General features: G+C 38.6%; 3 protein-coding genes and 1 long non-coding RNA gene across 10 annotated transcripts; 2 read left to right on the forward strand and 2 right to left on the reverse strand.

Annotated features, from left to right (window-relative positions):
• The first annotated feature begins 6,504 nt into the window (after window positions 1–6,504).
• LOC139952557 (uncharacterized) lies at window positions 6,505–13,608 on the forward strand. 2 transcript variants are annotated; one of them, XM_071951726.1, is made up of 5 exons: window positions 6,505–6,652; window positions 7,729–7,792; window positions 8,377–8,976; window positions 11,558–11,803; window positions 12,358–13,608. In XM_071951726.1, exons 1-5 carry the CDS (start codon window positions 6,538–6,540, stop codon window positions 13,283–13,285), a joined length of 1,953 nt encoding a protein of 650 aa, XP_071807827.1. In that variant the 5' UTR covers window positions 6,505–6,537; the 3' UTR covers window positions 13,286–13,608. The 2 variants fall into 2 exon arrangements, with proteins under 2 accessions (XP_071807827.1, XP_071807828.1); XM_071951727.1 differs by having other exon boundaries at window positions 6,511–6,692.
• Window positions 13,609–16,448: 2,840 nt separating this feature from the next.
• LOC139952743 (dystrobrevin beta-like) lies at window positions 16,449–108,652 on the forward strand. Of its 5 annotated transcripts, none has more exons than XM_071951965.1 (18): window positions 16,449–16,694; window positions 43,023–43,127; window positions 45,386–45,466; window positions 54,310–54,523; window positions 60,956–61,041; window positions 74,922–75,079; window positions 77,222–77,336; window positions 78,583–78,749; window positions 80,371–80,492; window positions 85,840–85,920; window positions 86,671–86,752; window positions 88,259–88,341; window positions 89,253–89,454; window positions 90,865–91,087; window positions 91,546–91,644; window positions 91,800–91,950; window positions 94,206–94,350; window positions 97,488–108,652. In XM_071951965.1, exons 1-18 carry the CDS (start codon window positions 16,658–16,660, stop codon window positions 97,623–97,625), a joined length of 2,289 nt encoding a protein of 762 aa, XP_071808066.1. In that variant the 5' UTR covers window positions 16,449–16,657; the 3' UTR covers window positions 97,626–108,652. The 5 variants fall into 5 exon arrangements, with proteins under 5 accessions (XP_071808066.1, XP_071808067.1, XP_071808064.1 ...); XM_071951966.1 differs by lacking the exon at window positions 16,449–16,694 and adding an exon at window positions 22,412–22,422; XM_071951963.1 differs by lacking the exons at window positions 16,449–16,694; window positions 85,840–85,920 and adding exons at window positions 31,581–31,746; window positions 83,689–83,715.
• On the reverse strand, window positions 63,259–70,781 carry LOC139952599 (uncharacterized). 2 transcript variants are annotated; one of them, XM_071951785.1, is made up of 3 exons: window positions 70,546–70,781; window positions 69,041–69,201; window positions 63,259–65,817 (listed from the first exon to the last, which is right to left on the reverse strand). In XM_071951785.1, exon 3 carries the CDS (start codon window positions 65,790–65,792, stop codon window positions 64,881–64,883), a length of 912 nt encoding a protein of 303 aa, XP_071807886.1. In that variant the 5' UTR covers window positions 65,793–65,817; window positions 69,041–69,201; window positions 70,546–70,781; the 3' UTR covers window positions 63,259–64,880. The 2 variants fall into 2 exon arrangements, with proteins under 2 accessions (XP_071807886.1, XP_071807887.1); XM_071951786.1 differs by lacking the exon at window positions 69,041–69,201.
• A 5,053-nt stretch (window positions 108,653–113,705) lies between the features above and the next one.
• LOC139952360 (uncharacterized) lies at window positions 113,706–120,117 on the reverse strand. The gene is made up of 3 exons (XR_011787884.1): window positions 119,991–120,117; window positions 118,885–119,031; window positions 113,706–117,042 (listed from the first exon to the last, which is right to left on the reverse strand). It is a non-coding gene; the product is annotated as an uncharacterized lncRNA (long non-coding RNA).
• Window positions 120,118–144,179: the final 24,062 nt, after the last annotated feature.

Raw genomic sequence — 144,179 nt, forward strand, 5'->3', positions numbered from 1 at the left:
AAAATAACAGTAGGCTAAACAAATAATATAGATTTGGACGTGAGCCATAGTATAATTTATTAAGTTATTTTATATCATCGGATAGCCTACCGGTCGATAGCCACTAGGCCAAAAGCACTTTAATTTGTAGTTAATTACTCGTTCGGTTTTTAAAGAAAACGGGTGAAAGTTCTCTCCTCAGACAGGCCCGACCGACATGACCTATGACCCTTAAAGCAGAATGACTCATGGACTGGGAATCTCCAGTCAGAAAAGCACATGCTTATGTAAAAGCACATGCTTATGTAATATCGAACCACACGTGTCTATAAGGTTCTCAAGGTGATTAGTATTATCATACAATATAAACCACAAGGGAAACTGACTGGGTAAATTTGATAATGATTTTTTTTTTTTTTTTTTTTGGGGGGGGGGGGGGTTGAACAAAACATTTACTAGCCGGATTCGAACCAACGACGTCCGGACTAATGTGCCGGCGCTCTACCAACTGAGCTATACCTAGTCTTATATTGGCGGTGTCCCTATTTTTGGCAATAGTTTGTTCGGGGGTGCGAGTCAGAAGCCATACACCGTTAACTGCAATGTAGCCAGGGATCACACCAAAATTACGATACAACCTGGGAAGCGGCAGCCAGGGGATCACCTTAAGGGGATGCGACTTTTTGCTTCAGATATCAACTTATACAAAGGATCCCTGGACACGACAGTTAACGGTTGTATGATTTCTGACTGGCACCCTGAACATTGATATTGACAAAATAAGGACACCGCCAATATAGGGCTAGATAGCTCAGTTGGTAGAGTGCCGGCACGTTAATCAGGAAGTCTTTGGTTCCACGCCCACTTCAGTCAATTCTTTAAATTACAAAAAGATATACACTCTAAAAACTAAAGAGTTGAATCCAACACTTGCATTAGTTCGGTGAGTGACTACACTTTGAAAGTGTTGAATCCAGCATTTTTTATGTTAAATCCAGCATTTTAAAGTATTCAGTCAACAATTTAAGTGTCAGTTATACGTTTAAAAAGCTGATCCAACTATTCCAAGGAATATTTTGAGAAATGTTGGAATAACACTTATATTGTTGAATTAACCCTTTTTGCGTTGGATCAAAAATTTAAAATGCTAGATTTAACAAACAAAATGCTGGATCCAATATTGTCAAAGTGTAGTCACTCACCGAACACATGCAAGTGTTGGATTCAACTCTTCAGTTGGAAAGTTATGAAATCTGAGACCCAATTTTATATGCAGCACCTTATAAGGGTTTACAAGGTGCTATGGTGCATTCAGCAGCTATACAGGCAGGAACACCGGGGCGAACCCCTTCTCTTTTCGATAAGAGCACTGGGTTAAGTTACGTGTGTTACACAACACACGGGACCACCAGCTTTATGTCCCATCCGAAGGACGAGGCAAGGTTAAATAGTGTTTTGCTTTAATTTAATGGACACACGTGTCACGACTGGGACTCGAACCCACAAATACTGGTTTAACAGTGTCAAAGATAATAGTTTACAAAAAAAAATCATTAGACCTACTGTTATTATTATTATTATTATTTTTGTTTTTTACACAAACTATAATTTAAATCATTGCAGCCCGCTGCTAAAACATAGGATTAGAACTGCCTCTACCTCGATGGTTTTAGTTGGTAAGACACTGCTCTATAACAACAAAGGTCGAGTTATGTCTGTGATTTTTATTTTCACAGAACTTGGAAAAGTACCGAGTACGCAGTGCTACCACACACCAGTGTAGGGATAAAAAAACAAAATTGACATAATTTGTAGTCTTGTTCTTGTTTTTCCTAAATAGGGAAAAGCCTATACGTACGAGTATTAAGGAAACCCAACAGAACATGTCCACTCATTGAATGAGTGTGACAATGGATGCTATGGCTCTTTTCGAAACTACGGCTTCGGGTTTTGATTCGGCTCAGGCTAGATTGGTCCCGCGGTTGTTTTTTGACAATATTGCGCGTGCTTTGCGTACGCACTCAGGGCTTCAGACGAGAGGACGGAGCCTGAAGCCGAATTCAAAGCTGAAGCCGTGGTTTCGAAAAGGGCCTTTATTATACCTTTGGATTGAATACCATTTAATACAAATCACGTATACTAGAGGAAGCTGAGCGGGGAAATACCTGGGGAAAATGGCAAGGTGGGTGGAATGTAGTTGGAAAGAGGAATCGTTTGAAATAAAATCAGTGGAAATGGGGAAAAATTATTGTAAACAATACATTAAAAAAAATGATAGAGTGAACCAAAAACACCCACAGGGCGATTGTGACGTTTTGAATATTAGTTGCTGTGAAACATATACATGTGACTTGCGTTAAATAAACGGTTCCTGGATGAGGGGTTGGAAACAGACCATGGGGATTTCATCATCGTGATATATGAGCAGTTTGTTATGGAGAGAGAGAGAAAATGTGCAATCAGGGAATCACAAAGGTTTCTTTTAGGTACCTTGTGAAGTTTCGAAACCACGGAAGCTGCTGGGACGTAAAGCCGGTGGTCCCTTCTGTTGTGCAATGCACTTAAAGACACCGCCGTCGATTTCACAAAGAGTTAGGACTCGTCTTATCTCGAGTTAGGACGAGTAACTCGTCCTAACTTAGGATTAATCTTAAGGTCTGCATGCTACAGTGCAGGGTTGGGACTCGTCCTAAGTCCTAAGATTAGTCTTAAGTTAGGAAGAGTTTTGTGAAATCGACGGCTGGACACTATTGGTAATTGTCAAAGACCAGCCGTCGATTTCACAAAACTCTTCCTAACTTAAGACTAATCTTATGGACTTAGGACGAGTCCCAACCCTGCACTGTAGCATGCAGACTTTAAGATTAATCCTAACGCTTTCAGATGCTTGATTTCGAGACCAGCCGTCGATTTCACAAAACTCTTCCTAACCCTGCACTGTAGCATGCGGACCTTAAGATTAATCCTAAGTCAGGACGGGTTACTCGTCCTAACTCGAGATAAGACGAGTCCTAACTCTTTGTGAAATCGACGGCTGCTGAAGTTCTAAATCTGAGGTCTCGAAATTAAATTCGTTTGTTATTTTATGCATAATGTTGAGATACACCAACTGTGAAGACTAGTCTTTGACAACTAACAATAGTGTCCACTCTCTTTAACGATCGTTGGTGGTAGTGTAAACTGACATTGTGAGAAACGGCTCCCTCTGAAGTAACGTGTTTTCGAGAAAGAAGATAATTCACACTAAAATATTTGAGTTTGATTTCGAGACCTCGGAGTTTGTTTGTAAGGTCTCAAATTCAAACATCTGAAAGCACATAACTTCGTGTGACAGGTGTGTTTTTTCTTCAGCATTATCTCGCAACTTCGACGACCAATTGAGCTCAAGTTTTCACAGGTTCACCCCCCCCCCCACCCCACCCTTACCCCTTAATTGTCCACGTCGACGCTTTGACTCGTTCAATTTTGTCACGATGGCGACCATTTTTCCCCTAGTCTCTCCCCGTCTTGCGGAGGCAATTTTTCCCTCCGCAGTTTCACTGTATTTACGGCTAGCCCTTCCTCTATGCTACGACACCCGGGGGCGTGCGAACGTCAATACACTGATTACGTCACTGGCTGATTACGTCACTGGCAAGACAAGAGAAAACGACAAAGATTGAAAATGGGGAAACCCCCTCCTGAGAACGGCCACTGATGAAACATAAAGATAGGTTGCATTTCAAGTGGAAACTAAAAAGAAAAAAAAAATGTAGATCCACTTCGCAAGTGATTTATGTTATCTGTACTATTGCGCAATGATAATGCTAATGGCGTCACAATAAATGGATAATCATAATTAAAATGCAGACAAAACAGGTATAACACAACAAGGAAGGGATTGTAAATTAATTACCGTAATCTCACGTGAACGTCGACACGTGATGCATTAAAAGGGGGTTACGATCAATTTTATTTGATTTCGTTTGTATTATATAGAGGGAAGTAATGTCAGATGAGGCACTATAAACAGATCATTACTAAGGTGCACACTGACTTTTACTCAAAAGAGTCCACAGAGGCTTTCTTACAAAGAGCTAAGATGATGATCTTAACTGAAAATCAATGTGATGTCACAATAAAAATCACTATTATGGTGATACTGACGATAATTATTTGTCTTACGATGATTTTATTTTTTATTTTTTTTTTTGGTAAGTCGCCTGACACACAAGGCCTGAAGGCCACTTCAAGGTGTGGGCTACAATTATTTTTGTCCAGAGGCCGTTGTCACCTACTCCTAGGGCTGAAAGAGGGTTACCTCTTTCACAGTCCATACGGATGTAGGCTTGGGTATCATCAGTCCGAAGCCTGGCCGGTAGAGCAGAAAGCACTACCTCCCCTTATTGCTCTGTGAAATCGAACCCACCCAGTGCAGATTCAGTTGTTATTATCGCCAGAGTGATTTGTTTTGCGATGTCACACTTTGCATGCTTTTCAGTAAGATTGAATTAAAGCAACCCTTGGTTGCGGCAAGATTCGTACATCATCCCCGCCCTCTAGATCTTGTTCTCTCCTTCCATGCAGTGCTTTGAAGATAAACGCACGGTGCACTGCCATTAGCGCAGCAAAATGTGCACCAAACGGCCAAAGGGCGACATTTTATAGCATCACCTTAAATCGTGGATTTCCTTGCAGGAGGGTGCACTCCCATAGACCTTTATTATGGTGCAGCCATCTTGACTTTCTCCCATTTATATCAATGTTACCAAACCGAGGCTGGAAGAATTAATAGTCTGGTTCCTATTAGCAAAATGATTATTAGCATTCATTATTGGTATTCGATACAAAAAAAACATGACAAAGATGGAGGCAGCATGGTTAAGGTATAATGCTTTTAGGCCCGATACACGAGGCAATAATTTACAGGCAACCAGTTCCATGCAATCTCAAAGAAGACAATCCGTTCACATTTGAATGCTCACTTATTATTTATTGGAAATCGTAAGACATTGTTTGAAAAATTACACAAGGGCTACCAAAGTGGACAGTGTAGCATGCACTGCAGTTGGTTGCCTCCAAGTTCAATGCATGTAAATGTTGCCTCGTGTGACAAGGCCCTTGTTCAAGAAACGGTGGTCTTAGACGGTATGGACAAAAATAATTTGGGATTCGAGGAGAAGGATATGTTTGTACGTGGATTCATATACGAGAACGTTAATTTGTTGGGAGACACTTAGTCTTGAAGTCAAGACGGTAATTGTTGAGCGCGGTGTGTAGTAACAGCGCGGTGTAGCTGCGGGGACGGTACACTCATCCTCGATCCCAGTATGTGTGTGTGGGTCAGTGGCAATTCTGATCAGAGGTCTGGAAATCAAATTCGTGGAAACGTCTTTCTCGAAAACTAAGTTACTTCAGAGGGAGCTGTTTCTCACAATGTTTTTAAACATAGAATTAAAATACTAGCAACCTCTCCATCCCCATTACTCGTTACCAAGAAAGGTTTTATGCTAATAATTACTTTGAGTAAAAACCAATAGTGTCCACTGCCTTTCACGTTTTTTATACGATGTGTTGACATGGGAGTCGGGAACGAAGAGGTCCGTAGAATTCCAATAGTGTAGCCTATAGCGAAAAGGCATATTTCATCATTTCTGCAACACAGGTATGGGTGTCCTTACACACTGAGACTATGTGGGGTCCTGAAAACAAAGGGACTAGGTTCAAACTGGGTGATTTATAACATCGTTGGGGGAGAAATCATTGACCTTCAATTCAGAGAGGCTACCCCTACTGACTTATGATCCAGTTTTGTGTGCTTATTGTGTACGTTATTTAGTTTTGAAAGACTAAATTCATTCTAAATCCATAGTTTTCCAAGGTACATAATCACAAAGGGATATCATTGCTTTTTAGGGAAGGCCCCTAATAAACAAGCCTTTTCTCTGAAACAAAACCCAAAGGGACACTGGGCCGCGCTGTGAATACAGTACAGCCGGCCGGTGTCAGATGCAATTGTGTCCGCCATGCAATACTGTCCGCTCCAGACATTTTTGCCTATGCAATAGTGTCCAGGGCTATGCAAAAACCATCCGGTGGTATGTACATGACTGTACATGTATGTGCGCGCGTAAGCGAGCGTGATGCACTGAACCTATTCACGTATTTTATTATTGCAGCGAATACCCAACGGCCTAATCATTTCCCATGTCATTCATGACATGCACTTAGCTTGTAAAAAATGGCGAAAGTGTTCCGTCAACCAAGGGCGTTTAATTTACTGCAAGGACGGTTTTGCACGGGGCGGACACAACTGCATATGCAAATGTGTCCGGGCGGACACAATTGCATTATGCACTAGCGTCCGTGCGGACACGATTGCATATGCTAAACCGTCCGGCGGACATTATGCATTGATGTCCTCCGGATAGTATCGCATAGAGGACATAATTGCACGCGACACCGGCGCGGCCAATCAGAAAAACAAACTTGCCGATGGAGGGCGACATTTCAGTTCAGTGCGCGTTTCTCTCCGGCTAGGAAGTAATAATGCCCTCCTAATGTCAAAATGTTCTGTCGATGTCATGGACTCAAGTTGTGTTGTTAAAACTTTTGAGTTTGACTCAGACGACGTCTACGGTCTCGAGTCAATCCTTCTGCAGAATCACAATCTACCCGTACCCGCCGCTTTCCGGTAAGCTTTCCTGCTTGATTATTTGATCCCGACCTGCCAGGTACGTCCTCTTAAATTTTATCGGAACTACTCACATACACACAGTTAGCTTAGTTTAGTTTTAGTAATAAATTAACAGTTAGCTCATGGACTATTTTCTTGGTTTTGGACTCTTGGATGTAGATAGTTGCGATAACGTAACCCTCCTGCCGACGGCGTCGGCAGGAGGGTTACGTTATCGCAACTAGGAGGTAGACTATTTGTTACTAGCCCCACTTGTGTGGCCATTGAAGGATTCAGCTATCCTTGGCCACACAAGTGGGGCTACGTTGTTACATGTAGCTCATCAGCTGTCCTCTTTTATTTTAACTTTGCTGTACAGTAGATTTACTAATACTACTTGTTTCAAACAACCATATATATAGGAAAACCTTCCTAGCCTCCGTGTTTAATATGAGTACGTTAACGTTGATAATTAACTCGGCAGGATCCTTGACTGGGAAGATTGTTGGTGGAGTTCATGTGCAGATCGGGAAAAAACAAGAGAGTGTCTAACCTAACTAAGCACAAAATAGTTGCGATAACTTAACCCTCCTGCCGACGGCCGCCAGCCCATAACCCTCCTCCCGATGGCCGCCAGTCGGGAGGAGGGTTACGTTATCGCAACTAGGTCTAAAACTGTAAGCATGGAGCATAGCTCCATGTTGGTCTAAATTCTTGAGCTAAAAGTGAAGGATAACCAGGAGTGCATTTTGGCGACCCCAACCAGAAACATTGGTTATTGGTTGAGCGTTTTCGCGTGTTCGGTTGAGCTCGGTGATGATGCTGTTCAGACCAACCGGTAACCGACTTGTTCAGTTGGTGGGCTTTGGTTGGGGTCGCCAAAACGCACTCTATGTGGATAAGGTTTACTACAAACCGCAAAGGATCATGGGTTTACTATCGTAGCAAGAGCGCCCTCACTCGGCAGATACTAACCACTTATGTCATGTCTTGCGCACATACTATTCTCTGTTAGTAATGACTAATCCCTACTAATGTTATTAATTTTGATTGTCACTTTTTCTTTCATGTACGTTTTATCATAATCTGATAAGTGATGGGAGGTGGTGATCATTGTGCCGTTTTTGGCTGTAAGAATGACCGACGATATCCAAAAAGGTAACTTTCTGTTACAATTATAAAGTTTTGTTGTTGTGATGCAAAACGGTAGTCGCGACTGGACATGATTTAATAGCTGCGACCATGTGCCACTAGTCACCCAGAAAATAGCCTTGGTTCCAAGACCATTGGTGTTGCGCGGTCTCACACACAACCAATTTCGATCTATGCACGGCAAAAACTGTACATGATTGTAATGAACGAATGTAGCGGCAGTTTTTGCCGTGCATAGATCGGAACATTGGTTGTATGTGATCGCGCAACACCAATGGTCTTGAAACCAAAACTACCCAGAAAACAGAAAATGACCTCAAATTTCTTGGCAGCCATTTCTTTTCCCTTTCTTTTTTAAAAAAGTTCTCATCTGGTGGAATACAATCCATTACACAAACTGCCATTTTGAACCTGAATAAACAAACTTAGGATATATAGGCCTAACATTCAATCCGTCACCTAAAAAACTCTGATCCCAAAGACAAAATCTAAACTTTTATTAAACTTATTCACTAATATAAACTGTTCTTATTTATTTTTTTTTAAACCATAAAATTGTGTTATGTTTCCTCTTATTTTCATACATGTAGACACGTCGTTAAAGATCATGTAAGTTACCTAAGGTTCCACACTTGCAGGGAGAAGTTCTTTCCTCTTTGGACCCGACTTCTTAGACGGCAAGATTTCACAGTGAAATCAACAACAGTGGTCTGCAGCAACCATTTCAAATATGGTCAGCCCTATCCCGATGATCTGCACCCGTCTTTATTCTTGAAGGGATACAACTCACCTGAGACGCCAAAAAGAGCACCACCAAAGAAGAAACTAGCATCGGACCTTTCTAGCCCACATCCACCCAAGAAATCAAGACGTTTGTCATACACTTTATACAAATCCGTTGGTATTCAGGTTGAGCATGAAGATATTGACGCATTAGTCGATGACAGGCACAGGACGCTGGAGAACGATCACAGTTACCTTCATCGCCCTTTCCATAACAAACCGGTCAGTCAAGCGTATGTGGCCCACCTGGAAGATGAACTCGCTCAACTTAACGAAACCTGCAACAAACTGCGGCAAAATCTACTCGAAGCTAAGATTGACATAAAAAGACTTGAAACTGAAGTCAAATCTACAACCAACCAGCGCTTTTCAATTGGAGACATTTGTCATTCGAATGAACTCATTATGTAAGCCCCTGTTACCTTCTCTTGACGTGAACGGCAACTAAAAATTGAATCCAGGGAAATTTAGTCTGTTTATTTTATTGTTGAAACGCTCTTGATTTAACTTGCCCATGTGGTTATTGTTGAATTAAAACAGTTAATTAAAAAAAAAATAAAGTTTCTAAAATTTCTTATTGTTCATTTTAGACTGAGGTGTGTTATAAAACTCATTTGGACTGGCTTAATAGTTCGGTAAATTGATGGATTGCAATACTTGTCATCGACTGCCATCGTTGATGGAAGAGGTTGCCTTAGGTCGGACGAGTTTGTCTATAAAAAGGGTTTGTAACCGTTTTTTATAAAATGCATATATGGTTGGAAAGATGTTTTAAAAGTAGAATACAATGATCCACACAAATTTGCCTTAAAATTGTGTGGTTTTCCTTTTACTGTATTGATAGTGTATCAAAGATGGCGTTCGATGACCTGTATTGCAATCCATCTATAGTGCACGAGTCTCCCTCGGGCTTGTGAGTGCCCAATTTATTTACCGCACTTTGCCAGTCAAATAATGTGAATACTAGTAGGCTAAGGTGTCGTTGGATTTTATGCTTTGAGCAATTTGTTCAAAAGGAATGAAACATCTTGTTCCTGGAACATAGGAAATTAGTTTCCATAAAGGTACTGATATTAACATTATTTTTGTCTCCACTCGGCCCTCCTCCCTCCACAAAAGAGATTTGGTTTAATTGATTTGCTGCCCTCTGTTGGGGAAACAAAGTCATTTGACCTTTGCCCTGTAACACCGGTCGGTAATGAATCCTAAATTTTTCGTTGTGATTTCCGTAAACACATGATCTATTTCTCTTTTTGTTAGTGTCAGTGTGTGAGCAAGGTAAGTTTCAGTTTTAAGCACAATTTCTGGTTTGAAATGTATGATTTTTCTTGTAAATAGTGTTTCGTGACACCTTAGCACCATGTTAGCACACACCCATGTATGTACCTGACGTTTGAGGATGGCAGGTTTTTGGCCAAACATGCCAAGAATGGGTGAATGGATGGCGCCTGTCTTGTTGAACTTGAAGACCAATCACTGGACACTGCTTACAAATGAAAGCTAAGTAGCTGTAGGTTCGAAAAAATAATTTGTACAAGCTGATTTATTATGATAATAGGCAGTTGCCTTTGAGGATATTTTGGGCAGTAACTCAATCCAAAAACCCGTAAATACAAATAAATAAGACTAACTAAACTAACTAATTTTTAAAAGTAAAAAGAGTATGGATAGTCTAGGCTTCTGAGTTGTCTATTTTATGAATAATTAAGAAGGAAAGAGGTGTCTATTTTAAAGAGGTGACTATATGAATGGGAATCAAAGTGTGTTGAATCGGTTTTCAACTAGTGGTTTAAACCCGCCGAGGCCTGGTTCTTATTAATTTTATTTACCTAGACTTTGTCTCGGTAAAATTATCAAAATCCAGGCCTCATTGGGATTAAACCACTAGTTGAAAACCTCTTCACCACACATTGATTCCCTTATTAAGAAGTATATTCAAATGATAACGCAAATTGCTCTGGACAAGTTAGTGAATTAATTAGATTTGTAGTGAATAGCAGATTAGTGATTGATTAATTCTACATGGAAAACGTGGCGCTAGGGGACCACTACTTTTCGTAGTCCACCTGGACCAGTTGCCCCTTATACTGTGTAAATAGCTCTTGATTATGATGTATATTGCTTTTGTATTTGTAAGAGCTTGAACCCCTGCCAGCATGTAATGCCTCCTGCTGGCATTTAGAGAGCAGGGATGAGATTGTTCGGACTTTTGGCTGAATTCAGACTTTTTATGTCGGCATGGTCACCATGGTGAAGAAAATCAGGCAATATTTTTTTTCCACAAACAAAGAAATTCTGCCAATTTGTCTACTTCTCTAGTGCTTTGGATACTGTTTCCAAAAGCTCCTTGGAATCTTATAACCCCAGGGGAATACCAAAAAGTGGAAATGCCATCATTTCAACATACCTTTGAATATTTATCCAAGTTTCAGACTTTTTTATTAGTAATGACTCTCACCCTTGAGAGAGAGAGCGGGACTCCGGTTGTATCTTGAACTTTGGTAGTTTTAATCACGTTAACACTTGGCTGCCATGTTGATGGAAAGGTACATGAGTGAGGGGTTGGACTCTAGAGGGCGCTATAGTCCTGTATGTATACATGTGTGAAAAGACCTTTTCGCAAATACCAGTGTGCAAGCGCAAACTGTCGAACGAGGTGCATGCTGGTCTAGCTAGTGTCCAGATTTGATAACTAGCTAGACCAGCATGCACCTCTTTCCACGTCCTTTGTGTGCGTACCGAGTATTTGCGATAAGGTCTTTGTGACACATGTACAACATTACACTATGACTATTTTGAGGCTGAAATATTGCATGATCTAATTTTGATCTTCCTTATCAGTTTTTATCTTCCGTGGGTGGCACGGTTGGCTTGTGCGTAAAGCACTCGCCTCTCACCAAGGTGACCCGGTTTCGATTATTATCATTATTATTATTATTATTATTATTATTATTATTATTATTATTATTATCATTATTATCATCATAGGATGGTACGGACGTATAGACCCACTAAGCGTGGACCACAAAAGATGTGGGAACCAGATTCAATGAGAAGAGCAGTTGCTGCTATCAAAAGTGGAGAGGTGAAAAGTCTGCGACTTGCATCAAAGCTGTTCGAAGTCCCCAAAACCACATTATCCCGAAGATTGAAGAAACTCGCTAATGTGGATGCGCCATCAGCACACAAAGCAACAGCTCTCACCACAGACGAGGAAGACCAACTATCTCAATGGTACTTACATGTAGTAGGCCTATATCGAGAGGGAAACACGACTGTTTGGGATCACTCAAAGCTTGTCTGTGAAACAGCAAGTGCCACTCCAGTTTTTATTTGTTTAACAGTTGTGCTTCTAAGATTATTTTAATTGCCAATTGAGATGTTTGTCACCAATTAACTCATTCCAGTACAATATTCCAAACTCCTTTGGTGGCTTGGGTTAATTTTATTTTTATGCAGACCACTTGCCCCATGTACGGGGTAAGTGGTCCACTTTTTGATGATTTATGGACGAGTTAATATTCGTAATTTTAATTAATGTAATTGATTGCAGCTTTTTTAACTAAACAAACGTGTGTTTTGGAAATGTATTAAACATAGTTTTACCCATTTCCTGCTTTATTGAGTTATCTTTAAAGTCAATGATCTGCTAAAGTGGTCCACTTGCCCCATCCTACCCTAGACTATTTTCAGGATCACAAAAAGCTCACAAAATCCCATACCAACAACTGTATTCTTGCAAGCTACATTTGACATATTTTAATTGGTTTTGTTATTACTTTCAACAGGCTAACTAAGGGAGTTGCATCATCTTGTGACAAGCTACCATTCTGTGAAGTGTGTGATGACCAGAAGGAAGTGGCCCCCCTACGCTGTCTCGACTGCAAACAAAACATCTGCACTAACTGTCACAAGATACACCAACGAATCTCTGCAACGTCACACCACTTAGTTACTGACATTCAACAAACTGAGCCAACCAACCAGCAACATCGCTCAAAATGCCCCAGCCATAATGACCAGGACATTCAGTTGTATTGTACAACTTGTGCCAAGTTGATTTGCCGAAAGTGCTCTGAAACTGACCACCGTCATCCAGAACATGAGTACATTGATTGCGCCAAAGCTTCAGCGAGCTTGAAACAGTCTTTAGTCAAATTCTTTGGCCCTCTCGAAACCATTGTACAAGATTTAAGCATGTCCTCATCCATTGCCTGCAAGATTGAAGACAAACTTGACTCTGCAGTTGAAAGAACCATCAAAGACGTCAAGAGCAAAGCAAATGAAGTCAAAAAAGAACTAATCGCCCATGAGAACCGTCTAATTGACGAAATTGTAGGTATCCAGATAGACCGCAGCGTTAAGCTTGATGAATACAAATGGTCTGTGACGAATCTCTCACAGCAGGTACAACAATCTCTACGATCAGCGAGAGAGGCTTCCCACACCCTGACCGATGAAGCCTTTGTAAATCTTTACCCAAGTATCAGTGAGGCCTTGGAAACCCTCACGACTCAAGATCTACCTCGGATTGATGCCAAACTATCTTGCATGAGATTTGAGAGCAGTCAAAGTGACATTAATCTGGGCCGATTGGAACTACTGGGAAGGCATGGTCCTGGAGAGTTCAGTGCCAAATGCAGCGTTTCTTTGGTCTCGGATGAGGTTCTTTCCCCTGACTACAACAATGAGGGTGTTGTTGTCTGTTACATCTAAGGGTTTAGGGGTACCAATCCGCTGTGTTCCAATGTAAATCAGAAAGTATGATATGATAACCCCCATCCCGAGGTGTGTCCGTGAACGATTTCCCTTGTATACAGTTGTAGCAGAGCAAAATGCTACACAGAATGTTTCAACTGCTGCCCAAAATTTGCATTCAGTGCGCACAAAATAAGTTCAGTCTCAATTTCTGCTTCAATATTATTGGGTGTTTACTTTGTTGGTGTTAAAGGAACACGTTGCCTTGGATCGGACGAGTTGGTCTATAAAAAAGCGTTTGTAACCGTTTGTTATGAAATGCATATGGGTAGAAAGATAATTTAAAAGTAGAATACAATGATCCACACAAGTTTGCCTCGAACTTGCGTGGTTTTCCTTTTACTGTGCGAACAAACACAGTCGGCCATTTATGGGAGTCAAAAATTTGACTCCCATAAATGGCCGTCCGTGTTAGTCGACGAGGTAAAAGGAAAACCGTGCAATTTCGAGGCATGTTTGTGTGGATCATTGTATTTTACTTTTACAGCATCTTTCTACCCATATGCATATTATAACAAACGCTTTTCAAACACCAACTCGACCGATCCAAGGCAACGTGTTCCTTTAAGTGTCAAAATCTATAACCAATATTTGGTATTTAAAAAGTTAGAATAATAGTAATATAAAAAAGTTATGAATTTCATACTGAAATTTTTTTTTTTTCCATTTATTATTTCAATAATAAATAGTAGTTAACACCCAATAGTTATTTATTAAATAATTATGACAAACATAATTATGATTTTTGAAAAATAATTATGATTTTTTAAAATAATTATTAGCATAAAAACATTTTTGGATTACGAGTAATCGGGAGATCATGATAGTATAAAACATTGTGAGAAACAGCTCCCTCTGAAGTGAATTAGTTTTCGAGATAGAAGTAATTGTCCACGAATTTTATTTTGAGACCTCAGAATTAAATTTTGAGGTCTCGAATTCAAGCATCTGAAAGCACACGACTTCCTGTGTTATCTCGCAACTTCGACGACCAATTGAGCTCAAATTTTCACAGGTTTGTTATTTTATGCATATGTTGAGATACACTCGGTGAGAAGACTGGTCTTTGACAATTACCAATAGTGCAGAGAGTCTTTAATAGGTGTTAAATTTGCATCGGGGATAAAGAATATTCGATTGGATTTACCCATACACCGATGTGTGTCGGCACTGTATACTCTACTTTCCGGAGTTCTGTGAAAAAGAAATCATAGGGAATTAATACTATTGTTAATCCCGAATGCCAACTTTAACATTGTAATGGTTTATGAATAACCGATGATTGATTTAAATTCATGTGCAGTAAACCCTCGTTATAAAAAGCACAGTTATAAAGAATTTTTGCTTATAAATAAAGAATAATATAAACTGAAGTCCCAAATCTCTTATTCTGCGGTTGTTTTTCTTTTGTTTGTGCTTTCCCCTCATATAAGAACACCCTCCTGTAATACAGAGTTAGACAGTTCTACCGATATTTTAGAGTCAACTGTACAAAATAAAATTGTCTTACTGGGGAGGATAGGACAATAAGCTTGATTGTAAGGACAATAAGTCTTGTTTGGCTTTGGATGTGGAGTTTACAGACTTTTTGACTGGTCCTCTGATTTTTAGCTTCTGTAAATCGCTCATTTTGTTGATTGGAGTTGTCCCTTATACTCTTTACAAGATTATTCAACAAAACCAGCTTAAAGACACTGAGCAATTACCAATGGTATATCCTGTGCCTTTGTGTCATGATGATTTTGATGTAATTAATTTTTTAAAAATGAAAAATAAAATAAAAATACAACCAGCGGACGGTTTGCCGGCATTTTTACAAGAAAAACAATAAGAGCGGGCCATGTTTTGAAAAAAAAAACACGTTTTTTAAAATTAATACAATAAATCCTAATGTTCTTCTTAAATATCTTCCGTAATATTATTCATCAAAAAAGCGTTTGTTTTATGGTTGGAAATAAAATAAAAGAATTTCTGATTTTGAGGCATTGCATGGTGATGTATTAATGTACTCTTGTAAAAGAGTGAAAAACACTCGTTTTGTCCGCCATACACTCTCGCAAAGACCCACATGTCAGACAACTCTTTTAAGAGTCAAAAGGTGAGTATTTTCAACTCGATTTAGAATGAAGTTTATTCCAATTTCACTCACAAACAGTGATTCATATTGATTTTCACTCTCAAAAGAGTGAAATTGCCACCACTCGGACAAGAGAGCTATGCTCTCTCTGATTGACTTGCAGCAAATCTATCTTGGACTCTGATCTTGCTGGGTAGTTTTATGTTCTTTTGAAAACATCTTACTATTATTCTTTTCTGATGCCTTGGAGTAGATTTTTTGTGACTTCTCAGTTGTAAAAAGAACTTCCCTGCTTTTACCTACTACTTGTACGGAAGGTTAATAATTTCACATATTTTATCCCTTGAATGTGTAGTATTTTGTGTAATTTAATTACAGAACACGGTCCGCTATTTCGAATTTTCACAAAAAAGGGTGCTCATTGCAGATCAAAATATTATTGTTGAATACCGGGGGGGGGGGGGGCAAAGAAAGTCACTGCATACGTTTCGTAAATTACTCAAACTGCTATATTTTTAACATATTTTTGCACCCCCTTATGAATCTGAGAAAGACTTCAGGCCTGAGATCTTTTGCAGGCATCTATGGAAGCAAACATTGTTCAATAAGGGTGCTTGTCTTAACTATTTTCTTGAAACTTTAATGACCATTTTAGCCCAGCAAATTTCACAGATTGTTTTTACTTTATGCATACTGCTGGTGAAACACCAAGTGGGCCTTTGTCATAGTCCTGCTGGTTTTAGAAAACGTTGTGCCAATCAGGGGAATAGCCCTGTCTAAACAAGAAATTGTGCCTTTTATTTCTCCAAGAGCAATATTTGGGCAGCTCTGTTAATACATGTGTTCTAATTAAATATAATAATTTGGTTTTGGTAGAAGCAAGCATACCGATTTCTACATTATGCGTTGATCTAATAAGTGCGCTCGCGTATGAAAAAACTAACCGATCTCGGCAGATTATTTTGTAAAAATAAATAAAACATAAAACATAACAAAAACCTGACAATAGGGGGCGCTATGACTAGAAAGTGTCGCTGACTTTGCCCATCTGTAATGCAATGTTTATGCACGGCGGATTGATGATGAAGGGGAGCGAGCGTTTTTTAGTCGCTCAAACAGTGTAGTAGTAAAAGTCAACCTTGGACAAAATTATGCACGGATTTTGACAGACGAACTGAGCACTAAATCCAGAGATTTTTGGTTCCAAAAAGTGGTCTGCCTGTTGGAGGAATTCATAGAGATACGACTGAGTAATGCCGGAGGTGACCGAATCCCCGAGAGGCGCTACGGGTAAGCAAATGAAAGCTGGCGGGGGGCCGGGGGAAAGAATGTTTTCGACCGTGCTTTATAAATTGCAATACACGGTGTGAATGTTGAAGGATGGGGCGGGCCTTTTATCGGGTCGACTTGGTTCGGTCCCTTGCTCTCTTGATGGGGCGTGATCCTGGGATGGGGCCTTGCCCGAACCATACAGAGCAAGGAACAGAAAGCGTCCAAACGAATGTCGGTTGTGGGCATTGAACTAACTTGTCCTTGCATTTTGCTCTATTCTATATGCTTGTTTTCTTCTGCATACGTTACGAGTGACGAGTTACAAATACAATTGTTAGTTTTTAAAAGTATTGACGAGTAGTAAATAATACATACAATTTATTTTGTAACTGCTCCTCTGAGTCCCCCTGACCCTGAGTCTGAATTGACAAAAACATAATTAAAACGGGTAGTTCAAACTCCTTCTCTTCCTTCCTCCATGGTTGGAGCATGGATGGAGGTTGAAAGTTGGAGGTAGAAAGTTTTCAGCCACAGACACACGTAATATGGAGATCACCATTCTAAATTATGCGCAGGCAGCCTTCTTTCTTGTTTGTTTGAAGTGTTGTCCACACTGCTGTGTGTAATCATTGAGCAAAAATCTTACACTGTTGCTAATCATTCGTCGTTGAAGTATGAACCGGGCTTCACGAATAATGCTAGCCTTTAGTCAAGGTGCACGCGGTGGCGGCACCCCCAAAATGTCACGCATGAAAAAAGAAAGGCGCGAGCGGCGAAGCTTTATCAACTCATTGTTTTGCTACTGATTGTGGTAGAACTGCCTTTGAACTAAACAGTTTTTCACTGTTCCCGTCCAGCTAGCTGTTTGTACAATGAGTTATTGAAAAGTGCCGAATCTGAATGTCTAGTTTAAACTAATTAGGCCAACTCTAAAAATTGTTTGACAGTTTGTAGTCATTTTGAGCTAACCATTCATTGGTCAACTGCATCCAACCTCTTTCTGCAAAATAAAATCACTGAGAATCACACAAACTCCACTTGTGACATATTGTTCAGATAACTTTCCGTATGGCGCCACCACTTTTTCACTCATTTTTACAAAAAGGGAATATCAATCAGATAAATTAGATACTATATTATTTTATTTCGAATGAAAAAGTGGTGGCGCCATACGGAAACTTTTCCTATTGTTCTAGTAGCAACCCAAGAAATAAATGCATTAGACCTATAAAATGTCACAATGTCAACTCATTTCCTTAGTGTAAATATTTTTTTTATACAGTACAAAATAATTACCATTCCAGCTTTTAATAAAATATTGAAATATTTTTCAACCCTCTAATTTTCCTTCACATTGAACACACTGTAGTTTAGGGTTGCTATTATTGTTTATGGATGGTTGAGATAATAAATACAATACATGTACATTGCAATACATTACAATACATGACGCGTAGACCGTGTTCTACATTTTACATGTTTTAATTATGTCACCAAATGAGAAAAAACAATTTTTATTGTAAACTCCTTAAAATTTGACTCCTTGCAGGAAGACGGCTATTGTAATTTGTTTTTTTATAGCAAAGTTGCCATCAGAATGATCAAGCTGGGCCCCGTAACATTGACATAAATGATAGGGGAGGGGGAGGGGGACTCTGCTTACACTTTACAGGTGTATTAAATGTGATCCTGGCTATTGCTATATATTCAGTCAATCAATGACTATACGTGTAGCGTACACTCAACCTGAATATAGATCGTGTTCACCCATTGATCTTATTACGTGTGCATTACATGATGCACTATGGATTTTCTTTTTTTATCATAACGGCTATTGCACCACGGTGTGATTGCTGTCGAGTCAACACTATGAAAACTAGATTTATTAGCGCTGCAGAATGAAATTAAAATTTATAACCTCGGCCAAATATTTGTACACACTCCACTGTACACATGGTATATGTACAGGCGCACAATGTGTGCTAGTGTAAGCTATGATAGTGTGTGTACGCTGAACAATGTAGGGTAAGCTCCAATGATATTTATGGGGGGGGGGGGGGGCTAACCTGCTCAATGAGCCATGTATTGTACAATTAGGCTTGGAATGTATTTTTGAATATGTGCTCGTAATCTGGTAGTAGCAGTAGTGCCATTAATGGTTATTGAGTTGAATTTTAAGGCTCTAACAATTATTGAGTGTCCCTTGCTTTTTAAATTAAATCATCTCTAAATGAATTGATTTTGTGGACTAGTGTTCACTTTTTGGGTGTAAATTCTTAAAATTCCTGTTCAGTCTGGTCTTCAAAATGTGAAACCAATTATTAAGATCAATGATACAATTGTATAAACTGTGTGTACAATGTACATGTTAATTTTGTCCAGGTCATTTCCAAACAGAACATAAATTTAACTCCCATGCTTGCAAGTTCTCTGATTTAAAGTCGGTCAACAGTGTTAAAAACAGGCATGTGATTTGTCATGAAGTTTAGCAGTTTCCAAGGCAAGAAAGAAATGTAATCCAATTTGTGTTCAAACCTGTAGTGTTGTATTGTGATGTAGACATGTAGTGTAATTGTGTAACATCTGAGAGGGGGGGATCCACACCCGCAAGCGGCCATTTTTCAGGAAAGTTCACATTCGTTCAATGTCATCTTCTGCGTTTAATCTCGAAGTGGGGTTTAATCTCGAAGTGGGGTTTGAAAATAGTCAATTATTTGCAACAATATTCAATATTTTCTTTATAATAATCCCAGCAACCATAAAGAATCCACGCCCTCTCTAACGAACCACCGAGCAGTATCACAACGTTAACTAATCCAGCGCAAATATGAGATAAGATGTTTTTTATGATCCCACCGAGTCTAATCGCTAGAAGCGTTTCCAATATCAATAATTGCACCTTTCAAAACGCCATCATAACCGTCCAACACTATGGCCCGAGCCTCTAGCCGCTGCTGGCATTATTAATCATGTTCTCTTCGTACCCACAACTGAGCCGCTTTATTAAAGATAAGCTGTGCACTCGGGCCCCTTATCATGCAGCCATCATCTCTACTGAGTTTCCCTCCCTGCATTGGTTTTTTTTATAGCGATCATGAATGTTGGAACTCATTTCAACCAAAAGCATGACTTAAGAGGATCTATACTACGTATTTATCCTTCCACCCTGTGGTTTGATTTCAACATGAACGCAAAGCTGAAAACTCTCCCTGATTCTGCCGAAAGTTCCCTGGAAATGACCTTACATGTAGATCTTATATCAGACTGAAAGTCTAAAAATTGTTTACAAGTTTCTATTATAAGTACATAAGACAACTGGACGAGCTGGAAACTCTCCCTGGTTCTGCTGAAAGTACCCTGGAAAAAAACCATATACAGTAAATCAAAAGTTGAACATATTTTTACTTTGTGCATCACTAAGCTAAGCCACATCATCAGTGTAGGCAGCACGCATAATCAGAGTCCAGCTTTCTCCAGAAGACGATCAATACATATTGCTCAAATTTTTCCATTCTACATGTTCTATCGAAAGATAATGTAGGCTTGCAGTCCTAATAAAAAATTTATATTGGCATTTATTTAAAGAGTGGTTACCAATCCCTTTTAAGAGAAAAAAAAACTTTTTATTGTAACACTGACATGACTGATTCTACACCTTTAATAATAACATCCCTGAGAAAACCAGGCATGCACATCCAGTCGGTCTGTCGCTTGTCGGAGAAACAGCAGGCAAGAATTCGACCAACATTAACATTCTCTGGGTCTCGGCAGATCACAAGGGAGCTGGGAAACACAACACACAAGTGCGTTGCACTTTATAATCGGAAGCATAACATTCAAGATTGCGACCGAAAAAATCATGTGACTCAGTATGCATGTAACTGGATTTTAAGTTTGAGTTTGCAGACTAGATTTGACTTCAGGCCTTGACTTCGCTCTTCGAATGGGCACAGCAATTTTACCTCCGGTAAACGGCACTACTACCTATGAGGAAAAAGTAAGTTTGTGTTGGTACTGTGTCTGTACATTCAGGGGTCGAAATTGCCACTAGCCCGCTAGCCCGGGACTACCAGATTTACATCCGGGCTACTGATTTTTCCAATGTGATAGCCCGACAGGCTAGTGGGAAAATAATGCAAAAATCATCATCACTAGCAATAAAGAACTGTGCTATGGTGTATTGTAAAGTGTGTGCCGTGACGCGAGACATAATGTGTCTTTCGGGCTACCAAAATCTCATCAGGGCTACTAAAAATTATTGGTTACTAGCCCTGCTGACTACCATGACAATACACTTGATTTCGACCCCTGGTACATGTACACGTATAAAATGAAAAACCAATTTTATATTAAACCACAAGGGAAACTGACTGGGTAAATTTTGAAATGATTTTTGGTTCGAATCCCACTCTAGTCAATTCTTTGTTCAACCCCAAAAATCAATTTTTGTATCTAGCGCTTTTCACACCCGGAGGGCATCTCAAAGCGCTTTCAACATTATAACTCCTGGTCACTGGGCCTTAATTCATGTGATACCTTGTTTGTTTGCACCACAGCAAAAGCACAGGGCACTACGGCATTAACCGTGGATGCAGTGGTTTATTTTGAGGCCTGTGACTTCAAACCTGGTTAATTAGTTGAAATGTTAATACCGTCATGTAATGCATAATTGATTGGATCTCATATACATTTTTTAACACCTGCTCATATATTACTGTAGTGGGTAATGAATAATTTACATGTATTCATAGCCTAGCCAGAAAGATCACTGAGAGAATATGTATTGTAGAATGGACTTGAGGGCAATGAATAATCTACATCAATACAGTAAGCATTACTGTTGATAATGAACATTGTACCCTGATGCATACACCGTTTGAACACTAGGCCAAGGTTTACGCTAGGATCTGGTAAAAGGGTGTCCAAACTGGCTGGAAATTTAAAAACTGGATTTCCAAATGGTTCACTTACAATTATTATGTTAATGACAGATAAAAGACCCGGTTAGGTTCTGCCCATGATTTCTTTAGTGGTGGAAAAACGGATACCGTTGTTACTGGCAATACATTGTATACCAGTATTTGGTTAAAAACCTTTGGAACTCCTGTGTAATTTAAACATTTTGAAAATACTACGTATACGTACACTTTGTACATGTACGTATCTATTTCATCATCGCGGTACTCGCTGCCAAAACATCTGATTTGAACCTCGGTAGTCTAGTTGGTAAGACACTGCTCTAGAATTGCAAAAGGTTGTGGGTTAGAATCCCACCCGAGTAATATGCCTGTGATATTTTTTTTCACAGGACTTGGGGGAAGTAACGAGTATACAGCGCTAACACACATTGGTTTATAGGTAAAAACCAAAAATAATATTCTTTATCCCCGATGCAAATTTAACAAACATATTATACGACAGTTCTTAAATGTGTGCTCAGAAAAGTCACTGTGAAAAATTGATAAGATGATAAGCTGTGTTTGCGCATTGAATAACCGCATAATATTTATCTTAGTTTGTTTTCTGAAAGGACACCTTGTGCAAATAAGGTGTAATGTTAGTAGGGCCATAAATAATGCAGCCTGTAATACATCCGGTTCAAGACCTCTCCGAGAAAAGGTCACACTCCGCAGAATATACCCTTGGGATTTTGTCTTTGCATCCAGGCGCGATATCGCTACGCGCTTTGGTTGTGGATGAACTTGAGTTCTACAGTGGCGTGGTGTCCAGTGAACGATGCGCAAACGTTAGTGAGTCATGTTTGTTTTTGAAAATTTAAAGTCCATGTTTTATGCATGGTGTTCAGTGATGAATTTTTCATAATGAAGTACAGAATGTGCATAAACAAATATTGTAAGTCATACACAGTGTACAATGTACATGATGTACATCATTATAAATTCATTCACTGGCCTTGAACTTCCACTCTTGAAGGGACACAGCAATTTTCCCTCTGGTAAGGGCCACTTCTAAATGTACGTATCAGGACAATGTAAATTTGTAAAAAATAACTATAACAATAACTTTCGATTTATATAGCGCCTAATAACTAACACTTAATTCTCTAAACGCTTTACATTAGTGCCCTGGTCATAGGGCCAATAACATCCCTTTTAATGTTTCTCAGCTCCCTTGGGAGTATACAACCTGGGCAACAGTTTATATCGCTCCAAAGGCTTTTTCATTCACAATATCAACCTCTACCCTCGCAGGTACCCATTTATTCCCCTGGGTGAAGAGAAGCAATTATAGTAAAGTATCTTGCTCAAGGACACAAGTGTCACGACCGGGATTCGAACCCACCCTCCAGTGACTTAGCACCAGAACTTGAATTCGATGCTCTTAACCACCCGGCCATGACACTCTACAAAGGGCCCTTGCAAGGGCACCTCACCAAAAGCACAGGGCACCGGTGCAATTGCTGTGGGTGAAGTGGCTTAATTCGAGGCCTGTACTGGCCTGGGGACATTGGTCGTTTGGTTTGAACAGATAATTTTTAAGTTTTTGTTTTTAAAGGTACGCGCAGTTACAAATGAAGACTGTAAAAGCCAACCAGTTATTTTTAGCTAGGGAAATTATTTGTTCCACATCATTGTTTCTATACATTAGACGTGATAGGTCTGTACTGGCCTGGGGACATTAGTCGTTTGATTTGAACAGATAATTGTTAAGTTTTTGTTTTTAAAAGTACGCGCAGTTACAAATGAAGACTGTAAACTGGTAAAGCCAACCAGTTATTTTTAGCTAGGAAAATTATTTGTTCCACATCATTGTTTGTATACATTAGACATGATAGAGCAGGCTTCAGGTAAATACGTTCATTTACATGTACGCAGTGTATGGGCATCGATGGATTTGGTAAAAGGGTGTTTAAATTTGCTGGAAAATTTCAAACTGGGTGTCGCAATTTTTCACTTGATACCTACATGTAACTGTAGTTGATACATTTCGAATGTAATATATATGCAAATAAAATGACAATACATGTACAAGTAAAACATGGTGATCCAATTTTAAACAGGGTGTCCACAAGCCACCCAGACACCCCTCTGGCTAACACAGGATACACATTTTATGTAAATTGCATAGCCGACATGTGTGCAGAATGCACATGAGAAAAAGTTCATGGGATCTACTACATTGTAGATCCAATCTAAATGAGAATGTGACGAAGCATCCCGTCTCTCCTCCTCCCGAACGATCCTCATTGAGGATAAAAGGATAGAACAATCTCGTCCCGTTGCCTCCTCGTCCCAAGAGGAGCCAATGCCTAATTACAGTCGGTTGTAAAACGAGTGGGTGTGGACGGGCGCTTAGGACGATGTAATTTGTATCGCAGCCAAATTACACATCCGCGGGAAGGATTATTGTGGGGTCGGGCGCCCCCCGTAACTAAATCATGTGTGATTAAAAAAGGTAAGAGGAGAATTAGTCATGATGGTCTGGTGTATTGTGAGTGGGTTTTCAAATGAGAAAAAAAAGGCCAACTGCAGTGTGTTGTGTGTGTATCACGTCGTCGTCATCGCTTAAGGCGCAGAGGTTTAGAAATACAGTAGGATGGTAGGGGTTAACGAAGAGGAGTGGAGGCTCCCTTGGCAATGCCGGGTTTGTTTTTTCAAAATGAGGAACATACGGTTTGATTTGAACTTAAAAACATCGTAAAATTGAATGTTTATTTGCAAAGCAATGAGGTACATGTTGAAGTACATTCTTACATCATGTAGGAGGGTAGGGCTTTTAACAAAGAGGAGTGGAGGATCCCTGGGGAAATGCCGGGTATTTTCAAAATGGGGAACAAACCTTACGTTTTTGAATTTTTACAAACATTTAAGCTCATCAGAAAAAGCTGGACAATGAATATTTGTTGGCAGAGCAGGAACTTGCTTTGTACATACATACATGTAGATAATGCAATTTTTTATTGTACCGTATTATTAAAATAAAATGTAAAAAAAAAAAAAAAACTCTTCTCCCACCAAATTGGCTTTTGTTTTTTGACTGCATTAGGCACTTTCAACGGCGTATTATCTTGCATGATTGCATCGCAATTAGAATTTTATTTTATTTTTTTGATTGCCGTTATGTTGCACTGGATTCTACCTCAAAGCTGATTGAAGAGGCAAACCAAGGGCTTTTCTCAAACCTCGGCTTAGGCTTCGGCTCAGGCTTGGCGTGCTGGTGCAATCAGCAATACGTGCTGAAAATGCAGGTTAAAGGCCAAGCTGCGTACACAGCGCGCGGAGCCTAAGCGGGAGCCGGAGCCCAGCCGTGGTTTGAGAAAGGCCCCAAGTTCAAGTGTTATTCATACTCCTGTATTATAAATGCAAAGGTCTCTTAGCTCTGAGGAATTCTTTCCGAGATGGATTCTCAAGGGACTATAAGTGGCAGCAAAGAGGTTGATACAAACTGTGAACCTGTGAGGTCAAAGGTCAAATTGGTTTACAATTTAAGCCAATTGGACTATGAATTGGCAAGAAAGGAATTTGTAAAAAGTGTGAAATTCAATCTTTAAGGGGCAAGTGTGTTTTTATTTTATTTTTATTTTTTTTATACATCTTAAGCCTCTGATCTGAGTTTTGAGTTGTGTGCTGTATTACAGAGAAAGGACTAAATAATAACTTTCTAAGGTCCGTAGTTTGCCCACTAGTGCCTCTAAACCCTTAAAGGCAGTGGACACTGTTGGTAATCACTCAAAAATAATTATTAGCATAAAACCTTACTTGGTGACTAGTAATGGGGAGAGGTTGATGGTATAAAACATTTTGAGAACTGGCTCCCTCTGAAGTGCCATAGTTTTTGAGAGAGAAGTAATTTTCAACGAATTTGATTTCGAGACCTCAAGTTTAGAACTTGAGGTCTCGAAATCACTTATCTAAACGCACACAACTTTGTGTGCCAAGGGTATTTTTTCTTTCATTATTATCTCGGAGGTTCTATGACCGATTGAGCTAATATTTTCACAGGTTTGTTATTTTATGCATATGTTTAGATACAGCAAGTGAGAAGACTGGTCTTTGACAATTACCATTAGTGTCCACTGCCTTTAACATAGACTTTATACCTCAATTGGCATTGACTGGAATGGGGTCACTTGATCTTTTCATACCTCGAGACTTGGTACCAGTACGTACAGTACATGTGTACAATAGCAGTGTAGTGTGTCTGCTCATGGATATTGGCCTGCCACTTGGTAATTAATAGACTGGCCCCATGTTTCATCAGTCCTTTGGTTCCAGTTAAAAGTGTTTTTCATAATTGTCAATTATCTGGGAAGGTGTGTCTGAATACCTGATGTACACTGCATGCATATCACTGCTTGGTAGTGTACAGTTTTTAACTGTGCCAATGTTAGCCGGACTAGTGGGGTTTAAATGTTGTTTTTTTGTTTAAAGGCAATGGACACTACTAGCTTTCACAGTTGGTGTATCTCAACATAAGCATAAAATAACAAACCTGTGAAATTTTGAGCTTAATCGGTCATCAAACTTGCTGGATAATAATGAAAGAAAAAAACACCCATGTCACACGAAGTTGTGTGCGTTTAGATGGTTGATTTCGAGACCTCAAGTTCTAAATCTGAGGTCTCGAAATTCGTGGAAAATTTACTTATTTCTCGAAAACTATGGTACTTCAGAGGGAGCCGTTTCTCACAATGTTTTATACCATCAACCTCTACCCATTACTCGTCCCCATGAAAGGTTTTATGCTAATAATTATTTTGAGTAACAACCAATAGTGTCCACTGCCTTTAAGACAGGATTTTTTTGTTTTCCTTTTTGAAAAAGTAAATATATAAAGTTTAATCAATAATCAAAATCATTTAAATACTTTGGAAAGAACAGGAACAGGTCTTGGGGTTATGTTTAGTGCAGAAACATAAAGTATGTAATGTTTTATTGTAGAAATAAATGTAGGGGCGCCTGGGGCATTTTTATCGGGGACCGAGCGCGGTGGCGCCAGGTTATTTCGAAGCCTGAACACTAATACAATATGAATGGTGTACATGCATTACAGATATGTAGAAAAGAGTTGGGTTTCATCCTCTCTGCATGTAACATGTAAGCTTGGCATTCTAGATGTAAATATGCAGCCTGTTTCACCCTTATGAAAACTTAACACCTCTGAAGCAGCAAGTCCAGAGAAATAATAATTTCTGACCGCAAAGATGACACCTCCATCTCTCTTTACATGGTTGCGTGTAGGTAGGCCTGATGAACAGGTGTGCACTGTATTGTACTGTTTTCATAACTGTCAAACCAGGATCCAATTTCATTTGGCTGCTTTTAAAAGCACATGGAGTCCCCCATGATGTAGCTAAGCACTGCAAACCATTTCACCAGACACTAGGATTTGTGACTGGTGTTAATCCTGCTCACGGGACTATAATAATGCTAAGCATTGATCAGTTGATGCAGAGCTCTCCTGTATGGAATTGGGCCCTGTTGATGTATCTTGAAATTGGATCCTGCCAGTGAACTTGTTAGTTTACCGATAGGTTTACCAATTGACCCTTATTCCTCGGGCTTCACTAAGCCTCTATAACTGTACTCAACTGTTAAAGGTAATATACCTGGTTTTAATACCTGTTTGGTTTTTAGAACCATTGACTTGTTTTAAATTCTATTGATACACATGTAGGTTATAGGCATACATGTAGTACCATGTGAAAATTTCATTTTCAGAAGAAAATTGTGGAGAAAATTTATCGCCGAAAATCCGGAGCGATTGTGACGTCCATCATTGTCCATGCTGGATGCCGATAATCTAGAGCGATTGTGGTGTCCATTATTGTCCATGCAGAAAAATCTAATAAATAATATGATGCACAAATGAGAAAATGTAGGACAGTAACGCTTATTCAGATTCAGACTTGGGGGCATAAAAACAGATATCTTTGTACATTTTGTAACATGTACTTCGAAGTGAAGCTTCTTTACATTAACCAAGTAAGTTTTTTGTGCCACTGATTTGAAGAGAGATACATGTACCAAACGTAAACCCTCCCTTTAAACCAGTGCTGTGATAATACATGTACCACTGTTGTGATAATGACCGTCAGTAGAAGTTGCCTTGGCAGCTTGGGGACCTCGGATTCCTCTACAGTATTGCCTCGTGTTTTTGTAGTCTTCACCTGTTCAGATTGTTCCTTTCAAAATGTGTACGGAGCCCAGTGTACATTACACTCCCTAAACCCCCTTCACACTAGCATTGATTGACACTCTTAAGCTCAGGGGTCAACTCCAGAGGGCTACCATTGAGAATTTATGAAGAAAACAATCTCCAAAGTTGCTGAACAGAACTCTTGTAAATGTACCATACTAAAGCTCTTTTCACACTGTATTTTTTTTATCCCTGTGAAATACAGCCCATGGGAGGCCCAGGAGGTTTTTTTTACCCAATGTTACCCCAGTGCCCTTTCACTCTTACAGGCAGTTGACACAATTGGTAACTACTCAAAATAGTTTTTTAGCGTGAAACCTTACTTGGTAATGAGTAATGGGGAGAGGTTGATAGTATAAAATATCATGAGAAACGGCTCCCTCTGAAGTACATGTACAAGAAAGAAGTAATTTTCCACAAATTTGAAGGATGTTTATTCTTTCATTATTATCTCGCAACTTTGACGACCAATTGAGCTCAGGCTTGTTATTTTATGCATCTGGAGATACACCAAGTGAGAAGACTGGTTTTTGACAATTACCAATAGTGTCCAGTGTTTAAAACAAAACTTGGAAATACTTCTTGATACTTGATTATTACCAATGCAGCATCCTTTGTCTACTCAGCAGCAAATTTTGTGGAAAACTGTATTTTTCAGTGGGATTTTAAAGGAAGGTTACAGAATTGGTAAGAAACAAAAATTGTGAAGATCACAGATTTACATAAAACTTACAAGGTCTAATGATGGTGATAGTTGAAAACATCCCTTGAAATATTTCTGTCTGAAATGTCATATTTGATGAGAAATAAATAATACAACTTCGCGTTTGGAGTTAATCGCTAAGTGAGCGTTTTATTAATTTTTAGTTTGGCATCAATGCAATGCAAAATTTGTAATCGGTTTTTCACTCCTTTCTCGTGACCCAGATGGCCGATCGATCTCAAACTTCTACAGGTTTGTCAGTTTATGTATATATGGTGGATTACATTAAGTACTTACACTGCCAGCAACTGATTTGTTAGCAAAAACCAATTCTACATGTTCCTTTAATTTAGTATCACTCTCTGAAAGCAAAGGGGCAGATGGAAATGCTTACAAGGTAACAATACTGCAGATGGTTTCCAGCTGAAGTTGAGAGTTTTCAATCTAATTCAATAATGCAAAGCACTGGACTGTGCTAGATTGGAAGTGAGCCCTCTATTGCTCTTTTTAGGTTTGTCGCTGTGTGATGATAATGATTTTTTTCTTTTCTGGCATAAACGTTCATTGCACAATGCATACAGCATCATGATGAACATAAAAAATGTACACTGGTTGTACTGGAACCTCTGGAGTTGTAATGACACATTCATGCATAGTGTAACATTACTCCCCTCGGTGGGTGGTTAGTGTACTCATGTATCGACATGTTCAATTCAGCGAGGAGAAATTTCAGGCTTGTATCAGAATTCAGACTCCTTACTGTCTGTCTCGTGAAAAAAGTTGGGGCCTAGAAATTGTTATTATCTAGAGATGTAATGCAGGCCTGATACTTCACGGAGGCAACGGAGGCATCGCCTCCGTTGCCCCTTGCCTTGGCTTGGTGCCCTTGAAATGCTACAGTAGAAATTTACAATTTCCTCATATAGGGTGCCCTTTGCCAAAGAGAAAATGCCTTGGTGCCCTTGCCCTTTCAAAAACGAAGCATACAGCCCTGGTAATGTATGAGTCTATATTTAGAGATTCCTACTCTTTAAATCCACTTCTCGATAGTGTTTGGGACACTGTTCTCGATGAGCTACTTGAAATTATGATATTGAGATTTCAACTGTAGTCTGATTTTCAATTCTTTTACCCTTGGGAAAAATTAAAATGTGATTAATCTATTGAGATTGGAGGCTGTGATGTCAATCCTTGTATTCAAGACAATGAGATTTGTGTTTTCTAAGGACTGGATATATTGATGTCTGATGATCAGAAGTATTTTATTTAATAATTAATCTCTGTGGCAATGTTATTGTTGGCATGGAGGTTCCTCGATGTTGTTAGTGACCCTGGCCAAGTCTGCTTTAAAGCAGAAAGTTACTGTTGTTTGTGCTTTTGAATCATCTCAATGAAATTGGGTGCACTGATGCAAGATTTGTTGATCATTTTGAAGTCATAACTTTGTGATTGTGATTGTGATTGTAAACCGTTTGTATTAGTGTGTACATTGTTCGTGTACACACATCTTCACCGAGTTCTCCAGTTTGACTTACAGGAAGTAATGCTCTGCATTGACTTTATTTAAGAGTACATAAAAACATCAACAAAGTAACTACAGGTACATGTACATGTACTTCGATTGTACATTTCTACACTCTTATTTCTACTACAATAAATTATAGTTAAAGGGAAGGTACACCTTTGGTAATTACTCAAAACAAATTAACTTAAAAACTGACTTGGTATAACAAGCAATGGAGAGCTGTTGATAGTATAAAACATTGTGGGAAACGACTCCCTCTGAAGTAATGTACATGTAATTTTGAGAAAGAGGTAGTTTCTCCCTCAAATAATAAAAGACTTCTAGTAGCTTAAAGTCTTTTATCCCTATCTGAAAGCACACAAATTCGTCCAACAAGGGTGATTTTGCTTTCATAATTTTCTCGCAACTTTGATGACCGATTAAGCCAAAGTTTTCACAGGCTTAATATTTTATGATGATGATGGGATACACCAAGTGAGAACACTGGTATTTGACAACTACCAAATGTGTACCTTCCCTTTAAGTTTATTAGAAATTCTAATAAATTTAACCAAACCCACTGTCTTGTCATGCCACGCCATCACCCGCATTGTTGAGTTCCAACACCTTCCCCCAGCCCTCAATGAACCTCCCACTTCCTCCAAGACCCAAGCAATAATGAATTGCTTCCTAAATATCAATTGAAAGAGAGAATTATTGGACAGCCCATCCATACATTCATGCCTTCACACAATGTACACCACTGTCCACCTTGCTCAGTTGCGTTAATAACAAACCCCCCAGACCAAAGCCAATCGTTACTAAGGAAAGCATCAATATGTTGCATCCTGCTTTTCATATTATTTACACAACCCCTTCCCTACTCTTCATCATACGTGGTACCATTTTCCACCTAAGACCCATTCCAACAACCCCCTCCCCCCCCCCCCCCCGAACCACTACAAGCCCACCGTTATTAAGGAAAGCATCAATATGTTGCATCCTGCTTTTCATATTATTTACACAACCCCTTCCCTACTCTTCATCATACGTGGTACCATTTCCCACCTAAGATCCATTCCCACAACAACCCCTCCCCCCCCCCTGACTCACTACAAGCCCACCGTTACTAAGGAAAGCATCAATGGGTACATGTAGCATCCTGCCATTTCATGTCTCCAGTAATCGCACAACGTTGTGTACCACACCATTCCTACAGTTGTGCACAATTTATGTCTAGTACACATTTTGTGTGGCTTAGATTGGGATTGAATCAATGGAATAATGTTATCCTTCTGCACTGCATTGCCACGGCCGTGCGTGTGTGAAGACGGGTCTCCGTTAAACTCAGCAGTGTACACGTTTCCCCCATGCTGGACTCCTGCACGGCTTCAACCACATACATAAGTACACAGCAGTCTCTCCGAGCGTGAGACAGCTGTTTTCTCATTGAGGATGTTCTTCCTATTACTCTTGAGGAAGTTGTCATTTTAAGGACGTCCCTCATTACCCACGACGATTTGGTTTACGTTGTTATATGTACGGCCGTGTGGACGAGGTACACGTGAACGAAACAATCATATGTGAGGGTGTGGAAATAACGCTAAATATTTCACTCTCGAGGAGTGTAAGGCCACGTGAGCGTCGTAACACTACTACTGCGTGTTCTGTTACTACTACTACAACTGCTTGTACTACTACAGGTAAGAGAATAGGAGAAGATTAATGATGTAAGAATAAGGTTTTGGACTGTGTAATATTCATTCATGCGTGATGGTTGCTGTCATCGTAAATGAACCGTACAAATCAGGTATTCCTAGTTCTGTGTACATACACATGTATGTACGGTGTACATGTACATGAATGTGGCGTGCAGTCAGTCCGACACTACTGTACACATTTCCCATAGTCAATTCATAATACCCATAAAATGTGATTCGTGCCTCTACTCATACGTATATTTTCTATCAACAATGATCGACTGAGTTGCATTGACATGGACTCTATGATTCACACAGTACACGATGTGTATGTTAGTGTTCATTGTAATAACAATACGGTAAATGTATGCTACACATGTATTACATGTATTTCTGATTTAGGAATTTTTATTGTTATGTGTACATGGTTCTTCCATAATTTTTTTATTATTTTTTTGTTTTATATATTTTTGTATAGATCCCTTTGACTCCTTAAATATTTGTATACTTTACAGTCTTTCACATGTAACTTTTTCAAAAAATTCAAAATCAAAGGTAAAAATTAACCAACAAAATGTGCGTACAAAAAATGAGGGACCTCTAAAAGTATCATTTATTAGGTACTATGTATAAAAAAAAAATGTTTAAAATTTAAATATTGAGAATTGAGATCAATATCTTTTGAGACATAATTCTCATTGCAGGGCCCATTTTTATGGCGCTGAGTTTTGTATCGTTGAATTGTTACGCTACATTTATACGCTCACCATTCTCTGCAGTAAACTTGGTGTAAATATTTAGCACCCATCTTCTGTGCCAGCTGTTCAAGCGGAAAAACACAAAGTGTACAGCAGAACTAACTTACTAACCTGTAGTATGTTTACATTATGTGCACTACAAATGTATGTCAAGCGTGAATTCTTAAAGGAACACGTTGCCTTGGATCGGTCGAGTTGGTCTTTGAAAAGCGTCCGGTGACCGTTTGTTATAAAATCGATATGGTTAGAAAGATGTTGTAAAAGTAGAATACAATGATCTACACAAATATGCCTCGAAATTGCGTGGTTTTCGTTTTACCTCATCGACAAACACGGTCGGCCATTTATGGGAGTCAAAACTTTGACTCTCATAAATGGCCGACCGTGTTAGTTCGCGACGTAAAATGAAAACCGTGCAATTTCGAGTGATACTTGTGTGGATTATTATGTTACTACTTTTAAAACATCTTTCTACCCATATGCATTTTATAACAAACGGTTTCAAACGCTTTTCAAAGACCAACTCGTCCGATCCAAGGCAACGTGTCCCTTTAAGCGTGTATATTGGTCTGTCTTGACAATAATAACATGTCTTCCCCCATGTCCATATACATGATAGAGTACACTGTACCTGGTCATGACATTAATAATAATAATAATATTAAGTTTTTTATATATATATATATATATATATAGCGCTTTTTCACATCCGGATGGTGTCCCAAAGCGCTTCAAATTATTACCCCTGGTCACTGGGCCTTAAATCATTCCTTAAACCATCTCAGCTCCCTGGGGAGTATGTATACAGCCTTGTGCAACAAATGCGCTACTCGGCTAAATCAATCACAAGAACCATCTCTGCCCTCACAGGTACCCATTTACCCCTGGGTGGAGAGAAGCAATTATGGTTACATGTAAGTGTCATGCTCTGGGGCACAAGTGTGGAAGTGTCGTGGCCGAGCGGTTAAGAGCACCGAATTCAAACTCTGGTGTTTCTGATCAGCAGAGTGTGGGTTCGAATCCCCAGCCGTGACACTGTGTCCTTGAGCAAGACACTTAACCATTGCTTCGTCCTTCGGATGGGACGTAAAGCCGTTGGTCCCATGTGTTGTGGAACGCATGTAAAAGAACCCAGTGCACTTATCGAAAAGAGAAGGGGTTCGCCCCGGTGTTCCTGGTTGTGGCTTCTTAATGCGCCTTAGCACCTTGTAAACCCTTATAAGGTGCTAAATAATTGGGTCTCAGAATTCATTACTGCAATTACCTATCTTTCTGAAAGTTAGTATATACTCAGCGCCTTGAGTACCTTGTTTGGTAGATACGTGCGCTATAAGACTTCGATATTGATATTGATATTGATATTGAAGTGTGATGACCGGGATTCGAACCCACACTCTGCTGAACAGAATCACCAGAGCTTGAATTCGGTGCTCTTATCCGCTCGGCCACGACACCCTGTATTATAGGTGTAGTGCTAGTTCTTGTTTACAATGCTAACCCACAACAGCCATCCACTCAATTTGATGTCACTGCTGGCAGGCCTGATGTATCCACACTCAATAGTGTGAGTTTAAGGTCATTCTCGAGTGGGATGGAGATCTCTCTGTAGACACAGTTTCTATACCTTCATGGAATGAGCTTATAATTAAATTCACATTGATTCTTGCTGCATGGCAACTGTGGCCCCACACTCTCATCTTGTACTTCATCCTTTTACTCCCGTCAAAATGTTGTTGAGTGTTTTTTTTTTTTTTTTTTTTTTTTTTTTTTGGGGGGGGGGGGGAACTAATGACAAAGTCGTTGTCCGGGAGATAATGGAACAAATATTTGGGACTTCTCAATGGAGTTGGGAATTATGGAAAAGAAATTTTCTTCTGGAGGTTCTCATCTAGATTTGATGGTGATGAATTGCAAGTAATTTGGGCAGAAGCTCTTGTTTACTGGGATCTTTTGTAGGGGGTATTCTGCTGAAAGGTAAATGTTGCTGCTCAAAAACTAAATTTCGAAATTGCATAAAAAAGAAGAAGATTAATTACCTTAAGATAAAAACAACCTCAATGAAGGCATTGTACCTGGTACATTACATTGTATGACAATCTTTGCTATGGTTATACTGCAGTACTTCTGTACATAGTATTGAGGAATCAGTGTAAACATTTTTTTTTTTTTTTTTCAACAAAGAAAAAAATCATGACAAGCACATCACCAAAGGGAAATAACACCTTTAAAAGGACTACGTAAACTTCCTTTTGTTAACTTCAATACTACACCCTCTTAACTGTCATTTTTAAAGAACCCATTTATCTCTGTAAACTTGACTAACAATTCAAAATAAAACACAAGACTTAATTTTCATGTGTATGCGTACTAATGTATGTCCCAGTTGTTGTTTGCAAATAAAACTTATCAATTGACTTCCATTTCTCATCAATGGCCCAATACTAGCCCCGCTAATTCCCATGAAATTAAAACAGTGAAAGAGAAAGCCCAAGGCAACTTAATCACTCATAACAAATTGATATGACATTGAATGTCAATAAGACCACCTGCCAATTGCAGGCATCTAAGAGGCCTGGCACACTGAAAATGACGCCGAGACAATCTCACGAATGTAGGTCAGATGCAAATGTCAACTTTTTCATTTTAGAAGAATGCAATAAAAATTAGTATACGTACCACTTGTATTTATACACAGATCCTTGACATTTGCATTTGTTTTTTTATCGTAAATTATACTGCCAAAAAAATAGTTAATGGCCTGACATTTCGACTTTATTCTCTTCACTCTACATTTGCGGCGTCAGGCCATTAAATGTACTATTTTTGGCAGTACTTAAAAACAAAACATTTTAAAATACAACAACACTGACCTGTGAAAAAGGTTGGTCGTGTTTTTGAGATACATGTATTGCTGAAAATACGGAGCAATTATGTCCATGCAGGAGTAATAATCTAGAATTGAAATACGCAATCTGAGAGATGTACTGTCAAAATGCTTTAAACTGTACTATCAAAAGCTGAGACTTTTTGACTGAATAGGTTTCTTATTGATAATTCATTTTAGGATTATTACCAAAAATATGTTGTACCTTCCCTTTAACAGTTGGCTCGATAAGATTTCAGTACCATTATCCATAACCTCTCCCAAGCGTATGTTTCAAGATGTAGATGAAAAAATATAAGGAGTACTAAGGAGTAATAAATTTTTCCTTTATGGGAAGGTTGGATTAAACCCTTGTTTATTTATTGCTTCGGACTCTAAGTTCCCTGATGGGCAACTTAACCATTACTTAAAGGAACATTACAGAATTGGTTTTGCTAACAAAACAGTTGCTGACAGTGTAAGCACTTTTAATATGTGATTCAGCATATATACATAAACTGACAAACCTGTAGAAGTTTGAGATAGATCAGCCATCTGGGTCACGAGAAAGTAGTGAAAAACCGATTAACACATTTCGCATGACATCGATGCAAAAACAAAAATGAATAAAACGCTCCCTGATCGATAAACTCCAAACGGCAAATAAGAATATTTATTTTGACATTTCAGACAGAAATATTTCAAGGGATGTTTTTTACTATCATCATCATTAGACCATGTAAGTTTAATGTAAATCTGTGATCTTCACGATTTTTGTTTCTTACCAATTCTATAACGTTCCTTTAAGTTTTAACAAAATAATAAGACATTTACATGCGTAGTTAAAAAAAGCTATACATGTGCAACCAATACACACTGTCTTCATTAATTGCCCAAACTGCAATTATACTGCACACCATCCCCTGTGTCTTTGTGTAATTTATTCATTTCCTTGAGAGCTTTCTCGCTAATTATTCCCTTAGTCTCTGCAGGAAGTTTGTCAGTAAACACACTTCAGACAATGTGTACAATACATTTTGTTTTATATGGGCCATCCATTAGAATTTTCACAAAATGTTTGACATCCTCTTCTAATTACATGTTTTACTAAAGTAAATCAATAGCAAGATATTTGCCCGGGAAACAATTGACGCAGTGACGCTAGAGCCTTAGAAACCTAGGAGCGCTGTTTTGTGCATTGTTTTTTTTTATATATTTTTTTTTAGGCCATTCACTATAATTTTCACAAAATGTTTTACATCCTCTTCTAATTACATACATGTAGGCCTATGTTTTATTAAAGTAAATCAATAGCAAAATATTTGCCCAGGAAACAATTGACACAGTGACGCAAGAGCCTAGGAGTGCTGTTTTGTGCATTGTTTTTTTAGTTGTTTTGAGGCCATTCATTATAATTTTTTACAAAATGTTTGACATCCTCTTCTAATTACATACATGTTTTATTAAAGTAAATCAATAGCAAGATATTTGCCCGGGAAACAATTGACTGAGTGACGCAAGAGCCTCAGAAACCTAGGAGCGTTGTCTTGTGCATGAATTAAAGGGTGGTTGCTAAGGATTGGAAACTCAATATATGCTAATAACTAAAGCGTTCGGACGATAGGTCAGATGCATAATGCCAGGCAGACAGGGAATACGGTGAACGTGCAGGTTGTCAGTACTTCAGTGCGTGTCCATTTGTACGTGCACAAACAGTTTTAGTAGGAGTTCTTGTAGGTTTTCAATATATAAAAACCTTGGATCTTGTGCTGTACATGAAGTACATTTTGACCATTTAATCACAGCTTACAGTGTACAACACCTTACATGGTGCTTGGTACTTGTAAGCACAGTACTGTACATACTATAAGTAGGCCGAATACATGTACTACATGATGTACATAAGAGACATTTACATGGTACTTTTCATGTAGCACATACATGTTATGTACAGTTATGCAGGAGCCTTTAAATGCAAAACACAAAACTAAAGCACTGAATTGTTAACAATTTGTTACAAAAATAATTGACTCATACAATGAGTCTTTTTAATTAAAAGTTGCTTGAAATTTATACACTACGCACTGTACACATTTTTGCTGACACTCAAAATCACTAATTAAATACGTGTTCTCCTAACTCGTTTTTCCCCTAGAAGGTCAAGGCCTTAGATGCACGAACACTGTACGTACTTTAGGTACACGAACTGACAGGGACTTGGTATATAAACACTACGAGGAAATAAAATGGTGTGGGTTGGAGTCTTAAACCCTTTTCACACGGCAGCAATTAAGCGAGGGTCCCTTGCTTTATCTAAGCAAGGTTGCGAAGTTTCACCTCGTGTAAAAGGACAACAAAGTTTATACTGTCCATGCAAAGGATTGCAAATATGATATTTCACTAACAGGGAACTTTGACAATGGACAGTCCAAATTGTCATTTCAAAAGAAGTGCAGATTTGTCAAACTTCACAACTATGTGTACTATGTATGCTAAAATTAAGCAAGGGACACTTGCTAAATTACTGGTCGTGTGAAAAGGGCTTTATTTTGTTCTTCTTTTTGGAACGTAAAAACATGCATTACATCATGTGCATAACCCTGTACTTTCTGAGAAACAACCTGCACATATGTACAACTTGGATTGTGGTCTTTTTCATTCCACTACACTCGATCCCATCACATCCACAGTGTGCATTCAATCTTCTCTCGCAATCCTCTATGCCCGGTGAGAAGAAATCCTCATTATATTTCATAGAAACATTAACTGTTATTTCTTATTATCCGGCCAGTCATTTTAATACCTGGCCTGCTGAAAACGAAGTGCAAATTTGCCCCGGAGATATTTGCTACGAACTGAAGAAGATGCAAGCAGAGTCAATTGAGTGACAGAGGAGATGTTTAAATACGGTGATCCTCTGCCAGCAGGCGTAGATCTGTACCAGACTGCTATTTCATGTCTTGTTTTTAAACATTGCCTCCATATGCTTCCGTATTCAATCAATAGAGGTTACTATAGGATGATTAAAATCCTACCCAACATGCCCAAAGAATAGTACTTTGCATTGGCAGAGGACTGTAGACCGGAGATAAATTATATTATGTAGCCAGCCTCTCTCTGCCTCGAGCTGTCTTTTCTACAGAAGTTTTCATGGTAAGTGGGCAACCAGTCATGCCAGTGTGTCCCGTCGACCTGGTCCCTCCTATGGGCTAGAAACCAGGCTTTTTCTTACCCATGTGTTCATACCTTTTGCTTTGCTGAGATGTAGAGCAAAAAGAGCCATCGAACAGATTTATTACACATCTTGCATCTCTTTGGAACTCCTTGCCTGGTGGTGAATGTTTTCCTCAATTCTACAATCTAGACTGTTTAAAGAGGAATACAAATATCTACCTTTAGCTCCCTGAATAATTTTCATCTTCAAAATTTCCTTCCTATAGCCACGTGACCAACATGACCCAGTGCCTTGTTTGGGGCAAACTTGGAATACAAAAAATATTTTAAAGAAAACATGTGGGGATTTAAATATAACCTCAGCCATTGATCATGAGAAACCTCATTTCCTGGCCTTATCCTTCACAGTCACGAAAGTCAATACAGTGTAGGTTTTTCATCTCCCCCATATCTTAATAATAATTCCTTGTTGTCACTTTTCTTCCCTCAATCTTTTCTTTCCTCCCCCCCCCCCCCCCCAGTTTGAACCATCTGATTTCCATCCATCATATCTCATTAGAAGCGAGTTATTGTTTAAATCACAATTTCCAGCATCATCGTTCTTTTCATTTCCCCTCATCGTCGTATTCCTCCCCGCCTCCTCTCCTCCTCCCTCACCTCATTAAAATCCTGCATAGAGATTCATCTTACTCCTCCTCCTCCTCCCCACCATTTCTCATCCCCTCATCTTCATGTTCCAGTTTTCCCCTTCTGTACTACAAACAACAAATAAGATGCATTGAGCTACTGCAGGTTTATAAAAGTACACGGTTTGCCTAGAGTCTTTTTTTTTTGAGGAGGCTGGACTACTGTCTTAAAGGGATTGTATACTTTTGGTAATTGGAAAACACTATTTGTGTCAACCTTACATTTATGTAGTGATAGAGATACCATAAAACTAACCTGTGAAAATTTCATTTCAAAAAGTGGTAGCATTTTTGAGACACAGTGTATCGTGTGCCAAAATCTGGAGCAGTTAAATGTCCGCGCAGGAAGAATAATCTGCAATAGGGATACACTATTTACTTCTGAGATTCGACTTTGTGGGGATAAAAAGTGACACTTTTTTCCCCATAACCTCAGTACTTTGAAGTGAAAAGTTTGTGCTGGCCAAAGCTGCTATGTACATCTTGCCAAGTTTTTTTTACTGCCATTAATTTTCAGAGTGGTTTTTAAACCTACAGTACATACATGATGTAAAGCCCGGTTCATACTTCATGCGAATGCGAAGGTGAATTTGACGTCACAACCCTCCTTTCGCAGCGATATTCGCAAGTGAGTAGAGCAGAGTTCAACTGCTGCGAATTATTCGTTGCGAGTTTGTGATGTCAACATTCGCTTCGCATTCGCATTCCAGGAAGTATGAACTGGGCTTAAGGCACTGGACATGCTGGACACATTTGGTAATGGTGAAAGGCCCAGTGGCCCGAGGTAATAATGTGAAGCGCTTTGGGACGCCCTTCGAGTGTGAAAAGCGCTATATAAAAACTGACTATTATTGTTATTATTATTATTATTATTTGTCAAAGAAGGATTCTCACTTGGTGTATCCCTACAAATATATGCATAAAATAACAACTCTGTGAAAATTTGGACTTATTGGTCATCAAAGTTGTACGAGAATAATGTTAGAAAAAAAACACCCTTGTTCCACAAATTTGTGTGCTTTGAGGTGGCTAATAAAAGGCTTTACAGCTTTTAGTCTTTAATTAATTGAGTGTGAAAATACCTTTTTCTCAAAAACTATGCTACTTCAGAGCATGGAGGAAGAGGCCATTTCTCACAATTTTTTAATCAACAGCTCTCCATTGCGCGATACCAATTAAGGTTTTATGCTTAGAAATTATTTTGAGTAATTACCAATAGTGTCCAGTGCCTTTAAGGAGGAGAGCAAGACGTCTTAGCAAGGAGACACTCCTGCTGACTCTCTCCTCATCACCTTGGAGACCTCTTAACTTGTATTGACATGTAATGCCATCAGGCATGAGATGATGGGATGGAGATTTAAACAAAAAAATACGGAATGGCCTACATTTTACAGACAAGATTTTAAAGGGGAATGAATATTCATTATAATGTATGTTAGGATTTGAAACTTTTTATGGTGGGACTACATGTACTTTGTAGTAAATAAGGTGAGGGTTGCGGTAGCACCGTGTGTAAATCTCTTTTGAGTAGTGTTGGTTCTGAAAAGAACCGGTGGTTGACAAACTCAACGTTTCGATCAGTATGCTCTGATCGTCTTCATATTCATCTCGTTATAAACCTGTTTGTGATCTGTATTGTGAACCAAATGAAACAAACCAGAAAAAATAAAGTAAAATAAAATTTTTAATTTCAAAAGTCCTCATTTATTCTGTCGCATTGAAAGAAAAATTTTCTATATAAAAGGAAACTAGAAATGACAACCTTTTTCCTTTACATACATCATGTACAGTACAGTACATGATGTAGTAGTTTGATGCACTGACCTCTGACATTCACCATGGTCAGGGCCTAATAGGCCTTTCTGCACAACTGCCGCGTGCACCAAGCATACGCGCACGCATGTCGGACTTTATTTGTCGGACCTTCGTTGCGTGTTGATTGGTCAATATGCAATGGGGCGGAGCTTAATGGATCGATCTATTTAACTTGAATCTGTTTATTGGAGCATTCTGCACTTGAGATCACCATTCTTTATTACAGGACAACCGCCGAATTAATGCGTTAGTAAGCGGAGAATGCCTTGTACAAGTAATAACATGGACTGAGCACAAACACAAGCAAAAATTCTCTGCTTACATGTATCTGTATTATATAAATTACGCTTGATGTAAGCGCGGAATTCCCTGCCTCCTTAACATGCTTAAAAGTTGATTCTTAACTTAGAGAAGCAGAGCCGTGAAATCTGGCCCTTCTGATTTGTACTAACTATTGAGGATAATTTTGATTTGTGTTGTGTATGTTGTTGAGGACAAATTATTTTGTATTTGTCTAGTGTATGTTGGGTCGCCAGGTTTTGTTACATGTATTTCCGGAATTGTCAGCAATAAGTTTGAAGGATCCGTTAATTTTCCACACACATTTTAACTTGTTGAATTCTTTTGTTTATTGCTATGACTGTGTGTTTTCAATGACAAGACAAGTCGTTATAAGTTCTTGGTACACTGTAAATGCACATGGGATGTACACAAGTACGTAATAAAGTCAGTGGAATGTTCATGCACCATACGTATAGAAACTCATTACAAGTCTAAAGATTCCGTAATTAATCGCTGAGATTTATTCAGCGCCATTCCGATACTCCTCCTCGCATGCCCACAATGTCGTTTATTGATCCCGCCCGTTTCTTTTTTATTTTGACATTTTGCCCTGAGTGATAAACGGTGTCCAGTCTAAATCACTGCATGTCATTAAGACTCGATTAGCAGGAAGGACCTCAGCGTGTTTACCATACTTACAGTCTATAGCCTCTAAAAAAGGCGTCACATCTTAAACCCTTTGGGGACGCAAGGGCTTGAGGTTTTTTTTTTAACTGCGGACATCCTTGGACGCCTCCGATACTGATTTAGGAGTTGTCCCTCACTATCGAGATGGATCGAGGATCCGAAACTTGTATCATCTGAAGACACTCTTGTGGACATTGAGGTCTCGTCATCTTTCTTGTCACTTGTCGATCGTGCCCCTGTTTTTTTCTTCGTTAAAAAGCATTGATGGGGAAACCGTTGTCTGTGGAACCATGCCCGGGTAAGACGCAGAGAGAAATCTAGGCTCTATGTATCACTATCAACCTGTTGATGGTGATGGATCATACATTTTGAGTGACGCTAATTGATTGAATTCTATTTTTTCCAGAAATGACAGGAGTGTGTGTAGTCGTTGCCAAGTACGACCACAAGAATCTCTTCCCTTTTTTTCTTCTTTATAAATGCACATGTCACTTGTATAATATCATAATTGTAACCACTATAATACACGTATCTGGCAATATTTGCATCTATAAAGTAAATGGATTACATGTACATATTGCGTTGGAATGCTGCAGCCTGCAGATGTGTATGTTCCTACATGTACGTTTATGTGTACCGCCTATTTTGCTACTTCTGTGGCATTCGTACACGTACTGGTACTCTAACCGCTGTGGTGTCCGTGTTTGTCAGATGCAATGTATGCTGAGGGCAGTTGTTAAATTGAGATCAATTTGTTTTTACTATTTAATAATGCTCAAAAATGCAGCATTTAATCATAAGAGACATTTGCTTGCATGGTACACATCCATGTACATGTATATATGTAGTGTGTCTTACTTGGTTTACCTGCGGAGAACATCTTCCTGGACTCCGAGGGGTTGCCTATTATTACAATGTACTTATGGTCCAAGAAAATTGCAACCTACATGTATCAACATTTTCACTGCCAATTTTTTGATCAACCGGTTGCCTGTTTGTTTTTTTTACTTGCAGGGCCTCCGCCTGTTTTAGATGAGACCGGACAGTTGCAAGCTCTCGACGAAGCTACAGCACAGCACAAGGCAATGGCAGACCGGAGACAGCTTATCACCGAAATGAGTAAGCTCACAATACAGACCCAAACAAGATTTTAATTTTTATTTGTACCCACACACCGATGTGTGTTAGCACTGTATACTCGGTACTTTCCCGAGTCCTGTGAAAATAAATCACAGGCATGTTACTCGGGTGGGATTCGAACCCACGACCTTTGCAATTCTAGAGCAGTGTCTTCCCAACTAGACTATCGAGGTTGCCCGGTAGCTAGAGGCAGTTCGAATCCTATGTTTTGGCAGTGGGTACCGCAACGATATAAACAAGATAACGATATAAACAAGATTGTTTTATAAAGCTGAAGAAAAACGGAGCTGTGCAGAACATACTGAATGAGTTGAGCTAAACCGGTGGCACAATGCACAATGTGCAGCCACAGGGATGTGGTTTTTAAAATGTTTATTAAGACCCCCCTACTGTATGTTAAATCACTACATACATTGACATACATTGAGAAATAATGTTTGCTCATTAAGGTGCAATTTATAACAGACATAAAATCAAAGAGAGATTGGCTGTTGCCAGGTTAAGCCAATTTTGTGACACCATTTTGTGGGAGTTTTGCCCAGTTGCCTTGTTGAGAAGACCATTGAAACAAAAAACAAACAAACCACCTTGGAAGTCCTTCTTGCAGGCCTGATTCTTCTCAGAGGCAACGGAGGGAGCAGCCTTGATGCCCAGCTGGTCATTGCCTTGGTGCCCCTTAAAGTCATTGGACACTTTCAGAACAGAAAAAAAAAAAAGTTCACAGGTTTACAAATAATTTACAGGGTTTACAGAAGGTAATGGTGAAAGACTTTTCTTGAAATCGTATTCCATGAAATGCTGTACTTTTTGAGAAAACATAAAAACAATATCAATTCTCGATATCGAGAATTACGGATTTATTTTAAACCGAGGCGCCCTTCACCCGGTTATGCCTTGTCCTCATGAAAACAAAGTATCGTGTTTGCTCTTGACACTAGCCATTTCAGAGACGGCGCAGTTCGTACTAAACATTGTATGTGACTGAACAATGAGTGGAGGTCTACTTACAAAAACAAAAAAAAGCAACAGCAACTTCTTTTTTTTTATAGCTGCCTTCTCAGAGGCATCATTGAGTAGGATCACTTTCAAAATCAACAAGCTTCAATTTCATAAATTTATGAATATGATGATTCCATCGAAGAATAGCACAAAGCTGAGTTCTTAGCAGTTGTTCCATCTTGACAGGACAGTATGCGTTCAATCAACTCTTAGATCTAACCCTCAAGTATTGTACGGAATGCTGCTGCCTCCAGACTGGCCACAAAGCAAGCCCAGGGTTTAAACGGCAAAATATGAAAGTTGAGACCCGGCTGTATCAGACTTTGTAGTTATAAAGTCTCCATCGTTACCAGGAGCAGGTTCTGATATCTGATTTCAATCGGCTCGGATCTAGCTATTCATTCATCCGTATATAGCCAATTATAGGGCATTGCGGTTGGCTAAATATTGAGCTGGAATTTCCCACAAATGGCAGCAATCAAAATGAGATATTGGCGGAGGTGCCGGATTACAGTTGCTGAGGGTACTGGTAATTTGGGTTGAAATTTATGAGATTTGGAAAGTTGGATCGGAATGAAAAATTCCGCAGATAACATTAAAGGGATAGTACCTTAAACTGTACGTACAAACAATCATTATGAAAAAAAGAACACAATCTCATAATGAGAAGTTAGTTGTTATTGAATCTGAGGAGAAAAAAAAAAGAGTAATCACCAGTCATGGTTCTTGTGCTTTCACCAGCTCAAAATAAATAAATTTGTTTATAAATTTTGAAAATAGGACAATAGGAAAAGTGTGTACACGTTTTGGACTTGGAAAATGGCATTCTGGTTTTTAAAATATTCATGTATGTAATCCAGCTTCAGGTTACAACAAAGTGATTCAATCCAAAAACGAAGTGGTTTGAAATTACAAAATGATGGACGGCCACAGTTGTCAATTAAAAAAACTGGTACTCCATTTTCATTGAACATCTGGTACTCGATTTTTTGCCTTGTTATGACAAATAATTCAGGCTGTTCAAATCTCAAAACATGTTGTCAGAAAGACTTTTCCTCCGGATATTACGCCGGTTAAAATCTTATTTCATTATAACGGCGTCTCAAAATTGTGTGTCCTACATGTATTTTGTTTACACTAGGACATCTGCAGGAAAATGTCAGGATACATGTACTTTGCCTGATGTATCAACTTTTTTCATTATCAACCAAGAATATTTCTTCTTTCTCCTCTTGCAGGGAGTCAGAATTTTGACGTTATTCGCTTCGCCACGTATCGAGCCAGCTGCAAGCTGAGATTCATTCAGAGAAGATGCAATCGTAAGTACATGTCAACTGCAGTCACTCACGACTCAAAGTTATATGAAATCTTGTTTAAAGGAATGTTACAGAATTGCTAAGAAACAAAAATCGTGAAGATCACAGATTTACATAAAACTTACACGTTCTAATGATGATGATGATAGTAGAAAACATCCCTTGAAATATTTCTGTCTGAAATGTCATACTTGATGAGAAATAAATAATCTAAGTTCGCGTTTGGAGTTTATCGCTCAGTGAGCGTTTTATGCGTTTTTTGTTTTGGCATCAAAATGTGTAATCGGTTTTTCACTATTCTCTCCTGACCTTTACTGATCTCAAACTTCTACAGGTTTTTCAGTTTATGTATATGGATTACATGCAGTGCTTACACTGCCAGCAACTTTTTTGGTAGCAAAACCAATTCTGTAATGTTCCTTTAATCAATTGCAATGAGCCTTCGTACTGCAGGAACATGGGTGAAAAAGATCAACTGTGCCTTGCAATGATGTCATGAATTCATACTGTATTTGGTTTGCGGTAACGCCATGTGTGTGTCTACTTGCCAGATAGAGTTTGTTCTTTAGAGAACTGTCTTGCTATACATGTGTAATCTAAACTGCTCACAAAAAGTTAGGAAACTTTTTTAAATCAAAAATGTGTAATCGTTTTTTTCACTATTCTCTCCTGACCCTGATCGATCTCAAACTTCTACAGGTTTGCCAGTTTATGTACATGTATAAGGTGGATTACATGCAGTGCTTACACTGCCAGCCACTTTTTGGGTAGCAAAACCAATTCTGTAATGTTCCTTTAATCAATTGCAATGAGCCTTCGTACTGCAGGAACATGGGTGAAAAAGATCAAGTGTGCCTTGCAATGATGTCATGAATTCATACTGTACATGTATTTGGTTTGCGGTAACGCCATGTGTGTGTCTACTTGCCATATAGAGTTTGTTCTGTAGAGAACTGTCTTGCTATACATGTGTAATCTAAACTGCTCACAAAAAGTTAGGAAACTTTTTTAAATCAATTATATCTTTATTACTTATAAATTTCTTTGTATATGTTATTATCAATGCAAAGCTGAAGAGTTCCTCTTTCAAATGATACCATATTTGCAATGATTACATGTTGCTGAATTTGGTTACATGAATGACAATGAGGCAAAGTCACAAATCAAATTTGCCAAAATTACTGTTAACTGTGCTAAACAGTCAGCTGGGAATGATCAATAGTCAAACCTGTCAAGCTTCAGAACCATGGATGGTTTACACACAGATTTGCACCAGTGAGCACATTACACACAATTAGCCCCCATTTCTTGGGAAAACACCTTGTTTGGGTATTTACAGAAATTCTTGTCTCAATAAAGTGGATTAAGATCAGTAAGTTGTCTTGCTTGTTTGAATTACAGTGTCAACTTGTTTGTTCATACAGTAACACAAAATTGCTAATTTTGGCACATTTGATTTGTGACTTTGCATCATTGTTATTCATGTAGACAAACGAAGCAACATGTCATCATTGCAAACTTGGTATCATTTTAAAGAAGAACACGTTAGCTTTGCATTGATACATGTAGTAATACATATACAATGAGAGTAATAAATAATAAAGATATGTACTTGATTAAAAAAAAGTTTCCTAACTTTGTGTGAGCAGTTTACTACTGCGTAGTAGATTTTTCGAGAGACTTCTCAGCTCAGAAAAGAACCATAAGCTAAAGTAGTAGTCCCAGCTGATTTTCTACCTTCTGCCCCCTAGTAAAGTGTAGTTGATAAGCAGGACAGTTCTTTTCCAAACTGAGAAGTCTCCCGAAAAATTCGAAAAAATCTACTCCGCTGTAGTAGAATATAATATAGCAAGACAGTTCTCTAAAGAACAAAATCTATCTGGGATGTAGTCATACATTGTACACACCTGGTGTTACCGCAAACCAAATACATTGGTACCTCACCATGGCCCAATTTCATGGCTCTGCTTACCGTAAGCACAGAATCAGCGCTTACGGAAGCAGGGAATTCTGTGCTTGTGGCAAGCGTATTCCACGGGTTAGCGGCGAATTTAGGCTTCTGCGCGTGCGCACTTCACGTTACTAGGCATTCTACGCTTACAAGGCTAGCGCAGAAACTCGGCGCTTGCACGTAAGCGGGGAATCGCCATCGTAAGCGCTGAATTCGGCGGTAAGCAGAGCCATGAAATTGGGCCCATGTAATGCCTCAAATACCATAATGTTATGTAGAACTTGACATCTGCACACAACTTTCCAATATACTTGTTTTATTTATTTATTTTCTATACTTGGGAAAATATGGTTAAATGTTTTTCCTTCTCTGCATGCGTTTGACACATTATGTTAAGTTTCATCTGGTCATGTTCAAACACAGTGACCCCCTGCTTGGCGAAGTACGGACTTTGAGTGGTGCCCAGCGGGCGTCTCGTGGGCAGTCACGGTGTGTCTTAAAACGATGGTTCACTTTATAAGTAGATGCTTGAATCGTGCTTCAGTGATTTAGGGGTATTGCGCCTTGATGGTCATGTTCCAACACAGTGACCCCCTGCTTGGCGAAGTACGGACTTTGAGAGGTGCCCAGCGGGCCTCTCGCGGGCAGTCACGTTGTGTCTTAAAACGACGGTTTCTGTGATTTTGGGGGTACTGCGCCTTGATGAACTTATTTTAGCGCCTAATGCGCAGGAAGATTTGTCTTACCAGCCTGTAGCAAACATTGTATAATGTACTCATACAGACTATACAGTTTATGCGCACAGTAAAAAAAAAAATTATTGACTTATTCACGACCATTTCATTAACGATGTTCAATCCACTTGGATGCTACCATATATTGATTGTGCGATAAGGGACTTATGTCTTTTCTTATACCTGCACACGGTGATATAATTAATTAACTTGTGTAGAATCAATGGGGGAGATGGCTTAGTGCTGTCCATCCAACGACAGTCCCCTGGGTGGTAGTGTTTATTGTATAAGGACATGCTCAGTTTGTAATCGGATGGTATCCACTTTCAGCTGACACTGGATACATGTACTGTATGGAGTAGACATAAAATGCTGTTTTTAAAGAGGGGCCACGCTGAGGTCAAATTCAGTTGTTTTTGTTTGTGACGTTTTGAAACTGGAAAAGAAATAATACAAGTTACCAATCTTGTATTTGATTGCATATGTGTAGAATGCCAATTTTCATTTTGTACCCTTCTATAGTGTACAACATGTTCATCAATTATAAAATAATGATGATAACTATGGCTTCTTATACTGCGCTCACATCCGTCACTCAGTGGCGTTCAACGCGCTTCAAAAATCAGTATTTTCCTGCAAGGATTTAGGAGCTTCGTTTTTGAAGTACATGTACATGAGACCTATTACTTTACATGGCACCATGTAGGCTATAATGGTTTATAAGGTTTACAAAATATGCAGCTAATCAAACCATGAACACCGGGGCGAACTCCTTCTCTTTTCGATTTTAATAGTGCACTGGGTTCTTTTTCATGCATTACATAACACATGGGACCAACAGCATTACGTCCCATCCGAAGGTCGCAGCAACAATGGTTAAGTTTCTAGCTTAAGTGTCACGACCGGGACTCGAACCCACACTCTGTTGTTCAGAAACACAAGAGCTTTTGGCTGGTGCTCTTATCTGCTCAGCCATGAAGAGTTAAGGCTCTGACACGCCTGAGTTTAAATTCATTCTTTTTGTGACACACAGTAGTCTTTTAAAACTGGGAACAAAATACTAATTTCAAACCATGCGTTCGTTTGAGTTACATTTGATACCCTTCCAGTGTAAGTCAAATTTGTCTACATTTTGTATGATCACTTGATCGCATCACATTTAAAGAATCCGAAGGAACTACAAACCTGTCATTGTTCATGTTGTATCCCGAAAATACTGCACTTGCAACTAGTCTACTGTATAGGCGATGTAACCTATGTTTACGTTAAAACCGCCCTCTGTTGACAAAACACTGTATACGTCATGTTTCGCCGGGCAAAAAGACCCGTAGTCATGGTAAGATTGCATACACTTTCTAGCTGGCTGCCAAAACACAAAGTTTTTGCCCGGCGGTATGCGCGAATCATGTTATGGTTTTCGAGTGACGTCAGAGGTCACATCGTCTATACATCATGTACATCTATTAATCATCCAGTCCTAAAAGCTTACACGTTTCCGCATCCATCAGATAAACTCAGCAAATATTTGAGTAACGAATTAATCCTCAAGTCTGACACATTTGGCACACTGATCTTCTGATCATGCATCACTGTTTCTACAAAAGCAATTTCAACTTTATTGCATGTGTTAGCAAAACAAAATTGTTTTTGGTTGACTCTGATAAATTGAGTTGCATTTTCGTTACACTGAAATCTTTTTTTAAACCGAAACGAGGATTCGAACTGCCTCTAGCTACCGGGCAATCTCGGTAGGCTAGTTGGTAAGACACTGCTCTAGAATTGCAAGGGTCGTGTGTTCGAATCCCACCCGAGTAACATGCCTGCGATATTTTTTCACAGAACCTGGGAAAGTACTGAGTATACATTACTAACACACATCGGTGTACGGGTACAAAAAATAAAAAATAATATCTTGATTCTTGTTCAAATGTTGACTTTGAGTCTGATAAAATCCCTTTCAATTCTGAGAAATAACATAATGAAGTACAATACCCATAATGAGAGCAATCTTCTCTTACATTTTGCGGTGTTTGTTCAAATAATAAATAGTAAACTTCAATGCATGATTGATTTTTCAACTGGTCTGGTTTTCTTAAAGACACTGGACACTATTGGTAATTGTCAAAGACCGATTCTTCTCTCTTGGTGTAGCTCAACATGCATAAAATAACAAACCTGTGAAAATTTGAGCTCAATTGGTTGTCGAAGTTGCGAGATAACTATGAAAGAAAAAACAACCTTGTCACACAAAGTTGTGTGCTTTCAGATGCTTGATTTTGAGACCTCAAAATCTAATTCAGAGGTCTCGAAATCAAATTTGTGGAAAATTACTTCTTTCTCGAAAAACAACGTCTCTTGAGAGGGAGCCGTTTCTTACAATGTTTTTTCCTATGGTAGTGCAGATGCCTTACCCACTAGACCACTGAGCTACAGTAGTTCGATGGCTACAAATAGAGGCAGTTTGAATGATATTGCAGCGTGTACCGCTGGAATCTTTAGGGGAAAAAAAGAAGAAAAAAAACATTTATTCAATTGTACAAAAAGGTGTACACTTCAACAAGTTCAATCAAGGAGGCACAAATGCCTTTTTTTTTCAGGTTCATGGAACAAAATTGTACAAACAGGAACAATAGGAAATGAATTCATAGGAAATGAATTTGGTTCACTCTTCATTATAAATATTTAAAAAATGAACAAAACAATCTGGACAGATCTGCTGTTTGCTTGTTGTTTTTCTGTTACATTGTACTTTGTTTTTAGAGACACACACATGAGACAGAGTCTGCCTTTTTTAAACAAATGGTTTTCATTAAATATTGTGCTCTGCTGCTCTGGATTTGCTTGACATTGTCTGCCTTGATGCATCATCATGATCAAGGTATCGGTTCACTGTTGTTTTTAGAACAAATACGCAGTTAGTATTAGAAAAGACAAATTAATGTAATTTGTTTCTTTTATACATCTGTCAAGTGTAGTATATTTTCCCCGTATTAGTCTAAACTTGTACACTTCACAACATTGACAAAAGCATGGCCATCGTCAGGATTTAAGGAGACAGAAAATGAATGCGCATCAATCGAAAAAATAAACTGTAGATTTATAGCATTTATCGTGACAATCTCTCGTAGCTTTTCCCTGATTTCCATCTGGAATTGAATCACAACACAAAATGACAATACTGAGTACATGTAAGAAACATTTGAAAGTCAAATAGGTAGGGATAAATCTCCCCATTAAGGCTGTATTTGAAATGATCAGTACAGAGCTTCGCCGCATTTTCAATCCCTGGACACTCTTGGTCAGCGGTGTTTTAAAGGAACACGTTGCCTTGGATCGGACCAGTTGGTCAAAACAAAAGCGTTTGTAACTGTTTTTTATAAAATGCATATGGTTGGAAAGATGTTTTAAAAGTAGAATACAATGATCCACACAAGTTTGCCTCGAAATTGCGTGGTTTTCCCTCTACTGTGCAAACTAACATGGTCGGCCATTTATGGGAGTCAAAATTTTGACCCCCATAAATGGCCGACGTGTTAGTCGACGAGGTAAAAGGAAAACCACGCAATTTCGAGGCATGTTTGTGTGGATCATTGTATTCTCCTTTTACAACATCTTTCTACCCATATGCATTTTATAAAAAAACGGTTACAAACGCTTTTCAAAGACCAACTCGACCGATCCAAGGCAACGTGTTCCTTTAAAGCCATTATACACTTTCGGTACAAGGTTTTTTTTTTTAAGTTCACAGATTTACAAAGAATTTACAGGGTTTACAGAAGGTAATGGTGAAAGACTTCTCTTGAAATATTCCATGAAATGCTTTACTTTTTGAGAAAACATTAAAACAATATCAATTCTCGATAGCGAGAATTACGGATTTATTTTAAACACATGTCATGACATGGCGAAACGCGCGGAAACAAGAGTGGGGTTTCCCGTTATTTTCTCCCGACTCCGATGACCGATTGAGCCTAAATTTTCACAGGTTTGTTATTTTATATATTTGGTTGTGATACACGAAGTGTGGGACTTGGACAGTACTCTTACCGAAAGTGTATAATGGCTTTAAAGGCAGTGGACACTATTGGTAATTACTCAAAATAATTACTAGCAGAAAACCTTACTTTGTAACGAGTAATGGAGAGAGATTGATAGTATAAAACATTGTGAGAAACAGCTCCCTCTGAAGTGGGGTAGTTTTTGAGAAAGAAGTAATTTTTCACGAATTTGATTTCGAGAATTCAGATTTAAGATTTTGAGGTCTCAAAATCAAGCATCTGAAAGCACATAACTTTGTGTGACAAGGATGTTTTTTCTTTCATTATTATCGGCGACTAATTCACCTCAAATTTTCACAGTTTTGTTATTTTATGCATATGTTGAGATACATGTACACCAAGTGAGAAGACTGGTCTTTGACATTAACTAATAGTGTCCAGTGTCTTTAAGGCTGTATTTCAATGATCAGTGCATAGCTTCGGCGTATTCCCAATCCGTTGACACTCTTGGTCAACCCACAGTGTTTTAAGGTTCACGTCATGAAGTCTGTAGTCGACCAATACCTCTTTATTCATGATGCCCAATGCTCATGGCGAGAGGATGCCAGTTGCATGATAAATAGGGTGGAAACCATCATTATACACTAGGAATGGCAGTACTGGCCAGTCCATACAGTGTATATAATCCATTATGAGATGGATGGTCGAAGGGAAGGTTGCAGCCTTTTGTTTGTACAATTCTTGTAGCAATTAAGTGCTTTTAAGAACTAGGTCGCTCTTTTGATAAAAACAAAAAATGACCGTTTATTTTCATTGGACAAATAGAACAGTTGTTCACAGTTGTTATCTATAAAAAACTATAATATTATACATGTTCATACATTGTACAATATGTTTGGCATATTGTAAATGTATGAAATTTGTTCAGTGTACATTGTAACATTGGAGCAGTCGTTTCCAAAAGACATATTCAAAGACGCCCGTCACTTTAAAGCCATTGGACACTTTCGGAACAGGAAAAAAAAAAATGTTCACAGATTTACAAATAACATACAGGGTTTACAGATGGTAATGGTGAAAGACTTCTCTTGAAGTATTATTCCATGAAATGCTTTACTTTTTGAGAAAACATTAAAACAATATCAATTCTCGATATCGAGAATTACGGATATATTTTAAACACATGTCATGACACGGCGAAACGTGCGGAAGCAAGGATGGGTTTTCCCGTTTTTTTCCCGCGACTCCGATGACCGATTGAGCCTAAATTTTCACAGGTTTGTTATTTTAAGTTGTGATACACGAAGTGTGGGCCTTTGAACAATACTGTTTACCGAAAGTGTCCAATGGCTTTAAAGCACATACATTACAGTATAAGCCTTTTTCTCAACAACAGTGTGAAACCCGGCTTTCTGCTTGTTCTCGCCCATTATGAATGTACACTCTTACTTTAAAGGCAGTGGACACTGTTGGTAATTACTCAAAATAATTGTTAGCATTTTATAAAACCTTACTTGGTAACGAGCAATGGAGAGCTGTTGATAGTATAAAACATTGTGAGGATCGGCTCCCTCTGAAGTAACATAGTTTTGGAGAAAGACTGTATTCATATCTTACTCGGAAAGTATCGTGGCCGATATGGAGCAGAGGGTATTCCCCCCCCCCCCAATGTTAACATACTTTAAGACACTTTCCCTCTCGTACAGACTTGACAGAAGTGTACCTCCCCTTAAAAAGACATGACAGAAATGTACCTCCCCTTAAAAAGACACGACAGAAGTGTACCTCCCCTTAAAAAGACATGACAGAAGTGTACCTTCCCTTAAAAAGACACGACAGAAGTGTACCTCCCCTTAAAAAGGCGTCCTGAGAATCCAAGTACAAAATGCAGACACATTTTTTATTGTTAAAAAAAAAAAATTATATTATTATTATTATTATTATTATTATTATTTATTTATTTTTTATTTTTTTTTTGGGGGGGGCAGGTGGAAGAACACCATGCCCCATATATATATTGAGCACCAATTGCTAAAAAGGATAATTGATTGGAAAAAATGGTAATTTATTGATGGGAAATAGGGCTACATTTTTTCCTACTGTATGTATGTAAATCTGTCTCTGACATTAGTAACAAGTGTGTTCTATTTTCCACCGATGCAGTACACCTGGTGGACATCTGGAACATGATCGAGGCGTTCCGGGAGAACGGACTCAACACTCTGAGCGCTGTAGACGAGCTGAGCGTCAATCGAGTAGAGACCATACTCACGAGTATCTACTATCAACTCAATAAGCGCTTGCCATCAACTCACCAGATCAACGTGGACCAGTCCATCACATTGCTGTCTAACTTCATTCAGATGGCCTATGATGAGTAAGTATGAGAAAAATAGGATTAAAATGGCACTGAACACTATTGGTAATTACTCAAAATAATTGTTAGCATAACAATTTTCTTGGTAACAAGCAACGGAGAGCTGTTGATAGTAACATTGTGAGAAACGGCTCCCTCTGAAGTAATGTAGTTTTCAAGAAAGAAGTAATTTCTCACTAAAATATTTGAATTTGATTTCGAGACCTCAGAATAAGATTTTGAGGTCCCGAAATCAAGCATCTGAAAGCACACAACTTTGTTTGACAAGGGTGTTTTTTCTTCCATTAGACACAAACCCCAAAACCATGTAAGACTTTAAACCATGCAGTCTCACTCAGTTGTCTGAATTGAGGCCCTGAGGTCATCTTGAAGAAATACTGTGACTACTCGGAAATAGCAAATAACCGCCCAAGGTACAAGTTTAAACTTCAATGTACATACAGGGATGTAATGTCTCTGTTTTTAACCGGAAATTCCGTCTTGTCACCCCCCCCCCCCCCCAAAAAAAAACCAAACAAACAAACAAACAAGCAAACATTTTTATCAGGCCCATTTTTATTAATATTTCATAACTAAGATCAAATTTCTAAAAACATGAAGATACAACCATGGAACACCAAAGATTGCAGAGAAGGGCTTTTAACACCAAAGATAAATGTTTGTAAGCAGGCTTCGCGCTCGCACGCTTTGCGCTCATACAATGTACACGTGTATGTACATCCCATGTAGTGCAGGGTTTTTTTCAACAGCATATCAGACAAATCAGTTAAAGACATGAATAACTCATGAGTTGAATCTGACGTCTAAAACCTCCTTTAATTGAGCTTAATTAGCCGGCCTAGAATCATTAATCATCTGGTTAAACAGCATCACAATGAAGAAACCAAATCTCCCTTCTTGTTTTACCAAGGCTCGTTACCAAGGCTCTATAGAGCCAGATTTAGTTTTTTTAATGAGCTGTCATTGTAGAGGAAGTCGTCGTGAACATTATTTTACTGAAATCATTAAATAAGTTCATCTGGATTGTTGATAATCATGAGTTACCTTTGGTAATTGTCAAAGACCAGTCTTCTCACTTGGTGTTTCTCAACATACATTGTACATAGTATGCATACAATAACAAACCTGTGAAAAATTTGAACTCAGTTGGTCGTCAAAGTTGCGAGAGAATAATGGAAGAAAAAACACCCTAGTCGCACAAGTTGTTTGCTTTCAGATGCTTGAATTCGAGACCTCAGCTGAGGTCTCAAACTAAATTCAAATATCTTAGTGAGAAATTACTTCTTTCTGAAAAACTCTGTTATTTCAGAGGGAGCCGTTTCTTACAATGTTTTATAATATCAACAGCTCTCCATTGCTTGTTACCAAGTAAGGTTTTATGCTATCAACTAATTTGAGTAATTACCAATAGTGTCCAGTGCCTTTAAGATGTTTGTTTTTACAAATCCAAAAATAATGTGCTTACTGTACATACAATTTTAGTTAGTTTCTTAAGTTGTTAGTCAACACAAACTTGATTCGATCATTGAACACACGGAAGTTATTACTTTTAAAAGCGAAAAAAAATCCCTCCAAAAATCTGACGAAGTTACATACGACATGTGGCTGAAACACCTGAAATCACTTGCTTGCTCTCACACTCATACATTTGCATATTACAGAGAAATGGAGTAAGCCAGAAACAGCTGCTCAGCAATTTATTTTGAATCACCCCTAGCATGTTAAAGGAACACGTTGCCTCGGATCAGACAAGTTGGCTATAAAAAGCATTTGAAACCGTTTGTTATAAAATGCATATATTATGGTTAGAAAGATGTTTTAAAAGTAGAATATAATGATCCACACAAGTATCACTCAAAATTGCGTGGTTTTCCTTTTACATCGCGATTTATCACGGTTGGCCATTTATGGGAGTCCAAATTTTGACTCCCATAAATGGCTGATCGTGTTGGTGGACGAGGTAAAAAGAAAACCACGCATCTTCGAGGTAAATTTGTGTAGATCATTGTATTCTACTATTACAACATCTTTCTACCCATATGCATTTTATAACAAACGGTTACACAACGCTTTTCAAAGACCAACTCGACCGATCCAAGGCAACGTGTTCCTTTAAACACGGAAATTTGTGGCGACTAAATGAGGGAATTTGAATGCAAATTGGTTGTAGCTGCAGTCATCCTTTGAGCCTCTGAGATTTAACTCTTTATAAGTGCAGCTAAGAAGTCTACAGGACACGACATCCTGAACATTTGAAGCCGTAGGGCGAGCACCCTAGAAATGGAACGCATATATTAGGGAGCAACAAATTATGCATTAGAATACAATATCTCCTGTCTCACTTTGAAACAGTGTACACTGTGGTCAAGTGGTTAGACAACAGGACATGCTGTCACAAGGTTGGGGGTTCAAATTCGACCAAGCTACTGTACAGATCTTGTAACTCAATATATATTCCCCCCAAGCAGTAACCTTAGGGTATGTTCAGACAGCGTACTAAGTTAGACCCGAACCGGTTTAACTTCTACGAGCAGCAGCAGGGGGTGGTCACAAAATTTAAAAAAACCTTGCGTTCAGACAGCACTGAGTTTAACCCGATACGGTTTATCTTTGGTTTTAAGAGGTCAAAGCAAACGCGACCCCGTTAGTCTAACATCCTGTTTATTGGCGTGTTCATTGGTCACTGTGTGTTTACATAATGATTACGGAGGTCAATGGGTCGTCTGTTGTGAGTTAAACCGGATGTGGTCTTTTTTATTCTGTCCACACACAGTGTTAAAAGATAAACCCGAAGCAGTCTAAAGATAAACCACCCTCCCTGGACGGTTTATCTTTTGTGGGTTTAACTCGATTCGGACTAACTTTAAAATCGTTCAAACACACAGAGTTGAACTCGATCGGGTTGAACCATAGGTTAATAAACCAACTTTAGTACTGTGTCTGAACGACCTCTTAGATTAGCTGGGAGAGCACATGTCTAAGAAATTAAAAGAACACATAGGCCCTTTTCGAAAAGACGGCTTCACCTTTGGATTCGGCTTCAGGCTAGCTTGGCCTCCAGGTTGTTTTTACAATTGCGCGAGATGACGGAGCCTGAAGCCAAATCCAAAGCCGAAGCCGTGTTTTTTTTAAAAGGGCCCTAGTCAAGGGTATTGAGTTCATGTAGTTACTGCAGGGAAAGTGTGGAATAGTTTTTCCTACCACACTGACCTCATCTGGGCCCAATTTCATGGCTCTGCTTACCGTAAGTAAAGAATCGGCACCAACTTTTGGAAGCAGGGATTTCTGCGTTTATGTTAAGCGTATTTCACGGTTAGCAGGTAACTTTGGCTTGTGCACCTGCGTACTTTTTGTTACTAGACATTCTACGCTTACTACACAGCTAACGTACAAATTTGGCCTTTGCATGTAAGCAGAGAATAGTGCTGTAAGCGCAGAATTTGGTGGTAAGCAGATAGAGCCATGAATTTGGGCCCAGGACTGCTGATACAACATTATCATTAAAAAACTGCACTCTCATGACTCATCTGTTTGTAAATGTTATAAGGAAATGTTTACCAGAGATTTTCAACAAATTACATGTACCCCGTATGTGTACGTACAGTACATGTATGTATAACAGTACAGTGTTTTGTCCGTTTCTTTTGAACTGGTTTTTTGTATCATGAGCGAGCGCCATGAGTGCCTTTTCGGCGGATTCCGGCGCTTTGTTATACATCATTTATGTCACTTTGAGTAATTCTCAGTTCTAAATTGTCAACAGATCCTCACAAACTGTCAGAGACTCTACAAGGAAATCTTGCTCATGGCAACTATGTATTATGGTTGCTTAGTAATTGTTGCTGCGGAGTCAGCTGCGTTGGGCTTTGGTGTCCTTTAGGGGGTACTGCCCCAGGGGACATCAGAGAGAGGTATTCTCTGACTCGAGAGAGATTATTCAAAGTCGGGGGGGGGGGGGGATTACTCAGGTTGAGCATTGCTGTCAGCGGTGTGCACTTTTACCTATTAACTTGTCACAGTGTCAGAAATGAAGCGGCAATGTGCCGTTGTCATATCATACATGTATTATGTGCTCTTTGAAGACGAGGAGACAAACAGCGTGAGCAAAGTTGACTGGACTGTTAGAGAGTGTACTCTTCCGTCATGCTGTCAGTGTCAGTGATAAACTTTGCACAAAGTTCATCAAATACAGGGCTGAAAATACTCAACAAATTTAATTATTATTTTTATGTATAATAGAATTTCTTGTTAAAGGATTTGGGTACTTTTTCAAAATGTCCATTTATTTACATTAAACTTACAGGGTTTGAAGATAATGATAGTGGAAAGCTTCCCTTCAAACATTACTTACTGAGGTGCTGTAGTTTTTGAGAAATGAGTAAAACAATGTCATGAAAATAGGTCATTGTTTTACTCATTTCCCAATAACTACAGCGCCTCAGCACGTAATATTTTCAGGGAAGCTTTCTAATATCATTATCTTCAAACTATGTAAGTTTAGTGTAAATCTGTGGACATTGTGTTTTTTCACATTTAAATGTTTTACAGGCATTTCAGGGATGTGAATTATGTATTGTACATGTTTTTTGGCCCTTATTTTACACTTTTGTCCTGTGTTTATGGCAGAACAACTCATCTCTGTTTTTGCTTTTCTCAAAAATGTCATTTTGCAAGTTACTTGCCAAGGAAAGGTTGTGCTAGCCAGAGTCCAGTCAATTTAACCGGTCCAACTTTCACACTGTAATGGCAGGGCCAATAATGTTGATGGCCGACCTATTCTTTATAACATTTTTTTATACAGCACACCACAAGGGAAGTTTTTTCTGCTTACCGATTTACAAACATGTACCCTTTGCACACTGCTGCTAAACGCAAAAAGTTGTTTTGTTGTTTTTTTTGTAAGCGGATGAGTAACACAATGGTACAAATTCATTGTAAATGTGTACACAGGCAGGAAAGGTTTGTTTTTCGATAGTTTCAAAACCAAAGAAATTTTGTTCTGGGGTTGAATTTCAGTCAGAAACCAATTAGTGGCACTATTTACCATGAACATGTCTGTAAAAGAGGCTGGCTCTAGACTTACATGTGATGTACATGTATGTTGGGAAAGAGGTTGTACCACTAAGGTGCATCTTTAAGGCTCAAACGGTTGAAGCAGAGCAACTTAGGAGCCCACTTTTTTTAGCTTGAGAAACATTTTCCCCACCTCGGCATATTCTACATGCAGCTGGAACAACACAGTGCTCAATGCGATGGAAATTCACCCTGAAATAGCAGCCGAAAGAACTAGCAGTGAGTTGTTTTGTGTCGGCTTGCAGGGGAGATATAGAAGATTGGAAGTTAGGGTATGCCAGGGGGATAAACACAGGGGCAATCGTTGAGGTTGTTTGTACTGGTGCAGGTGTGTTCATGCTGCATGCTCGCGCTAGTCATTGATGCAGATGTAGTGAGCAAGACCTTAAGAGTTGAACGGAATGTCTTCTGCGACATCCTTGAGGTCACAAGAAGTAAATTTACACGGAGAGAAGTTTGTCTCTGGCCCAAAGGAATATGACAAATGCACGGACTATTCTAAAATAACTAATTTGTCTCTCAAGATGAAATCCTTTGTCAATATTAAAGTGATGAGCCATTGAATACAGAAGGCGAACTTGGTATATTTCATCCTATGTACATGTACATCATCAGTGTAATACACAGTTCATACAATTTACATTTACTGTACACTTTGTCCATGATGAAATGAAACAAGGTCTTCGGAATGCAACCTGCTAATTGTTTAAAGACACTGGACACCTTTGGTAATTGTCAAAGACCAGTCTTCTCACTTGGTGTATCTCAACAAATGCACAGAATAACAAACCTGTGAAAATTTAAACTCAATTGGTCGTCGAAGTTGCGAGATACAATACAAGGATGTTGAGTGCTTTCAGATGCTTGAATTTGTGACCTCAAAATCTAATTCTGAGGTCTCGAAATCAAATTCAAATATTTTAGTGGAAAATTACTTCTTTCTCGAAAACTACGTTACTTCAGAGGGAGCCGTTTCTCACAATGGTTTATACTACCAACAGCTGTCCATTGATTGTTAACAAGTAAGAGTTTATGCTAACAATTATTTTGAGTAATTACCAATAGTGTCCAGTGCCTTTAAACATACAATGTACATGATCTTGGTTTTCATGTTTTGGAAGTCCTCATCTGCAATCTGGAGAATTCTATAAGGTTTTTCTGTTGATGTTTTTACGAGTATCGGCACGCAATTTGGCGAACCAAAAACCAAAGGTAAACACGTACATGTACTTGGCTTTTATACATTGTTATATGGCATGTACATGTATTGTAACTTTCAAATCACAAACAACTTTACTCAAAGAAAATGTTTACAGCGTAAAATATTCTTGGTTTTTTTCTTTCTCTTTTGTACCTTAGTGGTGCTACTGGTAAGATCACTGTATTCGCCTTAAAGGTTGCTCTATCAACGCTGTGCGCCGGCAAGATCATGGACAAACTCAGATGTAAGTACATTCGACCTTAAACATGTTTAAAAAAGTGTATGTCCAGTACATTCACCATTTACATTACCTACTGATTAGAAACCAGGGCTACGAAGAGCAATTACGAAGAGTAACTTATGTTCACAGGGCAACTTGTATATCCTCGTACCACCAGAAAATCAGGAGACAGAGCATTTTCAGTTGCAGGCCCTAGGATGTGGAATTCCATTCCACACTCCATCAAAAGTTCTAGCTCTGTTACCATGTTCAAAAGGTCACTGAAAACGTTCTTTTTTCTATCAGTAAATCTCGCCTTGCTTGGCCTGCAGTTCTAGTCAAAGAGAGACCGGCTTTTCACGGGACTTTCTTGGCTAAATGCTGCAGGCTTTGCCTAGTCTTGGTTTTCCTCCTGTTTTTTTTTTATTGCTGTTCGCGATAAACCTTATTGAGCCAAGCTACCAGTTAACCTCCAAGGCAGTACTTAAGCAGCATCTACCTGTACATGTACATGTAGCAAAAGAGTCAAGTGTTTTCCTGAAGACAGTCAGAGCATGCTGATCGAATTGTAGGGCAATGGACGATTTTGGTAATTACTCAAAATAATTGTGAGCATAAAAACTTACTTGGTAATAATCAATGGAGAGCTGTTGTTAGTATGTGAAGCATTGTGAGAAACAAACTTTATTTCGAGACCTCAGAATTAGATTTTGGGGTCCCAAAATCAAGCATCTGAAATCACTCAACTTCGTGTGACAATAGTGTTTTTTTTCCTTCCACTATTATCAACGTCCAATTGAGTTCAAGTTTTCACTGGTTTGTCATTTTGTGCATATCGTTGAGATACACCAAGTGAGAAGACTGGTCTCTGACAATTACCGAAGGTGTCCAGTGTCTTTAAGTTGTCAACCACCGGTTCTCTTCAGAACCAACGCTACTCAAAGAGATTTACACACGGTGCTACCGCAAACCTCAATGTACAAGACGCGTAAAAGGCCACTTAAAACGCCGCGAATATGGTGAAGAAAGGCTTTTCTGGGTCCTTTGTTGTTCTGTCAATCAGTAAATACATACCTCTTGATATTCAAGACTCTCCTGGTTCGTAAGACCCACTTTATAGCGTGCATTAAGTGGAGATAGGTGTATGGCCTTAATTGTATTGATTATCTTTTCACATCCAGATCTCGTTTTTTTTTATTGTCGCAGAGAGTGTCACCTTCAAAAAACCATCCATTAAAAAACCACTTTATCTGAAGTGGAATTTTGTAGACTTCAAGTGTTCCAATAAATGCTTTTCAAAATGATCTATAGATGACGTTTTTTTTAACAAGAAAGTAAAAAATTCATTTACCACTGCACTAACTACGTGTACAAGTTATTCATGTTTATTGTTATGTAAGAACCAAATTAGATGCACAAATCCCATCAAATCCATGCAACCGTTCGTTTTGTCTGAATTTGTCAGACTAAATTTATTCATTTTTATGCACCTGGTAGATTTTTATGCAAACGTTTCTCTATTTACTCTTTTTTTTTACGGTATGCATAATGAGTTTTAAAAATACCACGTTGTGAAGTTGTTTTGTTTGCTGTTTTTGGAATATGAAGGTTTTATCCTTTTTTTTTTCTCCAGAATTATATTATCAATCCATTCAAAATGAATAATTTTAAAAGATTAAAAAAAAATTAAAAATCGGCACGAGTCTGTGAGTCAAAATAATCTGTTTTATTTTCTATTATTGATCTTTTTTTTACATTGACTGTTCTGGTTGGCCCTTACACTAATAGGTTGCTTATGCTAACCCTCATCTTTTTTTTCTTTTTCTTTTTTGTATTTTTTATTATAATTACTGGGTTTATACAAAATTGTTATGTAACACACCAGGCCTGATACTTCATAGAGGCAACGGAGGCAATTGCCTTCGTTACCCCTTGCCATTGCCTTGGTGCCCTTGAAATGCTCCAGTAAAAATTTACAGTTTCCTCATAGGGTGCCCTTTGCCAAAGAGAAGATGCCCTGGTGCCCTTGCCCCTTCAGAAACGAAGCATACAGGCCTGACACACTAATTAAATATTTGCACTCCTCAAAACCTGGATTTTTTGTTGATTTATTTTTTTACATAATTTTGTTTTGTAGAGTAGTTGGGCCTCATTTACATATGGCGTCATTAGTGCCTTGTTGATTTTTTATTATAGGCCTACATGACAATAAAAATGATCGGAGTATCACATGTTGACGTGTACTTTTTAAAACTTAAAATCATTCATTTATTTCTTTGATTGATAAAGTACAGTACATGTACACTGCAAAACAACAATGGGGGGCCATTGGGACACTTGGTGGCAGCAGACTTACCAGGTAAAATCCGTTGTTTTGGTTATTTCCGCATGCTCAGAACTACAGTTAAACAATGGAAATTTGCCTGGTAAGTCTGCTGCCACCAAGTGTTCCAAAGTCTCCAATAACAACAACAGAAGCAGCAAAAGAAAACGGTATAATAAGAAGCCTTAGACCTTGTTTTAATTCAGGGTGCTCCTGCCAAGCATTCCATAATTTTTGATCCAGAAGGCCCCACTATTTTGAAATATCCTTAAAGGCAGTGGACACTATTGGTAATTACTCCAAATATTTATTATCATAAAACCTTACTGGGTAACAAGTAATGGGGAGAGGTTGGTAGTATAAAACATTGTGAGAAACGGCTCCCTCTGAAGTGGAGCAGTTTTCGAGAAAGGAGTAACTTTCAACGAATTTGATTTCGAGACCTCGGGTTTAGAATTTGAGGTCTCGAAATCAAATTCGTTGAAAATTCTCGAAAGCATCTGAGCGCACGCAACTTTGTTGTGACAACGGTTTTTTTTTTTCTTTCATTATTATCTCGCAACTTCGACGACCGATCGAGCTAAAAAATTTCACAGGTTTGTTATTTTATGCATATGTTGAAATACACAAAGTGAGAAGACTGGTCTTTGACAACTACCAAAAGTGTTCAGTGTCTTTAAGAGAACCCTGATATGCAAACAGTGCACGCCCCCCCCCCCCCCCCCAATCTCATCTCCCAAAAAGGAATGATTTAAAGGTTGTCTTTACAGCATTGACTCTCGCCCAGTTATTGCACACGCCCGCGCTGGCTGTACAAGATCTGAGGCCAGTCAGTCCGCATGTAGTTTCTATGTACAGCAACAGGGGGGTGCGTTTTTGCGACCCCAACCAGAAACATTGGTCATCTGTTGAGCGCGGTGACGATGCTGTTCAGACAACCAGTAACAGACTTTCTGAGTCGGTTGGGCTTTCGTTGGGGTCGCCAAAACGCACTCCGTGCCTTCTTTATGGGGGATAGTCCCCAGAGAACAGAAGAAAAACCAAGCAACCTCATTCTTGATCATACAACTTACAATATGTACATCTGAGTTGATTTTCGTTGAAGTGTAAAGTTGAATCATACACGAAAGTGATGCTTTTGTAATTTACTATTAATTTCTAAATAATATACAAACATTTTTAAATGGCTTTTCTGGTGCGCCTTTTATAATGGTGTGGCTTACATATAATATACGGACCTATTACGTTTTTGGGGGTGCTGCGACTTAAATATTTCAGGTGGCTAATATTACACAAATTACAGGTCTCGTACCCCTCGACGTGTATACTTGGATGATTTTGGTGGATTAGGTCTCTACAACAGAAACGAACGACCTGTGTACATTTAAATTGTCACCTGGTTCAACTCTCCTTTTAATATGTCATTTAATGTGAGTGCTGACGTATCAAAAAAGGCTGCAATTTTTAACACACCAAAGTGCAAAGGAGTATTAGCATTCACTCTTTAAAGATGTCTCTTTACTTGTGCAACTCAGAGCCCTTAAACCTTCAGTCTCTGCTCGAACATTTTTGTGTAGTAAGGAATGCTGGCGTCCACACACCGCTGAATGTCGGCAGTCAGCTTGGCTACACCGTTCTCATTTCCCATCGGAGATTTGTTAAACTTGGTGCTCTCACGGAAGACTTCACAAGTCTTGGCATTCTTCAGGATGAACTTGTGGCGCTGGCTGATGATCCAGGAGTCGGCCACGTCAGACCCTTTCTCCCAGGCGAGAAGGTCATCTGTGTAAGGTAACCCAACCCTTTCGCAGAATTGGGACAGGATGCCAGCTGGGTTATTCTTTAGGTCTTCTGTGTCGATGATGATGGGCTCTGGACCGAGTTTGTTGTCCTTGATGTACTGGTAGAGCTCATAGGTTTCCTTGAAGCCAAACCCAGATGGCATGACATCTTGAGCCTGCCTGTCGATGATCAAGTCATCAAGAGCTGTCAGCTCCCCGTATCTGACCATCAGGACCTCCTGGATGATCTTCTTCCAGGAGGGGAACACCTTGACGGGGTTCCTGATCAGGAAGACGTGTTGATACCCCTTTGGGAGGTGGTCCAACTTTGGGATGAGACACTGAGCCATCTCCTTAGCGATGATGACCTTCTTGCCCTGGTAGTCTGCCTCCAGCTGCTTCTTGGCGAAGCTGTATGTGGCGACGGAGCTGTGGAAGCCTGATTGGGACTCCCTTGCCAGGAGGCCATTCTTCTCGACCTTGGTGTCAACATGAGGTTCCTTCTGGAACGTGATCGCGACGGTTTGATCCCGTTCAGGTCCGTAGTGGTGGGCCGTTGTAAACAGCTCAAAGAGGACCTGGGTGTCTGGAATCTTGCTCATGCATTTTAGGAAGGAGGATGAGCAGGTACGAGGGCACGCCCATAGGACGACTCTAACAGGCTCAGACATCGTTGACTCTCTTCAATGGAGAACTCTGCAGAAGAAAATACAGAGATAACAGTTATTAGAATTCCTGCTTTTGTCCTCTTTGTTTCAATATTTATTCCATACCACTGTGTGAGTTTGCGCTTAACTTTTGCAGTAACTAGCAAGCAGGACCATGTATTCACTGGTCCATAAGGTTTGTAATTTCAAGTCCATGTGTGACCCGCTACGTAAAAATGAGTCAGATGTCGCCCAATGCATTATTAAGTAATGGACAGTTTGATGTTTTTTTATACTTTTTAAGATCTATATTTGCATGGTAAACCTTTAGAACACTTACTTTTAGGCAATAAAGCTATGTATACAACAATTTTGTGATAATACCCATGTCTAAATTGTATCCTTTTGCGCGAAAAGATCACTTTACTTGTAATTCGTTTTTCAGAAAAAATGATGTATTGGCTAATTTCAAACGGAAGTAACTCAGCAACGCTATACACCCCAAAGCTAAGACATATACCAAATTACTGCTGTAGGTGTGTTCTTTCCAGCCATGCATATTGAAATTGTCAACATCTGACAGACTCATTTTCACGTAGTGGGCCAGCAGACCACTGTTAAATACACTGGAAACTATTGGTAATTGTCTAAGACCAATCTTCTCACTTGGTGTATCTTAACATAATATGCATAAAATAACAAACCTGTGAAAATTTGAGCTCAATTGGTGGTTGAAGTTACGATAATAATGACAGAAAAACACCCTTGTCACATGAAGTTGTGTGCTTTCAGATGCTTGATTTCGGGACCTCAAAATCTAATTCTGAGGTCTCAAAATCAAATTCGTGGAAAATTACTTCTTTCTTGAAACTTACGTCACTTCATGAGGGAGCCGTTTCTCACAATGTTTTATATTATCAACAGCTCTCCATTGCTTGTTACCAAGTGAATTTTTATTGCTAACAACTGTTTTGAGTAATTACCAACAGTGTCCACTGCCTTTAAGGGGAACACTGCATACAATAGGCCTAGTGCATTGAGACAATCACTCAGTGTTGTGTTCATCATGTCCATCAAGCGGCATTTACCCACACTGCAGCCATTGGTCGGTGACAAGTTTATTTAGTTTTGACCTTGAAACTTAGTAAATCTCTGACAAAAAAGCCTCATGCACATTAGTCATATACCTCACATTACATTATACAATTGTTGCAGACTGTGACGGGGTCCCTGGCGTTTTGTACATCCAAGGGGGAAAATGGCACCCGAGGCGAAGGGTGCCATGTTCTCTCGAGGGTGTACAAAACCCATGGACCCCAGTCACAGCGTGCAACAATGGTTTTGTTATACCTTGGTAACATTATTATTCCTCTTCTCGAAGTTCTGTTGTCATCTTCAAACATTATTACATAGTTTAAAACAAGTTTTCACTGTTCCCTCGAACCTGTGGTTGTTTCGTACTAAGCGCTGGAAATCGACCTACGGTGGGAACGATCAAGGTAATGTACACCGGTGAAAATAACTCAGCCATGGTACATGCGTATTTGTTGCACGGCACGTGCTTGGTCCTCGACCAATCAAACTTCACAATTTGTACAGAGGTATAACAATTTACTATGTACAACATGTACACATACAATACATGGTATATCGAAGTGTACATTGTACCAGACGTACACGTACCATGTACATGTATGGGAACAGCAGGGCAATTTTATGGCTCTGCTTACCGCTGAATTCCACCATTCTCCGCTTATGTGCAAGCGCCGAATTTCTGCGCGAGCTATGTAAGCGTAGAATGCCTAGTAACGTGGAGTACACTAGCGTACAAGCCAAAATTCCTTGCAGAGAGTTGTGAGTTTTTAAATCTACTTTTGCATACAATTACAAAAATGTTCAAGCCATGTACATGTACATGATGTAGGTAATACACACGAACAGATTATTTTCCTGTAAAGTGTATAATAATAATAATAATAATAATAATATAATAATATCGAAGTCTTATATAGCGCACGTATCTACCAAACAAGGTACTCAAGGTACTCAAGGCGCTGAGTATATACAAACTTTCAGAAAGATAGGTTATTGCAGTGATGAATTCTGAGACCCAATTAGTTAGCGCCTTACAAGGGTTTACAAGGTGCTACGATGCATACAGCAGCCACAACCAGGAACACCGGGGCGAACCCCTTCTCTTTTTCGATAAGTGCACTGGGTTCTTTTACATGCGTTACACAACACATGGGACCAACGGCTTTACGTCCCATCCGAAGGACGAAGCAATGGTTAAGTGTCTTGCTCAAGGACACAGTGTCACGGCTGGGGATTCGAACCCACACTCTGCTGATCAGAAACACCAGAGTTTGAATTCGGTGCTCTTAACCGCTCGGCCACGACACTTCCATGTATATAGATGTCGACTGCCCTTTATGGGCAAACTGTAACCCAGACTGAGACCTACATTTGTAACTATTTTTATCAGCTCTACACCTTAGGTCGCAGGTTAAAAATCCTGGGCCCAATTTCATGGCTCTGCTTACCGCCGAATTCTGCGCTTACGATCACGATTCCCTGCTTACGTGCAAGCGCCGAATTTTTGCGCTAGCCTTGTAAGCCTAGAATGCCTAGTAACGGGGAGTACGCACGCGCAGAAGCCAAAATTCACCGCTAACTCGAATTCCCTGCTTCCGTAAGCGCCGATTCTGTGCTTACGGTAAGCAGAGCCATGAAATTGGGCCCTGCTCTTGTCAATTTCTTCGTTGCTCACCAAAAGTTGAATACTACAATGTCACCGGTAAAAGAACATTCCAGAGCCTCAAAAATTATGTGCACACAAAGTAGCTTTCATGTTGTATTACATTGTAAATGTACTCACACCCGATCCAAGTATGCATGCTTGTCCACACACATGAATCAATATCTAGACATAAATTAACATGAACATTTCTTATTATTATTATTCACGGTTTATGAAAACACTGCAATACAGCGGCTAAAATCCGAAATGTACAGTTTACAAAAACAGTCATTAAAAATATTACATAAAAAGAATGAAATATGAAGTACTACATGTACATGTTTGTACGGTACCGGGGAGCTCTACAGCTCCATGGTTTGTACCCATTATGCCAAGATTATAAACACACAGGCAACTTGTTAATAAACAAAACACTCCAAAACACAACTCATAAATGCATTTTGTGATACTATTTAGACAGCAATAACACCTACATGTACATATATAACAAAATGAAAGCTCTTTACTGTACCTGTACGTGAGCAATGTTTCCTTGGTACTGCACTTGGACAAGTCTGAGTCTTTGTGTGGTTAGTGAGCTGCTTGTTATGCAGTGAGTGCCTGATTATAACAATGTTCAGGCAGGCGCATGTGTGTGTGTGTTGGTTGGTAGAAGCAGCTGTCAACTCTGACCTTCAGAAATCAATGGTTTGTTAAGAACAGGGGCTTCAGTATTTTAGCAAACTACAAAGGCCAATATGTCACACAATTAAGTTTGATAATGAGGTATTGTTCGGTCAGAAAACATGTTGTGGTGTGGCTTTTAGACAGAGGGCCTCATCTCTGTCACTGGATGGGGTGAGATTTATTCTGACAACTACGTCTGAAATTACAATTTTATTTTTAGGAGGTACGTATTTAAATTGTGGTATTTCTACCTTTTGGCGACCCCAGGCATTAAATAATTCACAGATTCTGGGAATAATATCCTAAGTGCTAGGAAAAGTAGATCGTAAAGCATGATTTTTTTTGTAGTGGAAGAAAATAATAGCTATTTTTGTCAGATAAAAAACAGGTCTGAATTACGATAAAAGTGACAAAAATTAAACCCTTGATATTTAAGATTTTTAAAAAATAAAGGTGAGATTTGAACCATGCAGCAATTTGAACCAATCACCACCAAATTTTCATTAAAGTCATTTATTTTTTTCTAAAAATTCTTTTTACCAGAATTACCATCTTTATAGTGAGCCAAAGAAAAAAAAAAAAATCTTTTCCGGGTCGTTTTGGTTAGGCCAAGTAAAAAAAGAAACATGTTTAGCGTCCCCGCCTGCGTCCTTATTACATTTTTTTACATATTTTTTTTTTTTTTGTATGCAAATTTTTTTTTTTTTTTTTTTTTTAAATAGGTTTATTTTGAATGATCTTAGCAAAAACAATCTGAATGTCTTGTCTGAATGCCTCAACTAAATTGTTTCATTTATGTTTTTTGTATTTCAGCAGTAGAAAAAGCAATGGATATTTCACATTTTAACAAAGAATGGCGGCCATCTTGAAAAGCCCCTCTTCCTCCTTTTTTTGAAAAACCCGGACGTGAAACATGTTTTTTTTTTTAATCGGCCTTACCAATTAAAAGTATTACCCTTCAATTAACACACTGGACACTATTGGTAATTGTCAAAGACCAGTCTTCTCACTTGCTGTATCTCAACATGCATAAAATAACAAACTTGTGAAAATTTGAGCCCAATCGGTCTTCGAAGTTGCGAGATAATTATGAAAGAAAAAACATCCTTGTCACACGAAGTTGTGTGCTTGATTTTGAGACCTCAAAATCTAATTCTGAGGTCTTTAATTCAAATTCGTGGAAAAAAACTTCTTTCTCTTAAACTATGTTACTTTAGAGGGAGCCGTTTCTCACAAAGTTTTATACTATAAACCTGTCCCCATTGCTCGTTACCAAGTAAGGTTTTTATATTTTGAGTATTTACCAGTAGTGTCCACTGCCTTTAATGGAAGGTCTTTTTATGCACTTACATGTACTCAGAAACCTGCTTGTCTTCGGTGGATGAGTCAAAGTACTTTAATCAGACATGTCAGAGGGAAGAGATGTTTGGCTAAAAATGTACAGTTTCTACAGTTCTAAAAGTACCTGATCATCGCTGTTTAACTGATTGTTTGTATTTACTGATCAACATGGAACGTATGGTCGTGTTGATTGTAAAAAAGAACTCAGTTGCATCCCACGCGTCTGTGACCAAGGTCCAACTCGTTGTGCTCTCTATCGGAGGGTAACAGTTTGAATGCTTTTAGTTTTTAGTCCAACTCCAAAGAAATGTTTTGTTGACTTACGTGTCTGGGGGTTATTTGAGGCTAAAGGTACCCCTACATGTAGTTCAAAACTCAATGCTTTAAAGGCAAAGTGTACCTGTGTATTTTTGGAGACATTTGATAGTGTTAAAGGGAAGGTACATGTTTTGTAATTAAGCAAAACAAATGTTAGCTTAAAAACTGATTTGATAACGAGCATTGGAGAGCTGTTGATAGTATAAAACATTGTGAGAAACGACTCCTTCTGAAGTAGCATAGATTTTGAAATAGAGGTAGTTTCTCACTAAAATAATAAAAGACTAGCTAGCTTACAAGTGTTTTTATTCTTATCTGAAAGCACACAAATTCGTCCAACAAGGGTGTTTTTTCTTTCATCCTTTTCTCGCAACTCCGATGGCCAATTAGCTCAAAATTTTCACAGGTTTGTTATTTTATGCATATGTTGGGATACACCAAGTGAGGACACTGGTCTTTGACAATTACCAATAGTGTACCTTCCCTGTAATCCTATTAGGTAAGAATGGATACGTATAATAAAACTAACATTCTAAGTTTCACTTCAATAAATCGTAACAAAAACAATAATAATGGTAGTGCTAAGGGTAATTAAAGGGCCCCTCTCTTAGTGAGAATAAAACTACTGTAAAATCTTTGCCCCAATTCTGACAACGTTGAATTTTTAAAAAGGTTTTGCTTGTTTTTTGGTTCTTTATGTTTTGGTGGAGAAATGAGAATACACACAAGGTTAATCCTCAAAATATGTTTCTATTAAAACAATATCGGCCTTGCCCCTCCTCATCCATAATGTTTCCACTAGAACAAGGGCGGCCTATCATAAATGTACATATGCTGTATAAAGTTAGTGGACAAAAACTCTTTTAGATATTTATATCAATATATATTTTATACATTTCATTTCTCGGGTAGATAGAAAAGTACAATAATGCACATTAGTTAGGTAAAAATCATTTTTTTAAATACAGCAATGAGCAATTATAATACACAGAGGAGGACAAAAGAAACAGCTGGAGCCCAAAGAATTGCTAACAAAACAGAAACACAGTTCCTGTCGAGAGGCTCTCCTTTCCAGCTGGTCCTATAAAGAACAATGATAAATTGAAATATACAAATTTATAAATACCTACGTATCTAACAAACAGCAATAAAAACAATTTTAATATTCCAAATAATACACATTTTTTATAGTGAAAGGGCAAAACGTACAAAGGTTAAAACAAACATGAAAAACACTTTAAAGCCATTGGACCCTTACGGTTCAGAAAAAAAAATAAAAATCACAGATTTACAAACAACTTACAGGAGGCAATGGTGAAAGACTTCTCTTGAAATATTATTCCATGAAATGCTTTACTTTTTGAGAAAACAGCAAAACAATATAAATTCTCGCTAACCAGAATTACGGATTTATTTTAAACACATGTCATGACACGGCGAAACGCGCGGAAACAAGGACGGGTTATTCCGTTGTTTTCTCCCGACTCCGATGACCGATTGAGCCTCAATTTTCACAGGTTTGTTATTTGATATAGAAGTTGTGGTACACAAAGTGTGGGCCTTGGACAACACTGTTTACCGAAAGGGTCCAATGGCTTTAAAAATCAGATGATAAAGAAGTAAAATGTACACGTTTTTTTTTTACAAAACTACCCACAGTGATTGATTATAGTCTAAAAAGCTTTAGGAAATTGGTTGGTTTGGAGTAAATGGACTGTGAACTGTGACTGTCTGAAAGGGACTCTTTGATCGAATCAAAATTATGACATAAACAAAAATACTGCTCTTTGTGTGTATCTTAAAGGAACACGTTGCCTTGGATCGGACGAGTTGGTCAAAACAAAAGCGTTTGTAACCGTTTTTTATAAAATGCATATGGTTGGAAAGATGTTTTAAAAGTAGAATACAATGATCCACACAAGTTTGCCTCGAAATTGCGTGGTTTTCCTTCTACTGTGCGAACTAACATGGTCGGCCATTTATGGGAGTCAAAATTTTGACCCCCATAAATGGCCGACGTGTTAGTCGACAAGGTAAAAGGAAAACCACGCAATTTCGAGGCATGTTTGTGTGGATCATTGTATTCTACTTTTACAACATCTTTCTACCCATATGCATTTTATAAAAAAACGGTTACAAACGCTTTTCAAAGACCAACTCGACCGATCCAAGGCAACGTGTTCCTTTAATCATGAAGCACAAGCAGGAAGTGAAGATTGTTTATGCAACCTTCATCTTGATGGATTTACCCTCTGATCTATCTTGAAGAAAAACCTTCATGCTTTGAAGTTATTTTAAAGGCACTGGGCACTATTGGAAGTGGAAGTGGAAGTGTCGTGGCCGAGCGGTTAAGATCACCAAATTCAAACTCTGGTGTTTCTGATCAGCAGAGTGTGGGTTCGAATCCCCAGCCGTGACACTTGTGTCCTTAAGCAAGACACTTGACCATTGCTTCGTCCTTCGGATGGGACGTAAAGCCGTTGGTCTCATGTGTTGTGTAACGCATGTAAAAGAACCCAGTGCACTTATCGAAAAGGGAAGGGGTTCGCCCCGGTGTTCCTGGCTGTGGCTGCTTAATGCGCCGTAGCACCTTGTAAACCCTTACAAGGTGCTAACTAATTGGGTCTCAGAATTCATCACTGCAATAACCTATCTTTCTGAAAGTTTGTATACACTCAGCGCCTTGAGTACCATTTTGGTAGATCCGTGCGCTATATAAGATAATATAAAACATTGTGGGAAATTAGTCCCTCAAAATGCATGGATGTTGAAAATGAGACCAAATATTGATCTAATACTTAATTACCCATGCAGTCTTACACGTGTAAATATACAAATCATACATGTTCATCATGTATGTTGAAACAAATGATGTTGAATATTGATTTAGCAATCAATTAGCCACAGTCATTTTATGTTATGTCTTTTGTTTCCCGATGTTCCCTCTTCCTTCTGTTGCTTTGTTTCTGTGTTCTTCTTTTCATGCGCTTTGAGCACCTTATAAGGTGGATATGTGAAATATAAATTTTCTTTTGTTTTATTATTATCATTATTATTAGAGTCATATCCCATTTTTACCTGCTCAATACATGTATCAATCATGTCCATATAAGGAGTGTTGATAAAAAAAATAGATCAAATATTGATTTAGCATTTAAATAACCCTCCAGTCATAAAATCGTAATGATGAAAATAAAATATTTGATTTGTTTCCCCACTCAACATAAAGATAGTATCAAAGTCTTTATATAGCGCACATATATTCCAAACAAGTTACTCAAGGCGCTGAGTTTATACAAACTTTCAGAAAGATAGGTTGTTGCAGTGATGGATTCTGAGACCCAATTATTTAGCACCTTGTAAGGGTTTACAAGGTGCTACGGCGCATACAGCAGCCAAGATCATTCTTGTTTATAATAAGGAGTGTTGATAGAAATGAGATTAAATATTGACTTTTCAATCTAAAAACCTCATTCATGAAATTGTAATGATGAAATGGTAAGAATTTATAAGATCCTGTTTTTCTCCACTCAATTCATGTATCATTCATGCTCGTATTTTAAAGAGTGTTGATACAAATGAGATCAAATATGTTAGCATTAATTACAACCACAGTCTGAAAAATTTGAATAATGATCAAATAAGATTTGTTTCCTCAAAACTAGATCAAATATTGATTTACATGTAGCATTCAATTTTAATCACATTTGTAAAATTGCAATGATCAAAATAATACCTCAATATTTATATCAATCATTTCATATGAGTGTTGATTAAAATTTGATCAATTGACAATCAATTATTAACTACAGTCATAAAATTGCAATGATGGGGGGGGGTGGTTCTCCACTCATATACATATAGACCAATCTTGCTCATATAAAGGAGTCAAATATAATTTATTTTGCAATCAATTGCAATGATGAAAAATTTAAAATAAATCTCCTTTTAATACACTATTCATGTTAATATCTATAGGGAGTGTTGATAAAAATGAGATCAATTATTGATTTTGACAGTCAATATATGGGAACTAACCTCCGACTGTTTTTTTCTTCTTTTGACAGATGTTTTCTCCCAGATCTCGGACAGCAATGGCGTCTTGATCCACTCCAAGTTTGATGAGTACCTCAAGTTGGTGCTGCAGCTTCCCACGGCCGTGTTTGAAGGACCGTCATTTGGTTACAGCGAGAACGCCGCTCAATCATGCTTTGGCCAGGGTCCCGTGAGTATACATACATGTAATCACCTTTTACACACCCTGGCCAACATCTACATGTATAACCTGGATTTTATTTTATTAGAGTTATTTTATAATAATTATTGCACTATTTATAGAGCAGTTTTTTTTGTATGCAGGTCTGATACTTCACAGGGGCAACAAAAGTGATTGGCTCCGTGCCCCCCCCCCCCCCCCCGGTCATTGCCTTGGTGCCCTTGAATGCTCAAGTTGAAAATTACAATTTTTTATTAGGGTGCCCTTTACCAAGGAGAAAAAGCCTTGTTGCCCTTGACATTTCAAAAGTGCTTTAACCAGACTATTCAGGAATCAGATTGACAAAACAGTATGGTTTTAAAGGAACACGTTGCCTTGGATCGGACGAGTTGGTCAAAACAAAAGCGTTTGTAACTGTTTTTTATAAAATGCATATGGTTGGAAAGATGTTTTAAAAGTAGAATACAATGATCCACACAAGTTTGCCTCGAAATTGTGTGGTTTTCCTTCTACTGTGCGAACTAACATGGTCGGCCATTTATGGGAGTAACAATTTTGACCCCCATAAATGGCTGACGTGTTAGTCGACGAGGTAAAAGGAAAACCACGCAATTTCGAGGCATGTTTGTGTGGATCATTGTATTCTACTTTTACAACATCTTTCTACCCATATGCATTTTATAAAAAACGGTTACAAACGCTTTTCAAAGACCAACTCGACCGATCCAAGGCAACGTGTTCCTTTAAGTAATGATTTCAACGTATACAATGAAGATGCTGCTTGAATGTGGGTGGGTAGCTTGTTCCCAATTCTTGAAGTACATGTACATGTATGCCCGAAAAAGCACGGTCCCTATAGTATATCATGGTGCGGGGTCCCGGACAGAGCTGGAAATGAGCTGTGGAAATAGAGCCAAGTGCTGATAACAATTGAATAAAAACACAAATTTGTACAGTCAATATCAGAAAGAACTTCCAATGATATTTTTTACATTTTATTAATTTTTCATTGTATTTGTTGTCAAGGTAGTTTTTTGAAAGAAAATTTACATATTAGTAAATAAATCAAAACATATTATTTTATAACATAAATTTCATAACTGTGTCAAAATGAGCATACGTGCGCTATTATTATTATTATTATTATATTACATGTCATAGCGCTGCTTACTGTACAAGCAAAGAATCGTCGCTTACGGAAGCAGAGAATTCCGCTCTTACATTAAAGGGTAGAGTGCTGCATCAGTTTACGTGTGTACCTCTCATCGCTACATTTGTACAATGTACATAATGACCCAGACAATATCATGGAGTGGTCTCCCATTCAACTACTGAGTACTGACCACAGTCAATGGTGCTTAACTTGGCAGAATAGCTCTTAACTTTCTTAAGACGAAAAGTACAAGCAGTTTCATCAAGGTCATCACCATAGGTTTTTGTTATCATGGTTATCTGTCGGGAAATGAATGTTGTGGAAGCTGTATTGAATCTGACTGTGACATCTACGTGCTTTTGTGAAATTGCTTTTATACAGCGTACAAAAGTATATAATGAAAAAAAATGTGTTAGTTTTCAACCCTTGAATGTAAGAGCGGAATTCCCTGCTTCCGTAAGCGACGATTCTTTGCATGTATGCCATGTATGAAGTTGGAGTTGGACCCATATATGTGACCCGCTCTGTGAAAATGAGTCGGGTGTTGACAATTTCAAGAATTAAGTTATATAAATATATGCATGGCTGGAAAGAACACACCAGCAGCAGTAATTTAGTATATGTCTAAGCTTTGGGGTGTATCGTGTTGCTGAGTTACTCCCGTTTGAATTACAAGTAAAGTGATGTTTTAAACTACCATTTCGCGCAAAAGGATACAAATAAGACATTATCACAACATTGATGTATTTATAGCTGTATTGCCTAAACTAAGTGTCCTAAAGGTTAACCATGCAAATATGGATCTTAATCTTTTATTTTTGTTTACATTTTCCACATTAAACTGTCCATAACTTAATAGTGCATTGGGCGACGTCTGACTCATTTTCACAGAGTGGGTCACATACATTATTGTACTTACAGTGGATTGTGGCTGAGAGATAATTTTGTAGATGGATTAATGTAAATGGTTTGAAATTTTTTCCTCATTTTCTCTCCAGAATGCCAACAGGCGAGTGACATTGAATGATTTTCTGGACACTCTGTTAGCTGACCCCGGACCACCATGTCTAATGTGGTTCCCCTTGATGCATCGTATGTGTAATGTAGAGAATGGTAAGTGGTCCAAACCATAGCTGTCATGGCTGTAGACTAGAATATTGGGGCTAAATACGCCCTGGTTTTAACTTCTTTAAGGCCCGTTTTTTTTCTTTTCAATTGGAACCTTAAAGGATTTGGGTACTTTTTGTAACACAAAACACAATGTCCACAGATTTACATTAAACTTACACCGTTTGAAGATAATGGTAGTAGAAAGGGTATCTTAAAATATTAGTTGCTGAGGTGCTGTATATTTTCAGGGAAGCTTTCTACTATCATTATCTTCAAACTATGTTAGTTTAGTGTAAATCTGTGGACATTGTGTTTTTTGTTCTTCAAAAAGTACATGGACCCTTTAAGTTTAAATGCCCAGTTTGTGTTGATTTTTTTTTTTTAATTCTGTAAAAAAAAAAATTTTTAAAACCCAGAACAAAACAAAACGTATCTTACTCGTTTTTGTTGCCATGGTACATGTACAAAGTCAACAGTATTTCTTGAGTGATAATTCCCTCTCGTGATAATTAAGGGAGTGAAACTAACATCTGAAAATTTCATTTCGAAAGGTGTATTTTGAGATATCGCTGAAAATCTGGAGCGAATAATATGTCCATGCAGGAAGAATAGTCCCCAAGTTGGAATACACAAACGTTATTTCAGATTCAAATTTTGGGGCATTGTCTGTTTACATAACCACATTACTTCAAAGCGAAATGTTTCTCAAAATGCTTTTTACTATCAAGCGCTGTTGTAGGCGTCTAACCAAGGGTCTTATTGCCGCCAATTTTAAGAGCGATTACTAAACAAATACCTCACCATAAGAGACACTGGACACTTTTGGTAATTGTCAAAGACTAGTCTTCTCACTTGGTGTATCTCAACATATGCACAACATAACAAACCTGTGAAAATTTGAACTGAATTGGTCGTCGGAGTCAGGAGATAATAATGAAATAAAAAAACACCCTTGTCACTGGGGACCTCAAAATCTAATTGTGAGGTCTCGAAAATCAAATTCAAATATTTTATTGGAAAATTACTTCTTTGTCAAAAACTACATCAATTCAGAAGGAGCTGCTTCTCACAATTTTGTATACTGTCAACAGCTTTCCATTGCTTGTTAACAAGTAAGTTTTTATGCTTACAATTATTTTGAGTAATTACCGATATTGTCCAGTGACTTTAATCATGGCCTGCTCTAATGAGCATTGCTGCACCTGTCACAAAGAGTATAATTAGTTTTTGAATGATGATTTCTCTGCAGTGTTCCACCCGGTTGAGTGCAGTAACTGCAAGTCAGAGTCCATGATGGGTTACCGCTATAAGTGTAACCGTTGCTCCAACTATCAACTCTGCCAGAATTGTTTCTGGAGAGGCTACACGTCGGGTAGCCATACCTCCGATCACGAAATGAAGGAATACTCATCCTGGGTAGGTTGGGGGATCAAGGTCTGTCTGTCTTAAGGGCACTGGACACCTTGTGATTTTAAAAGACCAGCCGTCGATTTCACAAAGAGTTAGGACTCGTCTTATCTCAAGTTAGGACGAGTAACTCTTCCTAACTTAGGATTAATCTTAAGGTCCGCATGCTACAGTGCAGGGTTGGGACTCGTCCTAAGTCCTAAGATTAGTCTTAAGTTAGGAAGAGTTTTGTGAAATCGACGGCTGTCTTCTCATTTGGTGTATCTCACCATACGCACAAAATAACAAACCTGTGAAAATTTGAACTCAATTAGTCGTCGAAGTTGCGAGATAATAATGGAAGAAAAAAACAAACAATGTCGCACAAGTTGTGTGCTTTCAGATGCTTAAATTCGAGACCTCATTTGAGGTCTCGAATTCAATTCAAATATTTTAGAGAGAAATTACTTCTTTCTCAAAAACAACGTTATCTCAGAGGGAGCCGTTTCTCACAATGTTTTATACTATCAACATCTCTCCATTGATCGCTATCAAGTAAGTTTTTCTGTTAACAATCATTTTGAACAATTACCAATAGTGTCCAGTGCCTGTAAGGGAACTCGGCAAACAAGGGGCTATAAACACCGAGCTGGCAACAGCCAATCTCTCTCATACAAACATTGGTTTAACGTCTAGGATTATGAGTTGCACAAAACAAGAAGTTGTGATTCAGTAACTAGACGACAGTGGTTAGCTTGTTTGGATTCAAACCCACAGCCGCGTCTATAACCACTAGACCACAGTGACCACGGTCTTGTACCTTGACAACCATTTGAACTTTCATCAAACAAGCAAATGTACTTCAAAAGCACCAATCTACTTTGGGCTTAAGCCTCACCTTGAGTGTGGGTAAACACTGGTACATATGGGGAACTACCCTCATGTCAACGTGGTCCAGTGGTTAGACTGCAAGACTTGCAGTTGCAAGGTTGTGGGTTCGAATTCCCAAGCTAACCGCTGATTTAACAAAGACTACAAAAATAAATTTCCCTCATAGAAGTGCCCTGTATAAGAGGAAAATTGCACGCCGCTTCAAGAAGAAGCTGAAGGCCTGCATTTATTATTGTTATGATTTATTTGCATTGATTTGATAATCAGAGTACGTGTATTTTCTCATCTCTATTATTGCAAGGTTGTGGGTTTGAATTCCCAAGCTAACGGTGTTGTGGGCGAGCGGTTAAGAGCACAAAATTCAAACTTTGGTGTTTATGATCAGCAGAATGTGGGTTCAAATCCCCAGCCGAGGCACTTGTGTCCTTAAGCAAGACCATTACCATTTTACCATTGCTTCGTCCTTCGGATGGGACGTAAAGCCTATGGTCACATGTGTTGTGTAGTGTACAGTATGTAAAAGAACCCAGTGCACTTATCAAAAAGAGAAGGGGTTCGCCCAGGGGTTCCTGGCTGTGGCTGCTGTATGCGACGTAGCACCTTATAAGGTGCTAAATAATTGGGTCTCAGAATTCATCTCTGCAATAACCTACATATCTTTCTGAAAGTTGGTATATACTCAGTACCTTGTCTGGTAGATACGACCAAAATATAACACTTCGATATATTATATTATATTATTATATATATTTTTTTTCAGAAATCCCCAGCTAAGAAGGTGGGGAAGGCCTTGAAGAAGCCATTCCGTTCACCCTCCAAGCAGCAACGTATACCTCACTATCCAGATGAACCTGAACGACCTCTTGACCTCTCACATATTGTGTAAGTCTTTGTGTTCCTTTCACCTTCTTCCACGGTTACTCACGTTACATCAGTGGAAATCGGTTCTCTGAATAACTAAGTGGAACTTGGGGCCCACTTCCAAAATATTGCGGGATAATTTTCTGCTTAGCGAAAAAATGCAGAGGATACCAGTCGCAGACAGTACATGTGACATGATATTTTGGTTGGTGACCTTATTCTGGTAAGCATAAATTGGAAATTAGGCCCTGATGCATGTGATGAGTTTAAACGTGTTCAAACTTATCAGCGGCGCCATCAGTAAACATTTTCTTCTTCCTCATCCTTTTGAGTACAGCTTTCATACCATGATTGAAGTTAAACGCACTGCTAGACACACCGCGGTGAACCCCCTTCTTCATGCTCTTAGCGATATGTTTGTACTATTGTCTTTTACATGCATTGCTAATTTTTATAACAACACAAAAGTACAAAGGACCTACAGTTTTACATCCCGTCTGAAGCAATAATGGTTAATTGTCTTGCTTAAGGACATGAGTGCGAAGACCGATTCTCGAACCCACCCTCTGCTGATCAGAAACACCGGAGCTTGAGTTCAGTGCTCTTAACTGCTCAGCCATAAGACGTATTTTCAATTCCACAAGATCGTTCAGACAACTGGATTGATTTCTTGTTTGACCATAAATTCTTGTTTTTCTATAAATTGAGCTCCAAGGCTCAATAAAGCACAAAAATAGCTGAGCACAACCGGATTATGCTTACCAGAATAAGGTTACCAGCCAAATCACATTACAAATGTCACATTTACAATTTGTGACTGGTATCTTGCTTTTTTTTTTCGCTTAGCAGAAATTTGAAATGGGGCACTGGCTCTGCCCCCACTTTGAAGGTGCCGACTCTGACCTCATTGTTTGCCTCAGTCATTTCGTCATTCAGTTGGACATGTTTGTCTCAACTCGTGACTTGTCTCAGTCCTTCCAACGTTATCGTGCCATCCTCCATTCCCATTATTTTCCAAGGTTCCTAGGTCTGTCAACCTTGTTTCCCTAGTAGTGTACAAAGAATGCCTTGCTCGGTCGTAACCCCTGGAAATGTGAATGAAATTGCCAAATATATTGGATATTTAAATTAGTCCTGCGGTTTATCCATTCTGTATTAGAGTCGACTCTGAGTGCGCTGTCAAAAAAAGTGCATCAATTCATACAGCAACAGGGGTTGATTTCACAAAGAGTTAGGACTGGTCTTATCTCAAGTTAAGACGAGTTACTCGACCTAACTAAGGACTATCCTTAAGTTTTTAATATCTCCTAGGACTAGTCTTAAGTTAGGACTCGTCCTAACTCTTTTTGAAATCAACCCCAGGTCCCCTGGAGAGTGACTGGGTTAAAAAAATACAATTGAAGTGAATTACACCCAAAAACTTTTTGACACTTGGGTACTGAACGCCCTACAAGTGCCCTTAAAGTATTAAGAAGAGTAGGTTTACACATTCAAACCGGGAACCTGTAAAAAAAAAAAAAGAGGACACTTGGGTACTGAACGCCCTACAAGTGCCCTTAAAATATTAAGAAGAGTAGTTTTACACATTCAAACCGGGAACCTGTAAAAAAAGAGGACAATAGAGTCCACGGTTCGGGAAAGGCCCACAGTTGGAAAACGTGTTCAAAACCAACGGGAGCTGTTGAAAAATAAGTTGGAGTATAAACAAAAGAGGGACAATTGGAGGGCCATGGTTGCAGCCGTATATAAAGTGTGCGTGTGTGCAAATTAAAGCAGTCACTTTTTGTCAGCCGATCAGCATTGCTTTTCAGTGTTGCCCTTCCAGGGGTTAGTGATCGATACGGCGCTCTGCCCGTGGTAGCAAGGCTGCTACATGTAGGTCAGCTAATCGACAAATCTGATCAGGGTACTTCCCCCAAGTACTTCCCCAAAGCTCCCAGTCCTTCCTTCTCTTTCCTAAAAAAGTAAAAATGAACAAATTTGTGCTGCAGATAATATCCAACCGTTTTTCCTCTGTGTCTGACTAACAGAGCAGCTCAACACATTTCCCAGATAACTACTAATGTCTGGTTCTGCTTTTAAAGACAGTGGACACTATTGGTAACTGTTAAAGACTAGTCTTCACAGTTGGTGTTTCTCAACATATGCATAAAATAACAAACCTGTGAAAATTTGAGCTCAATCGGTCGTCGAAGTTAAGAGATAATAATGAAAGAAAAAACACCCTTGTCACACGAAGTTGTTTGCTTTCAGATGCTTGATTTCAAGACCTCAAATTCTAAATCTGAGGTCTCGAAATCAAATTCGTGGAAAATTACTTCTTTCTCGAAAACTAAGGCACTTCAGAGGGAGCCATTTCTCACAATATTTTATACCATCAACTTCTCCCAATTACTCGTTACCAAGTAAGGTTTTATGCTAATAATTATTCTGAGTAATTACCAATAGTGTCCACTGCCTTTAAAAGGTTTGTGTGCTTCAGAGCTGCCAACTCTCCCTGATTCTGCCAAATATTCCCACCCCTCCCCAAAAAATAGTTTTAAAAAATCAAACGCACCCAATCTATCTCCCCAATTGTTGGGACAAAATCTCTCTGATTGCAAGACGTAAATGTTGGCAGTTCTGGCGTTCGTACTTTTGTACCAAACTCTTTTTTTTTCTCACTCTCTCTTTCTTTTTCTTTCTCTCCAAAGCATTTCTTATTTCTGCCACTGACACTTTTCTTCTAAAAGATTATATCCCAGGAACTTTTCTGTACTTTGCTAAAACAATCTTGTCTTTAGCACTGTTGTGTAAAACCCAAAAGCATAACCCAAAATTTGTTGATTATAATCTTCTACTTAATTTTTTTTTAAATACCTGCACAAAAACTGAAACTCATATTTCTTGAGAATGTGAGGTTGTACAAAGCCAAATTTGGTTTAACAAAGATAATTATGAGTCCATTGAATTGAGGAACAGAAGAGTAAATTACCCAAATAGTTGAAAATGTTCAGTTTTAAACGTGGTGTTCACTTCAACTTCTTTAACTGCCAATCAACTTTAAAGTAAGATTTTCAACACCTAGTGATTTTGGAACTGAGCTGTAAGAAAAGATATGTGATATGTAGCCATACCTGTACATTATAACTTAATAAGTCTGTTTCATTTTCAAAATGAGTATCTGTCAAAAAACAAACTGGCTTTCTTTTCTTCCCTTCCTTTTGGGTGAAAATAGGAAAGGCAGTGTTTCTGAACTTCTTATGTAAGAATTTTACTTAATAGCTCGTTTAAAGTTGTAGTGTTTGAACTCCCCTAGAGTTTCTTTTTTTTCGTTTTGGAGTGATAGTCTTTAAGATACTTCCTGGCCTGTTTTCTGAAATCCCTAATTGGTTTTTGTTTCCATCCTTATTTTGGAGTGTGTTTATCGAGTTTGAAGTACGTGTCCTCCCAGTTGACCAGTTTTTAATGTTTCTAAGATAATACTACCATATTTACAACAAACCTTTTCAATCATACAGTCAGTCGCCCCGCACGAACCGCCTTGTCTGTAAATTTTGACGATTTAATATTGTTACTAAGTGTTTTATATGGCTTCCAAATCGATAATTTTGACAAAATTGACAAAACAATAAGATGAGTTTATTAATTAATCCAGTTAATAAGGGATGATCACTCTTTACATTGTGCGTGCATCAATTAAGAAATATTATTTCCACTCATACATTTACATATTTAGATACGGGAAACACCCAAAAATTTATATCCTTTCTAGACGTAAGCCCAACAGATACGTGGGACTCAAAAGTGCCGCATGATGTTTTCATGAGACGGTTTATCCAGATGTGCCAGTTGCATGTTGAAAAAAAAAGAAGTCATTCCAGTAAGTTTCACAAAGTGGATGCTAAATATCTCTAAAAACCTTTTTAAACAAAAATACAAGAAACGGATATTTCGGTTGGTGGGTGGCGCGACTGACGATGTCATCATTTGTATCGTTATCATGATTCTATTAATGACTTCATAATGATATCGTTAACGTTTAGCAATTTGTCTTTTCTTTCCAACCATCTTGCTCCCTTGCTAACATCTTGCATCTTGCCTTTGCTGTCTTCTCTCTCTTACTGCACTTTTTTTTTATTCCATAATTTTGCTTCTGCGCTTTTTCTTGGCCTCTCTCCTAATTACCTTGTTCTCGATTAATCTTTTGATATTTCTATGATCTTGCTATTGTTCCCTTAATTTATTATATTGCTCTCTTATCTTCTGCTGTCTTCATCTCTGTTATCTTCGTTACTCTTCTTTATTGTCTTTCCCTTCTCCATCACTGTTGTCATTTTCCTTCATCCGTTCCGGTTCCTCATTTTCTTTTTTTTCCTCCATCATGTCCACGTGCTTATCTTCTGTCTTATCTTACCTCCATCTGAACCTTGCTTCAATCTCATCTTTCATCCCTCTTATTTCCTGATGTCTCTTTCATCTCTACTCATCTCCTTTCTTCCAATGCCTCCTCTCTTTTGTTTCCTAAAAACTGTTTTCTCTTTACCTTCAATCCATTCCGATGCCTCCTCTTCTTTCCTTTTTACCTCCTCCGTGTGTTTTCTACTGTCTTATCTTACTTACTTTCCCTTCATCTGATCCTTGCTTCCATCTCAACTCTGTTCCATCTTGATGTCTTTTTCATCTCCACTTGCCTCCTTTATTTCCATGCTTCCTCGTTTTGTTTCCTACACTGTTTTCTCTTCACTCGTTGCTATCCTCATTTTTTCTATGCTCCCCTCATCAACCCCTAACCCTGCTTTCCTTTTCACATCTCGCCTCCGTCTGGAACAACCCCCCTCTCTTCCCACCTTGTCTTCATCCTTCCTCATCTTTCTTGACTCATCTGCCTCTCTCCTCTCCCTGTGCATCTTGTCTCCCCTGCTGTTCTACCCTCGTTCCATGTCTCTCGCCTCTCTTATCTTTCTTGACTCATCTGCCTCTCTCCTCTCTCCACGCATCTTGTCTCCCCTGCTGTTTTACCCTCCCCCATGTCTCTTGCCTCTCTTATCTTTCTTGACTCATCTGCCTCTCTCCTCTCCCCACGCATCTTGTCTCCCCTGCTGTTCTACCCTCGTTCCATGTCTTTTGCCTCCCCCATCTTTCTTGACTCATCTGCCTCTCTCCTCTCCCCTCGCATCTTGTCTCCCCTGCTGTTTTACCCTCCCCCCATATCTCTCGCCTCTCTTATCTTTCTTGACTCATCTGCCTCTGTTCTACCCTCGTTCCATGTCTCTCGCCTCTCTCCCATCTTAACCCCGCCACTGATGTGCATGACTGACCACCATCCACTTGTCTCTAACCACCCTGATGGACTGACCGTTTTGCTTGACCGCTAAAACCCTATCAGGCCTGCTACTCCAGTAACGGTACTGACCTATGACAGCCCTGATAATGCTAGAATCTTACGAACGGAGGATGATATCAAAAGGTAGGCTATTCCCGTAATGCAGTGCTGTGTAGAAGTGCCGAAGAGGTTACTGTTTGGAGGTATCAGGTCGAAAGGAAACATCAGTTTTCAATAATAATAATAATAATAATAATAATAATAATAATAATAATAACCAGTTTTTATATAGCGTTTTTTCACACATGAAGGGCATCTCAACGCTTCCAACACTATTACCCTGATCACTGGGCCTTAATTCATTCCTCAAACCATCTCAGCTCCCTGGGGAATATACAGCCTGTGAAACGAATAATGCGCTACTTGGCTTAATCAATCACAAGTACCATCTCTGCCCTCACAGCCTGGGTGGAGAGAAGCAATTATAGTGAAGTGTCTTGCTCAGGGACACAAGTGTCACGACCGGGATTCGAACCCCCACTCTGCTAAACAGAAGCACCAGAGCTTGAGTTCGCTGCTCTTATCCGCTCGGCCACGAAACCCCAACAAACACATACACGTTATCATTAACTTTCTATGAAATTTCTAATCATCATTTTCTAATTTCAAATTATATTGGTGTTTTATTCAAATAAAACCGTTCAGACATGTCAGATGATAAAACGGTGTTCTCATTTTGATTCTAGTCTCTTTGCATTTTGATTTTTGTCTCGTAGATAAAATATTTCTCCAAAATTGGTACATGTATGTGATCTGTAGTCTCTCACCAAGCCTCTCTTTCTGTCTTTTGTTCCCACCCTCTGTTTTTTTATCCTCCATGAGGCTTGACAACAGTCTAGACAATACTCGATTGGATGATGAGCATAGATTGATTGCTTGTTACGCTGCTAGGTTAGCCGCCGCTAGTAATAACCCGGTAAGTCATCTCTGTACTCTGTACTTTTTTTTTTAAAGAAATAATTAATTCTTTATCGAAATGTGTATTGATAATTATAGCAAGTTTAGTGTGCTAGTGGAAACCAGGTTTCTGGGGTTTTTTATGATGTGAACAGTCAATAGGAGACTTTCCAACGCTAGGTGGCAGCAGACTTACCGGGTAAATTTTCATTGTTTACTTCTTAAAATGCGCATAATTCTGAGAACAATGGCTTTACCCGATAAGTCTGCTGCCACCTATCGTCACAGAAAGTCTCCAACTGGTCTAATTTGTGTTCTGAGTAGTCTCTTCTCTCAACACTTCTGGTTACTATTATAACCCAACTTAGGGCACAACTGTACAAACTTGCTAAGCCCACAAAGATCGTGCTTAGCAGCAACAGGTTGCCAGCCAAACTATACGTTCTACATCTTGTCACTATCTTGGCATAAAGTTTACAGCTGTAACAAGCACGTCTAGCCTTATAGGACTTTCTGCTGAGATCGATGCAGCTGTCTGAAATTCGAGGAAGCAATTTTACAGATGTGCAACGGTACAGAAGAAATATTTATCAAGTTTCAAAACGTGATCTGTTGGTTGCCTCAAAATAAGGCATTAAAAAAAAAACATTTTAACCCCAGGTGGTAGTGTAGTATTCCTGAAGGCATAGGACCTGATCCTTTCACTGATATCAAACACCTGGGCCAAATCTCATGGAGCTGCAAAAAATAACAAGCTAAGCAAAATGAAATTATACTTACCAGAATATAGTTACCAGCCAAAATACCATATCACATGTACAATTTGTGACTGGTATCCTGCTTATTATTGCTAAGCAGGGATTCTTTAAACACTATGTTTTGCTTAAAGGTACTGGGGCCGATTTCACAAAGATCTGCAAATCAATCGTAGTTGCTAAGTAAAGTGTGATGTCACATTACAAATCACTATGGTGATACTGAAAATTTGTCTTGCGATGAATTTAATTGCTTTGTGAAATCGGCCCTGGACTCCTTTCAAAGATAGTTAAAGGTAGTTTTCAAAGACCAGTCTTCTCACTTGATGTATCTCAACATATGCACAAAATAACTCAATGACTCAATTGGTCGTCGAAGTTGCACGAGAATAATGGAAGAAAAAACACCCATGTCGCACAAGTTATTTGCTTACAGATGCTTGAATTCGAGACCTCAGCTGAGGTCTCAAATTCAATTTAAATATTTGAATGAGAAATTACTTCTTTCTCAAAAACTATGATACTTCAGAGGGAGCCGTTTCTCACAATATTTTATTCTATCAACAGCTCTCCATTGATTGTTAACAAGTAAGTTTTTATGCCAACAATTATTTTGAGTAATTACCAAGAGTGTCCAGTGCCTTTAAACAGCTCTATGAAATCGGGCCCTGGCGATGCACCCATCAATAAAATATGTAGAAGCTGTGTGATGGTTTGATACGTGAGAAGAACCACATGATATTATTGACGAGTTCTGGTTTGGTTTTCAGCCCACTGTGTCTGAGATTTCCGCCGATCTCGACGCCAACAAGGAGCAGAGAGCTCTGATTGCGCAACTTGAGGCTAAGAACAGGTAAGACCCCTGGGCCCATCCAAGCCTGCAAATCGATGAGTAGAGTTTGTGGTGTATCTTTTGCCTTTCACGGCAGACCGGTCTGGCAGGCCAAGTCTGGCAGGCCAAATCCAGTGAGCCAAGTCTGGCAGGCAGAACTTAAAGCCATTGGACACTTTCAGTAAACAGTCTTGTCCAAGGCCCACACTTCGTGTATCACAGCTTATATATAAAATTAAAAACCTGTGAAAATTTAGGCTCAATCGGTCATCGGAGTCAGGAGAAAATAACGGGAAAACCCTCCCTTGTTTCCGCACGTTTCGCCGTGTCATGACATGTGTTTAAAATAAATCTGTAAATCTCGACATCAAGAAGTAATAATTGTTTTAATGTTTTCTCAAAAAGTAAAGCATTTCATGGAGTAATATTTCAAGAGAAGTAATTTGTAAACCTGTGAACTTTTATTTTTTTTTTCTGTTCGGAAAGTGTTTAATGGCTTTAAAGGATTTGGGTACTTTTTGTAGGACACAAAGCGCATTGTCTACAGATTTACGTTAAACTTACACAGTTTGAAGATAATGATGGTAGAAAGCTTCCCTTAAAATATTACAAGTCACAAAAATCTAAGTGACCTCTTGAGAAGAAAATTGTTTTACCATGTGAAACATGTTTACCACTTATGGTATTTATACCATAATTACAAAATCGTTTTACATGCTGAAACTGAGACGAAAACTAGTGTGGCAATTTTTTTTTTACTTATTTCGCATAAACTACAATTTATCAGCAAGCCATTTTCAGGAGGGTTAATATTTATCAAATCTCAAAGAAACTAAAATCCAGTATTCCTGATGACAAGATGGTTTTCACAGTCAAAACGCAGCTCTTGTTGTTTTTTAATAACTTGTGTGAATGTTGTTGGTTTAACCCAGAGAGATAATGCGTGAAATCCAGCGTCTACGCCAGGAACACGACGAGGCTGTGCGATCGCAGCCGCAACGTAACCCGACACTATTGGCCGAGCTCAGGTTGCTACGGCAACGTAAGGACGAGCTGGAGTTGAGGATGGCCGCGTTGCAGGAGAGCAGACGAGAGCTGATGGTTCAGCTTGAAGGACTGATGAAACTTCTTAAGGTATTTTGTCTTTGAAAATAACCACAGTAAAATAATAGTATTATAAAGTAGATCTTACATGTATATAAGTCGGATTTGATACTATGCATGTTGGAAGTAATTGTAAGAGAGGTTTGGTGTAACACCATATGTTAAAGGAACACGTTGCCTTGGATCGGACGAGTTGGTCTATAAAAAGCGTTTGAAACCGTTTTTTATAAAAATGCATATCGTTGGAAAGATGTTTTAAAAGTAGAATACAATGATCCACACACATTTGCCTCGAAATTGCGTGGTTTTCCTTTTACTTTGCGAACTTACACGGTCGGCCATTTATGGAAGTAAAAAATTTGACTACCATAAATGGCCGACCGTGTTAGTCAACGAGGTAAAAGTAAAACCGTGCAATTTCGAGACATGTTTGTGTGGATCATTGTATTCTACTTTTACAACATCTTTCTACCCATATGCATTTTATAAATAATGGTTGAAAACGCTTTTCAAAGACCAACTCGACCGGTCCAAGGCAACGTGTTCCTTTAAACTCTTTTGTTGGTTAACAACGCATCATTTGCTCAACAGAGTCCAGCATTCTGCTGAAGACAATCGGAGCATACTGATCGAAACGTTTAGAGTTGTTTACCGCCGTTTCTTTTCAGAACCAACACTACTCAAAAGAAACTTACACATGGTGATACATGTACTGTAAACCTCTGTTTGATCTTATATGGCGCATTTTACAATAATCGTCTCAATGCGTTTTACTTAAGTGCCCTGCAGCCGATTTCACGAAACGCTTGGATTAATCCTATCTCGAGTTAGGACGAGTAACCCCTCCGAACTTAGGATGGGTTCAATGCGTCCTACGTATTTGGATACGGAACTTTACTCGTCCTAAGTCCTAAGATTAATCCTAAGTTAGGAAGAGTTTTGTGAAATCGACGGCTGGTCAATAACATTCCCTTAATCTTTCTCAGCTCCCTGGGGAGTATACAGCCCTGAGCTGGCGTGGCGCTCCTGTTGCTTGTTCATACACAACATCAATCTCTACCCTCGCAGGTACCCAATTGTAACCCTGGGTAAAGAGAAGCAATTATAGTAAACCATCTTGCTCAAGTGTCATGACCGGGATTCGCTGCCACCTTATCTTCTTTTTGTTGTGTATGTATTGTTTTTTGTTCTGCGCCTCGGAATAGGGTCTTGTACACTAACTAGATGGCGCATTATAAATGCATTATTATTATTATTATTGTTCTTTTTTTTCTCTTAGCGCCAATTGTCTCAAGACTTGTTTCAGATTTACTTCGTGCAATATTAAAATTGTCGCATTATTGCTTTCTGAGGCATTTACTTTTTCTGTAAAAACCTATAATCGCTAGATCTCCTTAAATAGAGGAGAAAACATGATGATGTTCACTCTTCTCCACACAGAGTCACGGATCCCCACGGTCCAGCCCAAACCACACCTCCAAAAACAACAACGCCTCGACGACCACGCCCACGCATTCCGCCAACACGCCCGGCGATATTGGCTCCACCCGGAACGGCAAACCAGCGAGTAGCGAAGGATCGCGGAATCTTCGGAGCGATCTCTTGGTAGCCGCCGACTCTGTGACAAGTGCCATGTCATCGTTAGTCAGGGAATTAAACTCAGGTATGCAAATGAGATAATAACCAAGTATGCAAATTTATGCTAAACAGTTCAGAAATTGCACGTGAGCCATTACATTTTTGTTTCACCTTGTTTCGGTCTTGGTCTTCTTTTTATTTGCTTAAAGGGAAGGTATACTATAGACATTTATCATGGTGCAGCCATCTTGGTCGTGTTCCTTGTATCGAATAACAATAATGAATGCTAATAATGATTATGCAAATAGGAACCAGACTATTTTGTTCTTCCAGCCTCGTTTTGGTTACATTGTTATCAATTGGGAAAAATTAAGATGGATGAACCACGAGAAAGGTCTATTGGGAAAAGAGAGTGAGTCCAATGGTCGTCGACAACAACTTAACTTTTTTATTGTAAAATATGCTAATTAAAAGTTTTGAGAAACGTTGAGGGCGCACTTGGTCTCCCTACATTAATAATTGTAATTGTTTCCATGGAAACAGAAGCTGACGACGATGATGAAGATGACGATGACTTCATCTCTGAAGAGGGAACCGTCAAAAGCCCAGACACTCCCAGTAAAGACAACGCCAACAGTAGAGGTAGGCTAGAACAGTCTTTGTAAAAAAGAATTACTTTGGTTTTATCCATGTACATCATTGTGTGTTTATTAGCATTAGCATTGTATACTCTGTACTTACCCGAGCTCTGTGAAAAAAAAAAAAAGTTTAAATGTTGTCTTTGTTTTTCTCGGCAGATGTTACATTTAGCCAGCGAGTAGGCCAACGCTTGGGTTCCACCGGTGAGAAGAGTAACAAGATGTCGGAGCAGGACTTCATCGCTGAGTTGACGGCGCGTAAAGAAGGCAGATCGAGAGACCACGCCCGCCCCCCGTCGGGATTGGATATGTAAGCAGGAACTTGGGTATTTTTTCAGTGGGGTAAAAGCTAAACTGCTGAGCGGTTATGCACAACAACAGACACGGGTGTAGGAGCAGTCGTTTGCCTTTACCAACTGAGCTAATCTATAATCCCGGCCATACCTCATGGGGCCCCCCTGCCCCCTGTCAATGTTGGTTCTGATTGCATGGATTGCACGGTCTTCTGCGTCCCAGTCAACATTGAGCGGGGGATGGGGGAGAGAATGTTGCTTGTAAGAGGGAAGTGGACAAGGAATGGTTTTATGTAATGTTCGGAATGGGTGGCCCCAGCATTTCGACCGGGATTACAGCCCGATTGTTAGTGGTCTCCCTTTTTTCAATATTTTTGGTTGGGGGTGCCAGTCAGAATGCCTTTCAAACCCACAACTGCCATATAGCCAGGGATCATAACCACGTTTACGATACAACTTGGGAAACGGCAGCAGAGAGATTGGCTTTTAAAGGAAATACAACTTTTTTGTTTAAAACTTCAAGTAGTATACCACAAGGGAAACTGAAACCATTATTCACAATTTTGGGTTGAACAAAGACATATTGACTACTATGTTCCTATTTTGAAACATATTTCTGATCTTGAATTGCTTTTATGCTAATGTGCATTTCTTTCTGTTCATGAATGTCTCTCATACTCTAATCAGAATTCCTCACCACATGTTATTGTTTTTGTTTGTAAACATATTTTAATGTGTTAATTTTCTCTGCATATATCTTTTCTTTTATTTGATTTTCCTTGTATTGTTTGATTATTTTGTGGCATTCATTTTCCCCAAAATGAATCTTGATATAAAAGTATTGATTCTATTTGATTTGAATGTGATTTCCTTATGTGTTATTTTGTGGCCATCATTTGCCCCAAAATATATCTAGAGACGAATTGATTAATTCAGATTGATTTGCTGTGATCTCCTGATGTGTTATTTTGTGACATTCATTTGCCATAGATTCAATTTGATTTTATACAATTTTTAAAGCCTTATTTCGTGTCATTGTTTTGACGCACAATTTTTTTTTGAGACTTTAAGTGTATTGACACAATTTGTTTGATTTTTTTTTTAACTGATATGATTTCATTTGATTTCATTTGATTTCATTTGATTTTCTGATGTGTTATTTTGTGGCATTCATTTGCCCCAAAATGTTTCTAGAGAGTAAGGCAAATTGATTGATTCCTTTTGATTTGATTTGACTTTCTTGTGTGTTATTTTGTGGCATTAATTTGATTTTATATTATTAATTCAATTTGATTTCTTTATGCCTTATTTTGTGGCATTCATTTGCGGCATATTTGTTATGAAGACAATTGTGTTGACTCAATTTGTTTTGATTTGTTTTGAATTGATTTGATTTTGATTTCATTTGATTTCATTTGATTTGTTGTTATTTTGTGGCATTCACTTGCCCCAAAATGTATCTATTGATAAATGTACTGATTCAATATGATTTGAATTGATTTGATTGATTGAAGTGCAGAATGAATTCATTTGATTTCATTTGATTTGTTGTTATTTTGTGGGATCGTTTGCCCCAAAATGTATCTATTGATAAATGTACTGATTCAATATGATTTGAATTGATTTGATTGATTGAAGTGCAGAATGAATTCATTTGATTTCATTTGATTTGTTGTTATTTTGTGGGATCGTTTGCCCCAAAATGTATCTATTGATAAATGTACTGATTCAATATGATTTGAATTGATTTGATTGATTGAAGTGTGATGAACACATGAATTGAAATGCTACTTCCTTGTTACTCATGAAATTTAATTGACCTTCAAGAATTTACTGTACCTTTTCATTTTTGTTGCCTTTGATATTTTGTTTGTGTTGACAGGTCTGACACTTCACAGAGGCAATTGACCCTTGCAAAATCTTTCCATAAAAAAATTTCAGTGTATTTACTTGCTTGTTAAATCTCTTCTTAAGATATTTGTCCATTTTGTTGTATTAAGCCTGGTCAAGTCTATTCACTATACTGTTATAAATGTTTAGTTTAGATAGGGTTGTAGAAGAAGTATTGTATGAATTTCAGCTATTAAATGTAGGCCTATACATACATTATTTTTTATTACCATATATATTTTACTAAAGTTGAGTGTTTACCTCTTCAAAAGATGATTAGATAATTTTAATTCTGTAAAACTAAAAATCAAAAGATTTTTTTTTTTTTCTGATTGTTTTTCCTTCGCATTACAACTTTGTGTCTTTGTATGTTTATTTCTAGCTCTGGGCAGAGTCAAACTGATGATGATAGTTACATAGCAACAGACGATGCCGAGTCGTACGTCCGCACTGATGATGAGAGCTACATGAGAACGGATGATGAGTTACAAGGCCGAGTCACAGATGATGAACTCAAAGAAGCCAAGGTAAGGAGTAGTCTTTAGTCGCTCGTTGTGGCCGAATGGTCCAGAGCTTCAAATGGGCTCCAATTTCATAGAGCTGCTTAAAGGAATTATTACAGAATGGGAGACTTTTAGACGGTCCTTTTTTACAGTAGTGCGCGTGCTTAGACTTACGCGCGCAATACTGAGCATGCGCCCGCACGCTCAGAGCCGCAAAAAAGAGGTGATATGTCTGCTGCCCCCAGTGTCTCAAAAGTTTCCTATTGGTTGGTGGAAGTTTGAGATCGATCGACCGTCTGGATCACGAGAAAATAGTGATAAATTTTTTTTACACATTTTGCATGACATCGACTTCCAAAGAGGACTGAATAAACTGCTTTAAAGGGTCTATGTAACTTTTGTAGGACAAAAAACACAATGTCCACAGATTTACACTAAACTTACACAGTTTGAAGATAACGATAGTAGAATGCTTCCCTGAAAATACTACGTGCTGAAGTGCTGTAGTTTTTGGGAAATGAGTAAAACAATACCATGAAAATTATTTTAATCATTTACAAGCGTATTTTCATGACATTGTTTTACTCATTTCTCAAAAACTACAGCACCTCAGTAAGTAAGATTTGAAGGGAAGCTTTCCACTATCATTATCTTTAAACCCTGTAAGTTTAATGTAAATCTGTGGACATTTTGAAAAAGTACCCAAATCCTTTAAAGCCATTATACACTTTCGGTAAACAGTATTGTCCAAGTCCCACACTTCGTGTATCACAACTTATAAATAAAATAACAAACCTGTGAAAATTTAGGCTCAATCGGTCATCGGAGTCGGGAGAAAATAACGGGAAAACCCACTCCTGTTTTTGCGCGTTTCGCCGTGTCATGACATGTGTTTATGATAAATCCGTAATTCTCGCTAACGAGAATTTATATTGTTTTACTGTTTTCTCAAAAAGTAAAGCATTTCATGGACTAATATTTCAAGAGAAGTCTTTCACCATTACCTTCTGTAAACCCTGTAAATTATTTGTAAATCTGTGAACCTTTTTTTTTTTTTTTCTGTACCGAAAGGGTCCAATGGCTTTAAGGGACACATTGCTTTCAGATTGGGTTCTATGGTGAATTTCAAAAGCATATGTTTTAAAATGAAAATGTTTTGAAAGCGGAATATAATAATTCACACAAACATTTCCTATAAAATTTGTGATTTTACTTTGACTTTGTGAACTAACATGATTCAACACTTTGTGGAGTAAAAATAAGGTGGTTCTACAAAGTGGTGGACCACTGACCAAGTTAGATAGTTGTAAAAGGAAAACGGCACAATTTTGAGGTACTATTATATTCTACTTGTAAAGAATCACAGTGTCAAACCATTTTTGATTTCACAAATGCTTTTATAGCTCAAAACACCCAATCATCAGATGGCAGTGTGTCCCTTTAAAACACATCAAATGATATACTTTCATTATGTCACTTATCTATCAAGTTCACTTTCAAGTAATGATACTTTGACTCTTGCCTTTAAAGGGATTGTATCTGTTTGGTAATTGGAACCTAATGTTGGTTTCAATCCTATATAGCTGTACATAAATACCATAAAACTAACCTGTGAAAATTTAATTTCAAAAGGTGGTAATGTTTTTGAGATATTGCAGAAAATCTGGAGTGGTTGTTGTCATAGATATAGAATTAAATAACTAGATCGGCCGCGCGTACATACGCGGGTTCTGGCATGGGGGCAGCCATTAGCCTATCTCCAACGTGTATCTTCTACCAGCACGTGACTTTTAGCGCGTCCATATTGTGGTTAAAGGCCTATCTCCCATGTTCATGTTCTGCGCGTTGCCACCAGCACGTGACTTTATAGCGCGTCCATGGAAAAAAATAGAAATGTTTGTGTACGGTTTATGGCGCGTATGTACGCACGGCCGATCTAGGTATTATATTCTATATCTATGGTTGTTGAATGTCCAGGCAGGAAGAATCATCTCCAATTGGAACACACAATCTGAGAAACGCTACTGATCTGAGAAACGTTACTGTCAGTAACGCTCAGATTCAAACTTGGGGGGCGATATAAACTAAAGCCATTGGACACTTTCGGTAAACAGTATCGTCCAAGGCCCAAACTTCGTGTATCACAACTTATATATAAAATAACAAACCTGTGAAAATTTAGGCTCAATCGGTCATCAGAGTCGGGAGAAAATAACGGGAAAAGCCACCCTTGTTTCCGCACGCTTCACCGTGTCATGACATGTGTTTTAAATAAATCCGTTATTCTCGCTATCGAGAATTGATAATTGTTTTAATGTTTTCTCAAAAAGTAAAGCATTTCATGGAATAATATATCAAGAGAAGTCTTTCACCATTACCTTCTGTAAACCCTGTAAGTTATTTGTAAATCTGTGAATTTTTTTTTTTTTTTTTTTCCTGTTCCGATAGTGTATAATGGCTTTAAAATCCTTTTCCATAATCGCAGTACTTTGAAGTGAAAAGTTCCTCAATAATGCATTATACTATCCAAAGCTGCTGTATTTCTCACTAAGGCCCAATTTTGTAAAGATGTTAAGACACCTTATCAAAACTTTCCCCGGACAACTTGTGGAAGGGTTTTCCCGAAACCATTTGGGAACATTTTGCTGGCTCCCAGTAGATAGCAAACCCTAAGTGTGTGCGGTTTTACCAACATTAAACAAATGATCCATAGAACTTTCCTGAAAACTGTTCCTGGAGTTTATACAGAATGCACAATATTTTGTTGAGGGATAACAAATTAGCTTCGGGAAAACTTGTCCGCAAGTTATGCGGGAAAAGTTTTGATAAAGTGCCTAAGCAGAAAACACTGCTTGACAAATTTCTTTTCTTAGCAAAAAGTGAGTGGGGCACCAGCCACATCAATGCAAATTTTGTATAATGTTGGCTAGTAACCAGTTTCTGCTAAGCAATACCATTTTGTGCTTGTGCTAACAGGCTTCATGTAATTGGGCCCAAGGAAGTGTTGTTGGCAATCATTTTAAGAGTCATTCCAAACGTATATCGACCCTTTAAAGATCTCAAGCACGTACTGACTTTGTGAAAGTAAAAGTATCTGAAGGCGAACCTGGATTTTATCTACATCGCTATATCATGTTACGTTTCATTTTTGACTTTCTCAGGAGTTGTACCGTCGACACACTGACGATGAAAGTTTCAATCGGACAACAACAGACGACGAGAGTTACATCCGCACTGACGAGGACGAACCCAGGAACCCCCTCTGGGAAGACAACACCCGTCGCTGGATCAATCGGTGATCGATAACCCAACCACTAGCCAATGTATTGATTAAATAGAGATCTTTTTATTATGCAGTAGTTCCGCCTTTGGGAAATGGCGGCGAGGGGAGGGGAGGGGGGATCTTGTAGAAATCTAGTGATGAATGTTACATGTAGGTAGATTTGACTAACAACTGGCACAAAACAATTAACCGCAAAAAGCAGTAAATGCAATTTTTACTCGCTTAAACCTGATCCCTATTTTAAGTCGACATGTAATGAAAAAGTAATTGACGTCATAAATTTCCAGTAGTGATTCTTTTTTTTTTCAAACTTGAAAAAAAGTCTTTGACTTCTCGAAAAAAACCGGCTGCCTTGATTTCAATTGAGGGTTACTTGCTTTCCACTTGGGTCGTCAGTGAGCTTTTCTTCCTTTTCAGTAAAAAAAAAAGTTCTTTTTTGCATAATCATCGCCACAATTATTGGTCTTTGCAGATTTCTTGGTTATACTATTCACATGAAAACATTGTTGTTCAACAGTTAAAACAGCTTGTTTTGGGTTTTTCCCCCCCAGGCCCAGAAATGAAAGATTGGAGTCCTTGAAAATTACCAATTAATCTGTTGATTTACCCGAATATTAACCGCGAGCAAGTACATTACATCTTAGCAATGCTAAGGTTGTGGGTTCGAATCCCACTGAGTGATTTGCCTGTTGATTTTGTTCACAGAACATGGGAGAGTACCGAATACACAATGCTTGAAGGGAGGGTACACGTTTGGTAATTACTCAACACAAATATTAACTTAAAACTGACTTGGCAACGAGCATTTGAGAGCTGTTGATGGTATAAAACATTGTGAGAAACGGCTCCCTCTGAAGTAGCATAGATTTTGAAATAGAGGTAATTTCTCACTAAAATAATAAAAGACTTCTAGCTAGAAGTCTTTCATTCCTATCTGAAAGCACATAAATGCGTTCAACAAGGGTGTTTTTTTCTTTCTTCATTTTCTCCCAACTCAGATGACCAATCGAGCTCAAATTTTCACAGGTTTGTTATTTTATGCATATGTTGAGATAAACCAAGTGAAAATACTGGTCTTTGACAATTACCAATAGTGTACCTTCCCTTTATTACACATCGGTGTTAGGGTAAACACAACCTATATTCTTTAATTCTGATGCATAAATAACATATATTACATCGCGTCTGAAGAAAAAAAACGTTCATTTGACTATGTCTTCTTCGTCCCCGTAAACCTTTTTGAAAAAAAAAACACCAGTATATATTTTTCAGAAAACTGGTTACCAATCATTGTTTGCTTAGAAATTTGCTGTGCAGTATTTTCTGCTTTACTATAGACGATGTGACCTCTGACGTCACACGAAAACCATAACATGATTCGCGTGCATACCGCCGGGCAAAACCTTTGTGTTTTGTCAGCCAGCTAGAAAGTGTACGCAATCTTACTATGACTACGCAACTCAGTGCCCGGCGAAACATGACGTATATAGTGTTTTGTCAACAGAGGGCGGCTTGAATGTAAACATAGGTCACATCGTCTATAGCTTTATGAAATTGGGCCATGGGTGCAGGTTTAACAGACCAAAGACCTACATGAACAACAGACAATGACTTAGCTGTTTACCGTCTCGTGTAACAGAAGAAGCTACTGGATGCTCTGGTTTCAGTTGATCATAACATTAACCCTGATTGCATGACGGTCATTTGAACTTGTTTGCCTTAGTTTCTCTTTTAATTTGTGCCAAATGTCTCCACAAACAGTAGACTTCCAAGTATCAATTGTACTGGTTTATCATTTGCAGCTGTATTGACATGATTGAGCGGAGATACCTGTGTTGATTACTTACCGATATCGTTATTGATCAAATCTCAATGATCAATGTATTGATTTATACCCGCCAACTCTTCTGATTTAATTTGGAATTGTTCAGATTGTTGGAATTACAGGCCTAAAAAAATCGGAACAGTTCTATTTTTGACAATGACAGCAATGAAAAAGATCAAAAAGTTCTGATAAAAGAGGGTGCCATTTGCTTGAGAGAGTAGAGATTTGTTTTACTGGATACATTGGTTTGTTTTTAAATTGTTTTTCATACATGTACATACTTTATTTGCATGTGTACATGTTGCCTAGAAAGCTTTAGTAAAACTGGTGTTCCTATTTCTAAAGGTTCCCATGTGGGCAGATATGTAGACTTGGTTCCAAGTCTGTGATCGTGCGATTTAATCGTCCTGATAGCCGATACATTATTGGCTAAAACAGCGCCCTCTTGTGGACAAACCTCCGTCATCAGCAGTGCGAGTTGAAGCGTGTGGTAGCAAATCTGCAGGGGGAATTCTGCAAGGCAGATGCAGAGAAATAACCGCAGTCTCAGACTTGAAATCAAGTCTACCAGATATGTTGATTAGGTACGAAATTGTGTTATAAAGGTTATCTTTGCGTCAACTAATTGCAGCTGTCTAGACAAATGCAGAAACTTGCAAAGAGAAGTACAACGCATTGTTGCAGACTCAAGCCAAGCCGCGTCCGAATTGCCGGCTACAGCTACGGCTACGGCTGTTGTCAAGGGTGTTGCTAAGGACGTCCTATACTTCAACGCATGATGGCGCGGTGATCTAGCCGTAGCTGAAGCCAACAATTCGGATACGGCCTAAGTTTAGAAACTTGGTTTAGACACTGAGTGGTATAGTCACAGTGGAAATGCTATTTAGTGCGGCTTAGTTTTGTTGACAGTGTCTTGACTTGTTGACACATTTCTCGACTGGAAATGTGTCAGGAGGTCAACAACTTCGGTGAAGTGTTTGTGAATGAATCTGAGAGGAGTTGTTGGATGTGTACAGAACAACTGACTGTGAAAGTCATCATCATTATAAATTATTTAATTGTACTGATTTGTCGAAAAGGGGAAGATTGATTGTCAATATTTTCCCTCCTCGTGAAGGGGTTAGAGGGAAGGTACGCGTTTAGTAATTACTCAAAACAAATATTAACTGAAAGACTGACTTGGTAATGAGCATTGGAGAGCTGTTGATAGTATAAAACATTGTGGGAAACGACTCCCTCTGAAGTAACGTATTTTTTGAGAAAGAGGTATTTTCGCACTGAAATAATAAAAGACTTCTAGCTAGAAGTCTTTTATTCCTATCTGAAAGCACACAAATTCGTCCAACAAGGGTGTTTTTTTATTTCATCATTTTCTCGCAACTTCGATGACCGATTAAGCTAAAATTTTCACAGGCTTGTTATTTTATGAATAATGTTAAGATACACCAAGTGAGAAGACTGGTCTTTGACAATTACCAATAGTGTCCACTGCCTTTAATCAGTATAAGATATTAAATTCAGTAGACTGACATGCATTTTCAGCTTATCAGCTGATTCCCTTTCCTTTTCTTCTTCTTCTTCTTCTTCTTCTTCTTCTTCTTCTTCTTTTTCTCCTTTAAAGGAACTGGGGTGGATTTCACAAAGAGTTAGGACTAGTCTTATCTAGAGTTAGGACCAGTTACTCGTCCTAACTTAGGACTATCCATGCAATTTGTATATCTCCTACATTAGGACTAGTCCTAACTCTTTGTGAAATCCACCCCTGGACACCTTTGGTAATATTGTCAAAGACCAGTATTCTCACTTGGTGTCTCCCAACATACGCATAAAATAACAAACCTGTGAAAATTTGGACTCAATTGGTCATCGAAGTTGAACGAGAGTAATGAAAGAACAGAAAAATACATACCTTTCCTACAGCACATTTTGTTTGCTATAGTTAGCATGAATATTTTACCGTCAAACAGCGCTATGGTATTGACCCCTGGGTGAATGGTGACCGTAAAACGCAGCTAGTGGATGTGCATTGGACAAGCCACTCAACTGTTTATTTTCCAGTGTTTGTTTATTTATCTTTTGACTGAGAAGAACTCCTTAAAAAAAAATCTTCTTTTTCTTTCGGTTTGTTGTTTTCTTCTTTCTGTTTCTTGTTTCCTTCTCACCCAACAAATATTGACTTTGTTTATTGGATTCAATTAACTGGAATTATGTGGTTTGGTTTCGTTTTGCTGTTGAACCCACTTTCGTTTCTGTATTTCCGCTGGAATTTATCACAAGGAAATAAAGCCCAACTTATTAGAAATAATTGGCTTGAGGGGCTTCCCAGGTCTCTTCCGGCCCTTTTTTTTAATGTCCATACATAGGGTCTTCATTCGATCACCTATTCACAGTTCACATATTCACCTATTCAGAGTAAATTGTCAGGGGTCTTTGCTTTATTTTAATATGGTTGTAAACATACGCTGCACTTCGTGTATAAGGATAACCTAGGTTGGACTCCCCCCCCTCCCTTACAGTGCAGTGGCACTGACGTCATACCAGTGCTACTGAAAGGATAGTAATGTTTGGTCCATGGTGGAAAACTTATTTTCCACCTAAGCCCTCACAAATGACGTTAGCAGGGGGTCTCTTGCTCAATTTGAGCATGGTTGTGAACTTTTACAAATTGCACTTCGTGTGAAAGGGCAACAATGATTTGGGCCCAATTTCATAGAGCTGCTAAGCGCAAAAATTTGCTTAGCATGAAATTTCTTCCTTGATAAAAACCAGTTTACCAACCAAATTTCCACGTGATTTTCAGGATAAGCAAACAAAAGCTGAATACCAGTAACAAAGCTGAATACCAGTAACAAGCACTAAGCAACAAATGGAAATTTGGCTGGTAATCCTGTTCTTATCTGGGTAGAAATTTCATGCTTAGCAAATTTTGGTGCTTAGCAGCTCTATGAAATTGGGCCCTGGACTGTCCAAGATCCCCAGTGAACTCCTCTAAAATTTGCTTTTCTTCATGGACAGTAGAAACATTTTTTTTCTTTCACAGGAGGTGCATTGTGTAAAATTTCACAACCATGCTAACAATAAACAAGGGACCTTTGCTAAACTGCTGTCGTCTGAAAGGGCTTGTATTCGACGTTCTCCAAGTTGTGATTATGAGAATTGCCCTATAACCACTTTGTTTTTCAATCATAAACTGAACAATAAAACTAAACAAATCCACCAGGTGACTTGAGTATTATACAGCCACAAACTTTAGTTTATTTATAAACAATAACAAATAGTTGTTACTGTACAGAAATGTTGTTACTGTAGTATTTACATAAAGTAAAAACAAATAAAAAATTACAGGCAGCAGGTTCACTTTCGGAACAGAAAACAAAATAAAAGTTCACAGATTTACAAATAACTTTCAGGGCTTACAGAAGGTAATGGTGAAAGATTTCTCTTGAAATATTATTCCATGAAATGCTTTACTTTATGAGAAAACATTAAAAAAATATCAATTCTCGGATTTATAGTAAACACATGTCATGACACGGCGAAACGCGCGAAAACAGGTATGGGTTTCAATTGTGATACACGAAGTGTTGGCCTTTGGAAAATACTGTTTACCGAAAGGGTCCAATGGCTTTAAAACTAGATGAGTTTCCTATTTTACATGTAGGCCTTCTTACACAAAAAGAAACGCGAATGAATGGAAACGGGTTTTCCCCGCCGGTTTTCCCAAATTTAATTGAAAGGGACACATTGCCTTGGATCGGTCGAGTTGGTCTTTGAAAAGCGTTTGTAACCGTTTTTTATAAAATGCATATGGGTAGAAAGATGTTGTAAAAGTAGAATACAATGATCCACACAAACATGCCTCGAAAGTGCGTGGTTTTCCTTTTACCTCGACGACTAACACGTCGGCCATTTATGGGGGTCAAAATTTTGACTCCCATAAATGGCTGACCGTGTTAGTTCGCACAGTAGAAGAAAAACCACGCAATTTCGAGGCAAACTTGTGTGGATCATTGTATTCTACTTTTAAAACATCTTTCCAACCATATGCATTATATAAAAAACGGTTACAAACGCTTTTGTTTTGACCAACTCGTCCGCTCCAAGGCAACGTGTTCCTTTAAGTTTACGACATTCCTTTTATACTTCGTTGAACGCCTGACAATCGAAGGTCAAATGACAATAGTCTTGTTTAGGGTAGCTCACTAAACAATACAAGCATTAATACATTTACATGTAGGCCTTCTTACACAAAAAGAAACGCGAATGAATGGAAACGGGTTTTCCCCGCCGGTTTTCCCAAATTTAATTGAAAGGGACACATTGCCTTGGATCGGTCGAGTTGGTCTTTGAAAAGCGTTTGTAACCGTTTTTTATAAAATGCATATGGGTAGAAAGATGTTGTAAAAGTAGAATACAATGATCCACACAAACATGCCTCGAAAGTGCGTGGTTTTCCTTTTACCTCGACGACTAACACGTCGGCCATTTATGGGGGTCAAAATTTTGACTCCCATAAATGGCTGACCGTGTTAGTTCGCACAGTAGAAGAAAAACCACGCAATTTCGAGGCAAACTTGTGTGGATCATTGTATTCTACTTTTAAAACATCTTTCCAACCATATGCATTATATAAAAAACGGTTACAAACGCTTTTGTTTTGACCAACTCGTCCGCTCCAAGGCAACGTGTTCCTTTAAGTTTACGACATTCCTTTTATACTTCGTTGAACGCCTGACAATCGAAGGTCAAATGACAATAGTCTTGTTTAGGGTAGCTCACTAAACAATACAAGCATTAATACATTTACATGTAGGCCTTCTTACACAAAAAGAAACGCGAATGAATGGAAACGGGTTAATACATTTACATGTAGGCCTTCTTACACAAAAAGAAACGCGAATGAATGGAAACGGGTTTTCCCCGCCGGTTTTCCCAAATTTAATAAAATGCATATGGGTAGAAAGATGTTGTAAAAGTAGAATACAATGATCCACACAAACATGCCTCGAAAGTGCGTGGTTTTCCTTTTACCTCGACGACTAACACGTCGGCCATTTATGGGGGTCAAAATTTTGACTCCCATAAATGGCTGACCGTGTTAGTTCGCACAGTAGAAGAAAAACCACGCAATTTCGAGGCAAACTTGTGTGGATCATTGTATTCTACTTTTAAAACATCTTTCCAACCATATGCATTATATAAAAAACGGTTACAAACGCTTTTGTTTTGACCAACTCGTCCGCTCCAAGGCAACGTGTTCCTTTAAGTTTACGACATTCCTTTTATACTTCGTTGAACGCCTGACAATCGAAGGTCAAATGACAATAGTCTTGTTTAGGGTAGCTCACTAAACAATACAAGCATTAATACATTTACATGTAGGCCTTCTTACACAAAAAGAAACGCGAATGAATGGAAACGGGTTAATACATTTACATGTAGGCCTTCTTACACAAAAAGAAACGCGAATGAATGGAAACGGGTTTTCCCCGCCGGTTTTCCCAAATTTAATTGAAAGGGACACATTGCCTTGGATCGGTCGAGTTGGTCTTTGAAAAGCGTTTGTAACCGTTTTTTATAAAATGCATATGGGTAGAAAGATGTTGTAAAAGTAGAATACAATGATCCACACAAACATGCCTCGAAAGTGCGTGGTTTTCCTTTTACCTCGACGACTAACACGTCGGCCATTTATGGGGGTCAAAATTTTGACTCCCATAAATGGCTGACCGTGTTAGTTCGCACAGTAGAAGAAAAACCACGCAATTTCGAGGCAAACTTGTGTGGATCATTGTATTCTACTTTTAAAACATCTTTCCAACCATATGCATTATATAAAAAACGGTTACAAACGCTTTTGTTTTGACCAACTCGTCCGCTCCAAGGCAACGTGTTCCTTTAAGTTTACGACATTCCTTTTATACTTCGTTGAACGCCTGACAATCGAAGGTCAAATGACAATAGTCTTGTTTAGGGTAGCTCACTAAACAATACAAGCATTAATAATGTGTGTTTTACCCATACAATAATAGGAATAATTAGAATAATAATAATAAAATAGTATTTATATAGCGCAAATATGAATAAAACATTCCTCAAAGCGCTTAGCAGCAAAATGAAGAAAAAAACATTTAGAAAACAAAACTTGGGATTATATTTCCCAATTTAAGCCCACAACAAATTATACAAACCGATGTGTGTTATTACTGTTTATAAACACACCTCTTGCTTGTTCTGTATTCTGGTTGGCTGAAACACGGTCACGTGGGATGAACTAATATAGTCTAGTGATCGCGCGCGCGTGTTTGCGGGAACTAGTTCCCGAGCGGGCGCTAGTCTTTGAAAATAGTGCCCGGTTTCCAGCGCCCTTTCTTGACTTGAACCATGAACAGCAACTACAAAACTTTCTTTCTTTTCCAGACTTCTGTTCTTACTTTCACATTTAATACCGAGCTGTGTTATAAAACACATATTGACTGGCCTAAGTCGGTAACTAATGTACGTCTATTCCCCATCGGGCCTGTGAGTGACCAGATGAGGGCCTATTTCCCACGGCCTTCTGCCTCGGGAAATAGGCCCCTCTTCTGATCACTCAAAGTCCCTCGGGGGAATAGACGTACACTATTTACCTCATTGCCAGTCAATATGTGTATAATACTCGGTGTTCCCCTAGCCCTGGCGGCCTTACACTTTCGTTTTGTACTACAGTGACTGTTCCTGTGTACAGAGAAAGAGTCCTATATAGGGCTAGGTGTTCCCCGAGCTCTGTGTGCCCTACACAAAATGACAGTCATAATTACTCGGGTTGGTTTCGAGCCCACGACCTTTGCAATGCTAGAGAAGTATCCAACCAACTAAACCACCGAGATTGCCCGGTTGCTAGAGGCAGAATTCGAATTGTTTGAACACGTTTTTAGACTAAAAAGTCAGAAATCTCTGGATTTAAGCGTCAGTAAACCAAACTTTCAATGGTGTAATGATTTTTTGAAGGAGGAGAAAAGGGAAAAAATATTTTTGAAGAATGCGAAATGAGTCGAGCGTCTTACAATTATCTTGTTGCACTTTGAACTGTTTATTTGACACCATCCAATGGCGCCGAACCTGGTGAAGGTATTTTAAAAAGAAAAATTATATATACATACATACATCCAACTTTTTTGCTGGAAGTTCACAAAATTGAAACATTTGTACAGCAAAGCGGAGTCTGTCTGATTATAAAAAAATGGTTTTCCCAATTACATTTTGGTAACGACATTCCCTATTACGAAGGAAAACATTCTTAACCGAAGTTAAACGAGGCAATGGACCTTATCACAAATACTCGGTAAGCGCGGTTTGGGCGTTGGTGGGGTGGGGGGGGGGCATGCTGGTCTAGCAAGCGATCAAGTCTGATCGCTAGCTAGACCAGCATGCACCTCATTCAACAGCTTGCGCAATGGGTTAAAAAGGTCTATGTTTCATTGAATCCCCAACGATAACGATAGTAAACACTTATTGTCGGTGGAAATACTTCCACTGTGCTAAAAAAACAAATGCACCAAGATTGCAAATTAATAGTTAACCCCACCGTGATTGTAAAACTATCTTGCCAGGAATTCAATACACACAATTTTAACATAATCTTAAGTTTTTTTTGTTTTGTTTTTTAATTAAGCTCTAATTATCAACCGATAACTTCAAATGCATTCAACTGTTGTTCTGCAGACAGTAGGGCTGTGTTTTTGGCGGTTGTCAACCAATAATTGTTTCGGGTTGAATTTGACTTTGGTTTATCACTGCATCACTGACAAATAACGCACAAACGTTTTGTTTTGTCGCTCTGTGAAGTCTTGGTCGCTAAAAACTGTACCCCCCCTTGTAAAATCAAAATACTCTTTAGTTAATAGCTTTAACTTAGTGATGATTGTCTATTTTTGGTTGCTTAGCTACATTCTCTGTAATTCACTGACTTTCATAACAGGTTATTGATGTTTCATGTTTTGGTCAGGACTCCGTTTCTGCTTTTGCTATAGCTATTGTTAGATAGCATTTGTTTAAAGGGTCTGTGAACTTTATGTAGGACACAAAACACAATGTCAACATATTTATATTAAACTTACACGGTTTGAAATATCACTTACTAAGGTGCTGCTGTTTTTGAGAAATGTGTTAAACAAGTCACGAAAATAGTTTTCATCTTAGTGAGACGAAAGTTATTTAAGCAACAACGCGTATTTTCGTGACGTTGTTTTTCTAATTTCTCAAAAACTACATCACCTCAGCAAGTAATTTTTTTAAGGGAAACCTACTATCATTAGCTACAAACTGTGTAAGTTTTTTAATGTAAATCTGTGGACAAAAAGTACCACTTTTAAGCTTAGTGGTTTTAGTTTTATTGTCATGCAGGGTGCCGATTTTCCCTATAAATTGTATAAGCCAGATATAAAAGATAAAAATTATGCAAGCCGAAAAGTTCACCCCTCGTTGTTAGAAGACACTGATACAGTTTGAAGTTGGCAGAAATTGTAATCTACTTTCGCTCAACATTAAGGTTTTTGGGGTTTTGTTTTGGGTTTTTTTATATGTTGTATTACACTGTTGTTTCAAAAAGCCGCTTTTAAAGACACTGGACACTATTGGTAATTGTCAAAGACCAGTCTTCTATCTTGGTGTATCTCAACATATGCGTAAAATAACAAACCTGTGAAAATTTGAGCTCGATTGGTCGTCGAAGTTGCGAGATAACAATGGGAAGAAAACACCCTTGTCACACGAAGTTGTGTGCTTTCAGATGCTTGATTTCGGCACCTCAAATTCTAAATCCGAGGTCTCGAAATCAAATTCGTGGAAAATTACTTCTTTCTCGAAAACTACAATACTTCAGAGGGAGCCGTTTCTCACAATGTTTTATACTACCAACCTCTCCCCATTACTCGTTACTAAGTAAGGTTTGATGCTAATACTTATTTTGAGTAATTACCAAAAGTGTCCACTGCATTTAAGTGTACTTCACTGTTCTAGAAAGCCGCTGTTAAAATAAGAAAGCAAGTCTTGGATACTGCAAGACTCCAGTTATTAATGTAAATACATAATTGTAAACGTAAACCTTAATGTATTTTATATTTTGTTAATATTACCCATACCATTATACCAACATTTGAAAACTATTTAAAACATTTTTGTTAAATTATTCACTGCATGATTATTATAACCCTTTGGTGATCGTTTAAAAAAAATAACTTCATGTAAAATGTGCATGTTTATGTATGATGAAAACAAAAACTAGTGTGTGGATTGTCGTTACATGAAAACACACACATGTTACGCTGCTAAACGTAACAATTAAAAGTCGATATCGATTACGAAGCTAATTTTGTGTTCATTGAATTCGTTTATTGAAGTATAATGATAACCCCGTTTTGTTTGTATAATTAAAAGACACTGCACACTATTAGTAATTTTATAGTGCTGCTAAGCACACACAAAATTGCTTAGCATGAAATTTCTTCCTTGACAAAAACAGGATTACCAAACAAATTTCCATTTGTTGAATGTTGCTTGCTAACTTGCATTCAGCTGTTGGTTGCTCATCCTGAAAATCATGTGGAAATTTGGCTGGTAATCCTGTTTTTTATCGAGGCAGAAATGTCATGCTAAGCAAATTTGTGTGCTTAGCAGCTCTATGAAACTGGGCCCAGGTATCACACTGTGTACCTATTCCACGAAGTCAGGTTGCACGTTTCAAGAGTACCCCGGGGTTTTGTCTCACACGCAAATTGCTCCGGGCAGGAGTGTTTGGTCCCCGGGATATGCCCAATGGCCGGGGCAGACCGGGGGGTAAAGCGATCATAAAGTGTGAAAAGGCCGGCCGTTTAAATTCCCCAGGGGGCAACCCCGGGGATAGAGTTGGTAGTGTGAATGCAATGCCTGTCCATGGGGGTTGTTTGCGAGTGGTTACTTCTTGTTCGATATGTCGATGGTGGTCATTTCTTTCTTGAAGTATTCGTCGTCGTCAGGGAATAGAGTTGGAAGTGTGAATGCAATGCCTGTCCATGGGGTTGTTTGCGAGTGGTTACTTCTTGAATTATTCGTCGTCGTCGTCGTCGTCATTCAACTTCCAGATAAACTTGAAGATTTGTCTGAAACAAGAGGCAGCCTCCTTCACGTCCTTCTTGTTGATCTTAATGGACCGATTCTTCCCTCCTGATGTGGCCTCGTCTGTGTCTTCAGTCTGGATGGCCACATCTTTGGTCGGCTGTTCGTCACCATCTTGTGCCAGTTTAATGTCCAGTTCAATGTGGTGACGATCATGTCCAGATTCACCGATCTCTTCGTTCCTTGTGTCTGCCATTGTCAGTCTTTATAGGTTTTGTTTTATTTTTCGCTGCGGGATGTCTTCTCCAGCCTGCAAGGGAAAACAATATTTCATCAAATTTATTTAATTTGATTCGAAATGTTTTTTTTTTTTACCCTTCGCATCTGGGTCACGGGAAAAACTGTGAAAAACAATGGAAAAACTGTGAAAAACAATGGAAAAACTGTGAAAAACAATGGAAAAACTGTGAAAAACAATACTGTGAAGGAACCCTTGTTTATTGAATGGCTAGGTGAAAATGCCCATACATCGCATGCTACTGTGGGTGCTATCTTGTCCAAGGTGATCAGGATTACAAATTCGTAATTCACTCTCATGTCGCACAAGGGTTGTTACTTGTTTTTTTAACTTTGCAGTGTGAAAGCTCACAAAGTCAGTCACGAATGGTGATAACAAAATAACAAACAATCCATTTTGGCCGTGTGAAAAGGGTTAAAGATACACAATATGAAAAACACAATCCAGAAAAAGGGGCAGTGATACGAGACTTACCAGTAGTAGTGAGTACTCGAAACTAACCTCGGTGGTCCAGCTTCAAAAAAAATGGTCTACAGCTGAAGATGGTCACAAGCAAAGTGCCGCATCTCAGCCAGTAGTAGCCGTTTATATAGCCTGAACATCTGACGTCAGACTTCCGGGCTAGTGAACAACGCCAGAGACCGGCCTCCAGCAGCCGGCTTGTACATGCACCTTTGACCTACATTATTTCACATAGAGATACGCAGTCAAATTCTCTATGGCGGACGTGATAGGAGTGTACTGTTTGGGCATCTATGATGGAAAGCGCATCATGTCAGTGCACGTTTATCCAATGATAACATTCTCTCTAAATGTGAAAGAGTGAAAACACCACTCTTTACATTTCGAGTTGTCCCTCATATGGCTCTTTAAAAAGAGTGGTGGTTATATCACTCTTTTAAAGGGGTTTCACTCCTGGGCCCAATTTCATAGAGCTGCTTAGCAAAAAAAATTGCTTAGCATGATATTTCATCTTTGATAAAAACAGGATTACCAACAAAACTTCCATTTGTTTCATGTTGCTTGTTACTGGTATTCAGCTGTTGGTTGCTTATTCTAAAAAAAAAACACGTGGAAAATTGGTTGGTAATCCTGTTTTTATCAAAGGGAGAAATGTCATGCTAAGCAATTTGTTTGCTTAGCAGCGCTATGAAATTGGGCCCAGGACAGGGTGAAAAATCACTAAAAAAAGATGCAAACTTCTATTCTCAAAGAGTGGAAGATCAAAGACCACTCGAAAAAGAGTTGTCCCTCATTATGGCTCTTCAAAGAGTGATTTTTCAGAGAGTTGCATCCAATGGAATCACTGGATCTGAGTAGCAGATACCTGTCTTTATCCTTACAGCGGCCCAGTCTACCGTTTATATAGCAACACTTTGGATACTATTATTCCATTGTTGTGCCCTATAATCCCTAGTTTCGTTTTTGTGTCTTTTATTTTGTTTAACTCTTTTGTTTAATCAGGGGGAAACCAACGAAAGTAAAAATTACGAAATGAATGGATCCTTTTCATGACATAATGTAAGTTGCACAAAGCGCGTGCGCACTTAATTGGTTGGCAAAATTAATGAGGAAACATCGTGCTGTTTTGTACACGGGTAATGGGTGCGTGTTGCAGACGCGACTGTGCGTCTGCTTAGGAGTGCACAACTCTATGGCCTTTGTCAAACAACAGGGTCCGTACGCATGCGTGAATGTAATTAGCATGTTTTATAAAAAGGGTCCATTACTTGAAGGCCAGTTTTAACACTTAAAGAGAGGTAAACCATATGGAATCGCAGTTATTATTAACGGCAAGAATAACCTCTGTGGTTAGAAGCCTCTACGGTAGCCTTGATCAAGGCTCTGGATAGTCTTGGTTCCAAGACCTTCGTAAAGTTCGTACCGAAATGGATCAATTCGTACAACGCACCGAAATGGATCAATTCCAACAACAGAGGGCGTCACTATCCATGGTTCGATTTAGCTTAGCCAGTCGTCACACCGCGATGAATTCGGGAAGAAAAGCGCGCCCTCTCTCGGGTTATCACGAGTATGAAATATCACGAGTATGAGATAGTGACGTCTTGGACCAAGACTAGGCTCTGGATGATTTTTTTTTTGCGCCGCGCTACTCATCCGAGCTACCTTCCCGCTAGACTTGACTCAAGTCCCAATCCCGTGCTATCCCCAGGAAACTACTGTTTTGTGATGCCGTGCATTCCAAAACCTGTTCCGCATCACATTTTGACGGCGAGCACGCACTGTACTGTATGCTACGAGTTGTTTCATAGTAAGTTGAGGTCTAGCTAGGGACCTCTCACACGAGAATGGGACTTGAATCATGTCTACCTTCCCGCCCGGGTTAAGTCGCATAATGCCCTCGGTGAACGCGCCATTCGTGGGTAAGAATGGCCCTCGGGCCATTCTTACCCACAAATGGCGCGCACCTCGGGCATTATCCTATACATAACACACCGATGTAGTCCAATGCACATTAGTCATATGCAAAGGCGTACAAGCTATTATCATGCAAAAACACCTTAGGCAATTTTTCAATTGAACACTACCTTTAACTACCTTGAAATGGTTATTGGTATTGGGTTCAATACAACGAACGGTGGGCTCTTTATAGTACAATGTATTACCATTGTCCAGTCAAAGATGTTCACATGTCTTTTCGAAATCAACGTCTCGGTATTGTGCCCTCACAGGCTTTAAGTGCGCTGTCCCTCTTTTTAAAGCCTAGCTTCCTACGGGTTTAGAACGTCTGACAGAGCCTAAGCCGAATCATATCAGCCGAAACCGTGGCTTCGAAAAGGGCCATTATCAAAAAATCCAGAATGAAATAAAAAATACTGACCCAGACAAACTTTGGAGAAATATACCCATACGACGTTCGCGCATTTTCTTTTTTGCCGAATGGAAAATCACAAACGTAACCTATGCATGACTCGAAATTTTCCAAATATTTTTTGCAGATCTTGCACATTATTGCCTACATTAATTTTCCATTATGGGGGACAAAATCTCCGGGGAACAAATTTTCCATGTGTTTCAATAATTGCGTAATTCACTCACAAAGTGGAAACTTGATGGGAAAACACATAAAAGGCTTTCATTTTGGAAGTTTACCTTTTAAGTTATTTAAAGATAGTATTGCGAAATGTCCTGCTTTGCTTCCGTGTGATCATTTATTGCTCTAGTATCGAGGTTCCGAAAACTTCCACACCCAGTTAAGACACTCTGTCCCTGTACCAATCACTTAAACCATTCAGTAAGACTGGTATTTAGCTGTTGTTTACTTAGTATAACAATTGAGTGGAGTCTTGGCCGATAATCTGATTTTACTAAGCAAGGTTGTTTTTGCTTAAGCAAAATTTTCTGCTTAAGCAGCTCTATGAAATTGGCCCCAGGTAGTAGATAGTAAGCAGGGGTAGCTCTTTTCAGAACTGAGAAGTCTCCCGAATTCCGAAAAATCTAATCCGAGCCTGGAAGAAATAATATGACAGGATTGGTCTCAAAGGCAGGGAAGCCTAAATTCTAATCAATAGTATGTAAGGAAGAAAATAAGAACAGTTCTTTAAAGGCAGTGGACACTCTTGGTAATTACTCAAAATATTTATCAGCATAAAATCTTTCATGGGGACGAGTAATGGGGAGAGACTGATGGTATAGAACATTGTGAGAAACGGCTCCCTCTGAAGTGCCATAGTTTTCGAGAATGAAGTAATTTTCCACGAATTTGATTTCGAGACCTCAGGTTTAGAACTTGAGGTCTCGAAATCAACCATCTAAACGCACACAACTTCAAATCACAAGGGTGTTTTTTTCTGTTCGATGATTGATCGAGCTCAAATTTCCACAGGTTTGTTATATTATGCATATGTTGAGATACACCAACTGTGAAGGCTTATCTTTGACAATTACCAATAGTTTCCACTTACTTTAAAAATAAAAAACATACACAGCAAGTAGATATATGCATGTACACGTGGTGTTATCACAAACCAAGTAATTATACATACAATGAATGAGGTAAAAGGCCCTGGACACGTTTGGTAATTATCAAAGACCAGTATTCTCACTTGGTGTATCACAACATAATGTATGCATAAAATAACAAACATGTGAAAATTGGGGTTCAACTGGTCATTGGTTTTGCAAGAGGCAAATGAAGAGATTTTAGGTTAAAGATGTCAAGTCCCCCCCCCACACACACACACCCCTTGTAAAAGTAACTAAATGTCGTAACCAAAATTATTTTAGGGAAACCCCTGATGTGGCCCACCACTTTCCGCGTTGTTGCTCAACCATTGAGCTGGGTATTTATACAATTCCAGTGAAAGGTTAAAGGAACACGTTGCCTTGGATCGGACATCTTTCTACCCATTGCATTTTATAACAAACGGTTACAAACGCTTTTCAAAGACCAACTCGACCGATCCAAGGCAACGTGTTCCTTTAAAGTGAATACACTCGTACATTCTTTTGACCATTTTTCCTCGTTTACAAAATTAATAATGAGTGACCTTGGACATGTTCTGGCACAGCTCGTACAAAATGTGTTAAAGGCACTGCACACTATTGTAATTACTCAAAATAATTATTAGCATAAAACCTTACTTGGTAACGAGTAATAGGGAGAGGTTGATAGTATGAAACACTGTGAGAAACTGCTCCCTCTGGAAGGACGTAGTTTTCACGAAAGAAGTAATTTTCAACGAATTTGATTTCGAGACCTCAGATTTAGAATTTGAGGTCTCGACATCAAGCATCGGAAAGCACACTACTTCGTGCGACAAGGGTGTTTTTTCTTCCATTATTATCTCACAACTTCGACGACAAATTGAGCTCAAATTTTACACTCTACTGGTAGTTACTCAAAATAATTGTTAGCATAACAAACTTAGCCTACTTGGTAACGAGCAATGGAGAGCTAATGAGCTAAACAGCTCCCTCTGAAGTAACAGTTTTTAAGAAGGAGGTATTTTCTCACTTAAATAAAAAAAGGCTTCAACTATATAACTGAAGCCTTTTTATATGAGCATCTGAAAGAACACCGAATTTTGTGCAACAATTGTGTTTTTGATTCGTTATTCTCTCGCAACTTTGATGACCAATTGAGACCAAATTTTCACAGGTTTGTTATTTTATGCATATGTTGAGATACACCAAGTTATAATACTTGTCTTTGACAATGACCAAAGTGTCCATGGTCCACTGATTGCGGAGTTTCGGAAATCAGTAAAATTGCAATGTTTGAGATGATTTCACAACTCGATATCGAGAATTGATAATTGTTTTAATGTTTTCTCAAAAAGTAAAGCATTTCATGGAATAATATTTCAAGGGAAGTCTTCCACCATTACCTTCTGTAAACACTGTAAGTTATTAGTAAATCTGTGAACTTTAAATTTTTGTTCTGTTCAGAAAGTGTCCAATCGCTTTAAACACACCTTCAGTTTTATTAGACTTTACACTGGCATAAAAATATAGAAATACAAATCGATACGAAAAAAAAAAATAAAGAATCGAAACAGCTAAAAAATACCAAGCCAGTGAGTGGCGAGGAGGAACAGGTGACCAGCACCTCTACAAAGCCGTCCTGCCACACCTTCGCTCTACACTGTAAAAACAAAATCCGTAAAATTTACGGTCCTTTACCTGGTACCCTAGCTGCCAGGTAAAGCACCGTAAATTTTACGGTGTTTTTTTTTTTACAGTGTATCTGAACTTTAAATCCCTACCGTTTACCTAGCACCGATCGTTTCAAAGATCAGGTGCAACTAAGCTTTTATATCATATGCAAATCTGTAAACTTAAAGAAGCGTTACAGAATTGGTAAAAAACAAAAATCGTGAAGATCACTGATTTACACAAAACTTACACGGTCTAATGATGATGATAGTAGAAAACATCCCTTGAAATATTTCTGTCTGAAATTTCATATTTTGATGAGAAGTAAATGTTAAAGTGTCGCGTTTGGAGTGTATCGCTCAGTGAGCGTGTTGTTCATTTTTGTTTTGGCATCGATGCAATGCAAAATTTGTAATCGGTTTTTCACTATTCTCTCGTGACCCAGATGGCCGATCGATCTCAAACTTCTACAGGTTTGTCAGTTTATGTATATGGTGGATTACATAAAGTGCTTACACTGCCAGCAACTGTATTGCTAGCAAAACCAAGTATGTTATGTTCCTTTACCATATGCTTCATATTGTGTTCAATTTACACATAAGGGTTGTAAATATACTTGTTTTAATTCGGACTGTGCTTATAGAGACTCTTTACTCATGATACTACCCCCACCTGGGCCATATTTCATAGCGCTGCTAAGCACACAAATTTGCTTAGCATGACATTTCAGGAATGCCAACCAAATTTCCACGTGATTTTCAGGACTAGAAAACAACAGCTGAATACCAGTAAGAAACAACATGCAACAAATGGAAATTTGGATGGCATTCCTGTTTTTATCAAGGAAGAAATGTCATATTAAGCAAATTGTTGTGCTTAGCAGCGCTATGAAATTGGGCCCTGATATACGTCCTGTGCCTATCGTTGGGTGTCATTGCCGACTGGTTTAGAACACCGAATTCAAGTTCTTGTGGCTGTGGTTAAGTCATCGGAGTGTGGGTTCGAATCCCGGTCACGACATTTGTGTCCGTGAGCAAGATGCTTATCTACAATATTGAATCTCTTCGCCCAGGGTTGGGTAACTGCGAGGATAGAGGTTGAAATCGCCTTTGGGCGCCACGGCAGCATACCCCCCCCCCCCCCCCAGTGCATGAGCTGAGGGATAACAGGAATATTATTAGTCCAATAACCAGGGCACTAGTGCTTAAGTTATTGTAAAAATGCGCTATTTAAGAGCTATAGTTATTGTTATTATTACGTAGATTTGCGTTTCGCTCATAATCTCCGTCATTTATTCTTCACTCATCATCGTCCCCACAACAACAACAGCCACTGAAACAACCGTCTTCTTCGTCATTAACCAACTTCCTGATCCACTTGAAGATTCGTCGGCAGCAACCGGCAGTCTTCTGCACATCATTTGCGCTTATCCTTGGGGCCTTTTTCATGTCAGTCTGGGTGGCCGCTTCTTTCGTCTTCTCATCATCGTCTTGGGTCTCTACAATTTTCAGTTCAACTTCTTTCCCTGCGTCTTGAGCGGAGTCTGCCATCTTTACGGTAGTTCCTCTGTAGTCCGTCTTCTTTAGCTTAGTGTCCGGGATTCCTGTCGATGCACTGCTGTTGGTAAAAAATATTTCATCCGTTTAATATAAAAGTGTAATAATTATACTAGGTTCTTATCGTGCTTTATCACACCTCCAGGGCGTGTAAAAGCACTCAGTAATTTGCATATAAGGTGTGGAGCTGCGCTTTTAAAAATGTATGAGATATATTCCTTCTATAGGACCACGTTGGTTTATAAGGTGCTAACGGCACAATGCTGCCGATCAGACCACGAACACCAGTGCGAACCCCTTATATTGTCAATAAGTGCGCTGGGTTCATTTTACGTGTGTTACAAAACACACGGGACCAACGGTTTTGCGTCCCATCCGAAGGACGACGCATCATGGTTAAAAGTGTCTTGCTTAAAGAACACGAGTGTCACGACCGGGACCCGAACCCCAGAAACACAAGATCTTGAGTCTGGTGCTCTATTCAGATCGGCAAGAACACGCTGTGATCCGGGGTCGATACATCTGAGGGTGATCCCTCCTGCGTCTTGATGTCGTAGTAAACTTGGGTGTGATCCCTATAGCTACACGGCAGTTACTATTGCATTGTGGGAGCCTTTGGGACGCTTGGTGGCAGCAGACTCACCAGGTAAAATCCGTTTTCTTGGTAATGTGCGCATGCTCAGAACTACGTAAACAATGGAAATGTACCTGGTTGGTATGCTGCCGCCTAGCGTTCCAAAGTCCCCCTATTGGCAACCCACCCGAAAGATATTGAAAACATAAAGGAGACTGCTGACATAGGGCTACTAATAATAATAAGACATTTGTAAAGAGCCAAACGCAAAGAGCCTCTAAACGCATTAAGAGAACAATACATATACAATGACAGAAAGAAACAATTAATTACAAATAAGCAGATTACAAAAAGGAGCTTAAAACAAATAAGTTTGCAACAGCAACTTAAAACATTGTAAAAAAATATATATATATATAAAATATATAAAAAACTAGCCTGGCGAATATGCACAGGAAGACTATTCAAAAAAAGGTGCAGCATATACTATGAAAAAGATTTGTGGCCTTAACCCTCTAGTCCCTGCACCGCCCGAGTTTGCCGAAATAATTTTGTTTTTCTTTTCAAGATTCATGCAGTAATTTTACTGAAATCGTAGTTCAAATTTTTTAAAGATAGCCAAGGCTTATTATTTATAATTAAACGCACAATTTTTGACCCTTTCGGTAATATTTGTACAAGTCCTCATTGGGGAACAATAAAAAAAACCTACGGTAATATTTATGGCGATTATTTTTGTATAATGATAAAATGGATACAATAGCTTTTCAAGGCTTTTATCTGGCTCAATGCTGTATATTTGCGAAGGCATACGTTTTCGACAATATCACCATGAATGATAAATACAGTTTCCTTTGTGTTTACTAATAAGCGTTTTGTTGGGTAAGTGCTAAATTATTTCATCATCATTAGCTTCGACAAGTCAACTGTGAAGGGAGAATACATAATGATCTATAAATAACTAGATGGATTCACCAATGCGTAGGCATACTATTGACTACCTAGTTTTATTTTGATGTTTCTTATTTTCTACAAACAAAAGCTATAGCGAGGTTTCCTCCTACCGCATAATACAGTGTATCGCTTTAGGTGGCTGGGCGGTCCAGTGGCTAAATGGATAAACAATTGAAGAAGTCGGTTGGTAGAGCACCGGAACGTTACATGTCGAGGGTTCAAGTCCCGCCCTGGTAAACTAGTCTCTGTTCAACCCCAATTTACAGTTTATTTCCATCAAGCGAACCTCTCCATTCAAAATTGCAGCAGTGTAAAATCAAAACAAAACTCAAATTGTAAAACTTCAAAGAAAAAATGGACAGATGAAATGCTTACCACGATGCTTGATCGCTCGAAACTGAACCCACTGCAGTTATTTTCGGTGTTTGAAGTCCAAAGTGTTGTTTGATGAGCAGGTTCACAAAGCTACACTCGTCGCTGATTGCAGTCTTTAGCAAAATGTTGGCTTTTTGAAACCAGCAGCTATTTATAATAAAATATTGTTTAAACTATAAGTTATACTTTCAGTTTCAGACCTTTTGTCGATGAGAATAAAATTGTTTGAACTGCCGCGCACCAATGTACTCGTACACTTGATTCAAGTCCCAATCCCAAACTCCCCAACCTTTGACATTCTTTCCTCCCATAAAACTAAACTTACTTCATTGACTTCTATTCATCCTGCTATTGGCGCTTTTTTCTTTTCTTCTTTTTTTTTTTATTTATTTATTTATTTATTTATTTATTTATTTATTTTTTTTTTTGGGGGGGGGCAATAATATCCCACATGCTCCAAATAATACAGTTAAACCGGGAGGAAATTAATACACTTTTATGATACTGCTAGGGGAGCTCATTAAAGGCAGTGGACACTATTGGCAATTACTCGAAATAATTATTGGCATAAAACCTTTCTTGGTGACGAGTAATGGGGAGAGGTTGATGGTATAAAATATCGTGAGAAACGGCTCTCTCTGAAGTGCCATAGTTTTCGAGAAAGGAGTAATTTTCCACGAATTTGATTTCGAGACCTCAGATTTAGAACTTGAGGTCTCGAAATCAACCATATATAAACGCACACAACTTCGTGTGACAAGGGTGTTTTTTCTTTCATTATTATCTCGCAACTTCGAGTACCAATTGAGCTCAAATTTTCACAGGTTTGTTATTTTATGCATATGTTGAGATACACCAACTGTGAAGTGAGAAGACTGGTCTTTGACAATTACCAATAGTGTCCAATGTCTTTAAGGAGCAAAGCTTGTAAGCGTGAGTCCCAGTATTGGTGAGTATTACTAAAATAAACAATGCAATATGATGTCCTTCTTTCATCCAGCAAAAAGTCAAAGTTTGTTCAATCAAGAAGCATGGACAAAGTAGCAAAGAATATACACATTATGAAAAAAATAATTTAGAAATAAAAGTAGTGTCTAGAGACTTACCACTTAATAGCGAGTACTCGAAACTAACTTCGGTGGTCAAACTTCGAAAGAAAAATGGTCAAGATGGTCAAAAGCGAAGTGCCGCATCTCAGCCAATAGTTACAATTTATTGTAGCAACACTTCGGATCAGTTTTTATTAATAGTGCCTTTTTACCTCAGGTTTTGCTTTTATGTGTTTTGTTGTTTGTTTAAGTCTTTTGTTTGCGGGTCGTACACAAGAGAACGGGGAAGTATCAACAAAATAATTTCGTCATCTTTTGACGACTTCGAAGGCTAGTTTTTAATGAAAAGGTATATTTACACTTTTTGTTTTCGGGGAAATTCCAAAAAAATAATGGCGAAATATGAATGCCTTAAAGACACTAGCCACTATTGGTAATTGTCAAAGACCAGTCTTCTCACTTGGCGTATCTCAACATATGCATAAATTAACAGTTCTGTGAAAATTAGAGCTCAATTGGTCGTTGAAGTTGAGAGGTAATAAAGAAAGAAAAAACACCCTTGTCAAACGAAGTTGTATGCTTTTAGATGCTTGATTTCGAGACTTCACAATCTAATTTTGAGGTCTCAAAATCAAATTCGTGGAAAATTACTTCTTTCTCGAAAACTACGTCACTTCTAAGGGAGCCGTTTCTCACAATATTTATATATATACTATCAACCTCTCCCCATTACTCATTACCATGTAAGGTTTTATGCTAATAATTATTTTGAGTAATTACCAATAGTGTGCGGTGCCTTTACCACATTTTGTATGAGCTGTGCCAGAACATGTTCAAGGTCACTCATTATTTGCAAACGAGGAAAAATGGTCAAACCTCAATAATTTTCACACAGAATGGAAGATTGTATTTACTTTAACCTTTCAATTCATGCTTATATCAAGATCAATGAACAAACAACAACAAATCAGAATGCGATGGGCCACATCAGGGGTTTCCCAAAATTTATTTTGGTTTCGACATTCACTTTTGCAAGGAGGAAACCTGACAACTTAAAGGAACACGTTGCCTTGAATCGGTCGAGTTAGTCCTTGGAAAGCGTTCTGTAACCATTTGTCTTAAAATGCATATGGGTAGAAAGATGTTGTAAAAGTAGTAAACAATGATCTACACAAATACAACAACAACTCAGAATGTGATGGGCCACATCAGGGGTTTCCCAAAATTAATTTTGGGTTCGATATTCACTTTTGCAAGGGGGAAACCTGACAACTTAAAGGAACACGTTGCCTTGAATCGGTCGAGTTGAAAAGCTTTCTGTAACCATTTGTTATAAAATGCCTATGGGTAGAAAGATGTTGTAAAAGTAGTAAACAATGATCTACACAAATATGCCTCGAAATGCGTGGTTCATCGACTAACACGGTCGGCCATTTATGAGAGTCGTGTTAGTTCGAGACGTAAAAGGGAAACCGTGCAATTCTGAGTGATATTTGTGTGGATCATTATATTCTACTTTTAAAACATCTTTCTAACCATATGCATTTCATAACAAATGGTTTCAAACGCTTTTTAAAGCCCAATATTCGTCCGATCCAAGGCAACGTGTTCCTTTAAAGCAATATTTTAAACAAAATGCACGAACAATACTTAGACGTCCCACAGCTATTTGCAGTAGATGGAAAATTATTCACTGACTCTTGTTGGGCGTGTCCGAAACGGCGGGTTATTCTATGGATCGACTACAAGAGGAAATGCAAATTTGTTGGGGAGTGATCGGAATTTTGTTTGTTCCCCGGACAAGCAAAATACATTGACAACTTACAGAAACGACCAAAAGCAAACCCAGTATTAGAAAAACAATGGTGGGTTACACCAAGTGGGAATATTGGTCTTTGTCAAATACAAAAGGTGTCAAGTGCCTTTAAAATGATGAAGATGATGTGTTATGAAAACGTACAGTGCTGCTAAATGATTCACACAATTGTTCCCTTATCTTTGACATAATAGTAATTAATTATATTTTTTAATTGGGTAAAATAAGACCAAAACACAGTAAGAACTAAACCGAGACCAAAACACAGTGTTTTAAACTCAAAGAGCTGTCCTTGAGTAGGTCCACAAAGCCATATCGCTGTGCACGTTCAATATGGCATTAAAGGTCTTGCCTTAAAACTCGCAACTTTTGATAAAAAAAAAAAAAAACACAGAAAACAATAAACCGAGACCAAAACAAAAAGTAAAAACCAAACTGGGGCAAAACTTATAGTTCAAAGCCAGCTATAGTTTAAAGTCAGCAAAACATTACTGAAAGACAGTGGACACTATTGGTAATTGTCAAAGACCAGTCTTCTCACTTGGTGTATATCAACATATGCATGAAATAACAAACCTGGGAAAATTTGAGCTCAATTGGTACTCGAAGTTGCGAGATAATAATGAAAGAAAAAACACCCTTGTCACACGAAGTTGTGTGCGTTTATAGATGGTTGATTTCGAGACCTCAAGTTCTAAATCTGAGGTCTCGAAATCAAATTCGTGGAAAAATACTTCTTTCTCGAAAACTATGTCACTTCAGAGGGAGCTGTTTCTCACAATGTTTTATACTATCAACCTCTCCCCATTACTCATTACCAAGTAAGGTTTACGCTAATAATTATTTTGAGTAAATACCAATAGTGTCCACTGCCTTTAAAGTAGGTATAACATATAAGAAAACTTGGGTATTCGAAGAACAAAATAATGACACAAAAAACCAAGTCTTATGGAGTGTACAAATCCACAAAAAATGTATTCGAAGCGCCGCTGTCAAAAGGGAGGAAGAAATAAGGGGGAAGGGGGCCAAAACGAAATTCAGTTCAAGTTACTCAAATGTCTTTGACGGGAGGCATGTTTTAAGAGACACTTTGAATGATTAAATATTATTTAAGGTTTCAATCATGTGAAAGGGTTACGAAAGCAGATTCTCAATATGTGGCGCTTCAAAGGACCCCCCCCCCCCGCGCCCCCAGGTGCGATGGGACTTTACTTCTTGAAAAATATTTTATATTTATTTTCAAAACAAAAGTTGCAAGATGGTGTTAAATGTTGAGCATGTCTATGTATGTGTGCTTTCGGATAGGAATAAAAGACTTCTAGCTAGAAGTCTTTTATTATTTTAGTGAAAAATTACCTCTTTCTACGTTACTTTAGAGGGAGTCGTTTCCTACATTGTTTTACACTGCCAACAGCTCTCTAACAATCGTTACCAAATCAGTTTTTAAGTTAATATTTGTTTTGAGTAATTACCAAACGTGAACCTTCCCTTTAAAGGATTTGGGTACTTTTTCAAAATGTCCATAGATTTACATTAAACTTACAAGGTTTGAAGATAATGATAGTGGAAAGCTTCCCTTCAAACATTACTTACTGTGAGGTGCTGTAGTTTTTGAGAAATGAGTAAAACAATTTAATGAAAATACGTTTGTAAATGCTTAAAATAATTTTGGTCTCATGAGACGAAAATTATTTTTATGAAGTCACATTGTTTTACCCATTACCCAAAATCTACAGCACCTCAGCACGTAATATTTTCAGGGAAGCTTTCTACTATCATTATCTTCAAATTGTGTAAGTTTAGTGTAAATTTGTGGACATTGTGTTTTTTTGTCCTACAAAAAGTACATACAGTGGACACTATTGGCAATTGTCAAAGACTAGCCTTCACAGTTGGTGTATCTCAACATATGCATAAAATAACAAACCTGTGAAAATTTGAGCTCAATCGGTTATCGGACTTGCGAGATAATAATGAAAGAAAAAAAAACACCCTTGTCACACGAAGTTGTGTGCGTTTAGATGGTTGATTTCGAGACCTCAAGTTCTAAATCTGAGGTCTCGAAATCAAATACGTGGAAAATTACTTCTTTCTCGAAAACTATGGCACTTCAGAGTGAGCCGTTTCTCACAATGTTTTATACCATCAACCTCTCCCCATTACTCGTCACCAAGAAAGGTTTTATGCTAATAATAATTTTGAGTAATTACCCATAGTTTCCACTGTCTATAATGACTCAGACTTGTTTTCTGTTTCAAAGCATCATAGAACCGCTCTTCAATTTGGTCACTGGTTGCTTTGATTTCGCCTGGAATAATTATCTGGGGTATTTCCTCAAACATTTCTACAAACCACATTGTTTAATGTCGCTTGTGTAACTGTTCTGTCTTATTTTCCTTGCTGTGTGTGATTTCCCCTCTTGTGCGCCTTGAGCGCCTCATTTGGTGGATTTTGGCGCCTTACAAATACTCTTTTAAACGCTTCTACTGACCTTCTCCATTCATTTAACGCTTTTTCTCTCTGAAAGCAGAGTGTCATTAATTTTGCAAGAAAAGAAAACTCCGTTTTTCATTTCATTAAGTAATTTCATACAAGAGCAGGCCTTGAATAATTAAAAGATGTCAAACTGCGTCCAAATATCCAACCATGAAAAGATGCAAAGAAACAAACAACCGCCGGACGGATCAGATCGTTAAATAAATAAGATTACTTATTATTTCATCACTAAGTAACGGCTCGGTGTTTACCAAACATCTAGTTCGTCACAATGTGTCTCACTGCAGGACTGAACAGACGACTTTATGGTGATCTCTAATCAGACACAAGACAACGTTTTCTGATCCTCGTAGAAACAGGACTTAATGTAACCGGGATCTTCAAACAATTTAAACTCGTACCAAAGAGAGTGAATAATTTTCACTGTCAACGAACAACCAGAAGGTCAAATTAAGATGACGGCATTTGGCTCTTGCGAGATGATGATTCTGATGGTCAGCATCTTACGGGTTCTCCAAGCAGCTTGTCCTCCCGGCTGGTTGGCTTAGCAAGACTCTTGCTACATCTTACTGCATGAGAAGATGAATGGAGTCAAAGCTAAGAAGACTTGTGACCGGCCCGGTGTGAGTCTTGTTTTTCCAAACTCGATGGAAGAACAGATCTTTCTATGGGAAGAAATAAGTACACGGATGAGAGAATTAGGCGCCAAAAGTTCAGATGGTCTGCAGTTGTGGATCAACTGCAACAGACATGATACCGAGAGTTTCGATTGTTTGGGTCACGAGGGGACTTCGAGTTTTAGAAGTTTGGGCGGCACCGAACCATCCCTTTATCCAGCAGAGGACTGCGTCAGAATGTCAGGCCTTTTAGGAGGAAATGGGGAGACAAAGAATGTTATTTCAAATATTTCGTCGCTTGTGAAATGTCGGCTCTTGCGTACGGACGCCGTCAGCCAAGCCGCCGTTACGTTCACGTACCGCAGCAGTGTCTGCTCAACCATCAGATCAAAAGCTATCCGATCAAGGAGTCCATTGGGTGTGGTCTGGCGTGCTGGGCGGAGCCTCTCTGCCGCTCCTTCAATCTCTGGAAGCAAGCCGATAACCAAAATGTCTGTCAGATAAACAACGTCACTCGCATGGAGGCTGGCGTCACTGATATCAAGTACGAGGAGAACTGTTACTTCTATGAGCCGTAAGATGTTCAGATCACCACGACGCATCACGTCTTAAAACTGTTTCAATCCTGACTCAAGGAGAACTGTTACTTCTATGAGCCGTAAGATGTTCAGATCATCGCCCCGGATCACATATTGGACTAAAAAATCATCGTCAAGAAGAGAGGGCGGTATTTATAGACTTCAAGAGCCACTATACCGGTATACAAGCCTTTATGGGTATCTTCTGAGACTTTAGGGTACTTCGCTGTCACTTATAACAAAATATTATTAACAACCATATTTTGTGTATCGCCTAAACTCTGCTGCCTACAGTGGGTTGAATTGGCGCTTTAAAAGCACTTGTAAACCCAGATCTTGAAAACTTCAACAAAGATGTATGAAAATATTATTCGACCAACACAACACAATAGTGACGTCAAAAGAATATTATAATCGGGAAAAAAATAATACCACAAACTGACCGAGTTGTTTGGTTCTTAACCTCGACTTTCAGAATGGAGCCCTCGGCCCTAATTGAAAAATCATTAAAACTGGAGAGTCAGGTAGATCAGTGACAGGAAGGAACGTGTAGTAAATATTATCTCCATCTTTTTTATCACTAAGCAACGGCTCAGTGTTTACTAAACGAACAGACCACTTTCAGAAGGGGAGCTCGTCACTTTTTTTCCCTACTTACCACACCACACCTGCAACTTAAATATCCTGCGAGGAGTTTGTTGCAGAATTCGACAGATACGGATACAGATTCAAACATCAAGTTCACCACAATTTATCTTACTGCTGGACCGAACAGACGCCTTTATGGTGAGCTCTTGAATAAGAGACCAGACAAAGCTTTCTGATCTTCACTAATTTGAACTCTGTGAACATTTCGAGCTTGTATATACGACAATCAGGAGAGTGACAAGTGTTCACTGTTTAAAGATCAACATTCATTTCAATAACGATGTCGCCATATAGCCTAAGCGAGGTGATGGTTCTGATGATGGTCAGCATCTTACGGGTTCTTCAAGCCGCCTGTCCTCCCGGCTGGTTGGCTTGGCAAGACTCCTGCTACATCTTACTGCCTCAGAAGATGAATTGGACTGATGCTAAGAAGGCTTGCGAGCGGCCCGGAGTCAGTCTTGTTTTCCCAAACTCGATGGAAGAACACAACTTTTTATGGGAAGAAATGAGTACACGGATGAGAGACTTAGGCGCCCGAAGTTCAAGTGACCTGCAGCTGTGGATCAACTGCAACAGACATAACGAGCCTATATGCTTTGGTTATGAGGGAACTTCGAGTTTCAGAAATTGGTACGACACCGAGCCATCCAATGGGTCAGGCGAGGACTGCGTCAGAATGGCAGGCAGTTTCGGGGGCGATTGGGCAGACACATATTGCAATGTCAATTTTTACGTTGCTTGTGAAATGTCGGCTCTTGCGTACGATTGCCGTCAGCCAAGCCGCCGTTACATTCACGTACCACAGCAGTGTCTGCTCAACCATCAGATCAAGAGCTATCCGGTCAAGGAGTCCATTGGGTGTGGTCTGGCGTGCTGGGCGGAGCCTCTCTGCCGCTCCTTCAATCTCTGGAAGCAAGCTGATAACCAAAATGTCTGTCAGATTAACAACGTCACTCGCATGGAGGCTGACGTCACTGATATCAAGTACGAGGAGAACTGTTACTTCTATGAGCCGTAAGATGTTCAGATTATCACGACGCATCACGTCTTGTAACGGTTTCAATCCTGACTCAAGGAGAACTGTTACTTCTATGAGCCGTAAAATGTTCAGATCATCACGACGCATCACGTCATGCAACTGTTTCAATCCTGACTCGAGGAGAACTGTTACTTCTATGAACCGTAAGACGTTTAGATCATCGCGACGCATCACGTTTTGAAACCGTTTCCATATTTACTCAAGCCGAACATGGAACTGTGATCTATTATTCTAACTGACAAATCGTCAATTTCTAGACATTTAATTATTCAATACTTTTATTAAGACTTGAATTACATCTTTATCTTTTCTGTTTGTTTTCATGACGTGGAATCTCTACAGTTTCAAAAAATGAGACAACATTTTCCCTTTTTTTTAAATTCAGTTCTAGATCGATGTTTAAAAAAAAAAATATGTAGATGACTTCAGAGATATTGTGATTGAAAGGTAAAACTGAATTAATGTATGAATGATAATTTTCTGATCAAACGAAATGATCATAATCGAAACATAACAGCAGCCGCCGATTTCACAAAGAATTAGGACTCGTCTTATATCGAGTTAGGACGAGTAACTCGTCCTAATTTAGGATTAATCTTAAGGTCTGCATGCTACAGTGCAGGGTTGGGACTCGTCCTAAGTCCTAAGATTAATCTTAAGTTAGGACGAGTTTGGTGAAATCGACGGCAGGGCATTTTATTCCTCAATCAAATGGTTAGTATTTCCTTATCAAATTCAAGATCTTCAGTCTTACTGGACTCAAACAACTAATACAATTACAAATTCTTCAACAATCCTATGTTATTGGTTTATGAAGCACCTACAATTATTTGTTGAACCTTTGATTCATTATCGATAATGACAACCAAAAATAATTTAGATTGGGACCTCCGCCTCCACAATATCACCAACAGAGCATAAACTATTTTATAAATGTTGTTTATTTTATTATAATGCTTGTTAGAAGTGTTGAAGATTACCTCCCAAAATGAAAGGTTATTTTCTTATAGATGATTGCTTGTATAAAATTGCGTTTTTGTCGGCTTTTTGAATGTTTGATTATATTTAAAAAATTCACAATTTCTTTAAATTTATTAATTTCCTTGGAATTATTCGTCGCACGCTAAGTAATGAATTAAAAATAAAACCACGTTTTAAAAAAATTGTCTAAATAAAATAAGATAAAAGTTGAGATGAAACTTGATGGTGATTTCTCTTTCCCTCTGCAAGCTAAGACCGTTTTGTGCTTTTCAGGGAATACCTAATCTGAACATTACCAATATTTTTGTTTGCAAGAAGTATAAGCTATGCGAGTAACTCAAGCTTTTGCAAAATAAGCGTAACTTTGTCTTTTAAGAACCGTCAGACACAGAAGTTTGATCTTTATCATGTCAATCATTGAGAGTGTCCTTTTGTCTGAAATACAAACACATTGGATTTCTCTGCCAAGCATTTATTAAACTGTGTTTAGATGCTGAGCCATCGATACCATCAGGTAAGATTTGTTTCTCATCCAGCCTTGGTTATCATGATGGAGTGACGTGTTCCTAATTTGAAACTGGTTAAAGGCGAAGAGCGGCTGCGATCTGTGCATGTAAGATACATACTTGCTCTATAATAACATTAGAAAAGTCATCGTCAACGAATGCACACCCAAGAGAGGGCGGTATTTGTAGGTTTTGGAAGCCATAATACATGGCTTTCTGAGTATATGAGACTTATGAGAATTTAAAGTATTCTCAACTATTCCGTGAAGTTTGCCCTTTTGTTCACAAGTTCCAAAGCCTTTTTGAGACTAGGTCTAAGCTCAAAGTCTTGTTGAAATTTACGTCAAAAAAATATTTGCCTGACCGAAGAGAATATAGGTTAAATATTTTCCTTCTGTAAAGTTCAGTGATGTGGTTTTGTAACCGCGTCACTCGTGATGCCTAGAAGACTCAGTGGTACAATAGCATTGGCATGGAGGAGACATTGGTAACCAGTAGTTATGAAACAAGAACTGCTCCATTTAAATTGGGCATGACGTATTCAGACTTGGCTAAATATACCCTTGAATATGCAGTCTAATTTCTTTTCCATATCACAAAGGAATACGCGCGACGCTTACCACGCAGGAAATTAGCTCCGTTTTTCTTAGCAAAAGTTCCTAATTATATACTGGGGAAGGGGCCGCGGCAGCCTTTAAGTAAAATCAATGTCATGGTTAAATGCACACATTCAGTCAAATGTTCGTTTCTAGGCAACATCAGCTCCTTGAGTTTATCAGACCGCGAATTTGCTCTGCGAAATAGTCCTAATAGCACACTGGGTGAATTAGGGACGTTTTGGGGGTTTGAATTAAAAGTCGAATGCATAGTTAATTGCACACTTTTAAGCAAAGGCAAGTTCGTTTCTTGGCAACAGTAGCGGGTAAACAACGTCACCATTATCCCGTTAATTCTCAGGTCAATAAGCCGACACTTTATAACCGTTGGTATCGTCATTGTATCAGCACACAGAAGCCTTTTTACAAGCAGAGAGTTGAGTTCAAAATCGCAGTATTGGCTTCGTTGAAGGGCTCTTCTTGTTTTGCCTTGTGTCCGTCTTGGCTACTCTTGAAGCTGTGTGCTCTCCCGGACTGTTGACTTGGCAAGACTCCTGCTACAGAATTATATTGCATTCCTAGTTTGCAAATCGTCAAAGGCAGAATCGCAACAATTAGTGTAAATTTATTTGAATTGAAAGCTTGAGCAGTCATCTTCGAGCAACCGTCCGTTGTACAAAACACCAGGCTGAGCTGTTTGGTTATTTAAAGAAGAAAAACAAGACTTGACTAATATCTGAGCGTTGCTTCGAACTAAAACTGCCATTATATTACACTCTATACTAGAAACTTTCACTCCAAAGACAAAAATTGGAAGCAAGATGTCACCATCGAGTTTTAGCAAGTTGATCGTTGTTTTGATGCTGATTGTCAGCATCTTGCGGGCACTCCAAGCAGCATGTCCTCCCGGCTGGTTGACTTGGCAACACTCCTGCTACATCTTACTGCCTCAGAAGATGAATTGGACTGATGCTAAGAAGGCTTGCGACCGGCCCGGAGTAAGTCTTGTTTTCCCAAACTCGATGGAAGAACACAACTTTTTATGGGAAGAAATGAGTACACGGATGATAGAATTAGGCGCATATGATTTGCATCTGTGGATCAACTGCTACAGATATGATGACGAGCGTTTCAATTGCTCGGGTTATGAGGGAACTTCAGTTTTTAGAAATTGGGGCAACAGCAATCCAACAGATTTAATCGGTGAGGACTGTGTCAGAATGGCAGAAAATTTTGGAGGCAATTGGGCGGACATGTTGTGTAGCAGAAATTATTTCGTCGCTTGTGAAATGTCGGCTCTTGCGCACGGGTGCCGTCAGCCAAGCCTCCGCTACATTCACGTACCACAGCAGTGTCTGCTCAACCATCAGATCAAGAGCTATCCGGTCAAGGAGTCCATTGGGTGTGGTCTGGCGTGCTGGGCGGAGCCTCTCTGCCGCTCCTTCAATCTCTTGAAGCAAGCTAAAAACATGACGAGCTGTCAGCTCAACCATGCCAGTCTCAAGGAGGCTGACGTCACTGATATCAAGTACGAGGAGAACTGTTACTTCTATGAGCCGTAAGATGTTCAGATCATTGCGACGCAGCACGTCTTGAAACTAATCCTGACTAAAGGAGAACTGTTACTTCTATGAGTCGATATTAAGATGTTCAGATCATCGCGACGCATCACGTCTTGAAACCGTTTCCATATTTACTCAAGCCGTACATGGAACTGTGGTCTATTATTATAACTGACAAATCGTCAATTTCTAGACAATTAATTTTTCAATACTTTTATTAAGACTTGAAATACATCTTCATCTTTTCTGACTGTTTTCATGACGTGGAACCTCTACACGTTCAAAAATTGAGACAACATTTTCGTGTGTTTTTAATTCAGTTCTAGATCGATGTTAAAAAAAATATGTAGATGACTTCAGAGATATTGTGATTGAAAGGTAAAACTGAATTAATGTATGAATGATAATTTTCTGATCAAACGAAATGATCATAATCGAAACATAACAGCAGCCGCCGATTTCACAAAGAATTAGGACTCGTCTTATATCGAGTTAGGACGAGTAACTCGTCCTAATTTAGGATTAATCTTAAGGTCTGCATGCTACAGTGCAGGGTTGGGACTCGTCCTAAGTCCTAAGATTAATCTTAAGTTAGGACGAGTTTGGTGAAATCGACGGCAGGGCATTTTATTCCTCAATCAAATGGTTAGTATTTCCTTATCAAATTCAAGATCTTCAGTCTTACTGGACTCAAACAACTAATACAATTACAAATTCTTCAACAATCCTATCGTATTGGTTTGTGAAACACCTACAACTGTTTGTTGAACCTTTGATTCATTATCGATCATGATAACCAACAATAATTTAGATTGGGACCTCCGCCTCCACAATATCACCAACAGAGCATAAACTATTTTATAAATGTTGTTTATTTTATTATAATGCTTGTTTGAAGTGTTGAAGATTACCTCCCAAAATGGAAAGTTATTTTCTTTTAGATGATTGCTTGTATAAAATTGCATTTTGGTCAGCTTTTGAAATGTTTGATTATATTTAAAACTTTACAATTTAATTTTGTTTTCTTCATTTTCTTATCATTATTAATCGCAAGCTAAGTAATGAACTAAAAATAAAACCACGTTTAAAAATTGCCTAAATAAAAATTACATAAAAGTCGAGATGAAACTTTCTGGTAATGTTTATTTCCCTCTGCAAGCTAAGACCGTTTTGTGCTTTTCAACGAATACCTATTCGGAACATTACCAATATTTTTGTTTGCAAGAATTAAAGTTTTTAAAGCCACTGGACACTTTCGGTAAACAGTATTGTCCAAGGCCCACACTTAGTGTATCACAACTTCTACATAAAATAACAAACCTGTGGAAATTTAGGCTCAATCGGTCATCGGAGTCGGGAGAAAATAACGGGAAAACCTACCCTTGTTTCCGCACATTTCGCCGTGTCATGACATGTGTTCAAAATAAATTCGTAATTCTCGCTATCGAGAATTGATATTGTTTTAATGTTTTCTGAAAAAGTAAAGCGTTTCATGGAATAATATTTCAAGAGAAGTCTTTCACCATTACCTTCTGTAAACCCTGTAAGTTATTTGTAAATCTGTGAACTTTTTTTTTTCTGTGCCGAAAGTGTATAATGGCTTTAAAGTAACTCAAGCTTTTGCGAAGTAGGCGTAACTTTGTCTTTTGGAAGCCGTCAAACACAGTAGTTTGAGCTGTATCATGTCAATCATTGAGAGTGTCCTTTTGTCTGAAATACAAACACATTGGATTTCTCTGCCAAGCAAACATCAAACTGTGTTTAGATGCTGAGCCATCGGTACCATCGGGTAAGATGTGTTTCTTATCCAGCCTTGATTATCATAATGGAGTGACGAGTTCCTAATTTGAAACTGATTAAAATGCGACAAGAAGCCGCGATTTGTGCATAAATAATAAACGAGACAGTTATTACTTGCTCTAGTTAATTTATTTTTTTGTTCAAAGCATCAAGAAATTAAGTAAACACTCAAGAGAGGGCGGTATTCGTAGATTTTAAGAGCCATTCATGCCTTTCTGAGTATACTTTTGGGGGATTTTAATGAAAGTAAAGATAAAAAAAAGTAAAAAGTAAAATCTGTAAACAGCCAGAATCCGCTCACAGTCTTAAAAATCTTAAAATACTTTTTAAATACTGGATATTTAAACAAAATACTAAAAAAATAGTGAAGTCAAATGAGGGTATAACTAGAAAAAAAGGTACTACCACGAACTATTAAAACAAAATACTAAAAATAGTGACGTCAAATGAGGGTAAAATTAGAGAAAAGGTTATACCACGAACCGACCAAGTTGTTTGTATCTTAACGACACTGGGCACTATTAGTAATTGTCAAAGATCAGTCTTCTCACTTGGTGTATCTCAACTATGCACAAAATAACAAACCTGTGGAAAATTTGAATTCAATTGGTCGTCGAAGTTGCGAGAGAATAATAGAAGAAAAAACACCTTGTCACACGAAGTTTTGTGCTTTCAGATTCTTGATTTCGAGACCGCAAAACCTAATTATGAAGTCTCGAAATCAAATTCAAACATTTTTGTGGAAAATAACTTCTTTCTCGAAAAGTACGTTACTTCAGAGGGAGCCGTTTCTCACAATGTTTAATACTACCAGCAGCTATATACATGGCTTGTTACAAAGTGAGCTTTTATGCTTACAATTATTTTGAGTAATTATCAAAAGTGTCCAGTGCCTTTAACCTCGACTTGCGTAATAAAGCCCGCTGTCCTAATTTGAAAATAATTAAAACTGGACGAGTCAAGTAGATCAGTGACAGGAAGGAACGTGAAGTAAATAATTGTCTCTTTCTTGTCATCACCAAGCAACGACTCGGTGTTTACCAAACATTTATTTCACCACAATTGTCTTACTGCTGGACTGGACAGACGACTTAATGGTGAGCTTTAATCAAAATTCAGAAATCAGACAAAGCTTTCTGATCCTAAACTTGTGCCATACACAAGAGACTAAAAGAATTTCACTGTCAACGAATAACTAGAGTTTCAACTAATATAAAGATGATGGCATTTGGCTTTTGCGAGATGATTTTTCTGATGGTCAGCATCTTACAGGTTCTCCACGCCGCCTGTCCTCCCGACTGGTTGACTTGGCAAGACTCCTGCTACATCCTACTGCCTGAGAAGATGAATTGGTTCGATGCTAAGAAGGCTTGTGACCGGCCCGGAGTCAGTCTTGTTTTCCCAAACTCGATGGAAGAACACAACTTTTTATGGGAAGAAATGAGTACACGGATGAGAGACTTAGGCGCCCGAAGTTCAAGTGACCTGCAGCTGTGGATCAACTGCAACAGACAAGATAGCGAGCCTTTCGTATGCTCGGGATATGAGGGAACTTCGAGTTTCAGAAATTGGGGCGGCACCGAGCCATCCAATGGGCGCAACGACGACTGTGTCAGAATGGCAGGTAACTATGGGGGCAAATGGGGAGACAAGAAGTGTCATTACAGTTATTTTGTCGCTTGTGAAATGTCGGCTCTTGCGTACGGGTGCCATCGCTCAAACCGCCGTTACAATCACATACCACAGCAGTGTCTGCTCAACCATCAGATCAAGAGCTATCCGGTCAGGGAGTCCATTGGGTGTGGTCTGGCGTGCTGGGCGGAGCCTCTCTGCCGCTCCTTCAACCTCTGGAAGCAAGCTGATAACCAAAATGTCTGTCAGATAAACAACGTCACTCGCATGGAGGCTGGCGTCACTGATATCAAGTACGATGAGAACTGTAACTTATATGAGCCGTAAAATGTTCAGATCATCGCGACGCATCACGTCTTGAAACTGTTTCAATCCTTACTAAAGGAGAACTGTCACATCTATGAGCCGTAAGATGTTCAGATCATCGCAATGCATTACGTCTTGAAACTGTTTCAATCCTGACTCAATGAGAACTGTTACTTCTATGAGCCGTAAGATGTTCAGATCATCGCAACGCATCACGTCTTGAAACTGTTTCAATCCTGACTCGAGGAGAACTGTTACCTCTATAAACCGTAAGATGTTCAGATCATCGCAACGCATAACGTCTTGAAACTGTTTCAAACCTGACTCAATAAGAACCGTTACTTCTATGAGCCATAAGATGTTCAGATCATCGTGACGCATCACGTCTTGAAACTGTTTCAATCCTGACTCAAGGAGAACTGTTACTTCTATGAGCCGTAAGATGTTCAGATCATCGCAACGCATAACGTCTTGAAACTGTTACAATACTGACTGGATGCGTACATGAAATCGCATTCAAAAGTCTCTTGGTTTGACATTATTTTAGGACTACACTAACCCAAAGCCTAGCAAATCTTATGGGGATCGGGCTTTTTCTATTTATGCTCGTTCTCTTTGGAATCGATTACCCATTTATTTGAGGATTATCACCAACTTTGGTATTTTTTTTAAATCATCTCAAACCATTTCTTTTTAAAAGACGTTATCTTTGAATGTCTGCATATCTTTCATTGCCCTTTCTGTGGTGTAATATTGTTGATTGTCTCGTATTGGTGTATCCCATTGTTTGTTTTTGTCGTTCTTATTGTACAATGTAATGTAGTCTTGGTCCCAAGACCATTGGTGTTGCGCAGTCACACACAACCAACGTTCCGATTATGCACGGCAAAAACTGTCCACGCTTGTAATGAACGAACGCTAGCGGGCGCTCTGTTTCTCTGATTTAGATCTTGAATATTTGCAGCGACGGGTCTTAACTTTTTTATTGTTTTTCGGCAAATCTCCCCCGACTTTCCGGTGGAGCCAATCAGAGGCTGCGTTGCGGTTGGCTCATGAATAATTCATCAGTGTTGTGCATGTAGTGTACAATGCATGCAGTAATTCCGTTGCATGACTTTTGCTTTACTCTGTGTGTGGGTATATATGTTTTTATCGGAGTATAATAATGTCCAGATCAGTAGGATTTGAAACTTTGACACAGGGTGGAAATACGATAAAGAAAGGTTTGTGGTACCAGCACAAACATTTCTATGTATAATGTCCAGATCCAGACTACTGCATTGCCATGATATGCAGCTTGAAATGCGATCGTGGCGTTATGCTCCCGACGTGCCAGGGCCCACACTGATGAAGCCTGTATTGGCTAAACAATTTGCTTATAGTTAGCACAAAATAGTATTGCTTAGCACAAACTGGTTGCCAGCCAATTTTTAATTAAATTTGAAATTTTGTAGTGCCCAAGTAAATTTTTGGATAGTAAAGAAATTTTGTACAGTATTTTCTGCCAAACAGATATTAACTGGTGGGCCCTGTAGTGTTATTCACAGTTAAAGTTTTTTAATCTTGGGGGAAGGAAATCTTGAGGGATTCAAAAGCGTCTTTGTGAGAACAGATTTTGAAACGTAACCGTAGCTGCATATCTTGGAACGTAAGCGTAGCTTGACTCGGGATTGAAAGCGTACGTTTTGATATTGTAGCGTAACCTATTAGTATCTTGGAGTGTATAAGCGTAGCTGAGTAGCTGCATAGCTTGGAACGTAACAGTATCTTTTGGTGGAGCGTAAGCATATCTTGGAACGTAATTCGTAGCTGCGTATCTTGGAACGTAAGCGTAACTTGACATGGGATTGAAAGCGTACCTTTTGATATTATAGCGTAACTTGAAGGAACGTAAGCAGATCTGTAAGCGCAGCTGAGTAGCTGTGTAGCTTGGAACGTTGACATCTTTTGGAACGTAAGCATATCTTGGACTGAAGCGTAGCATCTTGGAACATAAACGCAGCTGCGTATCTTTGAACGTAGGCATAGCTTGACTCGGGCTTGAAAGCGTACTTTTTGATATTATAGTGTAACTTGAAGGAACGTAGACCTAAGCGTATCTTGGAACGTAACCATATAACATTTTTTGGGAATGTAGTCGTAACAATATCTTTTGGAATAACTCATGAGAAATTTCGAGTTTTGATTGCTTGTCCAGCGGCGACTACTGCTATTCAACTCCCAGTTATTTGAGGCGAATAGTCGGGTCATTAAATTCCACTAGTTGCCCAGTTTAATCATTACCTCAAAAATAACTCTTCATTCACAGAATTAAAAAATAATACTTTGTTTGACAAAATTATGCTTTGAGGGAATTTTGTTTTAGCATTATTTTTATTTAAACCTTTTATAAAAAATTCTCATAATTTTTTTAAGCTACTCACACAATAACACTGTCAATATAACAATATGCGATATTCCTACGTTTTGACATCATCAAAATTACCTGAAAACTCATAACAAAAAGAAATTAGGGGGCCATGAATCAAAATGGAGCATATTGGAATGTTGCGATCATAAGAAACAACGGATTCGACACCCGCAAGCTGGGAGTTCATAGCGCCTGGGATTTAACACCTCCAACCCCCACGAGACACGGCATGGGCGGTACGTGATATTCCACAAGGCTTATTTCACGTTCCGATTGCTCCACGCCGTGGGGCCATACAGCGTCCGATACACGGACTCTCTGAATGCTAATTTTACGTTCGATTTTTGACCATTATTTACGATTTCAAATCGTCACGTATCCATAATCTGAATAGGTACCTATACTTAAAATTTCACTGTTTTCCTTTTAATAGGCCTATAATGACCACGGAATCACTCTTTGAGCAAAGATTATTAAAAATAGACCGCCGATCATATTGACCTTTGACTCGATCTAGTTTGAATAGTCATCTTCAATTCGTCACGTGATATGAATATTGCATACATTAAAAGTAATTTACATAGTCTGGCCACGCCTTCAATTTGCAAATATCCAAGACCATGGTGAGCACAGGACATGGTGAGATCCGTAAATCAGAGAAACAGAGCGCCCGCTAGCGTTCGTTCATTACAAGCGTGGACAGTTTTTGCCGTGCATAATCGGAACGTTGGTTGTGTGTGACCGCGCAACACCAATGGTCTTGGAACCAAGACTAAATGTAATGTTGCTGTATTTTGCTTACCCTTTTAGCTTAATGTTTATAATTCATGTAAAAAAAATACTGTCCAGCGTTTTGAGATTTTTTATGTCAGACGCTATATCAAAAATAAATTATTATTATTATTATTATTATTATTATTATTATTATTATTATTATTATTATTATTATTATTATTATTATTATTATTTTACTTGATATTATTTTGCGGGTGTCACTGTGTTTCTAGAGTTGGTAGAGCCATGTATGGGTTTTTTTACGTGAGGACATTATTGTGAGTGGTGTATAAGCATCATGTTTATTTGTAACATTAGTTAGTCATTTACCTACAGGCCCCATGTTTAAGGCAAATGGACACTATTGGTAATTACTCAAAATAATTATTAGCGTAAAACCTTACTTGGTAACGAGTAATGGGGAGATGTTGGTAATATAAAACATTGTGAGAAACGGCTCCCTCTGAAGTGGAGTAGTTTTCGAGAAAGAAGTAGTTTTCCATGGATTTGATTTCGAGACCTCAGATTTAGAACTTGGGGGTCTCGAAATAAAACATCTGAGAGCACACAACTTCTTGTGACAAAGGCGTTTTCTATTTCATTATTATCTCTCAACTCCGATGACCGATTGAGCTCAAATGTTCACAGGTTTGTTATCTTATGCATGATGAGATATATATGTATACAGCAAGTGAGAAAACTGGTCTTTGGCAATAACCGATAGTGTCCACTGTCTTTAAAATGAGTTTAACAAATTGAAAGAAGAACTTGTACAGGAAAACATCGATTGTTGGGGGGGGGGTCTTCTTTCTTAAAACCAATAAAGGAATAAATATGCTTTACGTCACACAAAACAACAGGGATAGATTTCACAAAGCACTAATGTATTTCGATTAGACTGGTCCCTCCTTATCCGCAAGGATAAGGAACGTATTGGTTTTACTGAACAAGCGATCAATAGGTTCAACGTACATGTATTACAGTACACATGCATTGGTGCAAAGTTTGAAATGAAAACGTGTACGTAGTATTTGAGGCAGTGGACACTATTGGTAATTGTGTTCTCACTTTGTATATCTCAACATATGCATAAAATGACAAATCTGTGCAAATTTGAGCTCAATTGGTCGTCCAAGTTGCGAGATAATAATGAAAGTAAAAACACTTTGTCACACGAAGTTGTGTGCTTTTAGATGCTTAATTTCGATACTTTAAATTCTTGAGGTCTCGAAATCAAATTCGTGGAAAATTACTTCTTTCTCGAAAACTACTTCACTTCAGAGGGAGCCGTTTCTCACAATGTTTTATACTATCAACTTCTCCCCATTACTTGTTACCAAGTAAGGTTTTGTGCTAATAATTATTTTGAGTAACTACCAGTAGAGTCCACTGCCTTCATTGGGAGATCTATACCACGCGACCGTCAGTCGAGCATCAAAGTGTGGCGTCAGATATTCAGGCTATACACAGGGTGTCTCCAAAAAAACTATACACTTTTGAAATGGCTGCCGAATAAAAAATAAATGGTTCTTGGGGAAAGGTTTTATATTGGATAGCTTACGGACGCAACTTTCATATGACACAAAAAAGTCCGAAAATAACTCATGGTTGGGTGAGCACTGATGCGCACTTTTGTAAAGGGTATGAAAATTAGGTTGCGCAGTAATTAGCTTTCCAATTTGTGAGAGGTAAGTCCTTTGGAGCTTATCAGATTCAACCCAATATGTATAGGCTACTTATTCTCCATTGAGCTGTGCAGTAAAACTGGGTCGTCGAAGTTGCGATATAATAATGGAAAAATTGTTGCTTGGTGATGAACAGATATAGGTCATAATTATTTATTTAACATTCTTTGATCCGTTCACTGATCGTCTTGATTCCCCATTGTTATTGTTGACCAACGATCCATTTTGTAAGCCGACTACTGTTACAGTTGCCGTCACTGTTTTTAGATATTTATTTTTGTGTCAATATTTATTTATTATCTGCTTAAATATTCAATAAATTTGTTCAAATTTCCCTTAGAAAACTTGTGGTTTAGTATTTAACGGTGAAAGTGGCTGACGGTGTCAGTCAGCGATAATTATACAAATGTTGGTTATTACTTATTTTTATTTACGGTTTTAATTTACGGTGATAACAGTCCCTTAACCAAATACAGTGCAAAGACATCGAGGTTTTCTAATTATACGAATACCACTCTCACTTTTGTGTTAATTTCGTGACTATGAACTACAGGAGACTTTTGGGACGCTTGGTGGCAGCAGACTTACCAGGTAAATAGACCTTATCGCAAATACCAATGCGCAAGCGCAGACTGTTGAATGAGGTGCATTGTGGGATATATATGAATCAAATTTGTAATCAGCTAGACCACAATGCACCTAATTCCAAGCTTTACGCGCGCGCCCCAGTATTTGCGAAAAGGTCTATTCCATTGTTCTCGGTAATGTGCGCCTGCTCAGAGCTACGTAAACAATGGAAATTTACCTGGTAGGTCTGCTGCCACCTAGCGTTCCAAAGTATCCCATTGTTAAAGAGAATAAAATTATTTGTCTGGTATCTTATATGCATACGTCATCTAAGTTCTTTGTCATTTAGTCAGTTTCAAATTAGGAACACGTCACTCCATCATGATAATCAAGGCTGGATGAAAAACACATCTTACCCGATGGTATCGATGGCTCAGCATCTAAACACAGTTTGATATGGAAATACTAACCATTTGATTGAGTAATAAAATGCGCTGCTGTTTTGTTTAGATTATTATCATATTTTGTTTGATCAGAAAATTATCATTCATACACCAATTAAGTTTTACCTTTCAATCACAATATCTCTCAAGTCATCTACATATTTTTTTTAACATCGATCTAGAACTGAATTAAAAACACACGAAAATGCTGTCTCAATGGTTGAAACCTTAGACGTTTCACGACATGAGATTGGTCAGAAAAGATAAAGATGTAATTCAGGTCTAAAATAAAGTTTTGAATAATTAAATGTCTAGAAATTGACGATTTGTCAGTTAGAATAGATCACAGTTCCATGTACGGCTTGAGTAAATATGGAAACAGTTTCAAGACGTGATGCGTCGCGATGATGTGAACATCTTACGGCTCATAGAAGTAACAGTTCTCCTCGAGTCATGATTGAAACAGTTTCAAGACGTGATGCGTCGCGATGATCTGAACATGCTACGGCTCATATGACGTAACAGTTCCCCTTGAGTCAAGATTGAAACAGTTTCAAGACGTGATGCGTCGTGATGATCTGAACATCTTACGGCTCATAGAAGTAACAGTTCTCCTCGTACTTGATATCAGTGACGTCAGCCTCCATGCGAGTGACGTTGTTAATCTGACAGATATTTTGGTTACCAGCTTGCTTCCAGAGATTGAAGGAGCGGCAAAGAGGCTCCGCCCAGCATGCCAGACCACACCCAATGGACTCCTTGACCGGATAGCTCTTGATCTGATGGTTGAGCAGACACTGATGTGGTACGTGAATGTAACGGCGGCTTGGCTGACGGCACCCGTACGCAAGAGCCGACATTTCACAAGCAACGTAAAAATTGACATTGCAATATGTGTCTGCCCAATCGCCTCCGAAACTGCCTGCAATTCTGACGCAGTCCTCGCCTGGCCCATTGGATGGCTCGGTGTCGTACCAATTTCTGAAACTCGAAGTTCCCTCATAACCCGAGCATATGAAAGGCTCGTTATGTCTGTTGCAGTTGATCCACAGCTGCAGGTCACTTGAACTTCGGGCGCCTAAGTCTCTCATCCGTGTACTCATTTCTTCCCATAAAAAGTTGTGTTCTTCCATCGAGTTCGGGAAAACAAGACTGACTCCGGGCTGGTCACAAGCCTTCTTAGCATCGAACCAATTCATCTTCTCATGCAGTAAGATGTAGCAGGAGTCTTGCCAAGTCAACCAGCCGGGAGGACAGTCGGCGTGGAGAACCCGTAAGATGCTGACCATCAATATCATAAGAGACATCATCTCGCAATAATTATATGGCGACATCATTTTTTTTTAACTTGAAGTAAAATATCAAAAGTTACTCGATAGCGGTTGAAGTGAACAGTTACTGGAATTTCTCTTGTTATCTGTTCGGGTCTTAGCTTCCTGCAAACTCCTCAGTCCACTTAGCAGCAACGTAACTGTAGTGATGAGATGTTGAAGTGTTGCTTTGGAGATGGAAGACGCACATCATTGCGCATGGTTACTACTGTCGCTATATATCGATCTATTAAAAGTAATATTTTGGCTTCAAAATCAAGGTTGATCCAAAACAACCCCGACAATGGCTCTCGTCTTTTGGACGTTTATTAAATATTCGTTCAAAATGTCTTTTTTTGTATGAGACTAAATGTATGTGTTGGTAGTTTCGATACGTAATATGAAAGGGCTGATGATAATTTCTGTTTCCATTGCCTTCAAAGGGACCTTGGTCAATACAAAAAAGGTTGTAAATTCAAACGTGTTTTAACCATGCTAAAATAAAGTTAAAATAAAAACTGGAAAATGTCTTGAAAAAAAACCTTAATTATTATAAACAAATAATATTTAAAAGACTGTATTGATAAAAACAAATCCTTTACCCACCAAAATCTCCACGACAACAATCCACTTCAAACTGAAAATATTTGTTATTATACTGATTAAAGGAACATTGCAGAATTGTTTTTTTTTTTTTACAAAACAGTTGCTGGTAGTGTAAGCACTTTATGTAATCTACCGTATACATTAACTTACAACATGTAGAAAATTGAGATAAATCGGCCATCTGGGTCACGAGAAAATAGTGATAAACCGAGTAAACAATTTGCATGACATCGATTCAAAAACAAAACAAATGAAACGCTCACTGAGCGAACAAAATCCAAACGGGAAACTAGTTTCATTTATTTCTCATCAAATAGAACATTTCAGACATAAATAATTCAAGGGATTTTTTACTATTATCATCATTATTTGACCGTGTAAGTTTTAATCTGTGATCCAAGAAGATTTTGATTCAAAGTGCAAAACTACTTTAAAGGAAAGCAATGTTTGAAGTTTTTGTTTTGTAAAACCGTGCTTTATTGATGTTCGATTTCTGTTCCGGCTAGTTCAATGGGTGGGACGTAAAGCTGTTGGTCCCGTGTGTTGTATTACGTACGTAAGAGAGCCAAATACACTTATTGTAAAGAGAAGGGGTTCGCCCTGGTTTGATTGGCATATTGTGACACAGCACCTTGTAAAATTAAAGTCACCAGGAAGTGGTATTTTGTCAAAATAAAGCTTTTGTCACTAAAATATGTGTTTTGATGAGTGGAATGGAATATGAATAAACAATTAACCTAGGTTTAAACAAAACTAGTTTCCATGTTATTTACAAAATTTGAAAATAAACCCGACCCGAGAGGGCGCAGTTCGTGACGTCAATCGAGGCGCGATGAATCGCATGCAGTGCCAACCCAAGATAGTGGTGCTTGATTTTTTTTTTCACGTTAGGCAAATGCTCCTTTAGGTTCGTTACGTCTTCCAGGTACCTTCTTCGACTTCCCCACTAGCTGGAAAAATTGTTGGGATGACATCATGTTTTAGAAAAGAACTTCATGTCAAAATGTGTAATGGTTTCCGGATTCTCGAAGCACGACGGCTCGAAGTGTTTGCTGCACAGCGCTGGAAAAGACTTGCAAACTGACCCCATCTTTAGTTGTTTTGCTGCATCCAGCAGCAATACACCTGGTCGACATTGCCGGAAAAATGACAGGAAAAAAACGTTTTCGAAACGTACAAACTCACGACTCGGACTTGAATGTACTTGCACGTACGTGTGTTCGATGTTCGATCGCAGCAAAGTCTGCCTCGATTGACGTCACAAAAGGGGTAGGTGGAGTCACCCCCTCACAACTTTATTTATTTTTTTAAACATATAAATCGTTCAAACCAATTACTCAAAAAATTATTTTATTGTTTAGAAACATATACTCTAATGTTTGAAGAAAAAAAAACATTTCTTGGTGACTTTAAATGAAGTAACTGTCGAGTTCAGTATTGATTCTTTGGTCCTTGGAAGCAAGCGTACCCTTGTAAGGTAGAGAGCAAACTGATATATCAGTAACTAGTGGTGGAAATCACTCGAGCGATCTCAACGATATTTACAACGTTCCCAAGTGTTGATTGGAAATCATATTGATAAACAATTCAACAGATAATTGGGGCGAAAAGTGTGTGTATCAAAGTGAACATAACATTTAGAATTGCAGTTTGTCTTGTAGAGTGGTATTGATCAATGGGTAGTAGCTGAAGCAATGAAGTGAATGGGTGAAGCTGTACACGTGGCACGTATGTCTTCATTTTTAGACATCTCGTCGTCGTTACAAAAATTTAGCGGGAGGACTGGTTCATACACTTTTAGTTTTTGTCCACATTTGTTAAAGTTTTGTAACCATTATTGAACGTGTTGTAGATACGGTTTGGGGCTCTATATT

Source organism: Asterias amurensis, chromosome 20, assembly GCF_032118995.1.
Source record: "Asterias amurensis chromosome 20, ASM3211899v1".
NCBI classification, from domain to species: domain Eukaryota; kingdom Metazoa; phylum Echinodermata; class Asteroidea; order Forcipulatida; family Asteriidae; genus Asterias; species Asterias amurensis.

What these genes read in the sequence shown, in the direction of transcription:
- LOC139952557 (XM_071951726.1), top strand. Translation starts at nt 6,538, where the DNA reads ATGTCATGGACTCAAGTTGTGTTGTTAAAACTTTTGAGTTTGACTCAG. An exon ending in CCCGTACCCGCCGCTTTCCG is followed by an intron (nt 6,653 to 7,728) that starts GTAAGCTTTCCT and finishes TAATCTGATAAG; the next exon opens with TGATGGGAGGTGGTGATCAT. An exon ending in GACCGACGATATCCAAAAAG is followed by an intron (nt 7,793 to 8,376) that starts GTAACTTTCTGT and finishes TCATACATGTAG; the next exon opens with ACACGTCGTTAAAGATCATG.
- LOC139952743 (XM_071951962.1), top strand. Translation starts at nt 31,581, where the DNA reads ATGTACGGCCGTGTGGACGAGGTACACGTGAACGAAACAATCATATGT. An exon ending in TGAAGGAATACTCATCCTGG is followed by an intron (nt 78,750 to 80,370) that starts GTAGGTTGGGGG and finishes ATTTTTTTTCAG; the next exon opens with AAATCCCCAGCTAAGAAGGT. An exon ending in ACGGAGGATGATATCAAAAG is followed by an intron (nt 85,921 to 86,670) that starts GTAGGCTATTCC and finishes GCTTGACAACAG; the next exon opens with TCTAGACAATACTCGATTGG.
- LOC139952599 (XM_071951786.1), bottom strand. Translation starts at nt 65,792, where the DNA reads ATGTCTGAGCCTGTTAGAGTCGTCCTATGGGCGTGCCCTCGTACCTGC.